Source organism: Ictidomys tridecemlineatus, unplaced genomic scaffold, assembly GCF_052094955.1.
Source record: "Ictidomys tridecemlineatus isolate mIctTri1 unplaced genomic scaffold, mIctTri1.hap1 Scaffold_103, whole genome shotgun sequence".
In the NCBI taxonomy this organism is placed as follows: domain Eukaryota; kingdom Metazoa; phylum Chordata; class Mammalia; order Rodentia; family Sciuridae; genus Ictidomys; species Ictidomys tridecemlineatus.
The window spans coordinates 642316-749458 of record NW_027520990.1 but is presented as its reverse complement, the minus strand read 5'-3'; the positions used below and the strand labels follow the sequence as shown (position 1 = coordinate 749458).

The 107143-nt window shown below is 45.7% G+C and overlaps 3 protein-coding genes and 1 pseudogene across 4 annotated transcripts; all 4 read left to right on the top strand.

The window, feature by feature from the left end:
• Positions 1-16339: 16339 nt before the first annotated feature.
• LOC101977862 (TCF25 ribosome quality control complex subunit) lies at positions 16340-45765 on the top strand. Its single transcript, XM_078035812.1, is given in 22 exon segments — positions 16340-16435; positions 19561-19722; positions 20256-20330; positions 21036-21154; positions 22116-22126; positions 22129-22180; positions 24951-25033; positions 26606-26736; positions 27246-27345; positions 28036-28129; positions 29164-29256; positions 29382-29487; positions 30785-30851; positions 30854-30943; positions 32347-32434; positions 33616-33637; positions 42020-42156; positions 42953-43043; positions 43695-43774; positions 45198-45270; positions 45608-45737; positions 45740-45765. Coding segments are annotated over 22 exon segments (1926 nt in total).
• A 498-nt stretch (positions 45766-46263) lies between these two features.
• Positions 46264-50486, top strand: LOC144372432 (tubulin beta chain pseudogene; annotated as a pseudogene). Its single transcript, XR_013432447.1, has 2 exons — positions 46264-47391; positions 47734-50486. The product of XR_013432447.1 is annotated as a tubulin beta chain pseudogene (transcript).
• Positions 50487-55441: 4955 nt separating this feature from the next.
• LOC144372431 (differentially expressed in FDCP 8 homolog) lies at positions 55442-60376 on the top strand. The gene is made up of 3 exons (XM_078035807.1): positions 55442-55864; positions 59073-59206; positions 60140-60376. The coding sequence occupies exons 1-3, from the start codon at positions 55737-55739 to the stop codon at positions 60283-60285; spliced, it is 408 nt and encodes a 135-aa protein (XP_077891933.1). The 5' UTR covers positions 55442-55736; the 3' UTR covers positions 60286-60376.
• Positions 60377-61656: 1280 nt separating this feature from the next.
• On the top strand, positions 61657-64760 carry LOC144372430 (differentially expressed in FDCP 8-like). The gene is made up of 3 exons (XM_078035805.1): positions 61657-61999; positions 63331-63472; positions 64303-64760. The coding sequence occupies exons 1-3, from the start codon at positions 61781-61783 to the stop codon at positions 64365-64367; spliced, it is 426 nt and encodes a 141-aa protein (XP_077891931.1). The 5' UTR covers positions 61657-61780; the 3' UTR covers positions 64368-64760.
• Positions 64761-107143: the final 42383 nt, after the last annotated feature.

The window sequence follows — 107143 nt, the reverse complement described above, 5'->3', positions numbered from 1 at the left end:
TGCAGAATGCCATGGCACAGACCTACAATCTACAAATTTCCTATGTTAGCTGGTGTTCCTAAGTTCCAGCAATGAAGGACCCTAGAGGGATACTGGAAAATGAAAGGGGAGAAGGGACTTCCTTTGCTTATAGTTCCTGTCACTGTTACCCAAGCCATTAGCAAGCACTCTTTGCTTCAGCAAGGAGGTACTGAATTTAGCCTTGAGCTTCTTTTGGCATTGCCCCTCCCTGCAAACTACTAGCCTTATCAAATCCCTCCCAGAAGTAGCAGGATCAAAAGAAAAAAAAAATAGTAGCCTGATAGCCTCTTCTCAGGGGTATGAGCTGTGGTTCCTCTGGTTCATTCCTCTGAGCTTCTGAGACTTGATAATCCAACTTTGATTATCCTTTTCCCTGGCCATAGGGGTGGTAGCTGCTCCATGCAGTTATCACCTCTGGGTTACTCCATGTTCCCTTTTTTCCTGTCCATCAACAGCCCAAATTAAATTTTCTCTGTTATAATATCTTGTGATTTTTGTTTTCATGATTAATATGTCTCCAAATCTTCCTCCAAAGAATTCACAGTCACTAATTATAAGGCATCTGTACTTTGGGAAAATGTCAACATTTAGATTTTTCAAGGATTACTAGACATTGGTTCTCAATAGCAATTTTGCAAATTGAAGCACAGACAGAAAAAGATTTAAAGGGAGTGTGGGGCTGAGAACAGGGTCTGAATGACATGAAGTAAGAAATCTGGTATAATTGTAACTATAGTCCCAGAAGAAGAAAAGAGAGGGAATGAAGCAGGAAAAAAATTCAGAGGCAGTAAAAATATTGACTACTCTTTTTCCAAATTTGATAAAAGAAATAAAGGAGGAAAAAAGCAGAGAAAGAAGGAAAGAAAATAAGTTAAACCCACCAACTCAGAGATCCAGGGAACTAAGTAAACCCCAAGCAGCATAAATGCAAAGAGAAATAATACCTACAGACAGTGTAATTGTTGATAACTGTATAACTACTATTATCAGTACGGCTGCTGATAAACAAAGATAAAGAAATAAAATCTTAAAAGCAACCAGAGAAAAACACATGATATAGGGAAAATAATGTCAAGAATTACAATTAGCTTCTCAGCGGACACATTGGAGGCCAAAAAATAACAGAGTGACTTTTTTTTGGTTTTGTTTTTGGTAATACTGGAGATGGAACCTGGGGCCTTTGTGCACATGAGACTAGCTCTCTAACAGTGAGCTACATACTCAGTCCTGAGAAGTTTTAAAGGACTGAAAGAAAGCCCTTCAATGACTTTTCATTGTCCTTAGGATAAACATTAAGGTTCTTGACTTCCATAACCTATTGCTTACTATTCTAATCATCTTCTTCTCCAGCAAATAGTGTTGTTTAGTGCCTTTTATTAAGTAGAAAATCTTTCTTTTTGCCTAGTTAATTGTCTCACTAGCTTGATCACAATTTGTTCTCTTGGGTCTTAATGTCCTCCTTATACACATATATTGTTATTTATTGTTATAATAATGTCTACTTAAATCTCAATTTCTGACACTGGCGCGAGCACTTATAAAGTGCTTTAAGTGTTTTTTAGATATCCAGTACCTACTGTAGTCTCTACTACTGAGTGAACCCTTAACACATTTTTATTATATTAATTACCATAAAAGCATAACAGTGCTGAATCTAAAAATTAAATTTAGTACCAGGAGTCTGTAATTTCTATACCTTATAGTCCAGCCTTGCTAATTGGTACATAGGACTTTTTTTTCCCTAAATACTTATGTCTGACAGTTATTCTCTCCAATTAGTTTTGACTATAAGCCCTCAATAATTTCCTGGGAAAGGTCTTGAGACATGAAGGTTCACTTTTCACTTCCTTGTTTTCTGTGATACTTTCTTTTGGGATTAATGAAGGAAGTTGTCTGCATGTCTTTATCTTAGATATTTGCTACCTACATCCAGTCCATAGGTCATCAAGTTTTTTTTTTTTTTGTGTGTGTGTGTGTGGTACTGGAGATTGAGCCCAAGCATCCTCTACCACTGAGTTGTATTTTCAGCCACTTTTTGATTTGTGTGTCTCACACAGTTGCCCAGGCTGGCTTTGAATATATGATCTTCTTGCCTTGGCCTTCTGAATCACTGGGGTCATAGGCATGTATCATCACACCTGGGTAGGTAATTGAGTTTTTTTTTAAGACAGAGAGAGAGAAAGAGAGAGAGAGAGAGAATTTTTTAAAAATATTTTTTAGTTTTCGGCGGACACAACATCTTTGTTTATATGTGGTGCTGAGGATCGAACCCGGGCCGCACACATGCCAGGCGAGCGTGCTACCGCTTGAGTCACATCCCCAGCCCAGGTTTGACCCAAGTTTGTTGTTGGTTAATTCTAGTTAGTCTCTGGTCCATTCAGCACTAATTAACAAGGATGATTCTTAAGCCACTTGCCTGTTTGGAAGCTGGGAAGATAAGAGTGTGTGAAACTAAGTCTCTTAGACAACTTCTACCTCATAAGAACACGACTTTATTTCTTCTAAATGTAATTCAAACAAGACTTTCTGACTATCTATCCTTCCAATCTATGCTTCTCTCTTTCACTGTTTCCTTTTCTTCAACTCCTCTTGCGTATATATATATATATATATATATATATATATATATATTGCGTGTGTGTGTGTGTATGTGTGCTTGTGTGTGTGTGCACATGCACATCTGTCTTTTTGTTTTTGGCAGTACAGGGAATTGAGGGTCTAGCACATGCTAGCAAAGTGCTCCATCATTGAACTACATCCCCAGTTCTTTTATTTATTTATTTATTTTTTTGGTTCTGGAGATTGAACCCAGAGGTGCTTTACCACTGAGCTACATTCCCAGCCCTTATAAAATTTTTGTGACAGGGTCTCGCTAAGTTGCTGAGGCTGGCTTTGAACTTGTGATCCTCCTACTTCACCCTCCCAAGCCACTGGGATTATAAATGTGTACTACTGTGACTAGCCTCTAGTGTTTTTTAAAACAAAATATTTTATTTTGATTGGATCTCACCAAGTCCTGGTGACTGGCCTTGAGCCTCTGGCTCATTTGGAGCTGTTTTTTTCTTTTCTTTTATGGTGCTGAGGATCAAAACCACGCCCTTGTGCAAGCTAGGCAAACACTCTACACTGAGACTCCACCCCATACATAGCCCCAAAACATCTTTTATTGCTTAAATAGATGGCATATAATAGCCAACAGATCTGGATCAAAATCTTGTAAAGGGTCTACTTAGATCATTGGCTCCTTCAAAATACAGATTCTCTTCCAAAATAAAACCTAAATTTATGATTTACACATTTTTTTCTGGGTTAATTAGTGTGAAGTTAAGTATTGTATTTTATTTCTTGTTTTTTGTATTCATACCTTCTGCTTCCATCACTTGCTGAATCTGGGACTAGAATTGAAATTGACTCACGTTCTGCTAAGTTCACTATTTTGGAGAACTAGTTTTAACTTCTGGACAATGGTTTCTTCAAAATTGATAATAGTATCTCAACCCATAAACTTCATAAAGTGTATCAAGAAAACCATGTGTTAATTTGGGCTGCCATAACAAAATATCACAGGCTGGATGGCTTGAATGATAGGAATTTTTTTCTCTCACAGTTAAGGAGGCTTGAAAGTCCAAGATCATGGTTGATTTTGGGTGAGGGCTTTCTTCCAGGCTTCAGAAGATTGTTTTCTGTCTGTGTTCTCACATTGTGGAGAACATGTCTGGTTCTTTTTTTTTATTTTTATTTTTAAAGACGGAAGTCTCTAATCCTATATGATTAGGTTCTCATCCTTATGACCTTATTTAACCTTACTGGTTTTTTTTGTACTAGAGATGGAACCCAGAGGCGCTTAATCACTGAGCCACATCCCTATACCGCTGGCTTCCCCTCCTTTTTTTTTTTTTTTGTACCAGGGATTGAACTCAAGAGCATTTGGCTACTGAGCCACATCTTCAGCCCTATTTTGTATTTTTATTTAGAGACAGGTCTCGTTGAATTGCTTAGGGCCTGGCAAAGTTTCTGAGGCTGGCTTTGAACTCCCTATCCTCTTGCTTCAGCCTACTGAGCCGCTGAAATTACAGGCCAATGCCATTATGCCCCGCCCTAACCTTACATATCTTCTAAAGGTCTATCACCAAATATAGTTTATCTCCAAATATCGTCATATTGGGGGTTAGGGCTTCAGCATGTGAATTTTGCAGGGATATAATTCAGTCCATGGTAGGTATGATAACCCTCAACTTTAAACCCTTAAATCCAAAATTCACAGGCATTATTCAATTTGGATACTAATGATGGAATGTAGACAGACAGTAGTTACTTTCCATTTTTATAGTCTACTTGTCCTAGCAAATTTGAGACTAGGTAGGGGCCATAGTTAATCTCTGCTTTTCCTTGTGATCCTACATAAGGCAAGTTAACCACATATATCCATTAGCACTCAAGTGAATAGTTTTGAACACAGAAAACTGTGAACTTTTGAGACTTACAGTCAGGTCCAAGATCAAAAAGAAAAGAAAATATATTAATGCCTTCAACAAAAATATTGACCACATGTCATGAATTGAGCACTGGGGAAAAGTGAACTGACATTGTTCCTGACTTAATGGAGTTTACAATCTAGGAAGGGCTACAGTTCAGATGGGGCAATACCTGTTCCTAGAAAGGTTCTTAATCCTGCAGGCTTCCCCGAACAGCGACACCTTAACTAAATCACAAAGATCTTTAGGAAGGAATGAAGCAAGTTTTTTTTTTTTTTTTTTTTTTGGTGGTAGAGGTGATGGGACTGTAGTAGTGGGGTGTGCGTGTGTCCATGGGGGGGGGGCGGGGGCAATTTACTGATGTCCCAGCAGGTGGCTGGAGCCAGGCTGTTAAGAATGGGCAGATCTAGATCGGAGGGTAACAGTCCTTTTAACCGGGCTGTTAAGCTGAGAGTGGAAAACACGCACAAGGGCGCTTTGAGGACCCTTAGACTCAGTTTATTTTAGTTGTGGCTCAAATTAAGCATAAGTCTTACAAAAAATGTTTTCCATTTCCAGGAGTTTGTTTTTCTTTGTCGCTCCCTCCCGCTACGAATCTTCAGCTGGGAGGATCCTGTTCAGGTGCACAAATCAGGAGGTAACACCAAGGCACTTAGGGCTGAACTCCGGACCGGACGCAGTCGGGTTTTGCTGTGGAGTTTCTGCAGCAGCGCTAAGCAGGAGCATTAAGGTCAGAGCCAGTGGGGTCGGGGAGGCAAACCGCTAGACACCACCAGGCCCAGGGCTCCTCAACCTCTGTCTTTACCATAGCGCAGCCTCAGCTCCCTCAACATCCAGCACAGCACTTGATTGACAGGTAGGCTCGCCCAATCCCGCAGACCGCTGTCGCGTCGCGGACGGGAAAGGGTGTACTGAGCGTATCAGATTGGGCCGGGAAATGGTTTCCTGCCGGCGCGCTCCGCCCTCTCGCCCCGCGGCCCGCCCCACTCCGGAGAGCTACGCGGCGGCGTCCCTGTGCGCTCCTCAAGTGACTGGAGCCGGCTGGGCTCCGCAGAGGGAAGGTGAGAGGGCCTTGCCGGGGAGCACACACAGTCTCTTCCGTCCCCCGTCGGTCCCCACAGCCTGTTCTCGCTGCGTTGCTTCCTCTTCCCCCGGCAGAGTTAGCCCCGGGGGCGCCGTCTGCCGGCGGAGCGGAGCTGGAGGGGGCAGGGAGGTCGCTCGGCGGAGGCTGGGCGTCTGCGCCGCGGCCTCCCTCCTGCTCCCGGAACGCCGCCCCTGCGAGGCTGGAAGGTCTAGCGCGCGGTGCGCTGCCTCGGTGTTCCTCCTGAAAAAGTCTGGCTGCCAGCTGTGGCGTAACCCGAGGCCGGGAAGGTAGGGACGCGGTGGGGAAGGAAGGGCGCTCTCACTTCCAGCCCCGAACCGGGGAGCCAGCGGTGCCCCGTGCGCGGTGGACGTCCGCGGGGCGCGCCCGCTGCCCCTCCCCCTCGGGCCCCCGGCCGTTATCCCGGTTCTGGTGGAAATCTGGGTGTTAACTTTCACGGGGAGGACCTCCTTTAGCTTTGTACGCGAGTTGCTTGGGCTTTGAGCTTTTGACATGAGTTGTGGCATGTCCGGTTTAAAAAAAAAAAAAAAAAACATTTTTCTTTCGATAGGTTGGTTTTGTGCTCTCTTATATGTGTTTTCATACAAGTTAATTCGCCGTGTGAAGCTGGGGAGGCTGGGTTTTGTTTAAAACTGAGAACCATAAGGTAGGCGCTCCGTTAATGTCGAACTCGTGAACTGAACTCATCTGAAAATAATTCTACCCATTGCATTTGGTAAGAATCCTTAAGAGTTAGGAAAGAATGAGGTGAGGTTCAGAGAACTAACCTCATGATGGGAGGGGAGCAATGAAGCCCAATGTCTGGCTAAAAAGAGGGAGTGTTGCAAGTGGTCTTTATTTTTTTTAAAATGTTACTTTGATAGCTTTGTGACAAACCAACCATAACGATTTCTTAAACACCTGGAAATCATAGTATCTAAAGTCTCAGCTTTCAGTGACGTCACAAAGTAAGTGGGGAAATAACCCAAGAAGAAAGTTTTTTGGTAATTGTTAATAATGCTCAATTCACATCCTGATAGTAACTCAACAATGCATTGGTTGATTAATACTACATTCAACTAGTAGAGGGTCCTGGGAAGGGGGGAGGATTTTTCTTAGGGGGCCTCATTCTTTGTGGTTTCACCAGTGGGATTCAAAACCTTGTCCAAGAGGGAAGCAACTTTGGAGCAAACTCAGAGTCCCCCAAGGAATTCAGGGCTTCAGAAACACAGGTGTGAGGCAGGAGTTGTGAGAAAAGGCGGAGGAGGAAAAGGCAGCTCCAAGGTGTAACATTTCTCAGCATGGGTGGTGCCGCACCTCTGGCCCTGGGCTAGATGTTATGGAGCCATCCGAGGATGCTTTGGTTGGAGATGACCTGGGATCCAGAGTCCCACTAAGCTCAGCTAACATCAGAACCACTGTCCATCAATGTGAACTCATACATGATTTCAAGATTTTTCAAATAACTACTTAACTAAAAATAGAAAGGTAAAACAAATCTTAACAATATATTTCATTTAACCTAGTATATCTAAAATATTTTCTGAATGTATATACTTGAACTTAAATCAATGTAAAATCATTAATGAGCTAGACTGTACTCTCTTTTTTGTCCCAGGTCTAGACCAACCAGAGCAGCCAGCCACATTTCACGTGCTCAATAGCCATAGGTGGCTAGTGACCCAAGGCTGCCATATTGGGCAGTATAAGTTGAGGCCCTCACTCCATTTTATGTACAAAACTGAGTATCTTAGGAGTTTTAATGTACTTGAAGGTACCAGGAATGCTGGTATCATAGAAGTAGAGGCTTGAGACTTGATTGTATTTCTGATTTTCCTGAACTTTACCAAGATCTGTTCACTCTCCTGTTCAAAGTGTTTGAGTCCCCAACACACAACACCCATCTGAATAAACTATGTTGGTCACTATGCACATGATAAAATTCTGTCTGTGGGCTCACACACTAAGTGCTTCACTATTGTGTTCTAGAAGCTTCTAGTATACGTGCCTGCCAGAGAATCAACCTACTGAAGCACATGTTCCTTTATTTCTTCTTTATATCATAGTGTAGTATTATGTCGATTTCTAAAATTTATGTGTGAAGGTGGCTTATATTATGCATTAGCTTAATATTAGGTTATTATAGGAGGTAGTTAAATAAATGTTACTAAATTAATATTTGGCTATTATTAACATGAAATGACAGTTGTAAGTAAAAATATTATAAATACTAGTTATAAAAATGCTGGGGGCAAGGGAAGGCTGTTGGAGGACATTTAGCAGAGGAAGGGATCTGGATTGAGGTTTTAAATCTCTTTATCTCTTTAAGAGACAACTGGTCTGTATTATAGGTATAGAGAAAAATAATTTGCTCTTTGATTAGTTTTTCATGTCAAAGCCACATCAAACATTCTTAAAGTGTGGAAAACCTGAGATGCCTTCAGATTATTTTACAAGGCTTAGTCCTCCCAGCAAAGATCTCCCACCATGTAGGATGACTTTTTAAATGCCATTTTTTTTCTTAATAAGTCAAATATTTATTTTTAAATATCAGATCTTTACTCTTACCCATTTGCAATTCAATTCCTGGTCTTGATCTAATTACATCTTCTGACTTCCCTCTGTTGAAGATTTCCCTCTAAGTCCTTTAAAGTATGGTGGAGCCATTAATGATTTACCTAAAGATTCAAAGAATATTATAGTGTTATAATGAAATGATTTCTAGTTATACAACAGTGTGCTTCATAGGAAACTATATTCTATGCTGCTTTTAATCTTTCTTTCTTTCTTTTTGGTACTAGGAATTGAACCAGGGTGATTTGCCACTAGGCTACATCCCCATCCCCCACTTTTTTTTTCTTGTGAGACAGGGTCTTGCTAAATTCCTGAGGCTGGTCTCAAACTTGTAATTTTCCTGCCTTGGTCTTTTGAGCTGGGGTTACATGAGTGCACTGCTGAGCCTAGCACCTGCCTTCTTATCTTTCTCAATACCAGTAAAAATAAAGAGAACCCCTTAGCTGGGAATTCATCTGGGTGGTAAAGAACCCGCAGTGGTAAAGCATATGTGAGGCCCCAAGTTCAGTTGCCCTGCACTGCAAAACCAAACCAAACCCTCATTAGTTGGAATGTAATAACTAGAAGGACAAAATGAAATTTATTTTTAGGATATTACAAATATAAATTCAGAAATTTGAAGACCCTTTAGCTAAGTTTCTTCCCCCCCCCCCGCCCTGTAACTTTCTGTTTTGTTTACAGTCTCTCTCACCTTCAACTGAGAGGCCTGGGAATAGTAGCCCCCAGTCCTCAGCACAAGGCCTGCCCCATGGCAAGTGACCAATAAATATTTGTTGATTCAATTTCTCTGTTTGACCTCTTCCTCTCATGCTTTGAGGGAACTGTAATGTCCACTGTTTGCCCAACACTTTTTATGGGCCAAGCCCTGTGCCAGGTGTTTGAATCCTTCCATCAACTCTTCAAGGTGAGAGTTATCATCCACATTTTACAGATGAGATGATTTATCTTTCTGTTTTCCACAGAGGCAGCCCTGGTGACTTACATGCAATCACTAACTAAAAATGGGTTGAGCTAATTTAGGATTTAACCTCATCTGTTTTTGAAAACAATGGCCAATTCCGCTGTGCTAACCACAGGTCGGTGACCTCAGTGGGTTCCTCCTGGCCCTGCTTCTCATTCTGACCCTGCAGCAAACATTTGTTGAGCACCTGTTCCATGAAAGGCCCAGAGCCAGGAAACACATGGAAGCCACCTGTGCCCTGCAACACGGAGTGGCCCAGGCTAGGATAACCTTGCTCCCCAGAGTCTGGCTCCATAGGGGAGTGTGGTGTGACAGAGCTGCTCCGAGAGCATGGGCCTCCATGCCTGACCTCCAACACAGGGCTCCTCCAGCCCATTGCATATTGTAGTCTCCTGGGGAGCCTTGGGCTCTAGCCTCAGTGACTGCAATCCTTGGTCAGATTGCATCCCCACACAGACCTTTAGAAGTCCCATCCCCCCCAGGTTCTTCCAACATGCAGCCAGGATTGAGAACTAGGGTACCTGGATTGGGTTCCAAGGGGCAGATGTTTGCCACTTAGATATGCGAATGAAACACATGCACATCAGGTCTGGAAGGAGCGTCCCTAAGAAGTGCTCCGGTCACCTCCATGCTGCAGCTGTCCCTGCCATTTCTAGATCTGTTTCTTTTGACTGCTTTTTCTCCTGCTTATGGGTCACATTCTCTTGCTTCTTGGACTGACTAGTGACCTTGACTGGATGCTGGATATCATGCTGTTGAGCGTCTGCATTTGTGGATTCCTTTAAGAGTGTTGACTTCATTTTGGTTAACACTTAAATTGCTTGCAGATCAGCTTGATCCTTTCAAGAATTATTTTTAAGCTGTGTTCGAATGAGAAGAGCCTTTATTCTAGGGCTGCTTTAGCCGTACCACGTAGGTGTGACCCTTCTGGAATTTTTACTGATATCTCAGGTGGTCAGTGAAGTTGTTTCTATGCTTGGATGGAATTCATGTTTCTCCAGCACTTACAAATATGTGGTATTCCTTCCTGGGTGAAGTTTCAGCCTACACACACAACACTAAGTTTTTAGCAATGGATTTCAGGAACCCCTTTCAGATTTCTGGAGCTCTTTCTTGGTGTACATTTCTCTTTTCCAATTTTCGGACTCCTCAACTCCAGCCATGTCAGTCTAACCTAACTCTCTGGCTCCTCAACTCAGCAAACTGATGTGCTCCTCTTGCTTCCCCTCTGTGAGCTGTGACCAGAACATGCATCCAGGCCAGCCTTCCAACCTCTGCCCTCATTTGGTTCCCTTTTCTCAAGGACCCCAGCCCTGTACTGCCTGTTTCTACATGGGTGGAAGCAGAAACTCCTGAGCACTATTTTAAATTTTGTATCTTTTTTATTTTCTGTAATTGCAAACTCCATGGGGCTATAAATGTTAATTTGTAAACAAGATCTGTAAGCTGACTAGTCACCAGAGCTAGCACTGTGCTGGAGACACATGAATTCCATCCATCCTAGGTGTGTCCTAGGTGTGTTTAGGCTTTGAAAGTGTAGAAAATGTGCTTTTTTTTATGATATGTCTATTACACTTTTGCAAAATGGAAATAATAAATCATGGAAGCTGTCTCAAAAACTAGAAGCTTAATGGAGAACAAAGAAAGCAAGGGAAAAGATGTGATTCCATTAATAGCTTAGGTAAAATAGGCATACAATTCATGAATGAACCTGTATTACTTAAAAATTAAAAAAAAATATTTCATCAAGCAATGCATTCAAACAAAGAGGTTGAAGAATAGGTTGCAGGTCTTGATGCAGTAGTGCAGGGTTATAATGTATGTTATCTCAGAAGCTGAGGCAGGATTGTAAATTGGGGGCCAGCCTGGGCAACCTGGTACACCTGCCCCTAATTTCAAAAATAAAAATAAAAAGGGCTGAGGATGTAGCTCCGTAGTAGAGAACCCCTGGGTTTAATTCCCAGTTCCATCTTTTTAAAACTATCTAATATATACTTGGTGTTATCTCTTAATATTTCTTTGGTTTCAAAATATTAATGAAAATTCTGATATATTTATTATTTCATATGAAATTCAGGTGTAAAGAACATTACATTAGGTTGTTATACATAATAAAGATGTTAAAATTTTAAATTGGGTGCTGATATACCTACAGTTTGTTTATTTTTTTAAAATTCTTTTTGTTGTAGATGGACACAATATCTTTAATTTATTTATTTTTATGTGGTGCTGTGGATCAAACTCAGTGCCCCACACATGCTAGGCAAATGCTCCACCACTGAGTTACAATCCCAGCCCTACCGTTCAGTTTTATTATATATTTGTATCATGTATCTCATTTTAAAAGCAGTCCTAAGTAATATTTTATAATTTCTTCAAATAGGTCTTGAAAATGTCTTATTAACAAATCTTGAAATTATTGCTTCTATATTGTAGTTTTATCTCTATTGTGAATGGAAATATTGGTGAAATTTATTTTTTAAGTGTTTACTTCTCTTTTTTGAAAGTTGTTCATTTTTATAGGCTTTTATAACCACTATTTTATTTAATTGCTCTTACAAATTTTTTATGCAGTTTTTTTTGTGGGGGTTGACACTTTCATCAGATTATCTATTAATAATGATAATTAATGATAATTTAATTTAATTTTTTTTGCATTTGTGCATCTGTATGTACTGGGGATAGAACCCAGGGTCTTACACATGCTAGGTAAGCATTCTTCCTACCACTGCCTACATCCCCAGACCTTATTTCTTTATTTAGAGATAGGGTCTCACCAAGTTGCTCCGGCTAGCTTGTAATTATGATCCTCCTGCCTCAGTCTCCTGATTAGCTGGGATGACAGGCCTGGTAAGAAGAAGAGAAACTCGCCCTGATTAGCCCATATGAATAACAAAGTACCTTGAAAGGATGTGCTGAGACAGGAAGACAAAAGCTATGTGGAAACCAGATATCTCCATTTTCTTCACCCCCTTTCACAGTCCCCAGGATCTCATGGTATGCACATGGATCCACACCCCTCTTCCTAAGCATTAACCCATGAGAGGGTTCTGGACTAGCTTGATACTATCTCAAATGGAACTACCCTGTGGTAGTTACTGCATTGCCTAAACTTCTTAAATTAAACTTCTTTAAATTTGGAAGGAAGATACCCATTTGCTCCCAGAATTAAAGAAATATCTAATATTTTTTTATGCAGTATGATTTCCCATTAAGCTCTGTAAACTACCTTATTTTTTAAATTGTTTTTTCATTTAAAATTTTTAAAAATCAAGAATAGATGCCATGACATATTTGATTTTTTGAATATATGAATATAGATTTCCAAAAAGACATTTCCCCAAAGATGGTATATGAAGGGCTAACTACATGAAGAGATAGTCAATATCATTAATCCTTAGGAAAATGCAAATCAAAACCCCAAGGAGACACCCCCCCTTCTCACCCACCAGGATGGCAACTATAATAAAAACAATAGACAATAGCAAGGGGTGACAAGATATGCATATACTTTATTTATATTTTTAAAATTTATTTATTCTAATTTGTTATCCATGGCAGCAGAAAGCATTTCAATTCATAGTACACATATAGAACACAATTTTTCATTTCTCTGGTTATACACAAAATAGAATCACACCATTCATGTCTTCATACATGTATGTAATGTAATGATGTCCATCTCATCCCACCATCTTTTCTACCCCCATGCCCTCTCCCCTCCACTCCCTTCCCTTTGCCCTATCCAAAGTTCCTCCATTCCTCCCATGCTCTCCCCACCCCACCTCCATTAGGGATCAGCATCAGAGAAAACATTTGACCTTTAGTGTTTAGGGATTGGCTTACTTCACTTGCCTCAGGCATTGGAGGCAAGGGCTCCATCCCTAGCACTGCAAAGAAGAAAACAGAAAAAAAACCCACATACACATAATTAAATTTAGGCTTTTTTATTTGAACCTTGTGCTCTCTAAACCACACAATGATATTGTCCCTGCTGGTGAAAATTGGTGGGTGAATAGAGAAATAGAGGTGTTCAGGGTTATGAAAAAAAAGAAGAGATGATTGTATGTCTGAATGGGAAAAATGATGCTTATGTGAATCCCTCCTTGAAATCACTCTGGTCCAAGAGATTGGATTGGGGCTTTGTGATTGTGTAAGCCTTCTGCTTGTTGTGTGGGGTGTTTTGTTGTGTTGTTGTTGTTGTTTAGTTTTGACTTTTGTACTGGGGATTGAATCAGGGGCATTTTATTACTGAAGCAGGGTCTTGCTAAATTGCTGCACGTCTCACTGAATTGCTGAGGCTGGCTTCAAACTGGTGGTCCTCCTGTCTCAGCCTCTCCAGTTGCTGGGAGCTTGTATTTTGGTGCTGGGGATTGAGCCCAGGGCCTCATGCATGCTAAGTATCCTCTTCCACCAAACTGCACCGCCGGCCCCTGCTTTCTGAGGGTATTAGTATCACTGGCTTAGGTCTCCTTACCAGTCTCTGGATTTGTGCATGAGCTCTATATCTGTATCCATGTGTCCAAATGCACCTGACCTTACAGACTAGGGCTTACCTGCTCCTCAGGCTTCCCTGTCTCTGTTGAAAACCACATGCCAAGATCAGCCACCTGGAAGATGTCCCTGGTCTCTTGACATTTGTGCAAACCATTGAAAAGTCCTGCGTGGCTCTAAGTGCACAGGGTCATGACCCATTCTTCCCAGTCTCCACTTGTCCAGGCTGCCTAGACAGCTCTTCTCACTCGCTTTTCTAGCCTGCTCTGCTCAGCCACACTGCCCTTCCTTTGCTGCCCTCTATGCCTACAGTTCCCCACGTTCAAGTACCAACACATGGCTGGATCTTTCCTCCCTCAGAGGCAGAGTCTCTTCCCCGTCACATTGCCATACAGTCTGATTATGGTCACAGTTGCCCTACAGTCCCATTCCATCTATTCTGGCCCTTTTCCATCTCCTGGCAGTTACCTGCGAACATACTGTATACATTACTTGTCTGTTCTTTGTGTTTTGCATGGGTTGCTTCCTGGGGCTGAAGTGTCTGCTTCCTGAAAGAATTTTGTTGCTAGCTGTGTGTCCCCACCACCCAGCAGGCATGCACAGAGCTCCTCCTGGAAGACCGAAGGCATGTCTTCCTCAGGGTGCAGGCTCCTGGGCTGTAGAGTCAGTGACTTCCATTCCAATGTGGGATCCACCTCTTCTGGATGTAGGAGCATTGATTAGATACCTGATGAAAGCTTTGGGGATGCTTTCCTTGGCCTTGTGGGACTGTAGTGAAGACATGCTGGGCCCTCAGTGGGCACTCAGCAAGCACAGAAATGATGTGATGTTGAAATGGAGGAAGCAAGAGAGCTTTTCTAGAAGAAAAACCTCCCGGGGAAATGGACGCAGACACCTATAGGCCTGGTCCCCACCTGCCGCCTAGAGTGTGGACCTTGGTGTCATGCATGGCTCATGGGTGTTCCTTTGGCTTTGGTTAGAAATCACCTTTACTGTCTCAGTCAGGGGGTCCTAAAGACAGCTTACTGAAGTTAAGTCAGATGAAGTGCAGTCAGATGCACCCCAGGGGTATGTAGTGAGTCTTGACCAGAGGCATGCACAGCATGAGTGCCACACCACATTCTGAGAGCTTGCCACCCTGCAGCCTGTGCCCCCTTTCCCTGCGTGTGTGTGAGTCCTGGCTGTGTCTGCATTTCCCACCAGCAGAGTCTTCCAGAATGTGCTCTTTCCTTCTGTCCTCGCTTGCTTAGCCTGTGCTTTTGAGTTTCATGCAGGCTGTGGGTTTTCACGGTCAGCTCCTCCTTGCTGAGTAGCAGTGTATTGCAGGGTGTTCATCCGTGGTGTTTCAGGGGTCTGACTCAGTTCTGGTTGGGGGCTGCTCTGCCTGGAGTTGCTGAGCTCTAAGGACAGGTGTTTTGTGGGTTTGGGTTTCATTTTGGCTGATGGGGCGTCTACAGGGAGAACTGCTGCATCGGGAGTGGATGCGTATACCTGGACCAGCAGGTGCTGAGTGCTCCTCCAGCGTTTTTTTTTTTTTTAATTGGTTGTTCACAACATTACAAAGCTCTTGACATATCATATTTCATACATTAGATTGAAGTGGGTTATGTACTCCCAATTTTACCCCAAATGCAGATTGCGGAATCACGTCGGTTACACATCCACAATTTTACATAATGCCCAATTAGTAATTGTTGTATTCTGCTACCTTTCTCCTCCAGCGTTTTATCCCACCTGCCTATGGGCTGTGCAAGGCTGAAGGTGCTCCAGCCTCCAGGGAATTGGTGTTGGCAGCCTATGCCCCCAGCCCTCAGCAGGGACAGTGCTCCTCACTGGCTTTTGATTTACATTTCAATAAAGATGTTGTTGGGTGTCTTTCCATGTGCCTATTGTCCATTTTTTGTCTTCTTTTTATTAATATTTTTTAGTTGTAGATGGACACAATATCTTTATTTTATTTTTATGTGGTGCTGAGGATCGAACCCAGGGCCTCGCATGTGCTAGGTGATCGCTTTACCGCTGAGTCACAACCCCAGCCCCTGTTTGTCTTCTTTTGTGAACCATCTCTTCACATTTTGCTACCTGTGGTGGATTCCCAGGCTGCTCTGTGAGCATGGAGCACAGACACCTGGGCAGACATGTGGCTGCTCATCTCTCTGCTGCCTATGGATTTCCAAAGAGCTTCTATTCAGTCAATTCAAGTGTTCTATGGGTTTTTGCCCTTATAACTCATAGGTGGAAATAATAGGAGTGTTTTCACATGCACAGGCCCTGGTTTGATCCCCAGCACCATGCATATGTGCCTGTACACACAGCATTTGTTAGTGTTCTGTATGAGGAAGCAGAGGTATGCATGACATGGAGCTGCTTCATGACTGCACAGCCGGAACGTGAATGCATTGACCTGACCTCATAACTGACCTAAGTGCTGTGGTGGGCGGGCTTGCTTACAGGGGGCATGTAACCTGATGCAGTTGGCCCTCCATACCTGCAGCTCCCACCAACCACAGGTCGAAATATGTCTCAAACTCACAGCTGTGCTGCTTGTGTTTATTGTCATCGCTCCCTGAACTGCACAGTGTGCAGACTACTGAGACAGGATTTGAGTTAGGTTAGGTATGTGGTGATGCAGAGGAGAGGCAGAACACACAGGTGTGCACAGGCTCTGTGCAAACACGACACATTCCATAGAGGGGACTGGAAACATTCCCCCACCCCCCTGTGCACGCACAAATGCTAAGGAGTGACAGTGCAGTGCAGCCATTGAGAAATGATGTTATGCAGCAGGACATCATAGTATTTGGGACCAGTGGCTACTTTGACATGCTGGTGGAAACCAGATACCTAAAAATCATGAGTTTACTTTATTACATTGAAAAATTTTCCCTCAGTCCCTTTCAAAGAATTATGTGTGTATGTCTGTCTTGTTTTCGTGTACAGTATAGTTGCTGTTCCCTGATGGTAATTGAAATACGTTTCAATTGTGCTATTAAATAAAAAAAAATTTTAAAATAAATTTCAGTGTTCAGGCTGCTGCTGTTAGGCTGGAATAAAGACTTGAAATGCTGTGGTGGTTTTAAACTTGCCAACACTCTCATCTTTATTTTTGATAGTCATTTGATTTTTTTTTCCTTTGGTACTTGGAATTGAACCCAAGGGTGCTTAACTACTAAGCCACATCACCAACACTTTTTAAATTTTTTATTTTTTTTAATAATTTTTTTTAGTTATAAGTGGGCACAATATATTTATTTTATTATTTTATTTTTATATGGTGCTGAGGATTGAACCCAGTGTCTCACGCATGTTAGGTGAACGCTCCACCACTGAGCCACAACTGCAGCCCCAATTTTTTTTTCTTTTGAGACAAGTTCTCACTAGGATGCTTACAGCTTTGATAAGTTGCTGAGGCTGGCTTTGAACCTACGATCAGTCTCAGCCACTAGGATTATAGGCATGTACCACCACACCTGTGATAGTCATTTTATTTCTTTTTTAATTGTTTGTCCTGAACTTCTCAGAAGATGATATATAGTCAGTCAAAAAATATATGAAAAAGTGTTCATCATCACTAGCAACTAGAGAAATGCAAATCAAAACTACTCTAAGATTTCATCTCACTCCAGTGAGAATGGCATCTATTATGAATACAAACAACAAGTGTTGGTGAGGATATGGGGAAAAGGGAACACTCATACACTGCTGGTGGGACTGCAAATTGGTGTAGCCAATAAGGAAAGCAGTATGGAGATTTCTTAGAAAATTGGGAATGGAACCACCATTTGACGCAGCTATCCCTCTCCTCGTTCTATACCTAGAGGACTTAAACAGCATAATATAGGAATGCGGCCACTCAATGTTTATAGCAGCACAATTCACAATAGCTAAACTGTGGAACCACCTAGATGTTCTTCAACAGATGAATGGATTAAAAAAATGTGGCATATATACACAATGGAATGTTACTCAGCAATAAAAGAGAATAAAATCATGACATTGCAGGTAAATGGATAGAGTTAGAGAAAATAATGCTGAGTGAAGTTAGCCAATCCCCAAAAGCAAATGTTGAATGTTTTCTCTGATATAAAGAGGCTGATTCATAAGTAGGGAAGGAGAGCGTGAGAAGAATAGACAAACTCTAGATAGGGCAGTGGGGTGGGAAGGGAAAGGAGGGGAGGGGGCATGGGGTTAGAAATGATGGTGGAATGTTATGGACATTATTATCCAAAGTACACATATGAAGACATGAATTGGTATGAATATACTTTTTATATAACCAGAGATACGAAAAATTGTGCTCTGTATGTGTAATAAGAATTGTAATGCATTTCGCTGTCATATATAAATAATTTTTTAAAAAATTTATTCTAATTAGTTACACATGACAGTAGAATGCATTTTGACAGGGGCTGGGGCTGTGGCTCAGTGGTAGAGCACTTACCTAGCATGCATGAGGCACTGGTTTCCATCAGCACCACAAAAAAATGAAATATTGTGTCCATCTAAAAACTAAAAAGTAAATTTTTTTTTAAAAAAAGAATGTATTTTGACACATCATACATAAACGGAGTATAACTTCTTGTTTTCTGGTTGTACATGATGTAGAGTTTCACCGTTCATGTAGTCATATGTGCACATAGGGTTATAATGTCCAATTCATTTTACTGTTCTTCCTACCTCCATCCCCCCTCCCTTCCTTTTACTCCCTCTATCTAATCCAGAGCGCTTCTAGTATTCCTAGCCACCCCACTCCCACTTGCTGTGAATTAGCATTCACATATCAGAGAAAATATTCCGCTTTGGTTTTTCGAGATTGGCTTATTTTGCTTAGCATCATATTCTCCAGCTCTGTCCAGTTATCAGCAATGCCATAATTTTATTCTTTTTTAAAGCTGATTAATATTTCATTGTGTGTGTGTGTGTATATATATATACACACACACACACATATGTGTATATGAGTATATATATGTTTATATACATACATAAAAATATATACATTTATATTTCATTGTGTGTGTATATATATATATACACATACATGTGTGTGTGTGTGTGTGTGTGTATATATATATATATATATATATATATATATATATATATACATATATATATATACCAATCACATTTTCTTTGTCCTTTCATCTGTTGAAGGGCACCAAGGTTAGTTCCATAGTTTAGCTATTGTGAATTGAGTTGCTATCACCATTGATGTGGCTGTATCATTATAGAACTTAGTCCTATGGGTATAAACTGAGGAGTGGGATAACTGTGTAAAATGGTGGTATCACTCCAGATTTTCTGAGGAATCTCCATGCTGTTTTCCAGAGTGGTGACAACAATTAGTAATTTGATGTTGATTTCATCAAGAACAAAACTCCCTGCTGGGCATAGTGGTCATGCCTGTAACCCCAGTAACTCTAGAGGCTGGGAAAGGAGAATTGCCTCATCAGACTTGAGGACAAAATTATTTTAACATGAACAAGAACAATATTAGAAAATTATAGGGCTGGGGATGTGGCTCAAGTGGTAGCGCACTTGCCTGGCATGCGTGCGGCCCGGGTTCGATCCTCAGCATCACACACCAACAAAGATGTTGTGTCTGCCGAGAACTAAAAAAAAATAAATATTAAAAAATGATTCTCTCTCTCTCTCTCTCAAAAAAAAGAGAAAATTATAATCCTTATAATACGCCCCTTGTTTTTTTAGTTTGAAGTATTGGAATTGAACTCAGGGGTGATGTACCACTAAACTATACCCCCAGCCCTCTATTTTTCACTTTGTCACTGAGGTTGCTCAGGCTGGCCTCAAATTTGCCTTCCTCCTGACTCAGCCTCCCAAATAAAGTCTCTGGGGTGACAGGCATGGCAAGTCGCCTTCATATCTGGCTCAGCTCTACTTCGCCACGTACACTGTGACCCCTGTGCAGAAATGCCCTGGGCTTGTTTCTCCAGATAAATATCGAGGATCTTGAGGACGACCTGGTGGTGAACGGAGAGAAGTCTGATTGTGTGTTAACAGATGCTGCAGTGTCAGGGAACAAAGGAAGGATTCAGCATGGAAACCCAGAGACCAAGTGGGAAGGAAATGTGGCCAAGGCTGCACCCCCGGAGCAGGTATGGGGACCCCGTGGTAACAAGGAGGCTGGCATGTCAGGGAAGGGCTATGGCATCCTGCCACGTGCCACCTGTGTCGGGTTTTTCTTGGAGGTATAATTTTCTGAATTTGCTTTGGCTGATTCCGTGGGAACCCTGATGAAGTTTGTGCTAAAGTCCTTGAGATCAGTGGCGGCCCCAGGGGTACTGCACGCAGGTCCCTGCCCTGCCTGCTGCCCAATGTGCTCCAGGCAGCTCTGTGCCTTCTGGGAGCAGCCACTTCTGGTGAAGCGTCCCTGAGGAGCTTCTCACTGCCCAGAGGAGCTGGCCCAGTCAGGAGCAGGTGGGTGCCCCAGGCAGCCTGGACCAGCTCTGCAGCAGGGTAGGGTGGGAGAGAGAGGCCACACTGACAGCAGAGGGTACGGGCAGGGTCCTGCTGCAGAAGGATGTGAGGGGCCGCAGGTGCTCCAAGTGGTGCTGGCTTGCTGCTTTGGTTCTCAGTTTTTAAGATTTTGCTTCTCTTTCCATTGATTAGAATATCTTATTTTTATTAGTCTAATGCAAGTGGAAAACTCCGGAAGAAGAAAAAGAAGCAGAAAAATAAGAAAAACAGTGCAGGAGAAGCCTCGGTATGCGATCAGACTTGACTGGCCCCTGCCCAATCCCTCCGTGCCCCTTGGGCCATGTCCCTCACGGTGGTGCTGGGAGAAGACCATTTTATTTGATGTCTTCATTTTTTCCTGTCAGGAGTATAACTATCTAAGAGGTCAAGGACAAAGAAGAGTCACCTACAGTTTTGCTTGTGATTTGCGCCTTTGTTCCTTGATTGTCATGGCCTACTCCTAGTCTCCGTGTCCCAGCTGCCCTCTGCAGGGAGAGTCCCTTCCCAGGCCTGCTCCCTGTTGCTGTTCACCCAGCCTTCATCCCGCCAGTGCACGAGGGGTGCTGGGTGTGGAAGCCCACAGACCAGATCCCCCTCAGTCAGAATGTTTCTGTTCTTGCCTTGATCCTCCTTGTCTCATTGTTCGTCCTGAAGAGAGGTGGTAGCTTTGTTGCTGTTCAGTTGGAGTCACAGGTCCCAGTTCCATTCAACTGAGGATGTGAGCTCACCTGTGAGACATGAAGTGTGGCTCTCTGGCACGATGGTTCCGAGGGCCTTCTGGATTAGTGATGGTTCTGAGCTTCCTCCTGTAATACATCTCCTCCTTCTGAGTTAGATCATCTTTTAGAAAGTACATACCAAATAACTTTTCAAAGTAACTCCTTGTTATTGGTTGTCAGAGCACTTGGAGTGAAGCCAGTGTGGCGATTAACAGTTCCTTCTGGGCTTTTAGGAAAGTGGGATGGAGGATATCGACCACATCTTGGAGAGGATTGAGGATGGCAGTGAGCTCAGCCGCCCGGGTCCCCCACCACTGAGCTCCAGGAAGCATGTCCTGTATGTGGAGCACAGGTATGGCCTCGGCCTCTGATTTTGATGGGGAGGAGTGATTTAGAAAGAGGACAGTTTGCTGTCTTTATTTATTTGGAAGTGTTAAGAGTTCATTATTAAACATTTAGGAAGTAGAAAAAAAAAAGGAGAAAGAAGTAAGGAAAAGACATCTGTGTTTCAAAGGACTTTTTTTTGGTACTGAGAATTGAATCCAGGGGTGCTTTACCATTGAGCCATATCCCCAGCCCTTTTTATGTTTTTGAGGCAGGATCTCACCAAGTTGCTTAGGGCCTCACTAATTTGCTGAGGCGGTCCTCAAATTTTCGATCTTCCTGGATGCTAGGATTATACCTGAGCATCACTGCACCTGGCTCCTTTTTATTTTTGATTTTGAGACTGGGTATTGTTAGCTTGTTTAGGGCTTGCTAAGTAGCTGAGATCAGCCTCTACCAAGGAGTCCTCCTGCCTTGGCCTCTGAGTAGACACGGGTGTGGCACCATCATGCCCAGCTCAGGACTTCCAAACAGCTTGCCTTTGTATGTCTCATGAGGCGTTTTGAGCTGTACCAGTGTAGTGTCACCCTTGGACGATCACCCATCTCTTGGTCTGGTGGGTGCTTAATGAAACCTGATCTTTGCCAGCTTTGACAAGCAAGCTGCCTGTATCATTGAGGCCCTCCACTCCGCGTCAGGGTGCATGTTCCCTGTACGAAGCATGGCAGATGAACACTGGACCCACAGGGGAGACCTACCCCAGGTTCTCTCCTAGCAGTGACCCACTGCATCCCTTGAGTGCCCCAAGGGGCCAGTAGTGGTCAGGTCCTATTACAGGTGACAGATTTAAAGAAAGCAGGCCTAGAAATCACCTTTCAAGCCCAAAATCATTGTTCTTTGGCTGCACTCTTACTTAGCTTTCTGTAATTTCGGGTCATTGTAGGAAAGCCTGACTTAATTTTTTCTTCCTCACATTTCCCACATTCTAGACACTTGAATCCGACACAGAACTGAAACGGTATTTTGGTGCTCGAGCGGTCCTGGGGGAGCAAAGGTAAGGCCCACAGCAGCTGCATTCTCAAGCTGTTTTTACCTGCTTTCATTTCTTATGGGTGGGGGAGCCATTGAAAACCCTGGGGGAGAGTACTGAAAGCCACACTGGACAGATGGAGCCTTTCCAGGGCCTGGGCAGGTGGCTGAGACGCCAGAAGGCCAGGCTGTTTCACACCTTCTCAACTGTGCACCCCATATTTTTAAAAAGGTCCTACAAGCTGTTAAACTTTGAATCCTGAAATTTTAGCCAGATCCATTTTGTTTCTCCACCAGCAGGAAAAATGACAAAAAGTTTGGGTTCTGAGATCAGTTTTATGTCACCTAACTCGTTTCTGGCTAGTCAGCCTCTGCAGTGTCAGCTGATGGTGAGTAGGCAGTGGAGTGTCCCTTGGCTTTTCCAGGGGAAGTCAGGGCCCATCCTGGGACTTTCTTTAGGAGGTGGGAATTCCACTCTCCATCTCCGTACCGAAACATCCGGAAGCTTGTGTCTTTTTAAGTATGTGTTTTCTGATTATAGAGCTGAATGCTTTTTGTTAAAGCTCCGAAGCAGTGTAGAAATGTTCCCCTCTTATTCTGATCACCTGTGGCCATGTCCCCAGGCCTTTCTGCATGCCTCTCGAGGAAGCTGTGCTGGCTTTGGCATGTCGGAGTCCCAGGTGTCTTCTGTGCCTGATGCACAGGGTTCTTTGTTAGGCCAAGGATAGGCGTGTCCACACCTTGGCTGCAGGCCCCCTGCATCCATGCAGCCCTCCAAGAAGTGGCCCACTGTGGGTTTCCTCGAGTACCTGCGCCTTGCCCAGCTGCCCTCCCAGGAACGGTGCCACCGAGGCCCACCTGCACTCGGTTGTCCTCAGCTACATCCTCGACAACACAGTGCCTTGAAACTGTGTGAGGTGTGCACGTGGCACCCTTGTCTGACTGGTGTCTGTTGGGTCATGAGTGGGCCAAGGATTATTTTTAGACTTCGTTTGTCCCCACTTTCCTTGTGTTTTACAGTTTTTGCCTTGTATTTTTGTTTTTAAGTGTTTGAGGACTCATGAGTTTCTGACTTCTGTGTGTTTTGGGTTATTTGTGAAAAGCACTTACATGAGCCACTACCTGCGCTGCTCAGGCTGAGTTCTGCTGCTCAGCCCAGGTCTGTCTGCCTGCCCCTGTGTTACATTTTTGCATCATCTTATTTTTGTAAATTATAGTTATTATCAGTCATTAGTTAATAATTACATTCTTTTTTAGTTTTTGTGGTGCTAGGGAGTGAACCCACAGCCACACACCTCCGAGCCACACACCTCTGAGCTGCCCCCTGCACATATTTCAGTTTTATGTATCTATTTTTGAGGTGAGGCCCTTCGTGCTTCCCAGGCTGGTCGCACACTCATGAGTCTGCGTGGGCCTCCCCCTCAGCCTCCCAGGCAGCCAGGACCACAGGTCTGTAACCAGGTCAGCTCACTTACTACCTTTATAGTAGCACACTTTTTTGTTGTTTGTTTCTTCAAAAATTTAAGTCCTACTGAAGTATGTCCAGTGAAAAGCTGTGGTTCCCTCCTTCTTGGTCCCCCACCCTTGTCCTGTTGTTCAGAGACCAAACCTTAGCTCATTTCTGTTCCTCCCTCCTGGTGACCATTCAGGGTTTCCATATAGCTGTGTACTGATCTTTGGGGGGAATCTGACTTCCTCCTGAGACAGATGGGGTCTGCTCCCTTCCCCCTGTCTGTGCTGTCTCCACACCCCCCTGTGTCGCTCCTCCTGACCCTCCCTCCAGCATCCGTCAGGGCTGCCTCCTCCCCTAGACTTCTGGCTGGAAGCTCACCTCAGACAGACCTGGCGGTGCCCAGGATGCTGTAGACTTCCAGGCACCGGTGGTTTCCTTTCCACTGCTTGCTGCATGTGCAGAGTTGTGCCATGTTGTGCCTCTCAGCCTCTGGCCATGCTTTTCTTTTTGTGTATTTGTTCTTCTCATACAGTTTTAATGTCTCTTTTTGAGAAAAGAAAGATGCTGTTTTGTCCTGTTCCGGGTAGTCCAGCTCCTTATTCCTTGTTTTGTTTTAGTGAAATAGGGCACTGTTGAAAAGCCTAGAGATTGGTCTACACACATCCACATCCCATCACTCAGCTCAGGGTGCAGCCCTTCCAGGCCTGGCTAAGATGCCACCTGGCAAGGGAGCCAGACCCCCTAACAGCAGCTAAGAACTCTTGCCCAAAGGGGGCCTGGGACCCTCAACTTGTCGCTCCACAAGAGTCGCAGGGAGCTGGGTGCCTGAGGACCCTCAACACTCTGCTCTCGGTCTTCTTCCTTGCAGAAATATGCCAATTTCCTCCTCAGTTTTCCTCATTGTTTCCATGTTTTCCTTTTCAAAGATTGGAGTCATATTACTGGGGTCTGGGTCAGAGGTCCACTTCCCTAATTTGCCTCTGGCCACAGCCAGGCATTCCTCCTGTGCAGCCTGTCCCACAGGAAGCAGCTCGTTTGCTCAGGGAATTTCAGTGGCCCTGAGCTCCTGCTCTGCACCATGTTCTAGGGTTTCACTTTTGTTTCCTTTTTGTCCCTCTTGCCTTTGTGCTGGACTATTGGCCTCCCTGTTCCCCTGGACCTGATGGTAGCTGCTTGCACAGGTCGCAGCTGGGGTCCCCTCTTCATGCAGCAGTGCTTTGCTCTCCCTCCCTGTGTGCCCCCCTGCCCACTGCTCTGCCTCCAGGGAGAGCTGGAGGGATTGGGGGGCCAGCCTGGCCCCTGGCCCGTGGAGGTAAAGCTGTGCCTGTCTCCTCCTCCCCAGGCCGCGACAGAGGCAGCATGTGTAACCCAAGTGCACGTGGCTGACAACCCCCAAGAGCACCTGGCCGCGGTACAGCAAGCCAGGTGAGTCTGTCACTCCAGCAGCAGGGGGCTGGCACACTGGCCTCAGTGCCTTCTGGGTGGGCCTTGCAGCACCATGTGCAGCTGCGTGTGAGGTATGGTGTTCCTGAGGGTGCAGCAGCCTGTATGTCCCCAGCTGGCCTGACCTGTGCAGAAGCTCTCAACTTCCTTGCCGTCTGCCTCGTCCTCTGGGTGCCATGCTACAGGAAGCAGCTAAACAGACGCTTGCATTTTTAAGTGTTTTTTTTTTGTGTGTGTGTGTGTGTGTGCTGGCACTGAGCCCGAGCCCTCCAAGCCACACATGCCAGGCTGGGCTCTGCTGCTGAGCTGTATCCTCAGCCCTTGAGTTTGTTTTCACATTATGATAATTTGGGGGCTGGGGTTGTAGCTCAGTGGTAGAGCGCTTGCCTAGCATGTATGAGGCCTTGGGTTCGATTCCTAACACCACATAAAACTAAATAAGCAATATAAAGGTATTGTGTCCATCTACAACTAAAAATATTTTAAAAAATCAATAATGTATGATAGTTTTATGTTTAAAGAAAACAGCCATGCAGAAGGTGCAGGGTAGGAAGTGAATGCCCTCTCTGGGCATCGGCTACACAGCATAGAGAAGCATCCAGACATCCCTCTGCAGGTTGATGGGGCACATACTGTAGAAGAGGTCATGGGTGTGTAGAGGACATGTGTGGAGGGTGGTAACCAACGCACCTCACCTGCTGTGCCTGTGGGGTTGGGGATTCTAGAAGAATCCCCTTGGACTTCCAGTGAGGATCGCCTGGGAGTTCGGGACCTGTACTTGTAGGATCAACCCTGATGCCTCTCATGTATCTTCTCTTTCCACCAGGTCTCTTGCCCTTCTAGCAAAGGAACCCGAACATGGTAGAGATAGGGGCTCATTGTCTCAATCTGCAGGACTTGGACCTTGGGCCGGGCTCTCAGGATGGAGTAGCTCAGGGGAAGCCCATGAGAACCATTGGCCATTTAGCGGTTGTCTTAGCAGACTGAGTTTTTCAGGTTAACCAGAGGAAATGGTCCCTCCACACAGTCACACAAAAGGAGCAGAACCATATTTGGTCAGGGGTTACACATGGCCAAGGCCTCTGACCTGGCCCTGTGCCCACTGCTCGCCTCCTGCCCCAGCCCCTCACAGCCACCCTGGCTGCTGGTCCCAACCAGACGTGATCGGGCACCCAGATGGACCTCCATGCTCCCATCCCTGAGGTTTGTTGTCCTGGGCCACTTCGGCTCCATCCTTTCCCAGAGCTCATCTGAATTCTATACAGAAGTGAGTCTTTGTGGAAAGCAAACGGAGGCCAGCTCCCGGGACAGCCCAAGGAAGCAGTGGGAAGCAGGCCCAGGTGTTCTGAGAGAGTCCCTGGACGTCAGCCTCTGGCCCAGAGGCAGCCCAGCCCCAGGCCTGGGTGACCTGTGAGACCCCTCAGATCGAGTGGGTTGGTATCACAGAGTCCTTTCTGAGAACAGCACAAGGGAGACCATTGGGGCTACTGTGCTCTGTAGAGGCGCCATGTCCTGGCATCCAGCACACCCTCTCTGTGCACTCTCACCTGCCAGGTCTGTCTATGTGGCTGTTGGAATCGAAAAAAGGGCGTTCCTTCTTTGTGTTTGAACACAGTGAGGAGTACCAGCAGGCACAGCACAAGTTCCTGGTGGCCGTGGAGTCCATGGAGCCAAACAACCTTGTGGTATGTGGGCCCCACAGCTGCCAGTGGGTGGAGGGCGAGTGCCCGGGCAGCTGCTCCCTTGGCAGTGGGGCCTCCGGACCCGAGGGGCACTGTGAAGACTTGGCACTCAGGTGCTCTCCTGCTGGGAGCTGCGTGTAGTGGCACTATGGTCCTTCCCAGGTGCTGCCTCTGTCTTGGGCCTCACTGGGGAGGTAGGGGGAGCATGTAGATCCTGCTGGCCCCATGTCCCCCACGTAGGGGGGGCGGGAACCTGCTTGCTTTCAGTCCTCTGTCCTGAGACCTGGGAGCGAATACAGCCCCACTGGGCAGGCAGTTTCCCCAGTTCCCACCTGGAGCCAGGTCCAGGCCTTGGCTGGGTAATAGCAGTGCACACCTGGAGTCCAAAGGGAATTTCGTCTGTCACCTGGTGATCATCTCTCCTGGTGTGCACAGGTCCTGGTGGACTGCAGGGGTGTCCTTTGGGTCCCTGCCTGTGACCTTCCTCCAGAGCTGCCCTTCTTTTCTGGTAGATTCTGCTCCAGACAAGCCCCTACCATGTGGACTCACTCCTGCAGCTCAGTGATGCCTACCGCTTTCAAGAGGATCAGGAGATGGCACGAGACCTCATAGGTGAGACCCAGTAGGCAGTGCAGCCTGCCTGTTCTCGCCACTAGAGCAGATGCAGGTGGCGGGACGTTGTCATGTAGCACTTTGTGGAAGGTGTGTCATGCCTGGTTTAGTGTGTCCCGGAACTGGGCAGCCATCACTGCAGTCCATTCCAGGAAAACAGCCTGCCATCTTCTATCTTCCCCCAGGCCCCAGAACCCCTGACTTCTGGTCAGACTCTCCGTGGCCCTACCTGTGTGGGGAGCCATTCAGTGGAAGCACTGTGCATGGTCTCTGCCCATGGTTGTGTGCCCCATGTGTGGTGTGACCCAGGTTTGCGTGTGCTCTTGGCTGGATAGTACTCCCCCTTTGGACAGACGTGGTTGGCGTATCCGTCATCAGTGGTGGTTCTGGTTGCTCTTCCGTGTGTGCACGCATGCTGCTGTGGGCATCTGGGCCGTGTTTGTATCACCTGGGGACTGGGCATGAACAGGACATGTGGCAGTTGCACCCCATGGTGTCGAGGGCATTTCTCATTCAGGCTCACATGTTCTGTGGCTGCAATTAATGCCGTGGCACCAGGGAAACCTAGGAGGTCCCATTGCAGGGTCCCAATTCTGTGACCCCTTCTTTCCAGTGCTTCGCTTGTTTGGGGTCTTGGGAGTTGCAGGCGCCTACTGTGGCTGACTCCTGCCTCTGTGTTGCTGCCCACAGAGCGAGCGCTGTACAGCATGGAGTGTGCCTTCCACCCCCTGTTCAGTCTCACCAGTGGCACATGCCAGCTGGACTACCGCACACCTGAGAACAGGTGAGCCGCCTCTCCTGAGGGCAGCCCTCCCTGTGGCCTGGGATACTTCTACAGGCCTCACAGGCCTGTGTCTTGATTCTTAAATCAGTGATGCTTAAGTCAGATTCAGCCTGACAGAGCAGACCTGGGTCTATGCTCTGCCTTATATCATTTCTGTGCTGACCACCTCTGGCATCAGCCCCGAGGCAAGCCTGCATGACCGCAGCAGTCTTCCTGCTGTCCTGTGTGTATTCTTGCTGCTCTGGGCAGCGCTGCTTGGCTGTGGCATGGCCCCCACCTTATGGCCACCATGCCCTGTCTCAGTGCAGCAACGTGGCTATACTGGGCACTCTGTCTAGACTTTCTCCACTGGTTTCTTTTTCTAGTAAACTCTCAGTTCTAAAAATAAGTCTACAGGATGACTAAAGTCACATAGCTTTATGTACCCAACAGTAGCGCCATTGAAATTTGAATGTAAATTAAGATCATAATTATAACCGTTTTTAGCTCATTTCCCTTTAATAACAAGTAGCAAACCAAAAGCAAGATAATGATTTCAAAAAGCTTGGTTTTCAGGGAGCTGAGGCTGTAGTTCAGTGGCAGAGCTCTTGCCTAGCACATGAGAAGCACTGGTTTGATCTTCAGCAGCACCACATAAAAATAAATAAAATAAAAAGTATTCTGTCCATCTACAACAACAACAAAATTTTTTTAAAACCTTTTTTAAAATATTTATTTTTTAGGTGTAGATGGACACAATACAGTGCCTTTTTTAATGTGGTGCTGAGGATCAAACCCGGGTCCCACCTGTGCTAGCCGAGCGCTCTACAGCTGAGCCACAATCCCAGCCCCAACAACAAAAATTTTTTAAATACTTTCAGTACATTTGTGTGTGTTCAGCTCTTCAGGCGGCATACACAAAGCTTCTCCCCAGACACAAAAGGCATTCGCAGACTCGTATGATGACCTGGACACTGGCGTGGAGCCAGGTGGCTCTCAGAGGCTGCTCTGCTGTTTGCTGCCACTTGAACTCACATGGACCTTTTTGGATGTAGGAGCTTCTACCTGGCCCTCTACAAGCAGATGAGCTTCCTGGAGAAGCGTGGCTGCCCGCGCACCACACTGGAGTTCTGCAAGCTCATCCTAAGGTGAGTGTCCACCAGGGATCCACTCCTGCCAGTCCTCATGGCAGGGGCTTCTGGGCTGCAGAGACCCTAGGCCCTGACATTTTCCTTGCTCTCTTTGCTCTTCCCTCACTGTGCTGCCTGCGAAGCCTTGAGCCACACGAGGACCCGCTGTGCATGCTGCTGCTTGTCGACCACCTGGCCTTGCGGGCCCAAAACTATGAGTACTTGATCCACCTCTTCCAGGAATGGGAGGTAGGTGTGCGCTTGCAGTGTGACTAGTAGCCATGGTGAGGCCATGAAGCAGAGCCAGGGTGGGTTCCAGGGGCCTCCTGCCCTTTAGTCTCCCTCAATTCTGCTGTTGAGCAGAATCAGATCTTTCCAGAGGGAAGCAGCCTGGCATCAGAACCCCAAGATGAGCACACAACTGCATCGAGTGTGCGTGTAGAGATGGTACTTAGTAATGGACAGTCAGGAAGACCACAGAGCTGGGCGTGCTAGGCACAGAAAGGGACAGCCACTCAGTGAGGGAAGTTGTGATGCAGGGCTGACAGGGACCCTAGGTCCTGAGTGTGGGGACGACAGTCTGGGTAGTCATGATTGGTTACATGTTCCAGGTCAGAGTCGCACATAAATGCCACCTGCCATCCTGGGCCCCCCAGACACAGGAGAGTGGGGTTTGTCTTGGGCTCCACTGAGTGCTATAGAGCATACACTATCTTGCTACAGGTGGGGTTTGCACACAAGTCAAAGCAGCAGTATAGGTGTTTTGGGTCAGGCTCCACGTGTGAAGATCAGTCTCACTTCTCGCTTTAGTGTAGCTGCTGCAAACTGAGTGGGACAAACAGCTGAACAGAGCTTGTCCAGAGGGGGCTCAGGCCTAGAAGGGGAGGAGGGGGAGGAGCCTGTACTTGTTCTACTTTTCTGCTTGAACTTTTCACAGTACATATTTTTCGTGAATAAAGAAATACATTTTTCATAAAAAATAAGTAATGAAAAACAGGTAAATCATTTAAAATCACATAACTCTTTATACAGTTGGCCAAGAAGTCTCACTTCTAGGGATCTAGTTTACAGAGATTCCAGGAGCTCAGGAGAATGGCTATAAGAAACCCACGGGGTCCCCAGCACCAGCCACAGAAGAATGTTTGTGGTGGTTTATAAGATTACAGAACTCTGTGGAGATGAGCATTCCCTGTTAATGGAAAAGCATGGAGTAGATCATGTCTGTTACATCGCACACAGAGAAAGGCGGGGAAATGTTTGAAGAGGATAGTGACCCCTCTAGGTGGGGGCAGTCCTAGCTTGGCTGCCTTAACTCTGGACCCTGCTGTGTGGGGAGAGGGAGTCGCTCCTGTCCCCCACAGTGCTGAGCCTGAGGGGCTCAACAGAGCTCTTTTACCACTGACGTTGTCCTTCTGCACATTGAAGACCCCCAGGTGGAGCAAGTCCTCCATCCAGGTGTGGGGGTGGCCCGCTTTGTCAGCTCACTGTGGTGCACCTGGTCCTCACAGAGGGCAGGCCCCTCACCTGGCCTCTTGCTCCCTTGTAGGCTCATCGGAACCTGTTGCAGCTCCCAAATTTTGCCTTCTCGGTTCCATTGGCATACTTCCTATTGAGTCACAGACAGACCTCACCCAGCATGAGCTCAGCTTTGCCAGAGAGAAGGCCTCCCTCTTGATCCAGCAGGCACTCACCATGTTCCCTGGAGGTAGGTACCACGCTGGCCTGTGCAGTGGTTCTTCCTGCGGGTGGAGACCTGGTCCCAGCCCTGCCTTGTGCTTAAAGAAAGATGTGTTCTCCAGCCAGCCTAAAAACTGCTGATTAGCTGATTATCCACCTCAGCGGGCCAACTGCATGCCAGCCAGGTGGGAGGGGGATTTGGGTGAGGGACAAACTGTATGTCCACTAACTTTGCTGTTAGTTACAGGGCAGGAGAGAGATACAGGGTATGCACATTGGTGTTTAGTGTTAGGGAGAGAAACAGCAGCAGAGGGTTGAGCGGGGCCTGGACCTGATCCACAGGCAGTATGTGGCATGGCCCTGCATTTCCAGGGTGCCCCCCCGCCACACTAGGCCTCTATCTGCACCCAGGGCAGGTCCAGGGGGATGCTACCTACTCAGGTGGCAGGTAGGGAACCTTCTCCACAAGCACGCAGGAAGTGACCCTCTAGAGGAGGCCGTCCTTGTGCTTGAGGGTAGGAGTGTTTTTTGTGACAGAGGTGTGCACACAATCGGTGACTGCCCCTCTGAGGGGAAGTCCCAGAGTCAGCACTGCTTTGTTGGCTCTGATGAAGCCATGGAGAGGCCCCAGCACTGGGTGGACGCGAGCACAGGCAGACCCACCTGCAGTGTCCAGAGCTCCCTGTCAGGAGCAGAGCCAGCTCACCAACTCAGGGCTCAGCCCATCATCCCAGCAGCCACCTCTGTCCCCCTTGGGTTCGATGCAACTGGGAGCCCTCGGTAGGCCAGCCAAGGTGGGGTACACAGAGCCACAGGGCCCACGTTGAATAACAGAGCTGCCATGGCTATCCCTCAGGAGAGACCCTACTACGGCTTGTCCCTGGGAGACAGTTGGTAGGCCGGCATTCCCAGCAGCTGCCTCTGGCAGGGTCTTGGCATGTGGGCAGTGTAGGGAAGCCCTGCCTACTCAGCCGGAGAGTACTGCATGGGGACAGTACTAGAGCTGGAGAGGCCCTGACCCAGAGGACTGGACACTCAGAGCCCGTGACCATGTGTTGGCCACTGTCCTTACGCTGGGGCCCTGTGGGGTCACCTCCTCCAGGGCACTGGCCGACCCACTCCCATCAGTCTGTCCTAGGGTCTGTTGCTCATGCTTGAAGGGTGATGGCAAGTCTCCCTGAGATGTGGAAGGGCACTTGGAGGACAAGGGTCTGTCTCCAGGGTGCAGAGAGGTACCTGCTCATCCTTTGTGGACCCCCATCCTCAGCCACTCCCGCTGCAGCAGCTCAGAACGCTGGTCAGACTCAAGGACCCCGTGGCCTTGCAGCCTCTGTGACGTCATGACTCCAGTCATGTCTGTGATCAGGGCCCACAGGGCCCCGGGTCCTTGTCCTGGCCACTGAGCACCTGAGCCTCTGCTTCCTCCTGCAGTCCTCATGCTCTTGCTCGAGTACTGCAGTGTGTGGCCCGATGCCACTGTCTCCAATCACCGCTTCTTTGGACCAGATGCTGAGATAAGGTAGAGCCTTGGTGCCCTGCTGGGATAACACCTGGTGGGCATCCTCGTCGACTCCTGGGGGCCCTCGCTTACCTTCAGGGCAGTGGAGGGGTGGCAGGTGTGCTCTGCTCTGCAGGGTCAGGGTGTGTGTGTAGCTCTGTCTCCTGGAAACCTTCTTCAGCCTGGTGGCAATCTTGGAGACAGGAAACCCCTGGGGATGTTGGTTACTGTCCCTTAAGGAAGACCTGGAGTCTGTCCACATATGGGTCACCTTACGTCTGAAGAGAAACACTGGTGGGTCAAGTAAATGGCCTCTGGCCTAAGACATGAGGTTCACCTGATGCCTTTTGACAGGAGTGGGCAGCAGGGCTTAAGGTCAGACAGCATGACCCACAGGCACTGACTGTGGGCAGAGGGGCTCTCGTTTCTTGTATGTTCCACATTCTGCATTGGCATATATCACCTTTTTCATGTTTCTCATAAAAATACAGAGGAGACAGCCAGGTGTAGTGGCACAGCCTATGATGCCAGCAATGCTGGAGGCTGAGGAGGGGGATCCAGCCTCAACAACTCAGCGAGACCCTGTCTCAAAGGAAAAATAAAGGGGGCTGCAGTTGTGGTTCAGTGGTGGAGCACTTGCCATGAACTTGTGAGGCACTGGGTTTGATCCTCAGTACCACATAAAAATAATAATAAAATAAAGATATTGTGTCCATTTAGAACTAAATATATATATAAGATATGTAAAATAAAAAGGCTGGGGATGTGGCTTAGTGGTAGAGTACCCCTGGGTTCAATCCCCAGTACCAGAAATAAACAGAAAACATAAATGAAAGAAAAACATGTTATGGGGGTCCACCCCAGAATCCCCGTCCCCTAGGCAGCCTTCGTCCTCTGCACTTGCTCTCTGCAGACACACATGTACACTGAGCAACTCAGTCAGCTGAGGAGCGCAGACAGCACCAATTCAAAGTCCAGACCTGTATACCCTCCCTTCCGGAGGTGAACTATCCATCAGTAGCTGAGAGACAGCCTCTTTTTGCTCCAGAAGGTCCTGCTGGGGGGTCTGCTCACAGGCTTTGCTCCCACAGTCAGGCCCCACCATGGCTCAGGCATTGCTCCCAAAGCCAGCCCTCATCCTGCACCCTGATGTTGCTCCCACAGCCAGCTCCCTATCCCTGACCTTGGCTTTGCTCCCACAGCCAGCCCCCTGCCCTTACGCTGGCCTTGCTGTACCCAGCTCCCCATTCCTGACCTTGGCCTTGCTCCACCCAGTCCCCCATCCCTGACCCTGGTCTTCCTCTCACAGCCAGTCCCCCATCTCTGACCCAGGCCTTGCTCCGACCAGCTCCCGATCCCTGACCCTTGCCTTGCTCCCACAGCCAGCTCCCCATCCCTGACCTTGGCCTTGCTCCACCCAGCTCCCCATCCCTGACCCAGGTCTTGCTCAACAGCCAGCGCCCCATCCGTGACCTTGGCCTTGCTACACCCAGCTCCCCATCCATAACTCTGGCCTTCCTCCCACAGCCAGCTCCCTATCCCTGACCTTGGACATGCTCCACCCAGCTCCCCATCCCTGACCCAGGTCTTGCTCCCATAGCCAGTCCCCCATCCCTGACCCAGGCCTTGCTCCACCCAGTTCCCCGTCCCTGAACCAGGCTTGCTGCCACAGCCAGCGCCTTGTCCCAGACCCAGTCCTTGTACCACAGCCAGCCAGCCATCCCTAACCAAGGGCTTGCTCCACAGCCAGCTCCCCATCCCTGACCGTGGCCTTGCCCCACCCAGGTCCCCATCTCTGACCCAGGCCTTGATCCACCCAGCTCCCCATCCCTGATCTTGGCGTTGCTCTGCCCAACTCCCAATTTCTGACCCAGGCCTTGCTCCCACAGCCAGCCCCCTGCCCGGACCCTGGCCTTATTCCCACAGCCAGCGCCCCATCACTAACCCTAGCCTTGCTCCACCCAACTCCTCATCCCTGGCATTGGACTTGCTCCACCCAGCTCCCCATCCCGGACCCAGGCCTTGGTCCCACAGCCAGTTACCCATCCCTGACCAAGGCCTTGCTCCACCCAGCTCTCCATCCCTGAACCTGGCCTTTCTCCCACAGCCAGTACCCCATCCCTGACCCAGGCCTGGCTCCACCCATCTCCCCATCCCTGACCCTGGACTTATTCCCACACCCAGCCCCCGATCCCTGACCCAGGCCTTGCTCCAACAGCAAGCTCCACATCCCTGACCTTAAACTTGCTCCACCCAGCTCCCCATCCCTTACCCAGGTATTGCTCCCACAGCTAACCCCCAACCCTTACTCAGGCCTTGCTGCACCGAGCTCCCCATCCCTGACACAGGCTTGCTCCCAAAGCCAGCCCCCCATCTCTGACCTTGGCTTTGCTCCACCCAGCACCACATCCCTGACCCAGGGCTTGATCCCACAGCCAGCCGCCAGTCCCTGACCCAAGCCTTGCTCCCACAGTCAGCCCCCCATTCCTGATCCACACCTTGCTCCACAGCCAGCTCCCATGCCCTGACCCAGGCCTTGCTCCAACCAGCTTCCCATCTCTGACCCAGGCTTGCTCCCACAGCCAGATCCCCACCCTGACCCTGGTTTGCTCCACCCAGCTCCTCATCCCTGACCCAGGTCTTCATCCACCCAGCTCCCCATTCCTGACCTTGGCCTTACTCCACCTAGCTCCTCATCCCTGACCCGGGCCTTGTTACCAAGCCAGTCCCCCCATCCCTGACCCAGGCCTTGCTCCATCCGGCTCCCCATCCCTGACCCTGGCCTTGCTCCCACAGCCAGTCCCCTATTCCTGACCCAGCCTTTGCTCTACCCAGCTCCCCATCCCTGACCCAGGTCTTGCTCCCACATCCAGCTCCCCATCCCTGACCTTGGCCTTACTCCACCCAACTCCCATGCCTGTCCCAGGTCTTGCTCCCACAGACAGTCCCCTGCCCTGACCATGGCCTAGTTCCAACACCCAGCTCCTCATCCCTGACTTTGTCCTTACTCCACCCAGCCCCACATCCCTGACCCTGGCCTTGCTCCACAACCAGCTCCCCATCCCTGATCCAGGCCTTGCTCCACCCAGCTCCCCATCTCTGACCCAGGCTGGCTCCCACAGCCAGCTACCCATCCCTAACCTTGGCCTTGCTCCACCTAGCTCCTCATCTCTGAACCAGGCCTTGTTCCCACAGCCAGTCCCCAATGCCTGACCCAGGCTTTGCTTCACCCAGCTCCCATCACTGACCCTGGCCTTGCTCCACCCAGCTCCCCATCCCTGACCCAGGCCTTGATCCCACAGCCAGTCCCCCATCCCTGACCCAGGCCTTGCTCCACCCAGCTCTCCATCCCTGACACAGTCCTTTCTCCACCCAGCTCCCCATGCCTGACCCAGGTATTGCTCCCAGAGCCAGCCCCCCATCCCTGACCCAGGCCTTGCTCCACTCAGCTCCCCATCCCTGACACAGGCTTGCTCCCAATGCCAGCCCCCCATCTCTGACCTTGGCCTTGCTCCACAAAGTTCCCCATCCCTGACCCAGGCCTTGATCCCACAGCCAGCCATCCATCCCTGATCCAGGCTTTGTCCACCCAGCTCTCCATCCCTGACCCTGGCCTTGCTCCCACAGCCAGTCCCCCATCCCTGAGGCGGGCCTGGCTCCACCCAGAGCCCCAACCCTGACCCAGGCCTTGCTCCCACAGCCAGCTCCCCATCCCTGACCTTGGCCTTGCTCCACCCAGCTCCCCAACCCAGACCCTGGCCTTTCTCCCAAAGCCAGTCCCCCATCCCTGAATCTGGCCTGCTCCCACAGCCAGTACCCCATCCCTGACCCTGGCCTTGCTCCACCCAGCTCCCCATCACTGACCCAGGTCTTGCTCCCAGAACCAGCCCCCAATCCCTTACCCAGGCCTTGCTCTACCCAGCTCCTCATCCCTGACCCAGGTCTTGATCCACCCAGCTCCTCATCCCTGACCTTGGCCTTGCTCCACATAGCACCTATTCCCTGACAAAAGGCCTTGATCCACCCAGCTCTCCATCCCTGACCCTGGCCTTGCTCCCACAGCCGGTCCCCTATCCCTAACCCAGGCTTTGCTCTACCCAGCTCCGCATCCCTGACCCAGGGCTTGCTCCCACATCCAGCCCCCCATCCCTGACCTTGGCCTTGCTCCACCGAACTCCCATCCCTGTCCCAGGTCTTGCTCCCACAGCCAGTCCCCTGACCTGACCATGGCCTAGTTCCCACACCCAGCTCCCCATCCCTGACCCAGGCCTTGCTCCCACAACCAGCGGCCCATCCCTGACCCAGGCCTTGATCCACCCAGCTCCCCATCCCTGACCCAGGTCTTGCTCCCATAGCCAGCCCCCCATCCCTAACCCAGGCCTTGTTCCACCCAGCTCCCCATTCCTGACCCAGGTCTTGCTCTCATAGCCAGCCCCCCATCCCTGACCCAGGCCTTGCTCCACCCAGCTCCCCATCCCTGACCCAGGCTTGCTCCCACAGCCAGCCGCCCATCCCAGACCCAGTCCTTGCACCACAGCCAGTCGCCCATACCTAACCAAGGCCTTGCTCCACAGCCAGCTCCCCATCCCTGACCCAGGCCTTGCTCCAACCAGCTCCCCATCCCTGACCCTGGCCTTGCTCCACCCAGGTACCCATCTCTGACCCAGGCCTTGATCCACCCAGCTCCCCATCCCTGACACTGGCCTTATTTCTACACCCAGCCCCCGATCCCTGACCCAGGCCTTGCTCCCACAGCAACCTCCACATCCCTGACCTTGAACTTGCTCCACCCAGCTCACCATCCCTTACCCAGTTATTGCTCCCACAGCCAGTCCCCCAACCCTTACCCAGGCCTTTCTGCACCCAGCTCCCCATTCCTGACACAGGATTGCTCCCAAAGCCAGGCCCACATCTCTGACCTTGGCTTTGCTCCACCCAGCTCCCCATCCCTGACCCAGGCCTTGATCCTATAACCAGCCCCCAATCCCTGACCCAAGCCTTGCTCCCACAGCCAGACCCCACCCCTGACCCAGGCCTTGCTCCACAGCCAGCCCCCCATCCCTGATCCACACCTTGCTCCACAGCCAGCTCCTATTCCCTGACCCAGGCCTTGCTCCACCCAGCTCCCCATCTCTGACCCAGGCTTGCTCCCACAGCCAGCTCCCCACCCTGACCCTGGCCTTGCTCTACCTAGCTCCTCATCCCTGACCCAGGTCTTGATTCACCCACCTCCCCATCCCTGACCTTGGCCTTGCTCCTCCTATCTTCTCAACCCTGACCCAGGCCATGTTACCACAGCCAGTCCCCCATCCCTGATCCAGGCCTTGCTCCACCCGGCTCCCCATCCATGACACTGGCCTTGCTCCCATAGCCAGTCCCCTAACCCTGACCCAGCCTTTGCTCTACCCAGCTCCCCATCCCTGACTCAGGTCTTGCTCCCATATCCAGCTCCCCATCACTGACCTTGGCCTTGCTTCACCCAACTCCCATCCCTGTCCCAGGTCTTGCTCCCACAGCCAGTCCCCTGTCCTGACCATGGCCTAGTTCCAACACCCAGCTCCCCATCCCTGACCTTGGCCTTACTCCACCCAGCCTCCCATTCCTGACCCTGGCCTTGCTCCACAACCAGCTACCCAATCCTGACCCAGGCATTGCTCCACCCAGCTCCCCATCTCTGACCCAGGCTTGCTCCCACAGCCAGCTCTAAATCCCTGACCCTGGCCTTGCTCCACCCAGCTCCCAACCCTGATGCAGGTCTTGATCCACACAGCTCCCCATTCCTGACCTTGGCCTTGCTCCACCCAGCTCCTCATCCCTGACCCAGGCCTTCTTCCCACAGCCAGTCCCCAATGCCTGACCCAGGCTTTGCTCCACCCAGCTTCCATCCCTGACCCTAGACTTGCTCCATCCAGCACCCGATCCCTGACCCAGGCCTTGATCCCACAGCCAGTCCCCCATCCCTGACCCATGCCTTGCTCCACCCAGCTCCCCATCCCTGACCCAGGCCTTATTCCCACAGCCAGTCCCCCATTCCTGACCCAGGCCTTGATCCCACAGCCAGCCCCCCATCTCTGATCCAGGCCTTTCTCCACCCAGCTCTCCATCCCTGACCCTGGCCTTGCTACCAGAGCCAGTCCCCAATCCCTGAGGCAGGCCTGCCTCCACCCAGTGCCCCAACCGTGACCCAGGCCTTGCTTTCACAGCCAGCTCCCCATCCCTGACCTTGGCCTTGCTCCAACCCAGACCCTGGCCTTGCTCCCAAAGCCAGTCCCCCATCCCTGAACCTGGCCTTGCTCCCACAGCCAATACCCCATCCCTGACCCTGGCCTTGTTCCACACAGCTCCCCATCCCTGACCCTGGCCTTGCTCCACCCAGCTCCCGATCCGTGACCCAGGTCTTGCTCCCAGAGCAAGCCCCCCATCCCTTACCCAGGCCTTGCTCCACCCAGCTCCCCATACCTGACACAGGATTGGTCCCAAAGCCAGCCACCCATCTCTAAACTTGGCCTTGCTCCACCCTGCTCTTCATCCCTGACCAAGGCCTTGATCCCACAGGCAGCCCCCAATCCCTGACCCAAGCCATGCACCACCCTTCTCCCCTCCATGACCCAGGCTTGTTCCCACAGCCAGCTCCCCATCCCTGACCATGGCATTGCTCCACCCAGCTCCTCATCCCTCACCCAGGTCTTGATCCACCCAGCTCCTCATCCCTGACCCAAGCCTTGCTCTACCCGGCTCTCCATCCCTGACCCTTGCCTTGCTCCCACAGCCAGTACCCTACCCCTAACCTAGGCTTTGCTCTATGCAGCTCGGCATCCCTGACCCAGGTCTTGCTCCCACATCCAGCTCCCCATCCCTGACCATGGCCTTGCTCCACCGAACTCCCATCCCTGTCCCAGGTCTTACTCCCACAGCCAGTCCCCTGACCTGACAATGGCCTAGTTCCCACACCCAACTCCCCATCCCTGACCTTGGCCTTCCTCCACCCAGCCCGCAATCCCTGACACTGGCCTTGCTCCACGCAGCTCCCAACCCTGACCCAGGTCTTGATCCACACAGCTCCCCTTCCCTGACGCTGGCCTTGCTCCACCCAGCTCCTCATCCCTGACCCAGGCCTTGTTCCCACAGCCAGTCCCCCATCCCTGACCCAGGCCTTGCTCCCAAAGCCAGTCCCACATCCCTGAAAATGGCCTTGTTCCCACAGCCAGTCCCCAATCCCTGACCCAGGCCTTGCTTCACCCAGCTCCCCATCCCTGACCTTGGCCTTGCTCCACCCAACTCCTCATTCCTGACCCAGGCCTTGTTCCCACAGCCAGTCCCCAATCCCTGACCCAGGCTTTGCTCCAAGCAGCTCCCATCCCTGACCTGGCCTTGCTCCACCCAGCTCCCCATCCCTGACCCAGGCCTTGCTCCACCCAGCTCCCCATCCCTGACACAGGCTTGCTCCCAATGCCAACCCCCATCTCTGACCTTGGCCTTGCTCACCCAACTCCCCATCCCTGACCGAGGCCTTGATCCCTCAGCCATCCCTGATCCAGGCCTTTCTCCACCCAGCTCTCCATCCCTGACCCTGGCCTTGCTCCCACAGCCTGTCGCCCATCCCTGAAGCAGGACTAGCTCCACCCAGTTCTCCAACCCTGACCCAGGCCTTGCTCCCACAGCTAACTCCTTATCCCTGACCTTGGTCTTGCTCCCACAGCCAGTCCCCCATCCCTGACCCTGGCCTTGTTCCACCCAGCTCCCCATCCCTGACGCTGGCCTTGCTCCACCCAGCTCCCCATCCCTGACCCAGGTCTGGCTCCCAGTGCCAGCCCCCCATCCCTGACAAAGGCTTGCTCCCAAAGTCAGCCCCCCATCTCTGACCTTGGCCTTGCTTCACCCAGCTCCCCATCCCTGACCCAGGCCTTGATCCCACAGCCAGCCCCCAATCCCTGACCCAAGCCTTGCTCCCACAGCCAGCCCTCCATCCCTGACCCAGGCCTTGCTCTACCCAGCTCCCCATCCCTGACCCAGGCTTGCTCCCACAGCCAGCTTCCTATCCCTGACACAGGTCTTGCTCCACCTAGCTCCCCATCCCTGACCTTGGCCTTGCTCCACCCAGCTCCCCATCCCTGACCTTGGCCTTGCTCCACCCAGCTCCTCATCCCTGACACAGGCCTTGCTCCCACAGCCAGCCCCCTGCCTGGACCCTGGCCTTATTCCCAAAGCCAGCTCTCCATTCCTGACCCTGGCCTTGCTCCACCCAGTTTCCCATCCCTGACCTTGGTCTTGCTCCACGCAGCTCTTCATCCCTGACCCTGGCTTTGCTCCCACAGCCAGTCTCCTATTCCTGACCCAGGCCTTGCTCACCCAGGTCCCCATCCCTGACTCAGGCCTTGTTCCCACACCCAGCTCCCCATCACTGACCTTCGCTTTGCTCCACCCAACTCCATCCCTGACCCTGGTCTTGCTCCCCCAGCCAGTCCTCTGCCCTGACCATGGCCTAGTTCCCACTCCCAGCTCCCCATCCCTGACTTTGGCCTTGCTCCACCCAGCCCCCCATCCCTGACCCTAGCTTTGCTCCCACAGCCAGCTCCCCATCCCTGACCTTGGCCTTGCTTTACCCAGGTTCCCATCCCTGATCCTGGCCTTGCTCCCACAGCCAGCCCCCCATCCCTGACCCAGGCCTTGCTCCCACAACCAGGCCCCTACCCTGACCCTGGCCTTATTCCACAGCCAGCTCCCCATCCCTGACCCTGGCCTTGCTCCACCCAGCTCCTCATCCCTGACCTTGGCCTTTCTCCTCCCAGCTCCCCATCCCTGACCCTGGCCTTGCTCCACCCAGCTCCTCATCCCTGACCTTGGCCTTTCTCCTCCCAGCTCCCCATCCCTGACCTTGTCCTTGTTCCACCCAGCTCCCTATCCCTGACCCAGGCCTTGTTCCCACAGCCAGTCCTTCATCCCTGACCCTGGCCTTGCTCCCACAGCCAGTCCCCCATCCCTGACCCTGGCCTTGCTCCCACAGCCAGCTTCTCATCCCTGACCCTCGCCTTATTCCCACAGCCAGCTTCCCATCCCTGACCTTGGCCTTGCTCCACCCAGCTCCCCATCCCTGACCCAGGCCTTGTTCCCACAGCCAGTCCCCCATCCCTGACCCAGGCCTTGCTCCACCCAACTCTCCATCCCTGACCCTGGCCTTGCTCTACAACCAGTCTCCCATCCCTGATCCAGGCCTTGCTCCACCCAGCTCCCCATCCCTGACCCAGGCCTTGCTCCCATACCCAGCTCCCCATCCCTGACCTTGGCCTTGCTCCACCCAGCTCCCATCCCTCACCCAGGTCTTGCTCCCACAGCCAGTCCCCTGCCCTGACCATGGCCTAGTTCCCACTCCTAGCTCCCCATCCCTGACCTTGACGTTCCTCCACCCAGCTCCCCATCTCTGACCTTGGCCTTGCTGCACCCAGCTCTCATCCATGTCCCAGGTCTTGCTCCCACAGCCAGTCCCCTGCCCTGACCATGGCCTTTTTCCCACACCCAGCTCCCCATCCCTGACCTTGGCTGTGCTCCACCCAGCCCCCCATCCCTGACCCAGGCCTTGCTCCCACAGCCACCCCCTGCCCTACCCAGCTGGTGAGTCTGTACCTTGGGAGGTCGCACTTCCTCTGGAAATAGCCTGCCACCATGAGCTGGCTGGAGGAAAATGTTCACGAGGTTCTTCAGGCAGTGGACGCTGGGGACCCCACTGTGGAGGCTTGTGTGAACAGGTGAGATGCTGGGTATTCATGCAAGTCAGCCCCTCCTGCCCTCTCTGGGCACCCTCTGATGTTAGATGCTGTGGGCCAGAGTGGTTTCATGTCTACTGCTGCTGGCATAGCCCTGCTCTCCTGTGGGTGAGCATGTAGACCCCAAGGCTGCTGCCACTATCCAGGTGGGATTGAAGGTGTGGCATGGGTCTGCCCATATTCTGTCTTGCCTACTGCTGTGTGCCTGGTTCTCACATCTGCTATAGAAGGTGCCAGGCTCACACCTGCTGGCAGAGATAGCAGCAAGCAGCAGCCATGGCCCACTTCCACCCATGGTCTGGCCTTTGGCCCTGTTAGCATTGTAGTCTGGGACTGCTGTGGCCAGGCTGGGTAGTACAGTGAGGACTCTGTGGTCTGTGCTGGCCCTAACTGCCCAGAGGAAGCCCTCTGCTGTTTAAGTAAAATTGAAGAAATGATGGGAGAGTGGGGGCCCTGGAACCCTGGCCCTCACAGCCAGTATTCACTGTGCACTCATCTGTTCTCCACACTAGAGGGGATGTTTTAATGAGCAGGAGCACGTTCTGCTCCCTGTGAAGCTTCTCTGCCCCACCCTGTCCAGCAGGGGCAGGCCCCGTGACGCAGCTGTAGTGACACTCGGGTCCTTCAGAGACTCACTCAGCACACCATGGACTGACTGCCTGGCTGTCTGGGGGTGAAGCTGGAGATCCTTGGGAGATGGAGACCTGCCAGGGAGGAAGGGCTTAGCAGTTTGCAGGTTGGGCAATGATTAATCTGTTGCTGTTTGCCCTGGCCTCAGGTGGAAGATGCTCTACCAGCATGCACCCAGAAACATCCATCGCCATGTGATCCTCTCAGAGATCAGGGAGGCTGTTGCTGCGCTTCCCCCGGTAAGGAGGATGGCATAATGGTGGGCTGTGTGACCGTTCCCCTCCTGCTCCTGGCAGCCCACAGGCAGGATGGTGGGTGAGGCCAAAGGGGGTATATGTACCTTCCCTCAGCCTACTGGGGTGCTGGTCAATCCAGGAGCGGCTAGACCTATAGTCTTGGCCCCATGTGCCTTGATGGTGGCCAGGCCTGCATGCAACACTGCTGAGAGCAGGCTGCTGCTGTGGGGAAACCTCAAGGGCACCACAGGTCTGTAGGAAGAGGCAGGTCAGGGCGGCCAGGACAGGGGGTCCCTTGGGGCCCTCGACACCACTAATTTACCTAAGCTGCTCTGCTGATCCTCAGGACAGCACTACCAACCTCTTCTGGCCAGGAAAGCTTGTTCTGATGAGTAGTGACAGCGTGGTGCTGGCGGGAGAGGGTAGAGAGGCCGGACAGGGCTGTGCCGGCTTTGTGTGACTTGTGGTTCAGCCCGTGCTGTGTGGCTTGGACACCACGGTGAGTTTGATCATGGCATGCGTGGGCACTTCCTGTGTGCCTGAAATTTCCCACCATGCCTCTGCCCAGGGGCAGAAAGCCAAGCCCATTTCCTTTCTCTGTTGAGTGACCTGCCCCAGAAGGCTCTAGCATCACTGTTTCTCCCTTTTCTAAAGGATGTGACCACACAGTCTGTGATGGGGTTTGACCCTCTGCCTCCCCTGGACACCATCTACTCCTACGTCAGACCAGAGAGGTAATGCCCTCACCCCCACTGTGCTTGTGCAGACCCAGGTCAGTGCCTCGGGGCTCCCCGGGGCTCGATGACCACCGAAGGCAGCCCAGAAGGCCAGCGGTCAGCCACAGGGAAGAGGGAGCAGCAGTGACACTCAGGACACAGCTGCCTTTGCACATATCCACCCAACTCTGAGCGTTTCTTTCCAGATTTTGTAGCAGGTACTAGAAATGCAGTGGGAAGCAGAATAAGAAGACACTCTGCCTGTGGTCTGCTGCCGTGGTAGGAACAGATGAGAATTGTAGAACCTAGAGATAAGGGTAAGGTCCAAAGTGCACCGAGAGATACCCAGAGCAGCAGGAAGGCAGCAAGAAGGCCCGTGAGGCTGGGCAAGGAGAGTGGGTTGGTGGGACAGAAAGTGACAAAGAAACACATCAGAGCCTGTCTCCAGGCTGCCCCCAGAGTGTGGGCAGCTTTCAGAGCCAACAAGAGCCCTTTCCCCTTTACTTCTGGTGTTAGGGCCACACTTATAATCTCAGCTACTCAGGGCTGAGACCAGGAGGATCACAAGTTCAAGGCCAACAGCTTAGCAAGACCCTTTCTCAAAATCAAAAGGGCCAGGGTTTAGCTCAGTGGCAGAGCACTTGCCTAGTATGTGTGACCTGGGTTCCATCCTGGCAGGGGAAAAATGTGCTGAGGAGCTGCTTGTCTGGGGTAAGCCCCAGAGCTGCTGGCAGGCCTCCCTTTTAAGGCAGGCTGCCTTCCATCCCCACCTTTCCCCACCAACTTTGTAGAAGTTATAATGGGACTGTGTGTTCACAGTGAAGCCCATTGTGTCAAGCTCCCCAGTAGCTCAGGAGGAGGTCATTAGTCAGCGGTACAGAGGCACCTTGCTCTGCTCTCTGCCCACATGGGCTTTATCTTCCTCAGAGCATGGGTGTGACCCTGGCATCCAGCAGACAGTGGCTGTGACGTCCCATTCCTGTGGCTCTGTTTTCTGCTGGCCTGGTGCTGAAGGAAGTGTGCACCTGCGGCCCTTTTCTGTTTTGTGGTGCTGGAGATTGAACCTGGGTGCTCTACCCCTGAGCTACAGCCCCAGCACTTTTTTAAATGTTGGAGCCATCTTGCTGATTTACCCAGGTTGGCTTTGAACTCATGATCCACCTACCTCAGCTTCCCAAGTCGCTGGCACAGGCATGGCCACCACGCCCAGTGAGACTGCAGTTCTTCTTGGAAACAAGGCCTGTCCATGGCAGAGGACAGCCTGGCTGTGGTCATTTCACAGACTAGGCTCCTTGAAGAGCCACCCCCGGGCCCCTTCCTTTCCTTCCCAGTTGTCCTTGGGTGTCCATGGCCCCTCCCCAAGCTGGACCCTGACCTGCGTTGGGAGGAGTCAAGGAGAGTCTAGCTTTGTTTTATGACTTCTCTTGACTTCCTGTTTCAGGTTAAGTCCTGTAAGCCATGGAAACATGGTTGCCCTCTTCTTTTGGTCACTGTTGCCAAATTACACTGTGGAGGTAGGTTGGGCACGTCTCAGCTTCTGTGCTGAGTGGTTCAAGCCAGTCGTCTGCATGCAGATGTCCAACGTCAGCACCATGCTGGGCAGTGCAGGAGCGGGGCCGACAGCTCCTGGGAGCCGCAGGGCTGCTCGGCCCCCTGCCTCGCAGTGGCCTGGGTAGACATGTGCCTTTGGTTTTTCAGAGCTTCATGTCCTCGACAGGGACCTGAGGAGGGTCCAGGTCCCGTGCTGGGGTGCAGGCCACCCCGGGCTTGATGACGCATCTCCCTGCTTGGGCCCCAGGTCCCCAGTCCCAGCACAGAGAGGCCCTGCTCAGACATGTCTCGCTGCTGCAGGGGGAGAGGCCAGAGGAAGGAGTGCCTGGGGGTCTGAACCACAACCAAGGCTTGAACCGGTTGATGCTGGCTATGCGAGACATGATGGCCAACTTCCACTTCAATGACCTGGAGGTGTCGCGGGAGGACAACCCCAGGGGGAGGGGGACTGGGACTGAGCCAATTAGGCTGCTGCGCCCAGCGCTGTGTAATTATGTTCCTGAATCTGTTCTGGTCTGGATTGACCAGTCCCCTGAAGTAGAAGTGCGGGATGTACCGTCTGCCGTGTCTTCTGTTCCCTGCAAACATGGATGGGTTTCTTCCCTGCTGCAGGGGCTCCTCCTCCAACACTCAACTCCACCTCAGCACTCAGGAGTCCAGAGCCAGCCCTGGCCCATGTGCGGCCCACACCAGAATCTGGAACACAGGGCTGCAGGGGGATCCCTGGTGGTGTGGGATCTCCAGGCTTGTATTGAGAAGAGATGTCTACATGGCTGGCCTTCAGGCCACAGCCCAGTTCTTTTCGAGCAGTTGGGGATAATGTGGGGGGGTCGCTCAGCTGGACACTGCAGCCTCTCCAAACTTTCCAGTTTTGAACTTTCTGAGCACACATTCTACCTTGGAGCTACAGCCCTAGCCTGGTACTGTATTAGGAAACTGGAGGGCTGAGACGAAGCTGAGGGGTAGAGCACTGGGCTGGCATGTACAAGGCTCTGGATCCCATCCCCAGCACAGGAGGGAAGGAAGGCAGGAGGGAGAGGAGGAGACAGGGAGAGAAGGAAGGAAGCTGGGAAGCTTCAGGGGCAGTGTCCGGAGGTGAAGGAGAAGCCCAAAAGGCAAGTTTAGGAAGAAAGTTGTTGAGGGTAGATTGGGGGTATAGGACAAGTTAATGGACATTTGTTCCGGGGATAACTGGGAGCTCCAATAAGACCCCCAGGTTGGCTCACAGCTGGCCACACAGCCAGGGCACACCAGAGCCTCAGCGTCATTGTGCCTAACCACTGGAGGGACAGATCATGTGACCCAAGCCAGGCATGTTGGCCACACCTGTAATCCTGTAATCCCAGCAACTCTGGAGGCTGAGGTCAGGGCTAGGGAGGTAACTCAGGGATACCATGTTTTTCAGTCCCTAGTAACCAACAGAGGAATATCCTGTCTAGTTCTGGAAGGGTCAGGAAATTGAGGGGTTGTGAACTGTGCCAGTTCTCTCCTGGGCCCCCTTCACAGTGCTGATCTTCTGCCCCAAGAGGGGCCAGGAAGAGGCGCAGTCCCAAATTTCAATGTTGGCCTAACGGGGTTTGGTAGGGGATTGCACCCATCTTCAGGTTGGGCAGCACCCGAGCTTCCACAGCTGGGGTGGTCTGTGGGGGCAATGTACTGAGAAAGGGTTTGTTCTCTGAAAATGACAGGCAAGCAGGGTACCTTTCCTCTTCCTGCCTTCAATCCAGATATGTGATATCTGGAGCCGCAGCAGTGATCCTGCATCCAGGAGCCAGGGACCTCTGAAATGGACGGCCAGCACTCTAGCATTAAAGCAGAGAGAAGGGCCCTGGGCTCGAGGGACCCGCTCAGCTGCAGGCCTGCTTCCTGAGGCCCTGAGCCCACAGCACCTCATGGTGCACTTGGGCTTAAGCAGTGCTACAGCTGAGCACGCTTCTAGAGTTGCTCATATCTCTGAACAGCCACGAAGGCCTAGCTGCCAAGCAGGCCTGGCTCGTCTTTGGACCACTTGGCCTCAGCAGGAGGACCTGTGTGATGGGCAGGGTGGCTGACCAGCTGTGGCCTTTCTCACCGAGCTAGACAAGGTGGGCACCCAGGAGCAAACCTCCCTGTCACCTTCCAGACAGGGACTTCAGGGGACGCTGACATTGCCAAGATGTGGCCAACGCCCTTCCTGAGAAGCTGTGCTTGAGCATGAGGGTCAGGTAGTGGCCCCACTCTCCCCGTGTGGGGAAGGCCTGTCGATCCTCAACACCACATAAAAATAAAAAATAAACATATTGTGTCCACCTAAAAAAAATAAGAAAAAATAAATATTTAAAGAAGAAGGCACCTCCTCTGAAGTCCCTCTGCAGTGCTCCGGCAGGTGCTGGTCTGGGCTGCAGACCCTCAGCCCTGGCGTGTCACCTCCTCCTCTTACCCCACAGGTCAGAGTGGGGCCGGCAACAACTGGGCCAAGGGCCACTACATGGAGGGCGCAGAGCTGGTGGACTCGGTCATAGATGTGGTGCGCAAGGAGTGCAAGAACTGCGACTGCCTGCAGGGCTTCCAGCTGACCCACTAGCTGGGCGGCGGCATGGGCTCGGGCATGGGCACGCTGCTCATCAGCAAGGTGCGAGAGGAGTACCCTGACCACATCATGAACACCTTCAGTGTGGTGCCCTCGCCCAAGGTGTCGGACACGGTGATGGAACCCTACAACGCCACGCTGTCCATCAACCAGCTGGTGGAGAACATGGACGAGACCTACTGCATTGACAATGAGGTGCTCTACAACATCTACACCCTCAAGCTAGCCACACCCACCTACGGGGACCTCAACCACCTGGTGTCTGCCACCATGAGCGGGGTCACCACCTCGCTGCGCTTCCCAGGCCAACTCAACGCCGACTTGCGCAAGCTGGCGGTGAACATGGTGCCCTTCTCTCTTGCATAACCTCCCAGCTTTGGAGTGCAGGAAGCCCGTCTGAAGGTGAAGATATTCTGCACCTGACAAGTTGCATCTTCCAAAGAAGGCCACAGACGGGCTTCCACACCACAGGCCCGGCCATAGCCCTGCCTCTCTCACCAAGAGAGTCTAACCCCTTCCTCTAGAACTCAGAATGGCCTTTTGTAAGAATAGCTGCAAAAACAAAACAAAAACAAATACCCCAAAGAGAATGTGTATGGAGCTCCAGGTTGGGGTCCCCATCTGGGATAGGCACGTCTGGGTGAACATGATAAAAGGGTTCCTGTTTGATGCCAGTGGTTTGGGGTGGCCTTCTGGGTTAGTCAGCTTTTCCTCCCAATGACCAAAATGTCCAAGAAGAATTTTGAGGAGGAAAAGTTCATTTTGTTTCATGGTTTCAGGGTTCAGTCCCTGATCGGTCAACTCCATTGCTCTGGACCTGAACTGAGGCAGGACATCACGGAGGAAGGGCCTAGCAGAGGGAAGCCAGGAAGGAGAGAGAGGGCAGGAGGAGCTTGGAACAAGATCTACAACTCTCCAGCCCTGCCCCACCGGGCTAGTTATCACCAGGAGCCCATCAAATTGCTAATCTGACTAGGTCACCATTTTACAATCAAATCATCCATCTCACCTCCTGCAGACCTCATGTGCATACCATAACAGCTGCTATATGGGGATGGACAGCCACTTTGTGCAGAAAGGAAAAGCAGAATTCTAGTTGGTTTTTCAAAGTTAAAGCAGAAGGGACTTCCTCATCACGAGCACAACTGGTGTGGTGAGGCTCCAGAAAACTGTCCTAGTCTCAGGTTCAGTTGTGTTGTGTAGATCTGTTTTGAGCAGGCATGTGGAGTTACTCGTGAGCTTAGCCCCCTCCCCCAAGACAATCACCTCCTATAACTTTCTTTTCTTTTTTGAGACATGGTCACCTTGTGTTGCCCAGGCTGGTCTTGAACCCCTGGGCTCAAGAGATCCTCCCTCCTCAGCCTCCTGAGCAGCTGAGACTACAGGTCAGAACCACCACCACAGCATTTTTGCAATTTTAATGTAACATCAGCAGTGTCTTTTAAGTGGTGAAGAAGAAAGAACTCCAAGTACCACACCATAACAAACAGGTGGGTGGGTCACAACTCTATGTGGGGAGAGAAGATCCAATTGCAACTGGTGAATGGAATGTACCAGTTCTGATGCCACGCAGGATCTGGGCTAAGTCAAGGCACCCTTCTGCACAGCTCTGCCCCAGCACAGCTGCCTCCGCCCCTGCACTGAGTGGAGCTCAAGTGCCGTTTGGTACGCTCAAGCACACGGACAGCTCACTCCTGGTCACTGCGAGTGAAGGATATGGACAACAGGCCTCAGGGAACTTCCCTTACTGTCCCCCACATGCCCTCCTGCCCTGTCCTAAATGAGCTGGCCACCAGAACTCCTTCCACGACCTGGTGGTGCTAAGCCCTATAAAATCCAGCCCTTTGTTGTGGCCTGCCACAAATTTCCCCTCAGAAGTATGGTCCATGAAGGTCTGCCTCCATCCTCTTCTTCTTTTTGTATTCTTCCATGTGCTTTCTGTGAGAGTGGTGGCCAAGAGGGGTGGGGACAGAGAGCACCTCAGTTCCTCTGCTCTTCTGTTCCCACTCACCACAGGTCAGATGGGTGTCCAAAAGGGACTGATGGAGCTGCCACACTGTACAACTCCAGGTGGTCATAACTGAAGGAGAGAAGAGTGCCCCTGTAGTTGCACATGCACAAACTGTGCCGTTGCCTGCAGTCTGGGAGAATGGTAGCTCAAAGATGGTGAAGAGGCAGCTGGGCATCTCTCATCTGCACCCGTGACTGAAATGCCTTTGACCAGTTCTGCTTTGATAAATCTGCTTCCAAGATAAAGAATGACCACTTTTCCACAGAGCTTTCTCTTTGTCAGGCTCTCTCCTAGGACTGTACACATACACCTCCCTGAACCTTCCCAACCTGCGCATGCTGCCCTGAGCAACTTTGGTCTGTCTCCCAGAGTTCCCAACACACCATAAATAAACAGACCATCAGAGAGGCCAGTGGAGCTTTACCCTGCTGCCATACAACAGGAACAAGCTTGACTCCTCTTTACTAGCTTGAGATACACTGTTTTGGCTGACCATATGTAAGTCCCCTCCTTCTGACCCAAACTGCAAGAATCCTGGACATGCTGACCACAGCTTCTGTGAGTGAGTCCCCCAATAAATTGTGCTCTGTACTACCCTAGACCTGGCTGCCTCTTTGTGGTCTTCTGACACCTCCTGGACAGTTCTCCCACTACAGGACTCAGTTTTTCCTTTGTCTGCATTTCACAGAGAAGATGAGGAGGCTCTTTGCTATCTTGTCCTGAGTCTTGGTGAAGGTTGTGTGTCTCCCCTCTGGGCTTACAGTGGCCAAACATCTGCTTCCTCCAGAGCACCTTCACCAATAAGAGCTGCAGCTTTGCTCCTATGGCCGAGGTGAACCAGTACTCCTTGGCCACCTGTGCCTTTATTGTTCTGATTTTGAGACCAATCACTTCCTACCCCCTTACCCACCCTTAAGACCCACAAGCACCAGTGTATAGTGTGGGCTATGTGACAGGATGGGGAAGGGTCAGGGAGGGGAACCTGGCACCTACTAGCCCTCTCAGACATCTCTGTCTCTTGCAAAATTTCCCCCTCTGGGGGACTTCACCTAGCATTGTACTAGTGCTCCCCTCCTCCAGTGGGTGGCCATGGCCATTATTACCCATGGAAATCTGTAGCCCTGATGCTGACCTTTTCCATTCTTAGGAGCAGGATGATTGTCCGAAAACGAAGATTAACGAAAACAGAAAACACTGGGCTCACCAAGGTCACACTCAGAGTTAACTGAAACTGGCCAGCATGTCTCAGAAAGGGGGAGAATAAGTGTCCAGGCCCTCCTGGCATCCCTGCCGTAGCCACCTGGATTACCCCTGACTGCAGGGTAGGCGGAACCCAGGGGAGTCTTCACCTACAGACGGTGGCTTTTAGAGAGGGGAAGGTGGGGGAGAGCTAGCAGACAGAACTGAAAAGAGGAAGGAGGCTTCTGAAAACAGGAGCATAAATGGGGTGGGGGTAGGAGGGATGGGGTTCATAGGTTTGGGACCACCTGGCTCTTGGAGAGAAAATGTACACACTTTGTGAAATATCCCTTTCCTACCTGTTCTGATCCATTCTCCATGAATCAGCATCAGAGGGATTTGTGTTTTTTTTTTTTTGTATTGAGAATTGGATCCTAGGGTGCTTTATATTGAGCCATATCCCCTGTCCTTTTTCATTTTGAAACAGGGCTTTGCTAAGTTGCTGATGCTGACCTCAAACTTGTGATCCTCCTTCCACAGCCATCCAAGTAGCTGGGATTACAGGCATGGCCACCATGCTGAGCTTCACATAATTTTTTAAAAATAAAGTCATAATGGGGTGATGTGGTGCACACCTATACCCACAGCTACTTGGGAAGATAAAGTGGAAGAATCCCATTAGAGGTCAGTCTGGGCCACTTAGTGAGACCCTGTCTTAAAATGAAAAATAAAATTAAAAGGGTTGGGGGTTTAGCTCAGTGGCAGAGTGACCCTGAATTCAGTCCAAAGTACTGAAACCAGTCAACCATGCCACTTTACCAGACTCTTCCAGCAGAGACAATGACGACAGTGATGTTAAAGACACTGAGAGTGACCAGATGCCAGTAAGAATGGCATAACCACCATGAGAGAATTTTTAAGTTTCTTAGAAAATTGAACACACTCCATATGATCTACCGATTCTGCTGCTGAGTATTTTGCCTAGGAGAAATAAAGGCGTATGTCCACACAAAGACTTGCACACAAATGTTCTAGCAGTTTTATTTGTAATATCAAACAGTGGCAACAGCCCAGATGTTTATCAATAGCAATAAAAAGAGTCAACAACTGCTCCCTGCACAACATGAATGAGTCTCAAAGTAACTACTGAGTGAAAGAAGTTACACAAAAATAAGTATGTACTGTATGAATCCATTTCTAGGAAATTCTAGAAAAGGCAATATAGTGACAGAAAGTAGAACAGTGGTTGTCTGTAGATAGGGGCAGAAAAGGGCACAAAGAACATTTGAAGACAACAAAAATTAGGTTTTCTACCTTAATTGTGATAATAATTTCTCAGGTTCACATATATGTCAAAATGCATCAAACTAAATACTTATAATGTGCAGTTTATTATATGCCAATTGTATCTCAATAAAGAATAGATAATAGATTTCAGAGGCTTCCATCCCACAAGTCCAAGCCAACATGTCTATAGCTGGCCCATCATCCCTCCATCTTAAGCCCTTTCCTCCTGCCTTCTCTTGGCACAAACTCTAGCTGCAGAAGCTGCTTTTGGCTCCACAAGCACACCATGCTGCCAGCTCCTCAAGGCCTCTGTGTTGGCAGTTTCTCTTCTGGATGCTTCTCTCCTGCTTACCCTTGGGATCTTGACTGGAGCATCTGGCCTTCCTGCCCCTCATCCCAAGTGCCACCTCCTCAACCTTCTTGGTGCTCAATACATCCCTGATTAGTTTGCTTCTTTGCTTATTGTCTGTCTGCCCTCCTGGGTTCTGGGATCTTGTCTGTCTTCTCACCACCATATTTTGGTGCTCAGTCAGAACATGGTACACAGTTGGTGCTCAATAAATGCATTGTTGAATGAGTGGAAATATGGTCATGACATATACTAGAGAGAGGCGGACCTTAAATTGTGAGTCAAGTATGGGGTCATCTTTGCTCTCCTTGGAGCTGGACCAGGACCCACTACTTGCACAAACACAGGCTCAGGTCAACAGTTGGTACTAATATGTGGTTATGGAATGGGCTGCCTGCTAAGCGCACTGTCTTCCTCTCAGCCCTGGCCTTGACTGGGCATTCAACCCTTCTTCAGTCCAGGGCCCAGGACCAGTGAAGGAAGACAACAGATAGCTCGCCTGCAGCTCCTAGCTTCTGGTGGTAGTGGGAGGACAGACAATAAATTAAAATATACAAGATGGGGGCACCAGTCAGTGCTGGAGCTGAGCATGAGGGAAGGACACCAATGCAGGAGGAAACCGTGGAGAAGCCTTGGAAGCCAGGGCTGAGGGTGCGGCCTAGCCTGTTGGGAATCAAGGAGAGAGACTGGTGAGGGAGCCCTGAGGTGGAGTCTGGAACAGGCTTCTTTCTCCCAGGATGGCTGTGGCTGCTGAGCTGAGAATGGACTTGGGAGGAAAGGGGTTGGGGACAGGTGCAGCTGCCATTAAGGGTGGTACAGCTTTGAAGAGGCTGAGTGCCCACTTGGACATGTTGAGTGTGAATGGCTTATCAGACATCCCAGTGATGTTAAGAAGAGCACTGGATGTCAGCCTCCGAGTCATGAGGAGTGAGTGAGGCATCACTGGGGAGCCATTGACAGAGTTGTTTCTTAGAGTCACCTGCCTGAAGGCATCCAGAAAAGGAGTGAGCAAGCACAGAAGGGGTAAAAGGATCCAGGGCAGAGTCAGAGCACTACAGGGTCAAGAAGCAGGAGACCTGAAGGAGCAGCTGGTAGGGTGGGTGAGCAGGGAAAGGTGCCCCCCGAAGGTCTCTCTGTTCATTCTTCTTTGTTGTGGCCCAGTCCTGGGCTTGCCAGAGGACCATAAGGGCAGGCAGGAGAGAAGCAGGGAGAAGGGCCAGGTGGAAAAGAGTCTTCAGGACGAGGCCAGGGAGGGACAATCAGACCATCAGACCAGCAGCCTTAGAATCCCAGCTCAGTGAATTCCCCTCCAGTATGAATAGGTCTGGAGCGGATGAGCACAAGGCACCAAGTCACCCAGAGCTGGGTTGCAATCTTGCTTCACTCCTTATTGGTGATGTAATCTTTGTGAAGTTGATGAGCCACCCCACCTGTAGACCACCCACCTCCAGGCTTGGATAGGGTTAAAAGAGGTGGTCTGGAGTTCCCACTTGGGAGCCCCCAGTTATAGGCTCTAAAATCATGGTGCCCTCTTTGAGCAAAGTGACCATTTCCAGAGTCTTTCCACAGAGACCAGAAACAGGGGCACCATGCCCCACAGCTGCCCTCCTCTGTCTCAGTTCCTCCCTGCAGGGATAAAGCTTATCCCTGAGCTGGGGGGCAGGACTGTGAGCTGGAGCAACCCTGCTTCTGTCTACAAACACCCAGAAAGCAGTAGTAACTCCAGCCTCTGCGGCAGAGGCTGTCTCCCACTGCTGCTGCACTGAACAGCCCCAGCCTCCCTGGGTCGAGGATGGACTTGAGAGGAAACTGGGGTAGATGAGTGAAGCTACCTGCTCACCAACAGAGAAGACCAACGAGGTCCAGCACAATGTCTGCTGCCTGTTAGGCGGTTCTCGTTTTTCCTCAACCAAGAGGGGTCCCCCGCCCCAGACTGGGTCTTGCAATATTGCCCAGGCTCCAACTCCTGATCCTCTGGAATCACTCTGGAGTGACTGGGACTGCACGCATGCCCCTCACACACACTTTTCTTTTTCTTTTTTCTCTTTACTTTTCTTCTTTTTTTTGACAGAGAGAGAGAGAGAGAGAGAGAGAGAGAGAGAGAGAGAGAGAGAGAGAGAGAGAATATTATTTAATATTTTTCAGTTTTCGGTGGGCACAACATCTTTATTTTATGTGGTGCTGAGGATCCAACCCAGCGCCCCGCGCAGGCCAGGGGAGTGTTACCGCTTGAGCCACATCCCCAGTCCCACTTTTCTTTTTTAAAGTGATGTGGCTCGGTTTTAACCAGGACTTTTACAGCCTCCAGACTTACCACGGTGAGCTGTGTCCCCCGGGGCGGGATATGGAGGCCGCCGGGCTCCGGGCAGGGCACGCGCCCTGGGGACCTGGTGTCATGAGCCTCCGGGCCGCAGGCGGCAGCAGCGCGTGGCGGGGCCGGACACAATGTAGCGGCTGAGGAGCGACGGGTTACAATGTAGCGGCGGTGGCGGCGGCGGCTGAGTTCTGGTGAGCGCAGAGCGGCCTCCAGGCGGCGGGCCCGGCCAGCGGGCGGGGAGCGGGAGCGTTGGGCCTCGGACGCGCACGGCCCGCCCGGCAGGACCTCCTGAAGCCCGGCTGCGGACGCGGACGCCAGAGCGCAGAGCCGGCGGGAGGCCCCCGCGCACCCGAGGCAGGGTTCAGACTCGCGACCCCAGCTGCCCACCCTCTGGTCCTCTCCTGGGAGCGCCAGGCACTTCCATCTGGCAGAGTTTAGGACCTAGATGGAGGGACCTTTCCACCCAGTTAACTGTCACCGTCAGTATGGGATCCGGGAGGCCCAAAGACCCGCATCACTGTGCCTTCCTCAGCGATGCTGGGTTGCTCTGAGCCTCGGGTTTCCCCTCTATGAAATGGGTGGGCGTGGTGGCAGACTGATCCCCACCAGGACCTGAGTATCCCCAGGGTGCATTCGGGTGGTGGGTGAAGGTGGAGATATGGGTTGGGGGAGGTTTGTCTCTGCAGCTAGTCTCATTGGTGGGTCGTCCTTAAAGGAATGGTAACCCTGTCCCTGGGCACACCTGGGTCCTGGCAGGCCTTGTTTAAGGTACAGATGAAGCGCACTTTGTCCCCCTCCAGGGTGAACTCTCAGGACCTCCAGATGACGGCTGGAATGGTAGCCAGGTGGGCAGGACATGGGGGGACTGATGCATGGATCCTGAAGATATCCTCAGCTTCAGCTCAGTGTCCCTCTGCCCCTGGGGCGGGCTGCTCTGGCTACACTCTGACGTTTTTTGATTGCTATGTTGGCAATCACCTCCACTACAAGAGGGGAGATCTCTAGAGGGCAGAGAATAGAGAGTGGGGTTCTTTCCTCTCTCCCCTTTCTTGCCTGTTCCTTTCTAAGTCCAAGCCAGAATAATGGGTGCAGAGCTCTGTGGGGTGACTTTGAAGGGAATGGTTTGCTGGCTCTCTACTAAAGTCAGCAGCTGTACTCTTGCAGCCATGTGCTGGGACATCATCTATCTGCCCTCAGCAGACAGGGAAACATGATTCCCTAACCAGTCAGGAGAGAAACTAGCACTGAGATGTCAAATGACACCACTGCTTCATCCATCCACTGCCTTGGTGCCAGGCCTGGTGGGTGACAATGCCACTCAGGAGTTGAATAAAAGATGCTGTTTCCTCTGGAGATTGCAGCCCCAAGACAGTTGCTGGGAAGTGTAAAGATATTGAGTCTCAGGCTAAGGTTTGCAGGGAGAGCTCCTGGGGGTGGCTTCCAAGCCCTCTACTCCAATTCCTTTCTATTGGGCTCATTATCATGTGATAACAGTGATAGTTTTCTCAGCAGCAACTCTGGGCTGCTGACTTTCATATCTATACAAACATTTAACCTCTCATCCACTTAAGGAGGCAGTGTTCTCCCTGACTGTAGACAATGTGGTCCTGTAGCTCATCACTAGGAAAGCTAGACTTTAAATCAGAGTTGTCATCTCAACAATAATGGTAACAATGATAATAACAAGTTGTAGCTGGTACTTATCATGGGCTTACTATGTGCTGGCCAGCACTTTCAGAACTTTGTATTAACCAATATTTACAATAGGCCCATATGGTACTATCATATCTTCTCAGAGATGAGAAGTTGGAAGTAGAGAAATGTGTAGGCTTTTACCCAAGTCATGTAGTGGGGAACTGGCGGAACTGAGGTTTAAATTGGGCTTGCTCATCTTAACACCAAGAGGCAACTAGGGTGAAGAATCAGGTTTTGTTTGGGCTGCAAAAGACAGAACTCTATCCCCAATAACTGTGGTGTGAATGGAAGTTTGTTTCTGTCTCACTTGAAAGAAACTTTGCAGTGAGTGCCCAGGGCTCAGATGGCGTCTCCTGCAATCTTGTCATTTGGCCATCTGCATTATGACTTCTATATCCCTGCCCAAGGTAGTTGCTCCAGCTCTACTCAGTACATCTTCACCCCAGACAGCAAAAGGGAGGAAGGAAGGACTGCAGAGGGGCAGCCCTCCCTTTAAGAACAATTCCCAGAAGTCTTGTGTGATCTTTTTGTTCATTTCCTATTGGTCAGAACATAGTCAAATTACCATATCTAGCTGCAGGAGAGACTGGGAAATCATGTGACAAGCCAAAAAACAAGGACTCCCTACTCAAGATGAAGGCATCAGTGAATATTGGGAGTGCATAATCTCTCCTGCTATTCTCTGGGCACTTGGGAGGTGGGTATCAGATGGCTGCCTCTGACTCTGGTGCCCAGTGTGAGCCACCCATAGTCATCAGCTGATAGTGAGAGGCCATGCTTGAGCCACAGCACCTTCATCCTCTTGTGTACCTTCTGGTTTTGACCCAGGAATTGCCTGTCAACAGGTGCTGGTTCTTGCCAGACTAGAACTCTGGCGGCCCAACCCATGCTCCATGTCAGAGGCATAACAAGCAGGACAGGATCCACAGGTGGTGTGGAGCTCCTGACTCCAGTGTAAGGACAGCATGGGGCTGGGGTGGGGCTGTTTAGCTGGCAGTGAGGTGACACTGGGACCCAGGGCAGGGCCTTTCCCTCTGGACTCAGTTCTCTTCCATTTCTTTTGGGTGAGGGAGCAGAGGATGAGTCACAGGATTTTCTTGCATAACAGGTATGGAAGAAGCATAACCAGGACTCCTGGACTTACTGCACAGCTTTGAAAAATTATCTTTTGACTTCATATGATAGTAAATCTTTTCTGTTTTTGTTTTTTTTTCTTTCTTTATACAATGGATTTAAACCAGGGTTGCTTTACCACTGAGCCACATCCCCAGCCCTTTTTGTTTTCTATTTTGAGACAGGATCTCTCTAAATTGCTTAAGGCCTTGCTAAGTAGCTGAGGCTGGCCTTGAACTTGTGATCCTCTTGTCTCAGCCTTCTAAGCTGTGTGTGCCACTGTACCCTGCCTATCAGAGTAAATCTTACCAAGAGCTTATTTTGTGCTCAACTTCTGTGAACCAATTTCACCTGGAAAGTGGCTGACTTGTGGATGATGGAATGGAGGTAGAGGGAGGCCGTGGAGGGAACAGGGCCAGAGAGGTTGAGGAGTGTGACCCAGCTAATTAAGTGGGAGCCGTATTTGGCTGCCTGTGTTCCTGCCCAGACAAAGCCCTTTCTTCCTGCCTTGAGTCCTTAGCCCTGTGTGTCCTTAGTTTGTTGAGTCCTGTGACGGGAAAGAATAGTTACTGATCCTTGACTAGGCACTTCCTTCTTGTTACGTTGGAGGAGAAGGCACAGAGCTGTGAGAATGTCCCAGGTCATGTGGCTCTCAGCAGGACTGGAACCCAGTCCTGAGAGGTGCCAGCAGAGTCTAGAACCTGGAGGCATTCCTGGAGCAGGGGGAAGGTGGGCCCTGCCAGTCACACAGCAGACAGAAAAGCAGGGTGGGCCCCACACTGGCTGCAGTTCCAGGAGTTGTGGTGGGAAAGGAGCACCTTAGGTTGGGATGGAGGATCCCAGTTGTAGGAGACGTGTCTCAGGGAAGTTGGCCAACAGCAAGGGCATGGCAGGACTTGGCCGAGTGAGGCCAGTTTAGATGTATGGGGGACTCTAGCGCTGGAGCCCTATAGTGTCTGGGGTAAAAAAAACCCTGAGCTGGGAGGGAAGACCTTGGGTTCCAGAGCATCTGGCTGGGCACCCTTGGATAAGTCATATACATGACGGACATCAGAAGGGCCGGTCACTGTGGACTTCCCCAGGGGAGCCTGCCAAGGGGCCTGGAGGGGGTCTTCAGGTGGTAGAGGGAGAGTCTGAGGATGGAGGCTGTAGTGTGGGGATGCTTCCTGAAAGAGGTAGGGGTTTTCGGGAATGGGAATGCTCCATGGTGAGGCTGGAACCTGGGTCCTCATCTTGCCCTGCCAGGTGGAATGCTATGGAATATGATGAGAAGCTGGACTGGTTCCGGCAGGCCCACCTCAACCCCTTCAACAAGGAGCTGGGGCCAAGGCAGCATGAGCAGGGACCTAGTGAGGAGGCCCTGGACATTTCTTCTGAAGGTAGGTGCTAGGGGACTCTGTGGGCCCCCTGACTCTTCTCCCAGCCCACTACCTTTCCTCCCACTGCCCTCTCCAGCATGCTGGCTTTCTCCCAGAGTGGGTTCCCAAGGGCACAGTCGCTTTCTACCTGCTCTGTGGATTGCTTCTGCCTTCTTGCCAGCAGGAGCTTTTGAGGGCAGGGATTTGTGTCTGGTATGCCACTGCTGAATCCCAGGGCCTGGCACATAGTCCACGCTCAGAGGACACTTGTGAAACAAACTCAGAGCCAAGACTGGTGGGGGAAGTTAGCAGGTGAAGCATCCTGTGCAGAGGCCCCTGCTCACCTAGGGGTCAGGAGGGTATGAATCCAGGAACTGCAGATGTGGCCTGCAGTACACACCAGAGTATGGATTTTGTGTTATAACTGTTCAGTGGCTACACCACACAACACACTTCCTTTTTTTTAGAAATTCAGTTGCTTTTTTGGTTGTGTAGAATCAGTGCAGAGTCCATGTAGTTATACATGAGGTATCTGCTGTAGAAACTGAGATGTTTCTATAAAGCTATCTTGTGGGCCTCTTTTAGCACCATTGAATACCATTCCACCTCATCATTTTTTTTAATATTTATTTTTCGGTTTTAGGTGGACATAATATCTTGATTTCACATTTATGTGGTGCTGAGGATTGAACCCAGGCCCTTGCACATTCTATACGAGCGCACTACCACTGAGCCACAATCCCAGCCCCTCCACCTCATCTTTTTGAATTAAACCAAATGGACGTGCAGAGCTGAGCAGGCCCAGCTCCTCAGGGGCTCCTTCTTGTGTCTACCTGGGTCCCACTTCCCAGCTCCAGTGGCCCCAGCTTCCTTCCTGGGGGATGAGGAGCATGAGAGAGAGCAGGCTGAGTTTTCTTTCCTACCATCCTCCATGCCCCTCCTCTCTTCCTCCAGAGACTCTGCCTGAGCTGCCCCCTGTGGAGCCTGGGTTCCACTGCTCTGAGTGCGTGATGGATCTTGGCCTGTCCGAGGACCACTTCTCCCGCCCTGTGGTGAGGTTTGGGTCTGGGAGGGGAGAGGGGCTGGACCATGAGGTTTGACGTGTGCAGTCTTCCCTCCCCAAGGAACCACCATTTTCAGGTGTTGATAGTCCCCTCCTCAGCCAAGTCCCCTGGAGCTCGAATCTGAGCCTGTTTGAGAGCAGATGGAGAAAGCCTGGGTTTGGAGCTTGAGGACCTGGGGCTTCTGCCCTCCTCTAGGCTCCTGCTCCACATTCTTGGGGAGCCAGTGTGAGGATTGGTTCCCTTTGGGGTCTTCAAGGGTCTTGTAGATCTGCAGTAGAGTGAGGGTGGATGAGGAAAGCAGGAGGCCTTCCCTGCCTCCCCAGCTGCCCAGCACTGAAGGGCCACTCTTGCTTGTTCTACATGAAGTTCTACAAAAGGGTTACTTTGAATGAAAAGTGAATGTGGAAGACCTGGAATTATTTGAAAAGTTAGAAAGCCTTTAGTTTTATGCAAAGTATGTCCAACTTTTATTTGAGAGAAACACAGTAAAATCAGAATGTAACTTAAAAAGATTTAGCCAGAAGTCACCCGATTCTAATTCATTTTTCATTTTGTATGTGGCCTTAAAACGTTGCCCATGCAGATACATGTTTTTATCTTTATCGTAACATTTTGAATACTTCCTTTTGGCCACAGACTTTCCAAGGAGAAGGGAAGGGTGCGTCTTCTCTTTGCCTGGGTCTCTTAGAGCCTAGCACACCGGTGGATGAGGAAGGTTCCTGAGTGTCAGCCCAACCTGCTCAGCTCCAGGAGCTGCCTCCCTGTGGTCTGTTCTGGGTCTGGGGCTTAGCAAATCCCTGCTAGTCTGGTGGTGGTGGACACCTCCAGGCTCCTTTATTGGCCTTTGTCTGGGCTTGGCAATTGAGCCAAGTGACCATTTCCTATCCTTTATGACAGCAAGTATCATTTCCCCAGCTTGCCTCTAAGGGGAAGTTCTTTTGAAGTCAGTGTAACAGTCAGCCACAGTGGTGCGTACTTGTAATCCCAGTGACTTGGGAGGCTGAGGCAGGAGAATTGCAAGTTTAAGGCCGATTTTCTCAGCAACTTAGTGGGACCCTGTCTCAAAAAAAAAAATATCACCACCACCAACAACAAACCAGCACTGGGGATGTAGGTCAGTGGTTAAGTGCCCCTGGATTCAACCTACAGTACAAACAAACAAATAAATAATAAGTGAAATAGTAGAGTCAACAAAACAAAACAAAACAAAAAAAACAAACCCTAGTCAAATTTCTGAAAAAAAGGAATTTAGTGTGCTTGTGTGTGGAGGAGTGGGGGTTGGGCTGGGGACTATATCAGCTTCCAGCATGTCAAACAAGCCCTGTACCACTGAGCGTCCATCCCAGCCCTTAGAAGTTGTATTTTGGAAAGCATCCTGAATTACTGGGTCTTCAGAAGTCTGTGGGTAGACTAGTCCAGTTGGGGACAGGCAGTGCAGGATGGATTCTGACTGTGCTGCTAATTCTCCTGAGCTTTGAACAAGTCCTCATCTGGGGGAAGGGCTTGAGGTCTGCTCTGTGCCTAACTGTCCATGAGGACCAGTCTGGCCTCCAAGGGAGAGTCCAAGGAGTGGCCATCTGACTGCTTCCCAGCCTGGCAGAGTCTGTTCCTGGCCTCCGATGTTCAGCAACTACAGCAGGCAATTGAGGAATGCAAGCAGGTGATCCTGGAGCTGCCTGAGCAGTCAGAGAAGCAGAAGGATGCAGTGGTGAGGCTCATCCACCTGCGGCTGAAGCTCCAGGAGCTGAAGGTGGGTGTTGGCTGGCTGTGCTACAGGGGGAGCCTAGCGCCAGGGCTGTAGCAGTGGGGACAGGAGCACCAGGGTGGCCTCCAGTTCCTCCCTGGTGCGTCTTTTTGGGCTCTGAGGGGCTGAGATATAAAGGCATCTAGAAATGCAGAGTGAGGGATGGGCCCTTATCCCAAGTGCAGGCTTTTCCCCTCTTGGTTGCAAAGAACAGAAACCTGACCTTACGTTTAAAGGAGAAGGAAAGTATTTTCTTGTTAACCAACAGATCCTCAGGAATCCTGCCCTCTTTTGTTCTGCTTTCCATGTTTGACCCCTCCTCAGTAGTCCGCAGACAGGTGATGCAGACACGAGCCCAGCAACGGCAGCTGGGCTTTGCAGCAGAGGAGAGCTTCCTTTCCTTTTTCTTTTCTTTTTTTTTTTTTTGGTGGTTCTGGGATGGAACTGGGGCCTCCTGCCAGTTAGGCAAGTGCTCGACCACTGAGACAGCCCCAGTCTGAAGCTCCCCTTTGTCAGTGGTTAGGGCAGAAGTCAGTCCTGGGCCCTCCTGACCTCTGACCTCCTGACCTCTGCCACATGGCCATGCCTGAAACAAGCACCGCAGTGTGCCAGCTCTGGTCAGGTGTCCCACTGAAGTAAGTGAGTGGGGCAGTACCTCTTTGAGCCACATCCTCCTCTCTAGATGATGAGAAGGAGTTTCCTGACAGGAGAACAGAAGGAGGTAATGAATCCCAGAGTCCAAAATCCCTAGGTGTCCACTGCAGGCCAATTGTGTTCCTCGGCTTGGCTGTCATTGTATGCCCTGCAGTGACCCACAATGTGTGTGTAGCCACAGCCTCACTGATTTCCTAATGAAGACTCCACATCAGGAGACCCTTGGAAATCAGTAAGGCTGTGGCCACACACAATCCAAAAACTCAGTGATTTAAAGGAGATTGGTGTGTGGTTTTCCTCATGAAAACCCCCCAGGTGGTCCAGGGCCTGTGTGACAGGTAATGGTGTTGAAGACCCGAGTCATCCTTTTTCATGGCTCTGCCATTCCCTGGGAGAGTGCCAAAGGGCTCCACACCACGTCGCTTTGGTCTGCACCCAGCCAGCAAAGGGAGAGTAGATCATTCCTGCTCACAGGGCAGACCCAGGTGGCAAGTGGCTGACAGGGCTGCCAGGAAATGGAGTGGGTGGTCTGTGATCTGCCCCTGACTGACCGTCTTTCTATGGCTAATGGGAACTCAGACTCCTATAAGCAGTGCCTGGAGGAAATAAGTAGAGGGGCTAGAATAAAGGAAAGGAGTTGAAACCAGCTCACTGGTGGCCCTTTCCTGGCTCTCTGTCTGTAGGACCCCAATGAGGATGAGCCCAACATTAGGGTCCTTCTTGAGCACCGCTTCTACAAGGAGAAGAGCAAGAGTGTCAAGCAAACCTGCGACAAGTGCAACACCATCATCTGGAGACTCATTCAGACTTGGTACACCTGCACAGGTAGGCCAAGACTGAGACCCACTCCTACTGGATAAGCAGTCTAGGTCTCTGGGGCAGGGCAGAGAAGTCCAAAGCTCTGCTTCCAGATGTGGGTCATGTTCAGGTGAATCCTCTATAGTGTACACAGTGGACCAAGACCTATTGTGTGCTGGAGATACAAGGAACAGTTAGGGGCAAAGATCCTGCCTTCACTGGCCTGCATCCAGATCCAAGCTGTCCAGTACGGTGGTCACTAACTCTACATGGCCATCAAATTAAATAGGAATCATAGACTAAAATGTTGTTGACAATGTCAAGCACTCTGACTTCTAAAGAACTCCCACAGGAAGAAATTCCTCCAGCTTTCCCAGACATAGCTTTGCATTCTGTTCTTCTCACCACCTTAACAGTATGAGACGTCCAGATCCAGACAGTCGCAATGGCTTCCCCCTGTGTTCTCTAAATAGTCAGTCACATTCATAACCATTCTTTTAACACAATCAATTGTAATTATTTCCAGGGCTAATATAGAGTGTTGCACTTTCCAAACAAGTGCAGGTCTCTGTGATTACTCAGAGGTTAATCAGGGAGGTTCCCCTCCCTGAACTGAGTTATCCTGATCATACCACCCATCTTCCCATAAACATGTGGCCCATGCTAATGAGAACTACAGTTATACAAATTACACTTGTGAATCTAATATCCAGAAAGCTATAAAGTAATGCTGTGCCAGCCACAGTGAATGGGGATTAGAAAATGCTAAGCTCTCTAGGACTGGCACACCCCTGCAGTCCTGACCATTTTTGTGTGTCAGCTTTTCTCACCCTTATTCACTTTCATTATGTCTATAGCTCTTCTTCCCCAACTTTGTCCAGTACCGGAAAATGCTGCCACCTGCTCCCTCAGGTTGTCATAATCTCTATCATTTTATGCCAACAACCACTCAACCACACAGACATCCACTGAAACTTTGCAAGCAAGACCATCCCGCCACCCTCTTATATTCCTGTCATAATAAATTGCTAGTAACTCTTTACTTACCTAATTCCAACATTAAGAAAAACTTCATAAGGTGCATGAATTTCTTTTTGTACGCTGTGGTCCCTGGAGTGAAACTTTCCACATTCTAGGTCTATGACTTAGGTAAGTCACTCCGTGTCTCCAAAAATCACTTCCTGAAATGAGAATGAATGTTAATGATATTGTAATGAAGGAAAAATGAGTTACAATATTAAAATACATAATTCCTATTGGATGATTTTGATATTATCTTTGTTTTTATTTTATTTCATTATTATTATCAATTTAACTGGGCTTTTATATTACAATTGTTTTTATTTTTACTGCATAACTTTTACTTGTAAATAAATACCCACAACTGTGATATATTGTTTCCAGAATTAAGCAATTAATTTTCTAGTACAAAAGCTAATGTTTAATCCTTACTAGAGATTTACAGTTCTGAGAATAAAGGAATATTTTTAAAGTAATTTTTCAAATTGTTTTTTGAACATGATACTTACTGTGTTTCTATTAATTTACTTTGATGTTAAAGGACTGATTTCTGTAATCCAGTTACTGCAGCTTTGACTGTGAACAAGCTGCATTCATGGAGGTCTTCAAAACTGACTTTGTTCTCTACACACTGCATAGGCACACCTCCTCCAGTCCTTGGGTGAAATCTAGTGGCCCCATGGTTACCTGCTTATGTTCAGATAAGGAAATATCCACTGATTCTCTACAGGGATGGAATAAGATCTGGTTGCAGTAATTATACTGCCAGTCCAAGGCTTATAGTCAAAACAGGACACTGCATTGAAACATGAAGTTTCTGTCTCAGAAACAGCCAGTCTTGCCAGAATTCTGCAGAGTCTATCCAGCAAGTACCAAATATACTTCTCCCTTTACATTTGGTACATCTACCTCTTCCAGCAGACAGGCCTAGTGATCTTGTCTTCTGACCACTTCAAGTCCAATATCTACCCTAGATTAAAAGAACAAGAAAATATCACTTGATGGGTGCTCTTTTCCCTGTGTCCACAAGGATTCTATCTGGATTAGACATGCATTCATAGGGGACTCCTTCATTGGCATTCCCTGTGGTTTCCTGGGCCTCATTCCTGTATTTTCTCTGTCAAATTTTCACAGTTTTCCCCTGGACTGTCTCTTCAGTTCTGTTCGATAAATATTCATTAAGCATCTACCGTGAGCTAGGCACTGTGCCAACTGTTTACGAGGCACAGATATCTTCTCAATGAATTTATACTAAAGGAGCAAAAGCAGCCACACCAACACATCCATCCATCTATCCATCCATCTACCTGTCAATCTACCCATCAATAAACTAACAAATAACATGAAATGAAATACACATGGTAAAGAAAGCATTTGGTGTTCCAGAAGTCTCCAAAGTGAAGATGATATCTGATTTAAACAAAATTAGAAATTACTAAGGGTTTTAACTGGGAGAGAGTAACATTCATTTATGCACTCATTTATTTATGTAGTATGTATTATTTAGCTATTTTGTACCAGGCATGGTGCTAGGTGCTCAAGGTAGGATAGTGAGTAAATCTGGTGCTGGGTATTTTTTTTCATGGAAATCCTCACTGACTGGGGAAGAAGACACCCAGTCTGCAGTTTTGATGATGTTAGATTAACAATGTAAATAACATAACGGAGTAGAATTACAATGGAATACAGGAAGGAAGAGATAATTGCAATAGCCCAGGTGCTATTTTATGAGGACTTAAGATAAGACAGGGAAATACATTTGTCTGAATTATCCACAGAAATGCATCAGATTATGGACTCATATTTTTCTGTTAATCTATATGCTGCAGACATAGTATTCATTTAATGAGAAAAGATATAACACAGAATGGTGTTTCCTTGTCTGCCTTGAGTATTCAAATTTGTGGTTGTTTCCAAATGATGTTACTCAGAAGGATAGAAATGGAAATAGAACCAACTCCCAATAACATAGAGTGGATAGATCTTAAAAAATGAAACAGTGAATAATTGTCATGAAAATGACAGTCTTGGATGCAGACAAAGGGAACCAATTCTAATTTCAGATTGTGCAATCAGGCAACAGAGCTAAGCAGAAATGAAAGGCTTTGTAAAAATCTCATGTCATAGTCTAATTTTGAACACAAAACATCCACCCACTCCAAGAACAAATTAAAAAGTGCTTAACCTTAACAAATCTGTATCTGAAAACTTTTCTGTGGGGTTCTGATAAGATGAATGAGATTCAGTTATTGGACCATTGGAAATTAGCCTGTTTGTCTATGATGCTCAATATTTATAAAGCTATGCATTGAATTTAGCAAACATTTACTGAGATTCTAGCAGGGTAGGTGCCTTCAATAATGTGAGGTTGAAAAAAGACTTAATTTTGCCTTCTAGAAATTCTTGGTATCTACTAATATGCAAATCACAAAGATGGCCTAGCGCAGTGATAGAGTGTGGACTTTGAAGATATCTTTTGCTTCAAACTCCAGTCCTTTTATTTAACATCAGTGCCTGTAAGCACATTACAGGTCTCTCCCTTAATTCCAAATTTTGCCATTCCTCCAATAAAAATATTAGTATGGTATGAATTTTCTAAGCTGAAAAACCAAAACCACAAACAGTGGATTAAAAATAATGTACATTTATCATCTTGCAGTGTCAAGGGAACAGAAAACTAGGAGCCAGCTTACCCTGGTCTACTGCTCAGGCTCCAAAGAGGCAAGTCTGAAACCAAGAGGCCAGTCTAGCCAGGTCCTTTCTGGAACTTGGGAATCCTCTTTTAAAGTTGTATGGTTGTTGGTGAAATTTGGCCTTTGGGGTTTTATGACTAAGGTCTCCAATCTCAGAGTGGCTGACAGCCAGGGCCTGTGTTCCTGGCCCAGTGTGTTCTCATGGTCCTTCTCTCGACATAGCAGTTCACATCTTCAAAGCCAGCAGCCATGCTCCTGAACAGCAGACCCTTTTTTAAAGGAATCACCAGACATTCTCCCTTTTCATTACATAAAGTCAAGTGATTAAAGATTTTAATTATTTTTGCAAAATCCCTTCATCTGTGTCATACTCTGCTGTTTAGAAATAAGTTCCAAGTCTGGCTCACATTCAGAGAGACCAGATTCTCATGGGCCAGGGAATCAATGAGTACATCTTAGAATTCTTTACAAAGGGTTTGGATGGGCTGTGTAGCTCCAAAACGTAGGCATCTGTGACTTAATAGCACACCATTGTGGTCACATGCTGAGGCCCCTTACCAAAGTCTGCTTAGAACTTTCAGCCTGATGATGCCACATGCATCAAGACAGTATCCTATATATTAAGTGAAATAAGCCAGACCCAGAAAGACAAATGCCACCTGAAGTTGCTTACATGTGGAATCTGAAAATATTAGAGCAGAGAGTAGACTGGGGATTGCCAAGGGCTGTGGGGATGGGGGTGGGAAAGTGGAGGATGTTGTTCAAAGGATAAAAAGGTGTTTTAGAGTTCCCAAAGTTCTGGAAGTCTAAGGTACAATATGGTGACTGCAGTTAGTGATACCATATTTTATTCTTGAAATTTGCTGAGAGAGTTGATCTAAAGGTACTTTGATTTTTTATTTTTGCATATTGGAAATCAAACCCAGGATCTTGCAAATGCTAGGCAAGTGCTCTAACAGGGAGCTGTGTCCTCAAATCCCTATGTTAAGTATTATTAGCACAAAAAATAATGTAACTAAGTGGTGATAGAAATGTTAGTTAGCTTGAGTGTGGTGATCATTTTGCAGTGGATACGTACATTGCAACATTACTGTGTACATATTAAACATATGCAGTTTTAATTTGTCAAGAATATCTCAATATAGCTAAATAAGAAAAGGAGAAGGAAAGGCTTACTTACTTAAAGATCTCTGGGAGTGTAGGGCGAGCCTATGAAGCTGGTTGGAGATGGCTGGAGAGAGCCAGTGAAGGTCACTGGCCTGGGTTTCCTTACAGTTAGGGGTAGAGTCCGAGTCCACATCTGTACATGCTGATGAGGCTGGCTTTCCCATCAGCATGTACAGATGTGGGCACAGGTAAGCAGAAGGGTGAGACACAAAAGCTGCCAGAAGCCAGACATCAAAAAAATGGAGTCAGAGGGGTCCTGGCACCTACATCACAGCAGCGTTGGGGTTGCCAGCCCAGCTGGTGTGGAGGCAGTGAGGGGGAGGGGTGCAACCATCCTCCATCTTTCTCTGCTTTTTTCAGCCTTGCTCTTCTGACTTAGGGTCTTTGCACGATTTATGATGGCTCTGAGACCTTTTTTTATCCTTTTTGTCCACATTCCAGGCAGCTGGAATGAAAAAGGAGAAAAGTCACACATGACATTCCTCAGCTATCTGTCCTTCATTTAAAAACTTCCTAAAAGGTATTACAAATAATCTTTTCTATGCCTCATGGCAGCACCATGAGTTAAAGAGGGCTGGGAGCCTCAGGGGAGTGGGAAATGCAGGTTTCCTGCTGATGTAGTGGGTAGGAATTCAAAGAGGAGAAAGATTTTTCCTTGGATCTCAAATACCTAGTCCAGTTACTGGCTTTTTTTCTAGAAATTCTATTAATTAAAAATATGCACATTTAGCTACTTCAAATAATAATAATCTAGGAGAATTATAGATTTTGTAGAAAAATGGGTGAAGAGTAGAAAGTGCCTGAGAGTCCTCACTCTTCCAGTTCTTCCAAAAGTGATCTTCTTGTGAGATCGGGAACTATGTTGGTGCGTCTCCACGAACTCAGCTCCAGACTTCCTTTGGAAGTCACCAGCTTCTCCACTGATGCCTTTTTTCCAATTCAGGGTCCTCCTTTGTTTAGTTACCACATCACCTTCTCTCTCAGGTCTGTGATGCCTTTCTAGAATGTTCTATTTCTGAAGACCTTGACAGTTCTGAGGATTCCTGGGAAGTTGTTTTGTGGACTAGCTCTCAATTTAGATTTTTCTCAAATTTCTCATGATCAGCATTTTGGGGTATATCATCACAGAAGTACAAAGCATTTCCTTCCCCATCACAAGAGATACTACATGTGAAGTTGTTTTGGGGTTTCTGAAGTTATGTTTTCCTCCCCCCATAGACTCTAATTTGGAAGTGGGTCACTGAGTTTAGCCCTTACTCAGTGGGTGTGGCAGGGAAGGGGATTAGGCTCTGTGTTAGCTTTTCACCTATGTGATTGAAATGCCTGACAAGAACAACTTAGAGGAGGAAAAGGCTCACAATTTCAGAGGTTCAGTCTCTGGTCTGCTTTATCCCTTGCCCTGAGCTTGTGGTGAGGCAGAACATCATGGAAGAAGGGAGTGGTGAACAAAGCTGCTCAGAGGCCAAGGACAGATATTGTCCATCCCTCAGTGACCCATTTCCACCAGTCACATGCCAGCTGCCTATAGTTACTACTTTAATGGGTCCATTTGAATTATTAATCTATCAAATTGACTTCACACTGATGAGGTTACAGACCTCACAATCCAAATTTTCCACCTCTGAGCATTGCTACATTGCCTAACATATGAGTTCTCTGGGGGACACTTTTATATCTAAACCAAAACAGATTCCATCTCCTGTAAGGAAGAGATCTAAATATACTATCTGGACTTCTTCATTAAATTACCCCTCTTCCTAGTTTATTTATTGCAATAATTTATTTGTATTAGTATGGAATTGTACATATTTTTGTACATTTTGTATAATCAATATTAAATTATTTATTGTGTTTCTCTAGTCGTTTCAGCTCTGGCCACTTGGAACTCTTTTAACTGGCCTTCATGACAAGAGACTGTGGGCTCATCAGGAACTTTCCCTACTCCATCTTCAGAATCACCTATTTCTCTAAGCAGCCCCTTTTATTGGAAAATGGTGCTAAAAACTAAGGCCTGGGAACAGGATGCACATTGAATTTTATAAATGTCAGCTGAGTACTGACATGATGGAGATAGTGCTATAAAACGATGGTCATGATTAAATACCAGTGGAGAGTTACAGTGTAATAACAAAATGTGCTTTGTGAATGATATCAATGAATTTGTCTATACATCATCTCATTTTATTCTCCTGCAAGCACATGAATGAGATATATTAAATCACAAAATTCTCCAATTTATTCATGAGAAAGGGGAGGCCTAGATATGGCCAAGTGCTTTGTGCATGTCACAGAACTAGTGAGTGGTAGAGATGAAACTTGAAGTCACAACTTCCAGATCACTCACTTTTCCATCACAGTATGCTGCCTTCGCAAAGGATGTTTTTAAAAGAGTTCCTTCAAAGTTTTTTTTTTTTTTAATTCTTTTAGTTTTTGAGTAAGTCAACAAAATGACTAGTCCTAGGCCAGGCACTGATCCAGAGTAGAAATTAAAAGTTGGGTGGAGCAGTTCCTAGCAATGTTGTAACTGGAGAAGAAATTCAGTTAAAGAGTCAAAAAATAAGTATATAGTTTCTTGGAGTATGAAATACCATGCAAAAATATCATTTTCTGTCAGATGAATGATGAAAAATGGCTACATTAGCCAAGGAGGCCCTAAGTGTATTATGGCATGGCAGATACAAAGAAATCAGAAATAAAGTGATACAACCACAGAAAAAATAAGGTTCCCATGACTGGAACAGACTTGGTATGTTCCATGAAATATAATGAACGCCAGTGTGCTGGGAAACTTGGGGGGTATATTGAAAAAGATAAGGCAGAAGATAAGTTAAGCAGAATAGACCTCATAGGGCATTGAGATGGTTTTGTTTCTACTATTGTTAGAAGCAGTAGGAAGCCATTGTAACAGTTGGTAGGGGAGTTAGAAGACCTGATGTGAATTATAAAAAAAAAAAAAAAAAAAAAAAACTCTTCTTACCATTTGTGTCAAGAATACACACCAAACTTCCTTCAAAGTTAAGATACCATTGATTGTAATATCCACTCTTGTTTTGATATGCTAAAATTTGACACACACACAAAAAGGGAAAAGAACAGTAAAATTCTAAAGTGCCTTCCACTGATTGTAAGATGCATTTCAATTTCAAAGGTGCTAAAGTGTGGAAAAAAAGAACATCTTAGAATACATGGATTGCAGAATGGTTGGTAAGAGAAACAAGCAGTGAGATCAACAGGAGATGGTGGCCGTCCTGCAGGTGGGACATGCACCTGGAATAGGCTGGTGTCTTTGGGCTGGAGATTGTTGAACATATTTTGCTGTAACTGGAGGTAAAGTAGCAGGGCCTATTGACAAATGAGATGTAGGTGTGCAGGAGAGAGAAACAAGACATCTAGGATTTAGGTTGAACCACGGGATTATGGACATATTTTCATTTGGATGGAAAAAGACATTTTTGAAAGGGTTATGACTTCATTTTTTGGCCCCACGAAAGTTGGGATAGCCAGGAGACTTCCAAGTGAGATTAGATACATGGTTGAATAAAGATTATCTGGCTACAGTAGAGCCAGGGGAGAACTGATGATATTGATCTGAGAGCCATTCACATGTGGTCATTAAGGAGGATATGAACAAGATGAGTGAGAAACCAGAGACCTTGGGAATTCTTAGAACTTAGACTTGGTCATGAGAAGAGGAACCAGCAAAGAAGTCTACAAAGGAAGTCAGAGTAGAAAGTGGCTGCAGGTGAAGTTTAGCATCACAAAAGGGAAGAGTGTACAATGGAAAGGAGTGCCAACCAAGTGGCACTCAGCTGAGAGGTTGAGTTTGATGGAGAATGAGCGGTAAGTGTGGGTTTTGCAATGTGGAGATTAGCAATAACACTCTGGGCTTGTACCAAGTGCTCATATGTTAATTTACACCTTAGACAAGTAAAGATAAACCTCTCAGAAACTATTCATGCTGAATATTAACCTTGACCATATTGCCCTTTGTCTAGTTTTTTTTCTTTCTCTTTTTATAACTCTGGTACTTCTGTAAGATAAAGAATATTTGTGGTTTTTATTTTTAAAAATGCTTACAGTGGCACATGTATTAATCAATTCTGAAGTTATTTGGTCAAATGATAAAATTGAATTATTAAGCTTTGCTTTTTAATTGCATCTGAATTATATATTAGTTTATTTATTCAATAACCTTTCTTTTTTATCCTGAAACTATTTACAAGAATCTTCAAATGTATAGAGGAATGCTTTACTTTTAACAATCAACCACGTCCTGAGGGTATTGAGTTTGTTATTTTGACTAATTTTGTTATTGATCATTCTCTGAGTGTCTTAGCTTTGTCTAATTGTGAGATGTTTTACATTATAAGTTTAAATGTGGCTATTGTCATCTAGACATGGTGCTGGATATTTCTGGAAACCTCAATCCTGTCTTTGGGTTATTTAGAGACTAAAGAGCCAGTGATGCTGGATTTATTAAAACTCTTTATATTTTTTCATAAACTCTTTATTTCAGAAGAATTTGAGACTTATAGAAAAATTATGATGGTACAGAGAATCTGGGGTACCCCCAGTTTATCCTATTAACATCTTGTAGTAATAATGTACATTTTTGCAATAAGTAAACCAATATCATTACCATGTGATTATTCATGGAAGTCCACCTGCTGTCCTTTGTTCCGAAATCCCATGGAGAACCCACATGACATAAGGTTATCTTCTCCTTTGCCTGACCTTGACTTTGCTAGTTTCTCAGGTGTTGCCACGATATTGGTGGCACTGAAAGCTTTGGTAATTGGTAGATGGTTCCTCCAGTAGAGCTTGTGTGTGGTTGTCCTTGTGATTACACTGGCTTATTGCATCTGTGGGTGGAGTAGGTACAGTGTTATTCTTGTCACATGGTGTCAAGGGTACACCCTGTCCTCATAACTTGTCATGGATGATGTTGACCATGGGCACCTGGCTGAGGCAAGTTTCTCCTCAATGGAATTGCTATTTATTCACTTTTCCACATTGTATTTTTGGAAAGACGTTACTCTGTTCATTCCTCGCTTACTTAGTAGGGAGTATGCTCCATCTTTCTGAAGGCATCATTTTCCTCCATAAATTTTGTGGAATTCTGCAGATTTATCTCTTTTATTCTGTATTTTCTTGATCTATACATTCAGTCAATCATTTATATATATATATATATATATATAATTATTAAGGAGCAATATATATATATATATACACACATATATATCAGTATAGACTCATGGATTTATATTTTGTACTTTGAGTTATAATCTAAACAACACAGATTGGCATTTCTTTTATTTACTTTTCATATATGTACATACACACACATATAATTATATTACTTTATATGTATCTTTCTTAAATTACTGCATATTATACCATTGGTTAAATGTAGCATAGTTTATTAATTAATTTACTGTTTATGGTTCCTTTGTTGGTAATTTTTCACAAATAATCAAAATTACATAGACACACTTGCAAATAAAAAAGTTGAGGTTCATGGGAGTAACAAAGGGCAAACTTCTGTTATTTATAAGCCATCTAGATTTTTTAAGAGTCAATTGCATTTCCTTATCTGATACAGTGACATTTATGCAAAAGATATTTTCCCAGAGACCCCTCATGACCTCAAACTCGCACAATTCAGAATTATTTTTCCAGTAAAAGTCAAGGGTGGAAGGTGTCTTCTCAGACTACATAAATCAGCAACCATTGTTACATCTGCCTCTGTTTTCTTTAATGATACTTTAAAATTCCACGGTATGTTTGCTTATATCTCATATCATGATATTCCCTAAATTAATAGTATTGCATATTATTGTGGTTATTTAAACTTCTTTGTGGCATTTTATCATACCTGATATCATTGATTTTCAGGTATGATTTCCAATCTCTGCACAAAACAAACAACTCTTTAGCAGCAACTTGAAATATATTGTTATGGGATCCAAAAAGAGTTTAAATTATAACATGCTGTGTTAGCTGACAGCAAAACCAGACAGGAATCCATTTAAAAGCATGATATTCCATATAATACTTCCAAAGTTTAACAACCATTTCCATTTACCAGTTAGTGAGTGGGATTACCATGAAGCAAGCATGAACCAGCAATTTTTGCAATTCTCTTAACCAGCTCTAACGTCATACAGTGCTGACGACTTCTTGGGATAGTGTTGTTGTTTAAAATTTTAACTTGATATTTAGTAACATTTTTTTAAATATTAAATTATTTCATATTTAAATTAAATGTGACATACATTAATGCCCATATTAACCTTGTCTATGTTGACATATTTATGAAGATAACCCAAGGTCGAATAATAAGATAACAAGATGCTATGATATGGACTTGTGACAAGGTTTTACTGATTTTCTTACTGCATGTGGACCAAAGCTATTTGTAGGGAGCAATTCACATGTGAGTACAGACACACATATACATAAGCATTGTGTGCATCTTTGTGTAATGGAGCATTTATGGAATTACTAGGCACTCTATAACTATTTCAGTCCTGTGTCATGTCACATTGCGCTCTATGGAGGAGCAGGCATTTGAAGAGGATAGAAAATAAAGAAGTACTTGAGTTAATTCTAAAATAAATTTGTCTTAGTATATTTCCAAGAAGTACTTAAAACTATTATATATTATATTTACATTTTAGCACTGACTTGTAAATTCATAGACAACAATGTAGCTTTCAACCTTTTCTTATTTTTTAATTTTCCAATATTTTAGAATTTTATGTGGATCCTCAGACCAATGACCAAATAATGCAAAATATGCATTATACTCATCTCAAACTCCATGAACATTGTTTTATAACATCAAAATAAATATTATTACTTACAATTTTTATATATTTGGTTTTGGAGAATGAAATCATTTAATTTGACACACTTCATCTGTCTCTAAAGAGCTAAATGTGATCTCACTGTCAGCATCAATTTTCTTCAGAAGTACAATCATGGGTGAAATCCTCATCATTGCCATAGTAACTGTAATTAAAAATGACCATATTTTACATATCTCCTCCTCAGTGTCTCTGGAGAGCCCAGTTTATATATTTGATTCCATTTTCTGCTTTTTAATTTTTTTTTTTTTTGGTACTGGGGATTGAACCCAGGGGTACTTAACCGCTGAGCCACATCCCCATCCCTCTTTAAAATATTTTATTTAGAGACAGGGACTTGCTGAGTTGCTAAGTGCCTTGCTAAGTTGCAGAGGCTGGCTTTGAACTCCCCATCCCCCTACTTCAGCCTCTTGAGCTGCTGGGATTACAAGCACTTACCACTGTGCCGGGGCAGAATTCACAAGATTTTAACATGTGGTTAACTTCTTAACGCTGCTGATTTGGGATTTACCAGCCTTCACAATCCCCTGAGCCCATTCTTTATCATCACAGTCTCTCCCTCTTATGGGTTATATTTCTCTGGAGAATCCTGACTCACATGGTCTCTACTCCGCAAACTTGTCCTGGGACCGACCTTACTATTTTGCTAAACAGGAGTCATCTGCTATGGGCTCTTAAGTTCACAGACTTTTACTCTCATGATCTCTTTTGGTTAGCTTTTTTGCTGCTGTGAGCAAAGATTTGACAAGAACAATTTTAGAGAAGTAAAAATTTATTTTGGAGCACATGGTTTCAGAGATCTCAGGCCATAGACAGCTGGACCCACTCCTTGGGGCTCAAGGTGAGGCAGAACATCACGGCAGAGAGTGTGGGAAGTGGCTTAAGATATCACACCAGGATGGGGCCAGGGGCACGGCTTTGCTCAACAAGCTCAAAATATAAACCCCAAAGGTGTGTCTTCAGGGTCCCACCCCTTCCTGCCATTAGTTACCCGTTAATCCCTATCAGGGGATTAATTCACCAATTGGGTTAAGGCTCTCATAACTCAATTATTTTACCTCTAATCTTCTTGCATTATCTCACACATGAGTTATTGGGGGACACCTGATATCTAAAGCATAACATGGTCCTAGTTACATACACCTTCTCATTAGTCTCTATAAGGAGAAGGGAGGCACAGAGCAATATTACACCATCTCCCCATCACCCTCCCTGCTTCTACCTGCATCAGTTCATCTCAGAGCACAGTTTACTTGTTATTGTTATTTCGAATAGCTCCCTTTTCCATTATTACCTTTATGCCTATGGAGGTGTCTTCTTGAAAAATGACCTAATTCAGCAGTTTAGACTTCACATGTCTAATGAGAATGTTGTGGACACTGAAAACTTGAGACATTTGGTCTTGATTTGTCCAAATGCAATCGCATGTTCTTCAGTTCTCAGGGCATTTAAATCAGGAGAAAAATCAATGAGATGATGGGTTTGAATCACTCAGGAGACAAAGCCACTGAGCCATAAATGATCCGTCTCAGTAAATACCTTTGAATTATCTCCTTCTAATGTAGTGATGTAGAGCCAGCTATAGAGCACAGGAAAATAACTAGAAATAGATTTTGTTAATATATTTTGGTGAATGATACCATCTGCTACAATTGTCAGTAGTGCTTTAAAACAGACTTTATCAAACTCAGCATTATGGAGCTTTTGGACCGGGCAGTTTCTGTTGTGGGAAGAAAGAAAAGGAAGGGAGGGAGGGAGGGAGGAAGGGAGGGAGAAGTGGAGGAAGGAAAGTAAGGAAGGAGCAAAAGAGAGGCAGATAGAAGTTCATTAACTTCCGTCTATGGATATGCATTACTTTAAACTTTCATTGAACTTTAAAGCTTAAATTACTTCTCCAAAATAGGATAATGACAACTAAAATACCCTCACTAAAATGGTCACCGTTCCTTTGGAGAGTGAGTTTTCAAAAACACATCTGTATATTTTTCCCCATCTACCTATTTGGGAGAGTAAGGCAACGACTATAAGAATCAAAAAGATTGTTGTTTGAAAAGGTGTTCTGGGTCCACTTTCCTGCAGAGAACTGTGAGAGCTTATGACTAATTTTTGGCTACTCAAAAAAAATCACTCCCTTAAATAACTTATGATAAAGCCCTTCACAGTCTTCACAGGCAATTTCAAATGATGTTGTTTTTTTTTTCCAGAAGTTGAAGGTGACTTAACTCACTTTTCCCCCTATTTTACATATATTTATTTTTCCCATTTACCTCCCATCAATAATGTGTCATATATTTCCTTTATATTTTAAATTGCTGAGCATTCCCTTGGAGATTTTGTTTCAAAGATCAAAATACCAGATCAAATCTGCATTTTCTGTTATTGTAGGCAAGGCGCTCTGGTGGGGTGCTGTGGTGGAGACTCAATCAGGTGAGGGCTCAAAAGGCTTTCAATATAATCTGGAAGGTGACATCAAGAAAGCCAGGCTGGGAAGGTGAGAGGGTAGCATGTGGGGCATGGGCTTAAATGGTAACCAAGAGGGTGGTGGACATGGCAGGGCACAATTATGATTCCATTCCCTGCTCTTGTGCTATGAAATTCTAAGCAGGCTAAATTTAATTAGGATTTGAACATGACTAATATATTATTGACTCACCTTGTCCAATAGATCCCTAATTTCCAGTCCTATTAGTATTCCACTTAATTTGTGTCTAATGTATATGTGTGTGTGTGTGTGTGTGTGTGTGTGTGCGTGCATGTGTGTATAAAATAAGGGTTTCAACATTTGAGTTCAGTTCATGCTAAAATCACAAACTGCAAAGGAAAACACCCTTTCTGGATTGATGATGAGCTCTGAAGTGCAAACCTACTTTCAGTTTTCATTTGGAGCCCTGGGGTAGCCACTAAGGTGTCTGAAGTTTTGCATTTTGCTTTCTCCTTCTGATCAGCCTGACAGAAGTCAAGATAGCCCTTCATTGTTTCTTGCCTCCTCTTCAGCATTCACTACATAATGAGCTAAAATCATGGCCCAATTTTCTTTAATATTGTAGTTCTTCTGAGAATGCCCTTTTGGTGTTCCTCCCAAATGAAATACGGGGCGCTTTCTTATTTTTTGTCTTTCTTTTCTTTCTAGGTGTAGGAGATTTGTCTTGTCTTCTCTCTCTCAGAGCTGTGAATTTGTCTTCTCTTTTATTGTTATCCGAAAGTTAATTTTTCTTATCCTTTGTCCCCAAAATGAATAATTCTTCCCTCAAGCCCCCAAGAAAGTGGATTTGTTCAATGCTTTCTGTCGTAGTGAATTACCTTTAGTGCAGGCTTCTTGAAATTAAATTTTTCTTTTCTGCTTTTTTACTCTCAGCTAATATTTCTTTACCTTTCCTACCCCCCAAATGGATGGTTCTCATAGTGTTTTTGTTTTTCCCTAGTTTTCTGATAAGTTGAAAAAGCAACATTAGGACTTAAAGGGATAGCCACAATGTTCTCTAGGGTCTTCTTCCAGGAAGCTGTGCAAGTGATTAATTCTGTGACTATTAATGGTTTATTCCTTCTCTCCTCATAGCTCTCTAAAATATACAGGTCGAAAATATAGATGTCTACATAATTAATACAAGATTTTTACTTAAAATTGAATATATCCCCTTTTCTCTAGAATTCCTAGACTTACAATTGGTTATCAACAGGCTTGTAATGACTGACTCAATGGTAAGCACATTTCTTGTGGCTTCCTGGGGAGACTGAAGCTTTCTTTGTAGTTTGAAAGAAGCTTTCTCTGAAGCTTTTCTTTTTCTAGTTTGTATGATCATGAGTGGTCAGGACAATTGTTCTGCCTGGCCCTTGTATAATACCTTATACACAAGTATTTATTCCTTCATCAAAGACTCATTGAGAATCTACACTGTTCCAGACACTGGACCAGGGGCAGGGTAGGTGGATAACTGTGGAGCTCTGGGACACTTTTGTGGGACTATCAATTAAGGAGTTGGTGTTGAAATCCATGAACTAATAGACAATGCAAGCAACTGAGCACACCCTGGTTTCCTGTTGCAGGGAAATGCAATCCCTTTTACCATTTTAAAGACATCTGTTTTTTCCATTTCTTACAAGAAAGTGTTGCTGCCACTTACTGAGAGGTTACCATGAGCCAGGGACTTGAAGTCCTTTAATTGCATTATTTCATCTGACCCCACGGGACCGCTAATAAGAGTGACCACTAGTATACATTCTACCCATGTGCAAACTGAGTTTCCAGAATGTCTAAGTGTCCTTGTGCACACAACTACAGAGTCCAAGGCAGGTCCAGGAGACCTGACGCCTACAACACTGATAATACCATGGGCTGTTGCTGTAGTTTGGATCTTACATTTTCCCAAAGATGTGTGTGGTAAAGGCTTGTCCTGGCCTCATGTAGGAGTTCTCAGGCAGTGGGAGCATCTTAGACCTCTGTGTACTATGCCATATTAGAAAGGCATTGAAGAGAGGGAGTGTCAGAAATCAAGCTATTTTCACCAAAGGGTGAGCACTCCCTTTGCACAAGTGAGTTGTGGCAAGCTTACGATTTGTAGCCTCGCTAGGTTCTAGTTAGTAAGAGATCCACACTCTTGGTGCAGAGCTAGTACTTTACTGACTTGAGCATGTTAGGCGGTCCCAGAAGGCATGCCAACCATTTTTGTGTTAAAGCAGGATTGTAGCCTGGGCAGGAGAAGATTTGGCTCATTAAATGCTCAATGTTAAAAGAAATAAGGAGGCAGAGAAAATTGGAGCTACCAAAAGGAGGCTTGTGATTGACACCAGCTCCCCCCAGTTTTCCAGGGGCCCCCATGAGTGACGCATAGATGCATGTAGCAATGAAGGTCTGTCACACGGTTTCAAAGGAAATGTCATCTGCAGCTCAAGGTGGAAGTTTTAGAGCTGAGGGAAACACACGTGGGATGCAATATACATACCGAACCTAGCATTAAATCAAAGCACATTAGAGGAGTTGTTGCAGAAGAGAGCCTGGTCTGAGCACTGTCAGTTTCTCTGTGTTCCCAACTAGGCACATCACAGAAGAAATTCATATCTGCTGTGTGGAACATTCATCTGATGATCTTAAAGCAACTGCCAAGCTGTCTTTGGTACCTGACAGCTGGAAGAAATTTCTTTCTCAAATCAGTGTTTCAGATGCAAGCACTCACCTGATGGGTTAAAGAGGGAGGAAGGGTAATGGAGATGAAGGTGTGGAGACGTGCGGTATGAGAGGCAGAGGAGCTGGAGGAGATGTGAGGAAGAAAATTAAATGAACCTTAAGTGGCTCATAAAGGCACCTGCAGGTTTTAGATAAGTCACCTGTCATGAGACATTTTCTTATAGAAAGGAGTTCGCCCCTATTGATGATGACGGGTCCACACTTGATTCAAAGCCATGTTCCCAAACTGGATTTTCAGCTTTATTTCTTGAAATGAAGCATGAGCTTAGCTCAGATATAGGTAGAGGTCCTCCACTGTCGTGATGCCTGACACTCATGTTTGTCTTTCTATGATGCCCTTAAACTGGCCCTTGCCAGTTTACCCTTGAAAAAGGTAAAGTGGGAAAGTCCACCAAGAAAATGGAGATGATGGTCTCAATAAGGGCAGGTCTGAGGGTTGCTGGGTGGTTACTGCTGGGCTATTGCCACTAGATCTCCATGCAGGGCATGGCAAGAGAAACTCTGCTTATTCAGTAACAAAAGTTTTTTTTTTAATTTTTTAGAGAAAAGATTTCTAAGTCTTTGTGGTTTTAGCTGTCAAGTGATATCAAATGGCATTATTTTTTTGACTCTCAATTTTATTCTTTGTCCATTGATTTTTTTCCCTAAAACAAAAATATCTATGTTTTTTTAATGATTCAAAAATAGCATATATACATATGTAAATTCTAATTTAAAATGGATGTATACTCTGGTGTACTACATTATGTTTTTTAATAATATATCTACTTTATGTTTCCATTTCTGTGAATATAGACACATATTAATAACTGCCTACCCATTATTACATGAAATAATTATTTTGACCAATGATTTATTGATAGACTTTTTTTTCCTTTTAAACAATAGCACAATGAAAATCTAAATTTCCATTGTGTATCTTTGGGCAATGCCATTTTATTTCTTTAGTAAAGAATTCCTAGAAGTGAAAGAGCTGGATCAGAGGATACATGTAAACTTTCTAATACACATTGGTAAATGAGCCTATGGAGAGATGGTTCTATTTCATGTATCCATGGCAGTATACAGTCACCTGTCTCATTTTAACAAACTGAGAAGTGCATAGCAATCTCTTCTCTACACCAAGTGGGCCAAATGCTCAGGAACAGTAGGAAATGTCCCTGAGATGAAACCCACGTCTAAGTGGTTTATAACTATTTTCAACAAGCCTTTGATGAAATTAATGTCTGGAGTTGGCCAGGACTAGGGAGGGATCTTGGCATAGTAATGCTTAAAGTACAAAAATTATCTGTTCAAAATTAATCCAAAGTATTTAACTAAGAAGGAAAGTTGCAACATATCTCGGATTTTGTAGGTCAGAGGTCAGGATCAGCTGGTTCTTTCATACAGACTCAAAAGGCCAAAATCAAACTGGGCAGGAATGTGATTTTGTCTGGTTGGTGAGTCTGGGGTGAATGGAACTCCAGTCCCATTCACGTTCCTGGTAAAGTGTGGCTTAAGTCACTACTAGGACTGCAGTCCCATTTCCTTGGTGGCTGTGAGCAGGTCCTGTTCTCGGCATCTGGAAACTGCCTGCAGTTCCTGGCTCATGGTCTGCTTTATTCCATTTTCAATGCTGAAATCAGTAGCTCCTCATGGTCTGACCATTGCCCACATGCCTCTGCCTCGTCTCCTCTCTGCTCCTGAAGAGTGCATGTCTGTTTTCCCTATCGGCTTTGCAAACTTTGTGAATTGGGCCCACCCAGGTGATCCAAGATAATCTTCCTGTCTAAAGTCATAAGTGGCCACCTTAATTTTATTTGCAAATTCCTTTCAGAACGTCACTTCATGTCTTCTAAAAGGTCCAAGTACAGAATATCAAAGATTCTTAAGTTTTACAATCATTCAATTAAAATATATCAGATTTGAAATTCAAAGGAGTAAGGTACACTCTGGGTCTTCGAAGAATTTTTCTGCCATTAGTTATAGAGAAATACAATTAGGGAGTACATACATGTGTATATATATGTGTTTATGTGTGTGTGTGTGTAATTTTTTTATATATACTGATCCCTTGGGGATCAGTATATATAAAAATACTGATTTTAATATACTGATCCCTTGGGGTTTATAGCTCAGTGGTAGAGTGAGAGGCACTGGGTTTGATACTCAGCATCACATAAAAATAAATAAATAAAATAAAGGTATAGAAAAATACATTAATCCCTAGCACCACCAAAAAATGTGTGTGTGTGTGTGTGTGTGTGTGTGTGTGTGTTTGCTTGTGCATATATAGGGGGTATATATATATATATATATATATATATATATATATATATATATATATTAGATATAACTCATTCTCAGAGAAGAGCTAACAAGAAAATTTACATACACCTCTGCTGTCTTTACAAATATATTCAACTTTCAAGTTGTTCATGTTGATTCTCAAGAAAAATTGCCTTCCCCCAAAGAAATAGGGTATAAAAGCTAAATAGCAACAAAGCAAATACTAATATTTTGCTTCCTTTGGTTTTAGTGAGAAAGTTCCAAGTCCTCCATCACAGAAATAGATAGCTTTCTTGATCCACTTTTACACTTTGATTTATATCCATTTCATTGTGGAGAAGGTGGGGTAGAATAAGAGGACAGATTCATAGATGAGGGAGAAGCCCAGCTGGGTGGGATTTGTGGTTTCCACATCTGAGAAATATATGGGCACTGGGAGGAAGTAAAATGATGCTCATCAAAAGGCACCATAAACCACATTCTGGAAAGAATATGCTTGTCTCAGTTTCCACTCAGAGGATGAGCGATTAGCTTGTACGGCAATTCCATGACATGCCCTTCTTATCTTCTTTGCTGAAATTATGTTTATGTACAGGGCTTCAGCCATTGATCCAAGCACATCATGTTAGAGCGGAGTGCCCCAAAATCCCAGAGGAGACAGGAACAGGATTCATTAATTCGCATATATTAGTTGAGCTCTAGTTAGAGGGGATTGGTTCACTTCTCAAAAGAGCTGGTCCCCTAAGCATGCAGACACACACGCAGGGACATACACTGGGTGGACATTTATTCCTCTAATTCACAGTCAGAGGTGGTGGGACAAGGCTGGTGACCCTCAGAGTTATGGTACTATTGTCTCCATTTTATACCTGAGAGGCTTTGAGGGATCACATACTCCATTTACATTCTTATGTCTTGTAGGTGAAAGAGTCAGGACTGAGGCAACAGAAGTCTCCAGATACTATACTTTGGACACTGGAATCTGGCTGCTCAATTGGAAGATGAAACAGTGTCTTGATGGCACAAGTGTCTTGTTTTTTGAAAAGGTAGAATAGATCAAGATATAGCAAATTGAATGTTGTTGAACATTGTGCTATTTCTGTAGAGTTCTTTGTTCTTCCTTCTTGATTCATTAGTTCTTGGGTTGTGAAGGTGATTAATTTTGTCCAATGAAATGTGGGCAGAAGTCATGTTATGCAAAATTTTTTAGTTTTTTTTTTTTTACCAGAGGGTTTTTTTTTGTTTTATTTATTTATTTTATGTGGTGCTGAGGATCGAACCCAGTACCTCACACATGCGAGGCAAGCGCTCAACCACTAAGCTATAACCCCAGCCCCATGGTATGCAATTTAAAGGAGAACCTTAAAAAGCTTCCATGAGTTTCCACCTCCCTTGAGCTGTTGGCTTCTGCAATAATAGCTAGATTTGGGTGGATATTGGCTTTTTAGCTTGAGCTCTGGAATGAGAAGATGTTGGAACAATCCAAACCTATTATAAGCTTGGAGCAGAGCCAACACCCCTGTCCCCACATCCCACCTGTGAGGAATAAATACAAATTATTTGTAGCCATCAAAGTTTGGAGATTGTTTGTTATGCAACATTATCATAGCAAAGGCTGACTCAGACAGCTGTGCATCAAATATATAACTTTCAATGAAAACAATTTAAATAGACTGTCAAGGTTCACAAAATAGCCATGATAAATACTTCTATTTAGTAAGTAATGTTCTTTACATCACTGTTGTCTTATTCTCTTTCAAGACAAAATAACAATTTCAAGAATAATAGCAATTATTGAATACTGTGTGGCAGATATTTTTTCTAAGCTCTTTACATGTAATAATTCAAGATAATACATATAAGGATGTTGTCCCATATTATATAGTTGGACACTGTAGAAGCTAAATAGCTTTTTCACATTTCATACAGTGATTTCAAATGACAGCACAGGCTATGTGCATGGGAAATTTGAATCCAAAGCATTCCTGTCCACTATGGAATACTGCCAAATAAGTTAGGATGTTTTAACATAATTTACATGTGGATTTTAGTACAATGTGTAAATTAGTAAAATTGTAGCTTGCTAGTATAGGGGAAGGAGTGCTAATGAGTTTGCTTTCTATTTCTCTCTGTCACACACACATAAACACATGTGCACACATGTGTGCACCCACACACATACACACACACATTCACACTTTACTGGATGGTGAAGTTTGTGAATATTGTGATCTCCCTAGAAACACAGGCATACGTGAGTAATTTGTAAATGTGTTTCAGGGACTTCCCAAATTGACAGGATCATTCAAGGCCAATGGTTGAGGAATACTTACATGGAAGATGTTTCATTTATTTTCTTTTCTATATAGTGAACAGGTGCTTGGTGCTCAGTTAACATAGTGCATGCAGTGCCAGCTCTGACAGTTTTTTTTTGTTGTTGTTTGTTCATATTGTTTTCATTCTGTTCACCTCAAGTGATTATGGTATAGTTTCCTCTGGAAAAGTAACCTATAAAAAAACTCCTGGGATTTTGATATTTTAGAATTCTAATGGTTACTTATTTTGGAAGAAGAGTTATGACATCTTGTATACTTCTGCATAACATGAAGAGAGAAAGATGTGAACCTTCCTGGAAAATTCATCATTAATTATCAATTTAAATAATTTCGAGTTACCTTATCCCACATGTGCACACACCCATACCTCATAAGGATGGGCCACATGTGATACAAGCAGGCAATACTGTGTGATATCCTTTAGGTCATTAGACCTTTGATACATTAGGTATGAAGGAAGTTGCAGCACACCAGTGATTTGGAATACAGTATGCCACTGACTTTGATTGTTCAGTCAAATATCATTAAGTAAAAATTCAGTAGAATTTACATGAAGAATAAAAGGAAAGCAATATGGACGGTTAGTATCTTGTCACTTTATCCCTTCAAAATATGTATTCCCTAGTGACGTAAATGATAAGAAAAGCATTCTCTTATTCCCTTCAATCACTCCACGTTGATGTGCCTGAAGACTGATTCTTTCAAAGTACTTCTGTCTCATTTCTGTCCTAATTTGTGTTATATTCGCTATATTTTTATCACTTTTATTATTGTTTTTACTGGGCACTAACTTTTTACTGTCCTCTTTGTTTTAGAAACTTTAAAACTTACTTACAAGTTCAGATCCCCAAGGAAAGGGAATTGGTATTTCTAAAGATTTCTCTTGTTTGAAGAGAATTATCTAGGGCTGGGGTTGTGGCTCCATGATAGAGTGTTCGTCTAGCAGGCGCAAGGCACTGAGTTTGATCCTCAGCATCACATATAAATAAGATAAAGATATTATGTCCACTTAAAACTAAAATAAATAAATAAATAAAGAGAATTATCTAAACAGATAAACTATGGTTAAATGGCAGAGCTGATGACTTTCCAAATTTGTCTGGCACTCACATGGACAGACACGAAAGGGATTGGAAACTACAGTAAAGATATCTCATCACAGCAGAAGTGCAGACCTACAATATTTACTGTATGGTGCACTAAGCTGTTTCCACATGATCAGTGCCCATTTTTTCTGGGGTGTTCTGACTGGGTATAAGTGTGTAAAATCCTGACATGTGGAAACACAATCATGATATAATCAAATGTCATCTATGTCACTGTGCCTCATTTGCAAAAGTGTTCATTCTTGCTGCAAACATCCCCAGGTCAGTTAAGAAAGCAGACCCTGGATTTACCCATCAGATTTCAAATTAGCCTTACTGTGAACCCGATGTCTATCAATGTGGTCAGCTTATTTGTCTGTGCCCTAATATGACAGTTGTTGAAGTCGGGAAATGAGTTCCTCCTTCTAGTCGTGTGAGTTAGAAGCTTAGGACAGGTATACTCCAATCAACCATTCATATTAGATGTTGAAAAATCATTTTGAAACAAATGCTAAATTTCAGGCTTCAGCCTCACACTATCTTATACTGAGCATTAATTTTCTCACACATATTCTAGGTGCTACGAATGCTTTTTTCTTTTTAATTAGAATAATCCTAAACTATATACTAAGTCCAGATTTAAACTGTGTATGTTCTTTTCTCCCACAAATTTGTTTTGATGTGATATTTACCTGTGAACTTCAACAGCTTGATTAGTTGAGCAAATTAATAATCAAAAAAGATAGATAATGAGCAAATGAGTAAACCATGAAAATGACAAACTTAAAAAATGATTTCCATGGAGTCAATCAGAGAATGCCAAATGCAGCCACTAGGCCTTCTTCCTAAGATTTCACAAATTTCCTTAAAAGCTATGCCTACCCTTTAAAAGGCTTGACATTTGACATTTTCCCAGGTTCTAAGTAACTTGGGTAATAAAGGTGTAGGGAAATTGAACTTGTCAGCATATTAAATGCATTTGTCTCTTTGAATATAATAAACCACCCTGGTGGAATGGGTAATAGTTACAAGCATAGTTTTGTAATTTATTACTATAGTACTTAAACTCTTTTTGAACTTTTATTTATTTTCTCTATATGTTACCCTTACATCAAATTTAAAACTTTACTTGGAACAAAAGGCATATCAATATGCTCTTTTTTACTAGAGCCTCGGCATTATGAGGTGAGAGTATTTTGTAGTCATTTCAATACGAAGTTTGAGTTCTGGCTGCTAAGGATTTATTTAGTGTCTCTCATCATTATGGGTGACACTATCTTTTATCTGATGTGTTGTGATATGTTTTATTACCTGATGCATTTGTCGAAGATATGGTTCTAGATCACATTCAGAGGTCACGCACTTAAATGTCACATGTATGAAGTGAGCTGAGCATTTGGAATGTATGCTGCACTTTGCCTTGACCCTGATGGAAAGCCTAGTTGAATCCCTAGGCTCCAGAAGAAGCATGCTTCCAGGGGGCTAGGACCATCCACCCACTTTACATGCATGAACTTGTCTAGTCTTCATAATAATCCCAGATGGCAAGTACTATTATTATTATTATCCTCAGTTTATTAGGTGAATAAACGGAGGCACAGAGAAACCTATGTTCACACAGGCAGTTACTGAAAGCCAAGATCCAAGTCCAGTATCTTGGTGCCAGAATAAGACCCTTTCCCCATAAACTGTGTTCACTTAATTCATGTATCTGACACACACCACATACACTCTCTGTAACTGTACATTATATACATATTTTTTAAATGAAGGCAAATATTGTAAACTGTGTAAGACAAGTAAATCTGAGCAGAGGATAAACGTGTGCTTGGAATGTTGTTTTTGTATTATGATCTACTGTTTGAAATCTTTCACAACAAAAGACATGAAGAAGACAAATTCAACTTCCTGTGCTGCAGTGCAGACATGGAGCTGCCAATCACAAAGGCAGGGCTGAGCACAATTTCCTGGCTTTGTCACTTCTGCAGGACACACTTGCTTCCCATTACACTCTCACATGTGTTAACAGTCATTAAGCATTATGGTTTGTAATTATGGTGTTTACAGAAGAAGCCAAATGAAATATGTGGAATAAAGATGACTTGAGGGGGTTGACAGGCATATCCTTTGTGAAGGAGGAGGGTTGACTGCATTTTGCAGCTGAACCAAAGTTGGAGAATTGAGCAGAAAGTTGTGTAAGGTCCACTTGTTGTTAACGAGATGGCAAACCTGGTGCTTCGAATGCTTTTTGTGCTTAACGTCTAAAGAAGAGACAAATGGAATAAAACAAAGGGATTTTCCAAAAGGTCATGACTTCAAAGATCAGCTCTTTATGCCACACTACTCTTGATAACCAAAATATAGAAACTAACTAAATCTCCCTCCACAGAAGAATGAATAATGAAAATGAGGTTTGTATCTACACACAGTAGAATACCACTCAGCCTCGGAAGGAAATTTTGCAATACACAACAATGGATGCCAACCTTAAGCCTGGTCTGCCAAGTGGAATAAGCTGGTCACAGATGGACAAACGGTATATGAGCTCACTTACAGGAGCTGTCTAAAACCATCACATTCATGGGACCAAAGAATGCAAATCTGGTTGCTAAGTTCTGGCAGGAGGGGAAAATGGGAAAGTGTGGATCAACAGGAATACCTCTTCAGTTAAGTAAGAAGAATAGGCTCTGGAGTTCTGCTGTCCCACGTGGTACCTGTAGCCAAAGACAATGGAGTTTTCACTTAAAAGTTTTGTTGAGGTGGCAGAGCTCACAGTAAGTGTTCTTATCACAATAAAATGAAATTTATTAAAAAGAGGAAAAAAACCACTTGCATACGGGCTGGATCTTCTCTGGGAGCACCTAAAATAAAAGCAGCTTAGAAACACAAGTGGAGATTTAGCATATGAAAACAAGAAAATTTGACTTTTGGCATGAGAAATACAGTTGAATCTGACAGTTTTCTTTTTTCCTTTTCAATGTGAGGCAGTACTGTAGGAACATAAATTATCTGCTAAAGAAATGTAGATGTATATGCTATTAAGCTTGATTTGTTATGACCTTCACTGACAAAATAAACAGTTCTGTTGTGAATAAGTCTTAACTAAATGGAAACAAAAAATGCATTAAAGTGAACAAGTTTCAGAAGAATTATAAAACTCAAGCTTCTCAAGGATACTTAACATTCAGGGGTTGAAAACAGCAGTTTTCAAATGTGTTCCACCAACAAATACTTCTCCAGATTACCCCATCCTGACAGCGCCTCTGACTAATCTGTTTTTCCTCTTCCTCCAGCTCTTTACAAATTAATGAATGGTAGGCATTTCCACCTAATTCCCTAAGTTTGCCTTTTACTCTTCGATGAATGCGCAGTCATTTTTAACACCCACACTTGTCAGTTTCTTAATTTCTAACATGTTATATTGTGTTCTAGAGTCTAAAAGTTTATCCAGTGTTACACTCTGTGATTGTGGATGTTGGGGACCCATGAAAGGTACTTTCTGGCACCCAATTATGCTGTGGCCACCACAACATTAGGCACCATCACCTCTCTTGGCTCTAGGAAGAAACCATTCTCCCCATGGAGCCAATATCTGTTGTGTTTCTAAAATTATAATTATTCAATTTTTTTAGCCCAGCATTTATCACCCCACCTTAAATAATAACACCCCAATTAATTTTCATTTGAGGGGCAAGCCCTCTTTCCATCATTGATCTGTGTGATTTGAAAGGTGCAGGGAGGCACCAAAATTAGGTTTAGAATTAGAGCCACAGTTCATTGTTATTCTTTTATCAGCCAGTCCCCCGCCCTGCACAAGGACACCTTTTGGTGCTGCAATATTTGGTGCAGCTACTGGGAGGAGAAAAACTCAATCCAGTGATAATATTGAACAGTTTGAGTTTGTCAGAAGGGCAGAGTCAAGGGCTGGTGACTGAATTTGAGCCTGGATATCACTAGAAGTAGAAGCCAGACCTCTCCTGGGAAGGTTTAGTTTTAAGAGTCAACACTGTTGCTTGTCTTGCCTGAGTCCATGGAGCACTTTTTCTAACTCAGAACTTCAGGAGTTCAGAGTAGACCACCCTTTACTCCTGGGCAGGAAGAAATGATTCCATCACAGAAGTTTCTCAGGGACTATCCATGATCTGGCTCTCAGACCTCCAGTGCTCTTCTCTGCAGGAGTTTCCTCCAGAGAACTTAGGGAGCCACCCTACAGCCAGATTCTAGGCTTTCTTAAAGTACAGATTTGGGAGTAAAATATTTTCATAACAAGACACACAAACACAAACAGAGAGACAAATTTATACACACATAGTGTATGAAAATTGGCTTACATGGCTTTGAAACTCAGCAGGTGTAAACTCTGTGGGCTTGATCAGCAGGCTGGAGACCAGGCCAGGGGTGATCCAGCCTGTGTCCTGTGTCTAAAGAAAGTCTGTGCACAGAACTCCTGCTTCCTGGTCCACTTGGATGATGGAAAGTAATCTTCTTTCCTCAAAGGCTATTGCTTGAACTAATTTTATCAAAAGTTCCTTCACAGAAGCATCTCATATAATGTTTGACCAATATCTAAGTACTGTGGTCTAGCCAACTGGATGTAAAATATCAATCATCACAGTAAAAATTGATATTTGGTACATGGAAAAAATATATAACATACCTATGTTCTATTTGTAGGTTAAAAAGAATAATAGTGACACCTACCCATGGGTCCACCGCCCACTCAAGCGCTACTCAGGATGAGTGCTGCCCAGCTTTTGGTGCCCTTTTGTGGCCTGTTCTTCTGGCTTTCTCTGTTTTTGAGTTCTTTGCTCTCTTGCATTTACAAAGCCATTTGTACCACATAGGCCCATGTCCTTTGGTAACTCTGGTCTGGTTCTGGCCATCGTTTTCCTCATTTGCCATCACCTGTGCTTGCTGCTCTTCTCTGAACTCTTCCTGATTCACCTGTCACCATGGGTGGCTGTAGCTCATTCATTTTTACAGGTGTAAAATTCCACTGAGAGGCTATGGCATATTAATCCCATCCAGTGTCTTTTCAGTAGATCTTAGAATTATTTCTACCTTTCTGCATTATTGGAAATGCTGTTGCCAAGATGCTTATACCAGTAAGTTTTGGAGATTTTCTAGGGTGGGGGTTTCAAGGAGGGTTCCCTGAAACAGCTAGAGCTGGAGCAGCAGCAGTATTAGCCTCATCTGAGAAATTTTTCAGGCTATGGCCTGAAGGTTTATGTCCCTCCAGACTCATGCAGTGACTTCCTAGCTCCCAAGGTGATGGCCTGAAGAGATGGGGTCCATGGGAGGTGATATGTGAATGAGCTTTTGTGAATGAGATCGGTGCACCTGCTAGAGACCCCAGAAGGGTGTGGATGCAGCCATAGGGTGGTACCTATGAACCAGGATGGCACCCAACTTGCGTTGGACATGGACTTATCAGCCTCTAGAACTATGAGAATAATTGAACCCTGCTCATCAGCAGTCCAGCTTTTAATAGTTCATCATAGCAGCCCAAATAGACAAAGATGGTTAAACATCCAACTTCTCATGTCCAAGCCAGACCTGCTTCATCAGAAAATCCAGGGCGGATCTTTAGGTTCCCAGGTTCTCTCCAGTGTAGGACCTGGTTCTAGTGTGCCAGGTAGTGGCCTACTAATTCTTGACTCAGTTTACATCACTTATTAAGCCTCTTTTAGTGGAATATTTCTCAGTTCTCTTCATCTCTTGCCTGCATGGTTTCATCTTTGATCTTACCAGTTCTGGGCCTCTTAAAATGTCTTCTAAATAATTAACATTTTCTATCTTAATCTCTAAATTCTAATCATAGACTCGCCAATTTCTCTCTCTACAATTACTCACTTTCTTCTGCTGCTTTTGCCCTTTTCCATCTATTGGTTTAAATATTTCAGGTTTTATCTCATATTTATTTTAATTTCTGATCTCCAATCTGTTCTCACCCTCTTGCAGCACCTATTATTTCTGTATTCTTCATCTCATTCCACATTTTCTCTATGTTCTTACTTTTTAATGTACATCGTTTTTATTCTTGGCAAGAAATGAGTCTAGAAATTTGTGAACAGAGAATCTCATGTTACAGCGGTAAAATACTTGAGATATTTTTGCTGCAAGTATCTTAACACCTGTTTTTAACCTTCCTAAAACTCATGTACAAGAGGCTATGGCAAGATGTGATCCTCTTACCTATACCACATGGTCTGTGGCTGGTTGGTTTGCTGGAACCGTATTCCTTATTATTAACTCATTCTTATTGTCTTTGGATAGGATTCTTTTCAACTCAGCTGGTTAGACTCAGAAAAGTGGTAGAATCCCTACCCTCCTCCTGGACTTTAGCCCTGGGCCCTTCTCTTGGCTCATGTGTAAAACGTCTTGTGTTATCAGAGAGACTATCCCTAGGGGATGAAAAGATTCCTAGAAGAGCAGCAGAGTCACATTTTTAGACTCTGTAGATACCAGGAGAACTTCGCATTCCAATGGGAAAAATGAAATTTGGAATTGGTTACCCAGCCTTTGTGTGTAAGAACTCCCATTGGTCTGTGTTGATACAAGGAATAATAAAGGAATAAATTAAAGAGAGTAATGATGCTTAAGCGTCACTGCTTTAAACACTGAATTGTGCTAAACTTTAAAGGTGGTACAGTGAAAGGATTAAAAACATCAACTCTGGATCCAGCTGTGTAATATTGAACAGGGATTAGGAAGCTGTGGACCTTGTTAGTTGGATGACTTTGGGTAACTTACCTAACTTCTCTGTGTCTCCATTTATTCATGGATAAAATGTGGATAATAACATAACTTTTCTAAGGATAAATGGGTCATTATATATAAACTGTTTAACATGGTGCTAATAAGAATTGTGTTTTTTCTGTTATTACAATTGTATAACTCACATTTTTGTGATTGTATAATGATATTTCCTTAAAATTTAGAAGATACTATCTAGCATTTGACAAATCCTTATTTTAGCCAATGTTTTAATTCATTTCAAAATTATATTTTATAGTTGATAGGAACATATTTTGACTTTTCTTGAAAAAAATGTTTTTTAATAATCCATTAAATATTAAGGCAGCTTTTTATCCATTGGAATATATCACAAAGAACTGCAGATCTCCAGAAGTTGACTGCTAAACAAAGAGTGTGTTCACATGCATGTGTGTGCGTGCACACACACACAGTTTATGGTTACATGGGCTTGCTGTACAGTTTAAGTTCTAACACAAAAGAAGCACATGAAGCTGGAGCTTAGATATAATTTTCCACTAATTGACTCTAAATTCTTTAATGAAGAATGCTTACTGAGCCAAGTTACACACATTGGTGTTAGGAAATAATTAGGTCCATAAATAAGTAATTCAAAATAGTGAGGACTTATGAATTGATATGCATTGTAAACAAGCCAACGTGTGGTCACCCTGCTAGAATTAAAAATTAAGGGATGAGCTGTCCCTGTAAGACTTGGCCTTCTTGGGTCTACTATGAGAAATACTTTCATATAATTTCTTTGGAAAATCTTCCCTATCTTTCTCAAAATTCTCAAGAAACACTGAAGAGAGTCAACAAATGCAGGCTGTGGAGACAATCCACTTAGTTTTTTAACATGCTTGAGAGTTGGGCAGACTTGAGATTTAAGTGAGTTGGCTGTAGTGTATGGCCATAAACGGTTCCTTCTGAAGAGATGTGCCCACATGGACCTCAGAGGCAGAGTAAAGACAACATTTTACTTTGAACAACTGTCGGTTCACACCTTGGCTATTTTCCATGTGTTTTAGGGCTAGAAATGAGGATGGAAAAACAGTTTCCTTTCTCATGCCAGCTCTGATCAGTGGGTGGTGAGCAGCTGCCTGGACTGTGTGGTAAAGCAATCAGAAGTTAATTCCCAGCTCAGAGAGTGCTGCCATCCATTATTCATGTCTGGCCTCCATGGTGGGAAGGACAGTCTGTGCTAGCCAGGTATTGTCCATCTCAGGTGGAGGTACATATTGGAAAGGAAAAGTTCTCCTTTTTTTTCAACTCTGAAATGATGTTTAAGGGCCTGGATTCATTTTGCATATTTATTCACAGAATTAAAATACCAGACTTTTCAAAAGTTCCTTTTTATTTATTTATTTTTTTCTTAACTAGTCAGCCTAAACCAGCAAGATGATCCTCCTTCCTAGCTGCACCCAGTCCCGATAGGAAGGTCAGATTTACTTTTGTTTCCCATCAGTTCAACACCTGACACAGGGCAAGTGGTCCATAAATTGTTGTTAATCGCATATCTGTTAACTATTTATGGATCAGCGCTATGGGTCAAGAACTTTCCATACACTCAATAGTGAATCACAAAGAAATGTCATCTCTCTCAATAGAGCTTGTTCGTTAATGAACAAGCCCATCAAAATTGATATCCTGATGGTGATTAAGTGCTAATAGGTCCAAGTGCCACACTTGGGGAGAGAGAAAAATGGTGAGATCTGCCTGGGGATTTGGAGTTGGGGAAAGGTGCTTTGAGAAGAACCTTTTAATTTGAAACTGAAGGACAGGTTAAATTTTTCCAGCTAGAAGGTTTTGAGTGTGTTTAGAACTACAGCATTTCTAGTAAAAGAAGCAGCATGTGCAACATCTGGGGACAAGAAAGAGCTTGGCATAAGGTAAAAAGCTGTTTGGGTTCAGGTATTGTGAGAGAAGGAAGAGTCCCTGAGAGTGAAACTGGAGGGATGGGAAAGGCCAGGCTCTGCTGAACAGGGAGGCCCCGTAAATAGCATGGGGTGCGTTTTAAGAGTCCTAGGAAACCAATGAACATCTGGAAGTGGGTTGTGTGTGAAGCTTTATTTGATTGGCATTTTTTAAAGTCACACTGAATGCTGGGAGAAGAATAGGTTATCTAAGTTAATTTGCCTAGGATCCAAAGGACAGAATCGGGTGGGTAACCTGGCACCAAGACCCATATATATGGCTACTCTCCAATAAATGATAATGAACACATAGACAAAGAATGAGTTCTCCGGTTTGCAAGAGTTCACCTCCTCTCCTTTGGTCTAGGATGACTATAGCTGAAGGGAGAAGTAGTGATGTCCTTTACACTTGACCCATTCACCCCAAAACATAATGTGTCTTCCTGCTTTAGCAATATATCTGTCATTATGGTGTCACTATCTTAATTGGAATCACCCATGCTCACACTTTCCCTAAACTCCCTTTTCCAAATTGAAGAAGGCCAAAACAGAAGGAAACCTGTTTTCCACCCTTCAGAGAGGTGCACTGGAGAGGAGATGGGAGACTTTCCTTCACCATTTTTGTCATCTGTAGACTTGATCTGGGAATGATCATTGCCTCTGAAGATTCTTGAAGGGGTGTTTTGAAAATAAGCTTAGTACATACAGTAAACGGTGCCAGAGTGGAGGGAGGAATGGAATATGATTATCATTACCTTGTTTTTATTTTGATTTTTTTGGTACTGTGGATTGAATCCAGGCATCTTTACCACTCAGCCACATCTCTAGCCCTTTTTATTTTTATTTTGAGACAGGGTCTGTCTAAGTTGCTTAGGGCCTTGCTAAGTTGCTGAGGTTGGCCTCGAACTTGTGGTCCTCCTGCCTCAGTCTCCCAAGCTGCTGGAATGACAGGCATACACCACCAAGTCCACCTCTGTTGCCTTTTGTAGCAGGATTCTCTGACATCAGGCTCAGCTGCCCCCTTAACCCTTTTGCAAGCACCCACCAATGAGCAAACAGAACAGCCATTTGAGCTGCTTCATGTGAAATGGGAAAATAATCGCCAAGCCCAAGTCCCTTGGCAGCCTTTCTGAGAGGGTTTGGCCCACATCTCATCAATGAGGCTTAATAATGTGGTTACATTTTGTTAAGGAAACATTATGTTAATTAAATCAGCAGGAAGATATTGGGTGGCTAAATTGCAATTGTTTGGTCTTTGATCAAGACACAGGCTCCTTCAAGTAAGCTGGTTAGAGAATAGGACTTCTGTTGTTCACATTGCCAGCAGCAAGAAAAATCCATTTCCCCCAATCCAGAGATGTTTAAATACATCTTAATTGTCCTGATTTCTCGGAGAGTTTTATTCTCAAGACTTGGCTCTATTTAAAGGGCTAAGTTCTTTTGGAGAAAAGCAAATCTGGCTGAATACAGCCAGCTAAGATCGATGGTATTTTAATGCCTTAGTAACTAGTTGTTTTATTTCATTTATGAACTAAGAAGTAGAGCTGATATATCACAAAACATTCTGACAACGCAAAAGCTTATCTTCTGAAGAACACCCCTTCCTTCCACCCTCAGACTGTCAGCTCCCCAGACACCATTGCCACAGCAGAGATGGGAATGGATTCTCATGTCTCCTTCCAGACCTAGTTTATACCCTACTGTTGCATATGCTTCACTTTATGAGGCACAGATAGAGACTTCTATTACCCTCACATGGTAGGAGGATGGGCAAGCTCTGTGTTCCTCTTTACCTTATAAGGGAGCTAATTCCTTTCCTGAGGGCTCTGTCCCCATGAACTCATCACCCCAAAGGCCCCACAATTTAATACTAATGTATTAGGAATCAAGCTTTATCATACTAATTTGGGAGGACATAAACCATGCAGACCCCAGCAACACCTGCCATTTTGTTTACTCTCATGTGGGCCTCCTATACTCACCGATGTGCTCCCTGTTTTTCCCACTCACTTAGCTTAGACGTAATTTCAAGATTCTAGGTGATTTCAATACTCATGTGAACAAACCCTCCAACACCTGAACTCTCACTGTCATTCTCCTTTGGCGATTTCCAGCCTATTTTTTTTCTTGACCATATTCTAATCTAGACTCCTCATGACCAACAAAGGCAGCAGCACTTCCTTCTCAGTTTCATGATTCCTGGTCTCCAGTTGTTCCTTCTGCATTCTGACCCTTTTATTGGAATTCCAACATTTTTTTCACCATGCTGAAACCTATCACCATGCAGACTGCTATCCTAATAGTTCATGAACACCTCAAATCTTCTCCTTTTACTCTACTGAGACCACAAGGACCATTGGGGTCACATTCCCTCATATATTCTTAAATTCTCAAATTTCTAGTCATACTCATCAGAGAACACCCCAGAATGGGTAAAGTCCAACTTTTGCCTATTTCATACCTAACCCTATGTGTTGCTGTATTCCTACTTTTTCTTAGTTCACTCTTTCTCCCATTCTCTTGGGACACTTGCTTTTCTTCTCAAACCCACGGAATCTCACCCAGCTTGGATGATGGTGTTGATCTTCATCTTCTTGATAAACTAGCAATCACACTGAGAGCTTACATAAAAACACAATAATCCAGCAGCTGATGGGCTCATCAATCATATTCTGGCACTGGAAATGTGGGTCTGGCAGGCCTGCTGTTAACATCTGCAGGGCTTGGAGAATGGATATAATTGGAGGTCCCCGCTCAGGCCCAAAGTCCTTCTTTTTCAAGTTTTATTCTACTCTCCCAAGCACAGAGCAGCCCTTCCTCCAAGAAGCTGACCTGGGGAAAGAACCTCCTACGTTCTGGATGTGGATTCAGACCCTTAGAGTAAAACATTGGGTGCTGTGTACATGTAGTACATTGTAGAAGAGGAAACCCTGGTTTCTGATGGACATCTAAGGAGGACAAGAAGGAGCTTCTTAGAGCATGAGGTCTAGGACTGTGGCTCAAGCTACCCAGCTGTACCAGTGGCTTATCCCTTTGGTCTGTTAAGTGACATATCCTGCCACAGTCTGGCTGGGCACAAATAACCGGGAGGTCACGAGCCACTTGTAGGTTCAAAATAGGAACTACTTTATTGCCAGAACCCAACGGGAACCCCACCGGAACTAAACGGAAACTCTGCGAGAACTCAACGGGGAACTCAACAGGAACTCCACAAGAACTCAACAGGAACACAACGGGAACTCTGCGAGAACTCAAAAGTAGCGGGCACCCGAAGTAGCAGGAGCCGCCTTATTGCAGGACAGCAGAGGTTCATATACACAACTGAATACACAGCTTGTTTCAATTTAGCATCATCCAGTTACAGCAATCAGTCATTATCTTAATAATTATACACAGCTTAACTTAATTATCATCATCTTAATGGCTTGCTGGCATTCCTTCTCAACCACTCCTTCTGGCAAAATGCCAGGCACCATCTTGAATTGGTTGTGGCTCTCAACAATATCCCACAACTTGCATAATTCCACCTCTTCTCTTTTCTTATTTTATTGGCCTTTGTGCTGGTGCTATTTTTTCTTCTATGGACAATTTTTAGCATACACACATAGTGTAATCACTTCCATCATACAAAATAGAAACACAGTAACATTTGAGGCAGTTCATTAGGCAGTAAGGGATAACTACAAAGCCTTCTAACATAATCTTAAAATCAGTCATCCTATGAATGAATGAATATACTTCTCATTCACATAGTTTAAACTTTATACAATCTTCTGTCTTCTCTCCCTTCCTCTCTTCCATAAAGCTATTTCCCTTCAGCTAATATCTTGTTTCTCTGCTCACAAAGACAAAACAAAACTCTTAGAATGCATAGTCTAGAATTGCTGCCACCATATTTTCTCTCCCATTTCCCCCAGATATCAGTTAGACTTTTCTCACACCTGCTCCACATGACTGCTCTGGATGAGGTCACCATGGCTCCAGTGTTGCTAAAACTAGCTGTTAATCCCCACTCCCTGTCCTCCTTGACCAGCAGCAGTCGGCCAGCTCTTCATGCCATTCTTCAGCCACTTCTTCTGTTGGCTTCCAGATCATCACTGATTTGGGGATTTGTGCATTTCATTGGTTGTCCCACCTCATTTGTCAATCTCTCCCTTCTGAATGCTCCAGAACCTGCAGGCAGCTGCTTTCCCTCTGGACACTCCTTTCTGAGTGGCTTCTCTAGTCCTGCTCTGGTAAGTACTATTTAGGATTGTTGGCATGGTAATAATGAGAAGCAGAACAATTTTAGTTATTTTATTATTGCTCAAAAATTCTTGCTGGGCACAGTGGCTAATGCCTGTATTCTCAGTAACTCTGGAGACTGAGGCAAGAGGATCAAGAGTTCAAAGTCAGCCTCACAACTTAGCAAGGCACTGTCCCAAAATAAAAAAAAAAATAAAAAAGGGCAGGTGATGTGGCTCAGTGGTAAAATGCCTCTGGGTTACATCCCATGTACTAAAAAATAAAAATAAAAATCTCTATGGTCAAAGCAAGCCCACATTGCTGCACACACAGGACAGACCCCCCCCAGACACTTTGCCTTTGACTCTCCACTCTTGGGGGACACAGAGAAAGTGTCCTTGAATGGCTGTTCAAAGCTTGTCTGTATTGTCTACATTATATACGATAATGTCATTATATACTATAATGTCTTTCAAAATTTCTGGTTTGGACAGTTTTCTGAATGTTGACAGGTTCTGCTGTCTGCACTTGCATGTTTAATACACTTTTCAAATTTCATAAGTCCAAAGCCAACAGCTACCCTCCTCTAGACTGCTCAAGCTGCTGTATTTTTCTTCATTGCAGTAAATAGAAATTCCATTCTTTCTTTCTTTTACTCAGGCTTAATGCCTTGGTGTGCCTACAAGTTCTCTGCATCCTACCTCTAATATAGCTATAGATAATTTTAGCTATACTGCATGCACACTGAGAAGGACTAGTAAACTTGGACCTTCCTCATTTTTTATCATTCCCTGTCTATGACAAAAGATTTTTCAGTAACTGTTGTGAAATGAAAATATTGAAATACTGACATAAAGAAACACAGACAGGAAAATTTTCTTCATCTATATATGAACATTCTAGCAAAAAAGAAAAAATATAAATATATATGAGAAATAACTATGAGAAAGGAAAACAGTAACAGTAATCCATTTTAATTATATTAATGCATATAATTAATGCATTAATATATTAATGCGTATAATTAATGCATTCTATTAATGCATTAATAGTGTCCATACATTTGTCTTTCTCAGTAATACAATCAGGGCTTCAGTTCTCTAAGCAACTTGTTAAAATTTTAAACCCCCAAACTCCAGTGGTCACATCAAGGGACAGACTTGAAGCATCCCATGTTTGCTTTTTCTTTACTGTACTCTCTGGGTAATCAGTGTTTATGTCACAGCTACTATTTAAATGCAGCGCTGCTTCGTCCCTCAGGAGTTCAGGAGACAAGCTATGCCTGAAGTGATGTTGAGGGTTTCTACAGAGCCCAGAGTTTATGTGACTGATTCTGCATGTGTCCCAGCCAACACATAACTGGGGGTTCTCCAAGCAAATTTCTATCCACAAAGCAGTGTTTACTAAAGGAAAACTAACAGCAGTGGGATAATCTGAAATATTTTATGCCTTATTAAATAAAACCCACTGGTAACCACAGCAATTGATTACCACTAAGAGGAACAAAATATCTCGTGGGAGGGTTACTTTCATTACCAATATTTCCTAGAATTGTTGGCATGGTAATAATAAAAAGAGATTCACTTTTAATTATTTTATTGTTATTTAAATATTTTCTAAGTTCAATGTGTACCCTATTGCTTGTACATGGGACCCCCTCCCACCATCCTGCATTGGATCTCTACTCCTGGGGGACACAGAGGAATTTCTCATGACTTCAGTGGGAGTTCAAAGCTTTTCTGTGGTGTCTACATAGTCAACAAAGTTTGCAAAATATTATTCAAAAAACAAATTGACCCTTACACATCTTTTATCTTAGTTACAGTGAGGTTTTAAGTTGGTGGCAATCATTTAAAAATATAAAGAGCACATAACAATCTGCATGGCTGTCCACTCTTGTTATCCTGATAGCTGCTACACCATGCAGGAACTTCAAAAGCATCATGCTAAGTGAAAGACATCAGTCTGAGAAAGACTTATCCTATGACTCCATTTACATGAAATGTTCAGAATAGGCAAATCATAGAGACAGGAAATAGATCTCTGGTTTCCAGAAGCTGGGAGAGAGAACAAAAGTAATTGCTAATGGAAATGAAGTTTCTTTTTTGGGATAGTGAGCATGTTTCCATTGAGTTTATGGACATCGTTGCAGAAAAATAAATATACTAAAATCCAATGATTTGTGTACACAGAACCAGTGCATATTTTGCTGTGTGAACTATGTCCCAATAAGACTGTTAAAAAGAAAATAAAAGTGGGGGGCGGCAACCAGAACATCAGATGATGATGTTACTCCTCCCAATTGCAAAACTTGCTGTTGATTAAGGCTTTTTCTATTTTGATGGAAATGTCCTCTTCCTTATCACTGTCCACACTGTTCCTCACTTAACTCTCAAACCTGAGGCCATGTCACAGTTGCTATTTGTCACTGTTTTTGCATTGTTTTTCTTACATTACATTTAAGAGGACATTATAATTTTTTGGATCCATGTCCTCTAGCAAATGTAGGAAGTTGCAACATGTTTCTAAAAATCAACCAATTGTTCTTCCATGAATGGGAAGCAACTGAGTTTTTTTATGAGTTCATTTTAGTTATACATTAATGAGGGTTCACTCTGACATCATTATACATGTGTGAAATACAATTTGCTCTAATTAAGTCCCCCTGTTTCTCCTTTCCTCCCCTAATATGTACCTTTTCATCTACCGATCTTTCTTCTATTTATTTATAGTTTTTAATTTTAATTAGTTCCTTGTGAATATACATAAAGGTGAGATTCACTGTGTTATATTCATATACATACATTGGAAAGTTTGGTCAGATTCATTCCATTGTTCTCACCCCTTCCTGTTTCTTCTCCCTCCCCCTCAACCTCTGTTCTTCTCCACACATCTCTTCTATTTTCATGAAATCCCCACCTCTCTCTCTCTCTCTCTCTCTCTCTCTCTCTCTCTCTCTCTCTCCTACTCATATTGGTCTAGATTCCACATATCAGAGAAAACATTTGACTTTACTTTCTGCGTCTGGTTTATTTCACTTAGCCTGATGTTCTCCAGCACCCATTTACCAGAAAAATGACACAATTCCGTTCTTCTTTATGACTAATTAAATCTCCATTTTGTCTATATACCACATTTTCTTTATCCATTCATCTGTTGAAGGGAACCTAGGTTGATTCAATAGCTTAGCTACTTTGGATTCTGCTGCTATAAACATTGGAGTGCCTGCATTCAGTATTCTGACTTTAGATCTTTGGGATATATACTGAGGAGTGGGATAGCAGGATCACATGGTGTTTTCCATTCCTAGGTTTTTGAGGATTCTCCTTACTGATTTCTACAGTGGTTGCAACAATTTGCAGCCCTACCAGCAGTGTATGAGTATACTATTTCCCTCACATTCTTGCCAACATTTATTGTTACTTGAATTCCTGATAATGGCCATTCTGAACAGAGTGAGATGAAATTTCCATATAGTTTTTATTTGCATTTAAAGATATTGAACTTTTTTCATATGTTTATTGGCTATTTTTATTTCTTTTGAGAAGTGGCATTGACTTAAAAACACTCCTAATGCATAAGAAATAAGATCAAGATTCAAGAAGAGGAACATCATCAATTTTGAAAGCTTCTTCACAGCAAAGAAAGCAAGAATGTGAAGACATAGTCTACAGAATGGAAGAAGAACTTTGCACCTCCTCCTCAGGGGATTAGTGTCCAGAATATATTAAAGAACTCATAAAACTTACCCCCCACATAAACAAACAAACAATCTAATTAATAAATGGGCAGCTGAGTTGTGCTCTGGCCTCCAGTTTCGTTCTGCAATTTGTGTCTTGAAGTTCTCCCTAAGAGGAAAGGCAAGAAGGAGCAGTTTTTGATTCACTAGAGTGCCCCAGGATGGGGGCCAGCATGCAGGCTGGGCAGCTGGAAGTCAGACCTGTTGATGGACTTGAATGGAGAGCATCCACACTGTGCCCACATTAAACATTGTGAAGTCCTCTTCTGACATGTGCCTCACTCAAGTATCATTGTGAAGTGGACCAGAGGACCGTAGCTTCAATCTCCATAAAGATGGGTGCAATTCTTTGGTTTTCACTCCAGGCTGACCTTGCGTTCCCGGGCCATGCTTCATTAGACCCCTCAAATTTTGATACTTCCCCCTCACTATAACAATGAAAGTGCACAAGTGGAACATAAAGCAAAAGTCTCACAGGGGCATGAAAAAGCAAGAAAATTTATAACAGTGACTGTGTGAGGGCCATGCCTAGATAGGTAGGCCAGGGAGGAGAGGAAAGCAGCCTTTTGCACCTGAGAACTCAAACAAGTCAGGTGCCATCTTCTTCAAACACCACAAGAGAGCTGAGATGAGGTGGATTTTAGCATGGGTCTAGTGGGTGGACGTTCATGGAAACTAACCAGAAAACAGACAGAGATAGGAAACAGTGGAAACTCTGTTTACATTTGTGCCAAGCTCATATGACCCTTAGAATTTGATATTTAATTTTCTGGTAAGGAAACTTAAGTCTAGAGATTAAGTTTGTTATTTTGATGTCACAAAACCGACAAACTTGAATCCCTGAGATTTCTTTGAACTGATTAAAAGTTGTTGTGGGTTGAACTAAAAAAAAGCTGGGGTATGTTTTCATGCCTTGAATTTGAAGGGCACAAGATATTTCTAGATAAGTGCATCCAGCGCACAGATGTGCAAGAGAAAGGGAATCCCAGTCTCAGGGCTCTTCTACCCAGGCAGTGGTGGAAGAGGGGTGCCAGCAAGATCACCAAGAGAGCATTCCTGGAGGGGACAATTCTCTCAGCAGTTGATTTTACCACTGCTGGGTTTTACCAGAAAGAAAAACTTTTCTCACAGCACTGTAGAAACTTCTGGATGGTTATCACTTGCTCTAGTTAACTTAGCTGTTCTACGTAATTGTTCGTTGATTATGTATACCACTTTGGGAATATGTTTACCTTAAACTTGCAGGGTTTTAGCAGGTATGCAACCCTTTCACATACACTAGCTTACTTGGGCCCATGACACTCTTGAGAAGAATTTAAAGAGTCCTTGGTGGTGTGTCCACCCAAGCTTGAATCTGGGTCCCTGAATCACCTCCTGTACTCTGTCCTGTGTATCATAGTAAGTTTATGAGAAAGAAAATGTTTCTCCAGAAAGCTGAAAACAGCCCTTAAATTTCATTTTTTTCAGATTTATTAAGGAATAATCGACAAACATAAATTACATATATTCAAAGTATGTATTGTGATAATGCAATATGCATATACATTGTGAAGCAGTTATCACAATTAATACATCTATCACCTCACATACTTATTGTGTGTGTATGTGTGTACACTTAAGATCCATTCTCTTAGCAAAGCGGCATATAATACACCATTATTAATTAAAATTACCATGCTATGCATTAGATCATCAGAACTTACTCATCCTATAACTAAAATTTTACTATTTGAACAACATCCAATTTCATTTTTTCTTATTGAATTTAAGTGCTGTCCTTCTCCGAGGCAAACTTCGCTTACCTGAAACTTTTCTTCTTACTAAACAATATAGCAAAAAGTGGTAGAGGTGACTAGCAACCAATAAGGATGATGATGATTAGTGATTTACTAGATGGCAGACACTAAGTGCTTCATATACTTTAGGTTATGTAAACTCAGGATATTGTAATTTTTCTCATTCTACAGATTTATAAACTGAGGTACAGAGAGGTAAAGAAACTTATGGTCTTATAGTATGTTTAGTGTCTGAGATCTATCTTCTTAACTACCACATGAACTGACTTCTTACCTGTAAGTTTGGTTTTAATTAAGCCAACCCAGTACAAAGAGGGGCCTTGTTATTTCATTGTGAAAAATACTGAAAACTCTGGGGTTCCATGACATTACTTTTCTTTCTATAGTAATTTTCTCAAGAACTACACTTCTTGAATAAGTGATCCATATGAACAGTACACCATTCGCAACTACTAAAGGATGTGTAAAAAATATCAGCTTCCCTCTACCCTGTTCTTCCACTGCTTTCTTCCCCTCTCCAGCAGTCTGCTGTTAGCAGTTTCAGTGTTGAAAAGGCTGTTTGAAGATTTACTTTCCTCTTTCTGCCTAAAGTAGAAAGAAACCACATAGCAGGGTTCCTGGCACAGCCTCCACAGTGTCCTCTGTCAGGACTGAGGCACATGGGCTGTCTGGAAGATTTGCAGGGCAGCAGGCCAGCAGTCAGAGGCCACTTTCTGGGAGAGTGAGCAGCTTTCTGGGAGAAGGAAGCACCTGAGAGAGAAGGCACCTTGCCCCTACACAGAGCAGGAGGCTTCTCGGGAGAGAGGGAATTCTAGAAGCAGTGGCAATTTTCTCAGCCTTGATATGGTTCCCCCATGCAGTGGGGTCTGAAGTCCTTTGTTTGAAAGAACCCCAGAGTGCCAAGGTAAAGCATGCAAGGAGCATTCCGGAAGATGATGAACACTGCTCAGAACCTCTCCTGCCCAATGGAACACAGGGTTGGGGGTCGGGTGGGGAGGGAGTCCATGGAAAAAATACTTGCTGATTCTCTGCACTGACCATTCTCCTGCTCTTCTGGATTCTTCATTCATGCTGCTGTCCTTGACAGATACCTTTTTTCTTCCCTTTTCCTGTCCAGTTCCTGCTTGCCTTTAAGACTTGGCCAGACAACACTTACCCTAGAAACCTATGCCACCCTCGGCCTCTCTATGTCATTACCTGATTTGTATTAAAATGACATGCTAATGAGTCAATCTAAGACCATGAACTTCTTTTGTTTAGCAATGGTTTTGCTTAGTTTTATAGTTCTAGTGCCTGGCGCTCAACAACCATAATGTTCATATAGGAATGCTCTAAACTACATTCCTGGAAGCAAAAGATCCCTCAGTGACACTTCAGTTTTTCCAATAATCCACCTTTTGCTAGCTTGGCAGATTTAGTGAAATATTGATAGAAATGGACCTATAGGGAATCTGCCTTTTAATTGCAAGCAGAATTATAAGATCTGCTGAACTCCAACAGATTTTGGTTTCAGAGTATTCATATCTAGAACAAATTGTCTGGAAAATGATTTGCATCAATCCATCACCATAACCATTTAATTTTTTTAGATATCCAACAAAATGTTGCTTATATTACTCAAGTTTAGACCATTTGCAAAAACAAAAAACAAAAACACAACAACAACAAAACCACCCAATTGAGAAATATCACCCTGTTTACATGGGGGAAATATGAGGGTACATTGAGGTGTTTTAAAGAAAGACTCCACGTTATTGTTATTTTCCCCTCTTGCAATTTAACTTATTTCCGACGCTTTTCTTTACTCCAGAGTTGGTGATTTGAATAGTTTAACTTGGGGCAAGATTGGGATATAGAAAATGGTCAATGCAGAGAAGATAGGTACCTGCCTAATATTTCTAATAGAGTGGAAGTAGATCACAAGAGGTATACTTCTGGCACGTAACCCTTTTCTATATCTTTAGAAGGTTGTCAGCGAAGTAGAACAAAATCTGAACTCCGAGCAGATTCTGCCTTGTGTAGTTCCAACTAAATTTGTGTTGAAAGATTACAAGCTTACATGCAATGGTGCAAGCTGAATATTTTACGCTGTGTAAATATGGTAGTTTCCTGTCGGAGGGCATGAAGACAGGGATGGGAGAGGTGGGTGGGGGAATCAATGTTTAAGTCAAACATTTAAAATTTAAGTGTGATCCTCTTAGTCATCACTTTCATTTCTGTCTTCTAGGGAAATCTGACACAGCTAGAAAGCAATGGAAAACACTAAGGGTTGCATCAGATATTGAAGAGGAACTGATCATACCATGGGTTAAAAAGGGTTTCTTAAATGAGACTTTTTTAAAAGCTGGTTATTTAAAAGTAGCTTTGGGCAAAGGAACAAGGGTTCCAGAGTCTAACTTGTCCCCTGTTGGCAGTGTTGGCTCCGTATTAGGAGATGAAATATATTTTGATGCTTTTTCTTTGCTCAGTGTAGGTTGTCAAGGTTGTGCTATAAATGGACTTTCAGACTTTTTCAGGATGTTTCCCAATAGAGGATATTCTAGATTGTGGAATCATGTCTACAGTAGATTTAATATATTTGAGATTTTATCTTAATTCTGGTAGATCAATGGTTTTTGTTTATTCATTTTTAATTCTGTGTCTAATA

What these genes read in the sequence shown, in the direction of transcription:
- LOC144372430 (XM_078035805.1), top strand. Translation starts at nt 61,781, where the DNA reads ATGAGGACCAGTCTGGCCTCCAAGGGAGAGTCCAAGGAGTGGCCATCT. An exon ending in TGAAGCTCCAGGAGCTGAAG is followed by an intron (nt 62,000 to 63,330) that starts GTGGGTGTTGGC and finishes CTCTGTCTGTAG; the next exon opens with GACCCCAATGAGGATGAGCC. An exon ending in GACTTGGTACACCTGCACAG is followed by an intron (nt 63,473 to 64,302) that starts GTAGGCCAAGAC and finishes TTATGTCTATAG; the next exon opens with CTCTTCTTCCCCAACTTTGT.
- LOC144372431 (XM_078035807.1), top strand. Translation starts at nt 55,737, where the DNA reads ATGGTAACCCTGTCCCTGGGCACACCTGGGTCCTGGCAGGCCTTGTTT. An exon ending in ACGGCTGGAATGGTAGCCAG is followed by an intron (nt 55,865 to 59,072) that starts GTGGGCAGGACA and finishes TTGCCCTGCCAG; the next exon opens with GTGGAATGCTATGGAATATG. An exon ending in CCTGGACATTTCTTCTGAAG is followed by an intron (nt 59,207 to 60,139) that starts GTAGGTGCTAGG and finishes CTCTTCCTCCAG; the next exon opens with AGACTCTGCCTGAGCTGCCC.